General features: G+C 34.6%; 1 protein-coding gene, 2 long non-coding RNA genes and 1 pseudogene across 6 annotated transcripts; 3 read left to right on the top strand and 1 right to left on the bottom strand.

The window, feature by feature from the left end:
• Positions 1-33,390: 33,390 nt before the first annotated feature.
• LOC111732636 lies at positions 33,391-39,989 on the bottom strand. Its single transcript, XR_002777637.1, has 3 exons — positions 39,843-39,989; positions 35,378-35,435; positions 33,391-33,470 (listed from the first exon to the last, which is right to left on the bottom strand). It is a non-coding gene; the product is annotated as an uncharacterized LOC111732636 (long non-coding RNA).
• A 194-nt stretch (positions 39,990-40,183) lies between these two features.
• On the top strand, positions 40,184-75,261 carry LOC105307107 (charged multivesicular body protein 1b-2). 2 transcript variants are annotated; one of them, XM_023524580.1, is made up of 8 exons: positions 40,184-40,344; positions 64,153-64,250; positions 66,185-66,331; positions 66,718-66,786; positions 66,866-66,973; positions 70,346-70,389; positions 72,828-72,926; positions 73,316-75,261. In XM_023524580.1, exons 1-8 carry the CDS (start codon positions 40,329-40,331, stop codon positions 73,425-73,427), a joined length of 693 nt encoding a protein of 230 aa, XP_023380348.1. In that variant the 5' UTR covers positions 40,184-40,328; the 3' UTR covers positions 73,428-75,261. The 2 variants fall into 2 exon arrangements, with proteins under 2 accessions (XP_023380348.1, XP_011380773.1); XM_011382471.2 differs by having other exon boundaries at positions 40,199-40,344; positions 72,828-72,900.
• LOC111732638 lies at positions 40,356-62,244 on the top strand. Of its 3 annotated transcripts, none has more exons than XR_002777640.1 (5): positions 40,356-40,477; positions 48,687-48,773; positions 51,970-52,029; positions 52,151-52,221; positions 62,176-62,244. It is a non-coding gene; the product is annotated as an uncharacterized LOC111732638 (long non-coding RNA). The 3 variants fall into 3 exon arrangements; XR_002777639.1 differs by having other exon boundaries at positions 40,356-40,560; XR_002777638.1 differs by lacking the exon at positions 40,356-40,477 and having other exon boundaries at positions 48,566-48,773.
• A 17,249-nt stretch (positions 75,262-92,510) lies between the features above and the next one.
• Positions 92,511-92,629, top strand: LOC111732652 (annotated as a pseudogene).
• The last annotated feature ends 51,550 nt before the right edge of the window (positions 92,630-144,179 follow it).

Genomic DNA, 144,179 nt, shown 5'->3' with positions numbered 1-144,179 from the left:
TTTAGTCATCACTAAAATATGTATTTTCTTTGCTTACTTGAGAATAAGGAAAAAAGAAAGGGAGAAAGAAGAGGTGATATAGAGAGAAATACATGGCAAATGAACATTAAAAATGTGGACATAACTTTGAAGAGGTAGTTTATAACATGGTGGCAAAAGTGGGTGTGATTGGTATTTTTTAAAGAAATAGAACAAAAAATCATCAGATTTATATGGAAGCACAAAAGACCCCAAATTGCCAAAGCCATTCTGAAAAAAAAAAGAACAAGGCTGGAGGTATCACTCTGTCTGACTTCAAATTATACTACAAAGTGACAATAATCAAAACAGCATGGTGTTGACAGAAAAAATAGACACACAGAGCAGTGGAACAGAATCAAAAGTCCAGAAGCAAACCCATATTTATATGGGTAAATAATTTTTGACAAAAAAGCCAAAAACATACAGCGGAAAAAGGAAAGCCTCTTCAATAAATGATGCTGGGAAAACTGAAAAGCTAGCTGCAAAAGAATGAAACTAGACACCAAAATTAACTCAAAATGAATTAAGGACCTGAATAGAAGACCTGCAACAATAAAATGCATAGAAGAAAACATAGGAACTAAATTCAAGGACCTTGGACTTAAAGAAGATTTTATGAATTTGACCTCAAAGGCAAGGGAAGTAAAAGCTAAAATAAATGAATGAGACTATAGAAAACTAAAAATCTTCTGCTCAGCAAAAGAAACTGTCAATAAGGTAGGGAGACAACCATCTGAATGGGAAAATATATTTGCAAGCAATGCCTCCGATAAGGGCCTAATATCCGAAATATACAAAGAACCTCATACAACTCAATAACAACAACAACAAAAAAACAAGTGATCCAATCAAAATATGGGCAGAGGCTCTGAACAGACACTTCTCTCTAGAGGACATACAAATGGCCAACAAATATTTGAAAAGATGCTCAACATCACTACTATTAGGAAAATGCAAATCAAAACCACAATGAGATACCATCTCACACCTGTTAGAATAGCTATAATCAACAGGACATGTAATAAAAAATGTTGGAAAGGATGTGGAGAAAAAGGGACCCTCATATACTGCTGGTGGGACTGCATATTGGTATAGCCACTATAAAAAAATGTATGGAGGTTCCTCAAAAAAGTAATAATTAATCTACCATATGATCCAGCAATCCCTCTACTGGATATTTACCCCAAAGACTTGAAAATCCATATCCAAAAAGATATTTGCACAACAATGTTCATAGCGGCATTATTCACAGTGGCCAGGACGTGGAAGCGACCGAAGTGTCCTACAATAGATGACTGTGTAAAGAAGCTGTGGTACATATATACAATGGAATATTACTCAGCCATAAGAAGAGATGAAATACTGACATTTGCGACAACATGAATGGACCTCGAGATAATCATGCTAAGCGAAATAAGCCAGACAGAAAAAAGTTGAAAATCGCATGATATCACTTATATGTGAGATATAAACCTAAAAGCAACAAATGAGCAGGACAAACCAACAGAGACTCATGTACATGGACTATAAACTAGTGGTTACCAGAGGGTAGGGGGTAGGCAGAGGGGGTAGGTAGACAAGGTAAAGGGGGTCAAATATGTGGTGACAGAAATAAATCTAACAATGGGAGGTGAACACACAGTGTAATTATATATATATCTACTGTTAAAGTGTACAGATGAAACATTGGATTTTGTTAACCAATGTCACCATAAAGTAATAATTTAATTAATTTAAAAAAAAAACTGGGTTCCTCATCTCAGACCTACTAAATCAGAATGTCTGGGGGGAAAGCCAAGAAATCTTTATTTTTTAAAGAAAGTTTACAGATGATGTTTGGGAACAAATAATCTAGATCACTGAGAGTCAAATGACAATATTGAAACACTGCAAGATGTTCTGTTCAATCAGGTTCAATACACTACACTTATTGGGCATAATATCTAACAAAATATAAAAACAAAAGAAAAAAAAAGTGAGTGTGAGGCTCTGGAGTCTGACTAACTAGATTTACTTCCAGGTTCTAGCACTTAATAGCTGCTTAGCCTTAAAGTAGTTATTTTTCATCCCTCTGAATAAGTTTCAATATCGGTAAAATTGATAGGAAAATATCTGCACTTCATGGATTATTTTGATGATTATATGAGATATATTTACAGCCTTTAGGACAGTACTTGGAGTATCATGTTAGCTCTGTGTGTGTGTGTGTGTGTGTGTGTGTGAAAAAGCAAGCATGTATATTTGTACAAAAATAAGCAATCCTTTCCATTTATGTCAGAGAAAGAGGTTCAGAAAGGTTAAATGACTTGTTTAAGGTCAAATATCTGGGATGGATTATGCAACAAACTTTATAATGAAGGCACTGGGACTAATTTTCAGAATTTATTTGACATAAATGTAAATATTTGTGCTTGGAGAAGAAGCAGTTAAAAATGAAAAATGTTTTCTGCTTTTTAAAGACAGGTGATAAGACTGAAAACAAGTAAGGTTTTCTACTAAATTAGATAGTGGAACAAACAATTTTTGAAAAACAATTTCCTAGTTATTATGGAGAAGAAAGGATTAACTTATTCAGTATCTTTGGAGAGCTAAGATTTTTTTCTTTAAATTCTTACTAATACCTAGTCTTAGTCCTTAGAAAAATTGGGGAAATAAGCAGAGTGGTTCCAGCAGCCCCTATGATGGTCTTCAGCCCTACAAATAAATGGTGCTTCCTCCTTGACTCAGTTGCTCATTATATTCTTAGCAGGTCTTGAGTTTCTCATTATAATTAACTATGTGTCATGATCTAGGAAGTTAACTGTTTACTATTATTAGTGCTAGAGTGGGATTGAAAAGACACAGATAGCTAAAAACAATAGATAATCCCAATAACTACTATGTTTGACTTTAAAACGTATTACAGATTTTTGATAGCAAATTTATCTTTTATGCAATCTTCTGATTAGGGGAAATAATATGATAAAATCATATTTCTTGAATATGCATACACTGGCTACCCAGTAAGAAAACAACTGCATAATAACATGATGACAAAGAGGAAGGAGTTTATCTACAAAATAATCAACACATGAAAAACTGAGATGTAACTATAATGATAATTCAAAACAAGTTTTTAGAGACACATATATCTAATATACATTCTATTGAGTCTGAAAAGAATGTTGGGCTCAAAGATAGGTCAGACAGGAGTAACTGAAAGAAGAGGATGAAACCTTACCAAATATACAAAGAAGAGTAACCTGTTGAACAAAAAGATACATTTCAGTCATCAATGTTTAAATACTAGAAATAACTCTCCGATGGTATTCATTCACAGCAGATATAGTTTTGTTGCTAACGATTTTCTAATTATCATAGAAAACTGCAATAGTATTAAATATAAGAAACTTTTAAGTACTTTATTGATTTTATAAATGAAGATTAACAATAAAAAATAGGATTTTTAACACAGTAAGTAGATTATTTTTCTCATCTTTCAACAGAGGAAAATTAAAATCCCATGGGATAATCAATTAGATTATCAATTTGAATCATTATAAGTAGCAAAATACTAAACTGTCTTAGAGAGCTATTACATACTACCTCTAAAAATTTAACATTGAAATTTCTTATCTAGCCCAACAGTGTAAATGTTTCACTTAGCCTAACAGTGTAAACATTTCAGAAAACTTTTGTGTTATTCAATATACCATCTAGAGGCATAAAATCTGTTTCTATCAAATAAGAAGTAAAGAACATATGGCACATAATATTTATTGTCTTATTTATTGCAATCAGGTATTCTATTTTACCAAAATCATCAGGAAACACAAAGCAAAATTCTTAAGAGAATAAAAAATAATACTAGTACCCTATAAACAGGGCTATGTTTTTTCAGAATTCTGTAAGCTAGAGATTTGAGTTTTAACATTGTTTGTCATTAAAGATTACCGTTTTTTATTTCCAAAAATACTATGCTTGAATTACCACAGAAAGTTTCACTAAAAATTGGCATGGGATGTACTAACATCACAAAAATACTGTTTTTCAAGAAGAGTTTTTTCTTTCAGAAATGAGCACAGAAAGGAGGTAGAAAGGTGGTGGAAAACAAATATAATCACAAAACAAATGGTGAAAGGATCACTAGAATTAAACTGACTAAAAATATACATGTACAAATTGTACAAAATATAGTTATAACCAGTACATAATTAGGAATTTTTCATTGCAGCAAAATTTATAAAGTTATCAAGTTATCATTTCTGCAGTATTACAAATCATCAGCTTTACTGAGCACCTATCACATCAAGGCACTTTAGGAACCACAAGAAAACATAAAGCACTATTCCTCCCTACAAAAATTTTGCAACTTAGCTAGGAAAAAAAGATATATACACCTGAAAAGTCAACTAGCAATGCAAGCAGTGCATATAATTAAGTACCCAATGAACTACATAGAGGATAAGAGTTTATTCAATGGAATATTACTCAGTCATTACAAGAAATGAAATTCTACCATTTGCAACGACATGGATGGTTCTAGAGGTTATTAATGCTGAGTGAAATAAGTCAGACAGAGAAAGATAAATACCATATGATTTCACTTATATGCACAATCTAAGGAACAAAAGGAACAAACTAATCAAAATCTGACTCACAAATATAGAGGACGATTTGGTGATGGACAGAGGGGATGGGAGGTTGAGGGGCTGGAAGAATGGGGTGAAGGGTTAAAGTACAAATTAGTAGTTGATAGATGTTCATAGGGATGGGGAGCATGGCACAGGGAATGCAGTTAGCATTAATATACTGGCTAGGTCGAAAATCAGAAGAGAGAAAGAGCAATTAGAGGGATAGTTTTATAAACTATATAAATGTATAACCAATGTACTGTATACTTGAAACTAATAAAAAATTTTTAAAAAAGAGTTTAGAGACAGGAGGGACTGGATGTGAGGATAAAAGCCATCTATGTATGGACCTTAAGTTTTATTTTTAAATATAGGTAGAATTCTGACAAACAGGTAATGGGAATGGAGTGAATATTCCAGGAAGGGAAAACTATAATGATAGAAGTAGAAATAGGATGTGCAAAGCAACAGTAACAAAGGGAAATAAATTAAACACACAAGACATGCACATGGGAGGCAATGAGTACCATACTGGTTGATATAATGTAGAAGAATTGAAAGATGTGAGTTTAAAATACAGCTGTTGGGCGATAGGGAGACATTAAACTTTCTGAGTATGAAAGTAACATGTTAAAAATGATGCTTTTTGTGAAGATTAATCTAAAAACAGCACATAAAGTGAATTTTGATGAGGTATAGATGAGGTAAGAGGCAAAACCAGGGTGCATGATGACAGCAATGGAAAAACAGAAGAATGGGAGATGCCAAACATTATAACTTAGAATTAATAACAGTTGGTAATGAATATATATGGGTGATCAGGAGAGAAGGACTAAGTAAGAGGACTAGATATGTGGTTTTGGTTGAATCATTTAACCTTCTGTGCCTCAGTTTTCTTATCTATTATAATGAGATGATGCTCTAGAGTTCATTCCAAATCCAAAATGATTCCATGATTTCATGACTTCAAGATATCAAGCCTGGGTGAGTAGGAGAATGATAGTACTAGTGGCAGAAATTGTTTTATTTAGAAAAGTGATTATCAAACTTTAGCCTGCATCAGAATCACCTGGAAAGTTTCTTAAAACAGACTGCTGACCCCACCCCTAGAATTTCTGATTAGGAAGGCTGGAGTAGGGTCAGAGAATGTGCATTTCTAACTTACCAGGTGATGCTAATACTGCTGGTCCAGGGGCCATACTTTAAGAAATCCTGCTTTAGGAAATGAGAAATCCATTTAAATAGAAGCTGTAAACACTACAATGTGGAAGAGTTCTCATAAAAGCACTCCGAATATTCAGAAAATTGTTTTCCTTTATCACTGGTATATGTATTTAATAACTAAGTTGCATAAAATTTCACATAAGAAAATGAAATCACAGAATTATATATGTAGTTCCATAAAGAGTTATAGCTGCTGCTTCTTCTGATTTCCACGGCACTTTACATATATATGTATTACTTCATACTGTTAACACTTTGTTTTGTAATACAATATTATTTGCTTTCATGTCTGTCTCTTTCATTAGACCCTCAAGTACTAGAGGAAGAGGCACATCTTATCTTTTATTCCCAACATCTAATAATTCCTGAAACATATCAAGAAAAGGAAAATAACGATGAGAATTTTTGCTTAAAGTAGCAATTTAAAATGCAGGTGTAAACAAAGATTTATGAACAAAGATATCCAATAAAGGAAAGGTTAGATACATTATGGAGGATAGACTATTAAGCTAACACTTAAAATCACTTAAAAAGAATAATTAATAGCATTAGAAAATTTCAAGATGTTAAAATTGAATACAGAATTTTATATAGTATGATCCAAATTATAAAAAATTACATACATAACACATATGGGTAGAAAAATAATAAACTATAATTTGGGTTTTTTTAGTGGTATTTCATGTTTTAAAAATATTTTGGAAATTTTTTTTGAAATTAACATGTGTTTTATGATCAAAAAAGTATATAAATCAATAAAAGGTATACAATTTCATCATCAGCTCAAGGTTTATTTGTGGTATATCATATCAGAGTTGAATGCAAACAGTTTTGCAGTGCTTTTATTTGCTTCTTATGATTAATAAATGTTTATGGAGAAATTAGTCTAGGTAACCATAATGCTAGGTGCTAAGGATAAACATTATTCTCAAATCATTTTCTTTGGAATTTATTAATTGGCATTTGAAGTTTCCTTCTAAATGCTAGATAACTCATTATTTCAAATGTTAGGGGTCTATCAGATTTCTGTCTTGATCTTTTGCTGATGTACTTTCGAAATCCTTTTCATTTCAGACATTAAGAATGGAATGTTTCTTCAGGACAAAGTAAAATCTAAGTATTTCAGGACAAAGTAAAATCTAAAAAATTCTTAATATGATCCTCCTTAAATTTAGATTTTTATTTTGAATATCTATCTGAGAATATCTGTATTTGCTAAGAAACATCTTTCATTTTAGTCATGATAAAGAATGAACAATTATCATGACCATGAAAAATCCTTTTAAGCTTTTTGATTAAGATGTGTCTAACACAAAGTGAAGCAGCATTCAAATAAAATAGAATACTATTTGAACAATCCAAGCCCCCAAATCACTTTTACTTGATATTATCAGACAACTGAAACAAAAATCATCATTATGTGTATACACAAGTCCATATACTTTTTATATCTCTGGATTCTTTTAACAGCACCTAGTGAAAAGTCTGGTAAAAAATAAGTGCTCAATTAACAATGACTGAAATAGCATAGCTATAGTATTTAATTGCTATCATCACTAGTGCCAGTTACTAGTATTTTAAGAGAAAAGCAGATTAATAGAAAAAATAAGTTCCTGCTTTCCATGATTTACAGTGCATGGTAATGGTCTCCAAACTTCTTAAGTATGAAGACCCCTTTGTAATATCAAAAAAAATCCCAGTTGTTTTAAGAACAGCTACTGCTATGTTCAGTGCCACTGACTGAACCACTACATAACAATAATAACTTTGATAAATTCAATAATACTTTTAACTAATTGTATTTTGGGTATTTTATTTAAACTACAGTCAGTTCCACAATGCAATATACATATGATGTATTATTGAATTGTATAACTGAAACCTATATAATTTTATTAACCAATGTCACCCTAATAAATTTAACAAAAAATAAATAAAAAACAAACTACAGTCAATTCCAAAACGTGGATCACCTACAATAACTCATAGCTCTTGATCCTTTAGGGAATCACTACTCAGAGTTATATAGCTTTGGCCAAGATTTTATAGACACACACACACACACACACACACACACACACACACACACACAATTTAAATCAACTGATTGCAGTAAATATTTTTAAAGTACCTACTAGGTGTCAGGCACTATGACAGGCCCAGATGATAAAAGCTAAATTGAATCCCTACCTTTAAAAAGTTCCATATAAGGAGGAACACTAAATGAAAATTATAAATACAATCAGTCAGTACAAAGAAGGATATAATTATGCAGGGATGTAGTGAGATGGCCAAAAATGTTCCTATGGATGACATCAGAACCAAATCTTAAATGAGAAATAGGAATTACTGGAGTTTAAGAAAAGATGAAATTCTAGGCTGAATGACAGCCCAAAGCAAAGCCACAGAGGTAATAACTAGCATTATATGGACTTAGAGAAAAAATTTTAGATAATTGTTGTAAAACTGTATAAATCAAGCAATTGTAGAATATAAGGCTAAAAGAGATAGAAAGAGGCTTAATCATGAAGGGCCTTATGTGACTACATTAAGGAGCCTTATATTCTACAATTGCAGTTGGCCATAAATTCCATTATTCATTCAAGATATTTACTGAATGTCTTCTACTTGCCAAGATGCTAAATACTGGGCATAGAGTGGTAGACAAAATAGACATGTGTTCCTTCTCTTATGAAGCCTTTACCATGGGTAGGTGCCTACCCCACTAAAGCTTTGGACAATGGAGAAGAACAATTTTAATGAACAATATGTAAAAATTAAGAAATTGATCTGAGACCATTTTCCTGGTTGGAGAGAAGAAACATATTCTCTATTATGAGGAAAACAGATTATATATTTACACACACACACATAAACACACACACACACACACACACACACACACACAATGATATAATCTTGAATTAGCTGAGCTCCAGGAAAACCTACAAGTAACATGGATTTTTTTTTGTTTCCCCTTCTTTATCTCCATTTTAGCAAATGACAAAAACAAAGGAAATAGATTTAAAATGAAGCTGTATTGTATAAACTAAAGAACTGCTTGGCTGCCAAGGATATTAAACAATGTAGAAAAGAATCAAGATGAAAAACTACTGACCACAGTTTTGTTTTGTGTTGTTTTGTTTTGTTGTCAAACAAGATTACTGAACACATTATAGATGGGATTTCTCATGAATTACCTAAGCAATGGGCTAACTTAGAGTATCTTTAGAGTCTCTTGAAGTTTTGGGACTCTGAGTATATTTTTTTTCCTTTTTTATTCTATATGCCATGCATTACCATAATGTGTAACTTGAAATGGTGCTTGGCCCCCACAACAGGTATAAACATGAACTGATTCCAATAAAATGACTTTCTAAAGTTGTATTAGATTATATAGAGACTTAGAAAGTAAACAGCCTTATTGATAGGGCTCATTTGAAATTTTAGTCTGACATGGCTTCAGACTAAAATTCTAGATTTAATTTCCCTGGTTATGAGATGACTCAAACTATATAGTTATGATTATTATTGTGCCCATAATTTTTAGTGCTGTGACTTCAACATGTGATTCTCTTATTGTTTACTGACCAATTAGTCCATATAATTCTAGCTAGCATCAAGAAATTATTTCATGTTTCATACTTATTTTCTAGTCTCTTCACTTTGGAAATGTGCTTTCCTGGGCCTATCTAGTATCAGGTTCAGTAGATTATATGCATCTATATCTCTAATGTGTTTGGACTTTTTCGCCAAGAACCCTCAGTTTTCTACTATTCTTCCTAAATTTAAGACTTTCTTTACTTTCCAGTCTTATTTTTTTAATTTGCCTGGGTACTTATAACCTGGATGTTTTCTCATTTTCATTCCTATCCTGTTCTTTATCGGTATATTTGGGTAAAAGCTCATAGCTACTTCTGAATACTTTGTTTTCCTACTGATACTCTCAATTTTGTTGTTGTTGTTGTTATTCTAATAGTAAATAAATTTTCTAATTTCAATTTGAAGTTTTAAAATCTTTTGATCTCCCTAGACATTATCAAAATTTACCACTATTCTTTGCCACTTTGAAAGTGTTGTTAGGTGCCTATATTTGCCACAAAATGTGAACAAAATGCTACTCTCATTCATTTTTTTTCCTCTTTTTTAAAGGACAATCTTATCCTATTTTAGCAAGTGTATCCTTCAAATTTTTGCTATCCTCAACACTTCACTGTCACTATCTAAAGGAGATATCATCTCATGCCAGTCGGAATAGCTATTATCAAAAAGTCAACAAATAACATGTTGACGAGGACGTGGAAAACAGTACGGAGATTCTTCAAAATAGCTAAATATAGATCTATCATACGACCTAAGAATTCTACTTCTGAATATTTATCCAAAGAAAATGAAAGCACTAAATCGAAAGAATATATGCACCCCTATGTTCACTGCAGCATTATGTACAATAGCCAAGATATGGAAGTAACCTAGGTATCCTTTGGTAGATGAATGGATAAGAAGATATGGTACATATAGAATTGAATATTATGCGGTAATAAAAAAGAATGAAATCTTCCCATTTGCAAAACATGGATGGAGCTGGAGGGTATTATGCTAAGTGAAATAAGTCAGAGAAAGACAAATACAATATGGTTTCACTTATATGTGGAATTAAAAAAACAAAACAAATAAACAAAAAAACAAAACGCAAACAGATTCATAGAAGTGGAGACCAAAGGGGTAGTTGCCAGAGAGGAGGAGTGGGGGATGCTGTGTGGAAAAGGTGAAGGGGAATATAGTCAATAATATTGTGATAAGTTTGCACAGTGACAGATGATCACTAGATTTAGTGGGGTGATCACATTGCAAGGTATAAGAATGTTGAATCGCTATAGAGTATACCTGAAACTAATATAACTAGTATAATATTGAATATCAGCTATACTTAAAGGAAAAAAATAAGGTTTTTTTTTAAAGCAATGCACAGTAGGGATAACTATAGTCAACAGAAAAATACAGTTATAGAAGCTTATATTTAGTCTGAGAATCCCTTTTTAGCTTCCATTATTTATAGCTGTTATAATCAAGTTTGTAATCAAGTATATTTTACTAACAAGCAGAACAATTTACCTTATCAGAAAATACAGGATGTTAGGAGACTAGAATATATCTCAATGACCATCTTCACCTTGAAGAATTTTTTATACCTCAAAATTAAATTACTGGGTGGGAAATGTTGTGGTGCAATGATAGCATAGGTCCAGTTAAGGGTAAAGGGGTTAAATATATATTGATGGAAGGAAATTTGACTTTGGGTGGTGAACACACAATGCAATATACATATGACATGCTATTGAATTTTATACTTGACAACTATATAATTTTATTAACCAATGTCACACCAATGAATTTAATTTAAAAAGAATATAATATTTTGCTAAGACCAAATTCAAGTATCAGCATCTAAGTGCCATACTCCCAAATTTTCATAAAAATAGCCAAATATGTAAGGAGAAATGTAAATATGTAAAGAGAAAAAAAAAGAAACCCTATATCATAACTCAAATCACTGGAGTGATATCTATATACCAGAACGAAATGTTGAGAAATTTCTGTTTGATATAGAGTAAACGAGGCCAGCCTGAAGGAAGGCACAAAAGATTTTCTAATAAAGAAAAGTTGTATTAAGAAGTGAGGACCTCAACATTGTATTGGAAATCTTAGCCACAGCCATAGGACAAGAAAGAGAAATAAAAGGCATCCGAATTGGAAAGGAAGAAGTAAAACTCTCGTTATGTGCCAATGACATGATACTATATATAGAGAACCCTAAAGATTCCACCAAAAAAATAAAACTGTTACAATAGATCAATGGGTTCAGTAAAGTAGCAAGTTACAAAATAAATATTCAGAAGCCAGTGACATTTTTATACACCAATGATGAACTTTCGGAAAGAGAAATTAAGAAAACAATCCCATTTACAATTGTGTCGAAAACTACAAACTATCTGGGAATCAAATTAACCAAGGTAGAAGACCTATTTTCAGAAAATTGAGGACCTTACCACCAAAGGCTTCACATATAGGATTTCCCATCTTGAAACGAAAGGGTGAGAGGGAAGAAGGGAGGGAGGGAGAAGGTGGGGGTGGAAGGAAGGAAGGAAGGAAGGAAGGAAGGAAGGAAGGAAGGAAGGAAAGAAGGAAAGAAGGGAGAAAGGAAGGAAGGAAGGATTGAAGGAAGGAAGGAAGGGAGTGAGGGAGGAAGGAAGGAGATAGAAACATCTCTTGGAAATAAACTATATATTTATATTTGCAAACAAAATATCTGGAGTGATATTTAAAAGTAACAAAAGTAAACTGTTAACTACGTGTGGATGAGGAAACAGAGATCAGGAATGAGGGACAGGGATGGGAGAGAAACCTCACTGTTTCAGATAGATGGACAGATGGACGGACAGGTGGGTGGGTGGGTGGGTGGGCAGGCAGGCAGGCAGAGAGACAGACAGACATATGGTGTGTGTTTAGATTTTGAACCTGCCCAAACTAAATAAAACAAAAACAAGCAAATGAAAGAGGTCCCTGATCTCTTATCCTCCTCTGTAACCCTATTCACTGATTTTTAACTTTTCATCTGGCTTCTACCTCCCTCACCCTAAATGCACTGAAATTCTTAAGTTCATGCACAGAGAACATATTGAGAAACTTAATAGATACTTTTCAGTATTGTTTCATTTCATTTGGAGGTAAATTAACAGATTCAGAAATGTTTTTGAGGTAGACTACATAGGACTTGGTGGCAGATTCAATGTGGAATGTAAGAAAGGGGATGAAATTAATCCCTGCTTTCTTGCTTGAGCAATATGGGTGAATGTTTGTGTCATTTACTAAACCAAAGTAAAGAAAGGAAAAACAGGTGTGTTATGTGGGTGTGTGTGCATATGTTGCCGTATGGTAAATCATTAGTGCACTTATAGACATGTTAAATATGAGATGCCTGAGAGACATCAGTTTATATAGTAGGCAGTGGGGTTCTTGAGGCTAGAGTTCAGAGAACAGGTTTAGCCTGGAAATCTAAATTTGGGAGTAATCTGTGTAAAGATGGTATTAAAAGTTATATAAATGGAAAAAATAATCAAGGAAGAGAGTATATAGAAAGAAGAGAAACCAAGAAAAAATGTTTTACGAACTCCAACTTTAGGGCAGATAGACAAAGAGGAACCAGCCAAGATGACTGAGAAGAAATGGGCAAAGAAGTAGGAGTAAAGCAAGGAGAATATGCTATCATGAAAATGAAGAGAATAGAGTTTTTTTAAAAAACATGGTTGGGGCTAACTTTGTGGCATATTCCAATGAAGTAACACTGAAATATATGTCTGATCAAATAAAAGATTAAGACCACTAAAATGTTTTGTAAGGAAAAAAATTAAAACTATGTACCGTTTGAAATCACTTTTGTTAAAAGGGTTGAAAACAAATGAATAACTCTGTAAAATTCGTGGCAGTAAAGATAAAATGTTAACATTATCAAATTCTGCTCTAACCTAGATACATTCATATAATGACTATTATACTCCATTTTGTGTTAAGGATGTTAATACAACAGGAAACTTTGGTTTTATATTCAATGCCTTCTAAGTTAATGCCATTAAGTTAGGAAAATGAAGTAATTGGTAAATTATGACATCAATAATTATGTACTAAAATTCTACAGTATTTTAAGATAGTCAATTTAAAAAAGAACCTATTCTAAGCCTGTCAGGAACACAGAAAATCAATGCTATAGCTGATTAAAATAAATATTAAACAAAAATCTAAAGGACTCATGTTATCTTCATACTGCCAATGGTTAATATTTTTTAACACCTCCAAAATTCCTGATTATAATCACATGACTTTTATTGAATTAATAACAGTTTAAGCAAAATAAAAATCTAATTGCATGACTGGATTGGTTTACATAGTATTATATGAGGTTTTTACATGTGTTAATTTATCTTAAAAGTTTGTAATTTTTATTGTCTTGTTTATCTTTTCATGTTTACCTTTACCTAGAAATTATGTCTTTTTTTTCTGACAATGAAAATAATATATGAGGGCACTGACGCTGATTAATTGCATATAAGGGTTTTCTAAGACATTTAGTTGATTCATGTTTTATTTCATAACCCATAATAAATGCTGTGGTCATTTCTTGACTGAATGGAAGAGAATCTCATTAGAGAGAAGGGGGACTCTTGGACCAAAAAGAGCTTTATTACTATTCTTACTCTTTTAAGGTAAAGATTCAAGGAAGGATGGGATCAGTTGACAAAGAAAGAGTTAGATGGGGAAATTGGCACAAGAGAGTTAGAGTTAGGGAAACCAAAAGCCAAGGGCAAAACTCTAAAATGCTGGCAGCCAGCAACTCAGAAGGGAATAGAAAAGAAACTAAAAGATTTACTTGAAAAATATGGCTAACTGGGTTTTATTACTGCTTTAGACACACGTCCAAAGGTTGTGTCTATGTTACATCTGACACAATTCAGCTTACTTACATGGTCACCTAACACCAAAAAATTGAGATCTTTTGAGACAATTTGAGATCTTTTGAGATAAAAAGACATATTGAATAAAATGATCATCAAAAACAATTTCAACCTGAGAAGAAAAAATATAAAATAAAAAGATAACTCCACAGATGCACTAAAGTTCAGAGAAGCTATACGTCATTAACTGGCCACTGGCCAGAAAGAAATAATAAGAAACATTCAGGAAAATGGCTCGTTCCTCATCAGACTTCAGAAGCACTACGAACACAGTAAAAATATATAGTCGACTCTCATTATTTGCAGTAGTTACGTTTTATAAAGTAACCACACACACTGGATTAGCAAGTACTAAACCACTGTTTCTTGGGTTAGATTCCTGTAAACCTCTGGTCACAGCAGTTTAGTCAATGATTTAATAGATGAAATCTTTTTGCATGTGTTTCCATTTTAACATATTTTATTTTACACACACACACACACACACACACACACACTGCTGATTTATTAACACTGATTTACAGGCAACAGCATTATAATCCATGACTGAATGAGCTTATCTAACACATGCATTTTCTCCATAAGGTATATCACAACTTTCTTGTGCTTAGAAGCACTAGACAGCACTTGAGCACTACACCTGAGGGCCATTTTAAATATCAAAATCTTAAAAAAAAAACCACAAAAATGAGAAAAGCATGGCACCTAATAGAATGGTGAAAAGAACTGTTGTTTACAATATAAGAGTTGAAATTAAAAGGCAGAGTATCACCTTATTTGACCTCATCTGGGAACCTGCATACTGGACACCTCAAATTTTTTGCTGATCTATACATGTTAGAAAAAATTATCAAAAACCAAAATTAAATTAAACTAAAACATAAACTCTGCAAGTATTGATTTGAGGTTGCAAATAAGTTTTAGTGAGTAGGTAAAACTGCAAATAAACAATTCATGAATAATGAGGATCTGCTAAACTTGGAAATCATCACTCTACTTAGGACATGTAGAGATATGTGCTATACCTAAACCTGGAATCTTAGGACAGTAGCAGGTTTATTAAAAAAAAAATAATTTGCCTGGGACCTGCACTCAGTTAATTAGTCCACCGTGAAATCTCCACTGTCTTATTTAAGGTCTCCTATAGAGGGCACTCACTATAAATACAGCCGCTTATCAATACTTCTATCAGTTAAACAAACAAACACACACACACAAAAAGATACTAGACAAGATTAAGGTCTTCTCATTGTTCAATTATTTCACAAATCAACATTTTAATTAAAAGTAGATAACTTGATTATATAAAATGAAATAAAGCTTTGATTACATATAGCATGCTCTGATAATATATACTCACTACACCTACATCAGAGCCAAGGGGAAAAAAACAGGAGACTGAAATCATTTTGAACAATATGCATTTGTCTCTATAGAATATGTCTCCTTTTGACTCAGTCACTCATTAAGTTCATACCATTGAAGCTATAGGCCATATCATAAGATTTTATTTTCCAATTATATTAGAGTCTATAAAAATTCTACATTAAGACCAACATGGTTCAAATATAAACAAAAAACAAAAACAAAAAACAAAAAAAAAACCTATTCTAGCCAGAAAATAGATTTCTTAAACTTAGATAGATCACATATTCTCTTTTTTAAAAAAGGAAAGGGAATAAAAGCAGCATATCTGAGACTCATTTTGATAAAGAGAACTGAAATTCTGTAACCTTAGTTATTTCTACTGAACTTGGTAAAATAAACCTTCTTTCATAGTTTTGCTTATGCAATTATTTTCCTCTTTCACCTTTGGGAACAAAAACTGTGCACCCCAGAGGCCCACACCAAGACACATCATAATTAAAATGCCAAAGGTTAAATACAAAGAGAAAATCTTAAAAGCAGTTAGTTACCTACAAGGGAACACCCATAAGACCAGCAGCTGATTTCTCAAAAGGAACTATGCAGGACAGAAGGGCTTGGCACAAAATATTCGAGGTGATGAAAACCCAGGATCTCTAACCAAGAATACTTTATCCAGCAAAACTATCATTTAGAGTCAAGGGAAAGATAAGAGCTTCTCAGACAAAAATAAGCTAAAGGAATTTATCAACACCAAGCCAGTATTACAGGAAATATTGGAGAGACTTCTTTAAGAAGAAAAAACATGTATCAAAAACGTGAATAAAGAATGGTAATAACTACACTCCTATCAACAGGTACCTCAAATGGAGAAGAATTAAGTGCTCCAACCAAAAGATAGAGTGGCTGAATGGATAAGAAAAATACGCTGTCTACAAGAGACTCACTACAGATTAAAAGACACACACAGACTAAAATGAAGGGGATGGAAAAAAATATTGCCTAGATGGACCTAGAGGACATTGCACTGAATGAAAGGAGTTGGATAGAGAAACACAGATATCACATGATTTCACATACATGTGGAACCTAAAGAACAAAATAAACAACAACAACAAAAACAGAAATAAACTCATAAATACAGAGAATATTTTGAGGGCTTCTAGATGGGAGGAGGTTGTGGGGAACAGCAAAAAAAAAGGCAAAGGGATTAAAAGGTACAAATGGATAGCTGCAGAATAGACATGGAGATGTAGAGTATAGCATGGGGAAAATAGTTAATAATGTTGTAATAAATATGTAATGGGGGAGAGGGGTACTAGATTTAGTAGAGTGATCACTTTGCGAGTTATGTGGATATCTGATCACTATGTTGTACAACTGAAACCGGTATATTATTCTATGTCAACTATAATTGAAAAAAAACTCATTGAATTGTACAGTATAAATATAAGAAACTAATTGTCTATTATGTTTCAATAAAGCTGGAGGGGGAGCTCTTCCTTTTGATTTCTCCCCTCCCTCCTAAAAAAATGTGCACTCTAACAGATATTTTTCCCTTTTTGGCAATAAACTTTTAATATTTTTGTTTTTATAAAAAACGATATAGAGTTAGATTAACTCAAAATCATGGAGAATGAAAGGAGACGTCACAGCAAAGGTCAAAAAATAGAGTTTAGTGATTCATTTCTTTGTAACATCTAAGTAAAAAATATATATAAAAACATAAAATACAACTGACAGGCACTTTAATAATAGCAGCTACTTCAAATACATGTTCAATCTAAAATTCAGAACTTGTCCTGTCTGCTGTTTGGATAGTTTCTACTATTAAGCCCTGTATAGTTGGATCTCATTCACTTCTATTACTTGAAAAAAAGGCATTTATATATTGTTAAATAATTCTATGCGTAGCATCCCTATTCTTTCCCCTGAACCTGCTGCCATACAGCTTGTCAAAAACAACAGGCTATTTTGAGACAGTACTTGTAATTAAAAACTTTGGTTGTTCAATGACTTTCATTTTTTTTTCTGTATTTATTTATTTATTTTTTAATTAAGTTTATTGAGGTAACATTGGTTAATACTATTATATAATTTTCAGGTGTTCATTATCATTTGACATCTGTATATTCTATTGTGTTTACCGCCAAAAGTCCAGTTTCCTTCAGCTACCATATATTTGATCCCCTTTACTCACTTCACCCTCCCCCATCCCCCTATATTTCATCTTTTTCTCCTAAAACCTTACTTACTTCCTCTTACATTTGTGAATGAAATGAACTTTGTGTTCAGTGCTATACTACTTCCACTTCTCATTTCTGCATCCTACAATCTTTCGAAGCCCCACTCCTACTCCTTAGGATATACTAAGGTGTGATTTCTCAGACCTGCCCTTTTTGGGCACCACTGCATATTTCAGAAACTTATTATTTTTCTTTTCTTATTTAAACTTGTCTGTGCTACATGTCCTCTAGGTTTTGAAGCTTTTAGCCTTTAATAGACTAATTCATGCTAAAAAGTCACTGGTTATAGTAGATTATACCCTTTAGGAAATATTGAAGAAGGATGACATAGGAATCACTAATATTAGGAACTTCTGGTTTATGAGAGGATGGTCATAAGATTTACTGGAGTTAGCAGCTTTTTTAACAACAACCTCCAAATCATACTGTGTCTCATATGTTGTAGCAAAAACAAAAACGAAACTAGATTGGAAGGAAGGATATCTAGATTTTTATATTGACGCTAATATGTGAGACTTGGCACATCATTTTGAACCTCAGTCTCTTCCTCTGTAAAAAGAGTTAGACTAGATCATTAAGAGCCTTAGCATTTCTATATGATTCAATTCTACATAGACAGGTCAGCTGTACTGAGCACATTGCATAAAAATACTTTTCTTGATTTAAAATTGTCTTCATTATAGTTTCCAAATTTCACAACTATTGGTGAAGAGTTCCCTTGGTTCTTCCAATATATATGCCTTTATTACAAATATTCAGAGAAACTGAGCTACTGTTCTATAATCTTTCTAAACAAAGACTATCAAAATCATACACCATTCTTCTCCCATGTCATGTGCAACCAACAATCTACAATCCTCCCAGTAATTTCTACAGACCAAGAACTTGAGTTGAACTTTATTCTGTACTTTGAGGAAAAAAAAATTGGACTTGAAAAGAACATGGTGGAGTGAGGGCCATTCCCAGATTTCTCCCCTTGAAACAACAATAAGCTGAACATTGAAAACTCAACATAAAACACCCAAACAGCACGCCAGTGTAAGCGTGGGATCTGTGCATAAGAGCTATCACAGTCTGAACCCTAGGTGTTGGGCGGTGGACTGGGAGAAATAAAGAAGCTGCCTATTGCAGCCACTGGAGCTTCCTGTAGAGGAGGGGGAGGGGAGAAGGAACGGAAAGTTCTCTGAAAAGCCCTGCCTGGGAAAGCCGTGAGCTCCCTGCAGCCAGCTGTTGACAGGGCCCAGTCATCAGGGTAGAAGGCAGAAAAACAGGATGGAAGAAAAACAGTTGATTTTTACCGGTCGCAGCTGCAAAACCAGGACTGACCTGCAGCAACCAACTCCAAAACCAGAGGGTCACCCCCTCTCCCCCATACCCTCTGAGACCAAACACCGCAGAGCACCAGGGGAATCTGAACAAAAGCTATCGAAACTGTTTTTAAAACTGATAGGGACTGAAACTGAGGGTAGCAAGTGAGATTAAATATCTACGAGAAAATAAAGGCATTATATAAAGGCATTATTAAGGCTTTATATAAAGCAGGGATCCAAGAGGCTTAGACGCCAACGATGGGAAACCAAAAGAAAAGTTCCTTCTTTGCAGCAGGCTAAAGAGATACCTTTATATAATAAATCTTTCTGAAAAAACAGCAGAATATACTTGCATTAATGCCCAGGTGGCGAAATAGTTCATTAAAATAAAAAACAACCAAGGTGACAAGGCATCTCAGAAAGAAAAATTTCCAGAAAATAAGCTTGCGGACATAGAAATATACGACTTAAATGACAGAGAATTTGGGATGGTACTTCTGGAAAAACTCAGTGAGTTCCAAAACGAGTCATATCAACAATTTCAGGAATTGAAAAAACAACTAGATGAGCAGAGTAAGGAGATTGAAGCCCTCAAAAAGAACCAAATACAACTTCTGGAGATAAAAAACACACCGCGAGAGTTGAAAAATGAAATAGAAAGCTTGGGTAATAGAATCGACCAAATGGAGGGAAGGATCAGTGATTTCGAAGACAGAAATCTAGAAATAAATCAGAAGGAAGAAGAGAGAAACCAAAGAATGAAAAATAATCAAAGAGAAATAAAAAAAACTAGCTGATACCATCAGGAGAGGGAACAATAATGGGCATTATCAAAGGTGAGGAAAAAGAGCAGGGACTAGAAAGCATTTTCAGACAAAAAGTTAATGAGAATTTCTCAAATCTAAGGAATGAGCTAGCACTTGGTATTCAAGAAGTCAAGAGAACACCCAATTATCTCAATCCAAAAAGGCCTTCACCAAGACAAATTGTACTAATGTTATCAAAAATCAATGACAAAGACAGAATTCTCAGGGCAGCCAGTGAGAAGAAAATGGTAATTTATAAAGGAAAACTCATTAGATTATTGTCGGACTCCTCAGCACAGACCTTACAAGCCAGAAAGGAGTGGAATCAAATATTTTAATATTAAGTGAAAGAAACTACCAGCCTAGAATAATGTATCCAGCTAAGCACTCCTTTAGATATGAAGGAGAAGTAAGACTTTTCCAGACATACAGAAATTGAGGGAATTCTCTACTTCGAGGCCTGCATTACAGGAAATACTGAAAGGGGTCAGCTCAACTAAAACAAAATGACGAAAAAAAAACATAATTAGGAATAAAGTAACTATCGGGCAAATAGAAGCAGAGAACTGCAGCCCTTACAAAGAACAGGGCATTATAAGCTTAAATAATAAGAAGAGAATTGCTATAGCAAGATAGTAATGAACGTTCAGCATACCTAGGGACATCCTGAGATAACAATGAATGAAAAGGAGAGGATTCAAAGATTGAAATTCACAAAGGGGAATGGAGATAAGGCACATACAGAAGAAAATGGATGACTGTGTGTGTGTGTGTGTGTGTGTGTGTGTGTGTGTGTGTGTGTGTGTGTTTATCTATCCTTTACATATTTGTAACAGTAACCACACACCAAAGTTTCAAAACTGAAATATGTAACACAAAACAAGAAGGACCAGAAGGAAAACCCATGAAAGCCAACCAAAATAAAAAATGAAAAAAATAGAAACACAAGGACAGGGAAAGAATGGAAACACTGAGTTACCAGAAAGTAAAAGATAAAATGGCTATAAGAAGATCTGATACTTTGATAAATACCCTACATGTAAATGGACTGAACTCACCAATAAAAAGGCAGAGTTGCCGAATGGCTCAAAAAATAAAAATAAACCTCAACCACATGTTGCCATCTCAGCTCCAAAGACAAATATAGACTCAAAGTGAAAGGGTGGAAAATGATATTTCAAGCAAATGGCATTCAGAGAAAAGTGGGAGTAGCAGTACTAATATCAGACAAAATAGATTTCAAAATGAAAAAGGTAAAGAAAGATACTGAGAGACACTTCATAATGATAAAAGGAATCATGCACCAAGAAGACATAATACTTATTACTATCTAAGCTCCCAATCAGGGAGCCCTGAAATATGTAAAGCAATTACTAATGGAACTAAAGGGAGAAACAGACCAAAACACTATCGTAGTAGGGGAACTAAATACCCGACTCTCAAATATGGACAGATCATCCAAACAGAAAATCAATAAGGAAATAACATCCTTAAATGACACATTAGACCAACTGGATATAATTGAAATTTACAGAGCCTTCCATCTCCAAACAGCTGCTTATACATTCTTCTCTAGTGTATAAGCAGAATATTCTCAAGGATCAACTACATACTGGGACACAGAGATAGACTCAACAAATATAAGAGGATAGAAATCATACTAACCATATTCTCTGATCATAACACCTAGAAACTAGAGATCAACTGCAAAATGAAATCAGGAAGAACCACAAATACATGGAGATTAAACAAGATGGTACTGAAGAAAAACTGGGTCAGAGAAGAAATAAAAAGAGAAATCAAGAAATACATAGAAACGAATGATAATGATAGTACAACATATGAAAACTTTTGGGACATGGCAAAAGTGGTCATAAGAGAAAAGTTCATATCATTACAGGCCTATCTCTAAAAACAAGAATGAGCCATAATAAACAACCTAACACTTCATCTTAAAAAACTAGAAAAAGGAAGAACAAATGAAGCCTAAATTCAGCAGAAGGAAAGAAATTACAAAAATTAGAGCAGAAATAAATTAAATTGAAAACAAACAAACAAACAAATACATACATACATACATACATACATACATACATGCATGCATGCAAGAAAGAGCTGGTTCTTTGAGAAAGTTAATAAAATTGACAAACCACTGGCTGGAGTCACTAAAGAAAAAAGAGAAAGTACACAAATAAACAAAATCAGGATGAAAGAGCAGAAATTACAACTGATATCGCTCAAATACAAAGGATCATACAAGAATACTATAAAAAATATAATACCCAATTTAATAACCTAGAAGAAATGGACCAGTACTTGGAAAAATACAACCTTCCTAGACTGAATCAAGAACTGAAAAATCTAAATAGACCAATCAGCAGTATGAAAATTGAAACAATCATCAAAAACCTACCAAAAAGTAAAAGTCCAGGACCAGATGGCTTTACCAGTGAATTCTACCATTCAAAGATTTAATACCTATCCTCCTCAAATTCTTCCAAAAAATTGAAGAAGAGGTAATACTTCTCAATTCATTTTATGAGGCCAATATTACTCTGATACCAAAACCTGGTAAAGATAACACACACACACACACACACACACACACACACACACACACACACAAGCTACAGACCAATATCTCTCATGAACACAGATGCGAAAATCCTAATTAAGATACTAGCGAACCAAATACAGTAACATATTAAAAATATTACACATCACGATCATTGGGCTTCATCCCAGAGGCACAGGGATGGTTCGACATACACAAATCAATTAATGTGACACACCACGTAAACTAATTAAAAAATAAGAATCATATGATCATATCAATAGGTGCAGAAAAAGCCTTTGAAAAGATACAGCACCCATTTATGATCAAAACACTTAACAAAATCAGTATAGAATGAAAGTACCTTAACATAATAAAGGCCATCTATGACAAACCCTCACCCAACATTATACTTAATGGTGAAAACTAAAATCCTTCCCTCTAAGATCAGGAACAAGGCTGTTACTATCGCCACTGTTATTAAATAGAACATTGGAGGTCGTAGGAGTGCAATCAGGCAAGGGAAATATATAAAAGGCATCCAAATATGAAACTTGGAAGAAGTCAAACTGTCACTATTTGTGGATGACATGATTCTCTATATAGAAAACCCTAAAGACTCCACAAGAACACTACTAGAAAGAATAAGAAAATAGAGTAAAGTTTCTGGATACAAAATCAATGTTCAAAAATACATAGCGTACCTATACTCTAATAACGAAGAGTCAGAAAAAGAAGTGGAAAACATAATTCCTTTTGCGATTGCAACAAAAAGAATAAAATATCTAGGAATAAATTTAATGAAACATGTGAAGGACCTATATAATAAAAACTATAAGACCTTATTAGAAGAAATCAAAGAAGTTACAAAGAAATGGAAAGACATCCGTGTTCTTGGGTGGAAGAATTAACATAGTTAAAATGACCATATTACCTAAAGCATTATACAGATTTAATGCAATCCCCATCAAAATACCATCAGCTTTTCTTAAAGAAATAGAAAAAAAAATCATCAGATTTGTATGGAAGCACAAAACTCTGAATTGCCAAGGCCATCCTGAGTGAAAAGAATGAACTGGAGGCATCACTCTTCTCAACTTCAAATTATACTACAAAGCGACAGTAATCAAAACAGCATAGTAATGCCAGCAAAACTGACACACAGACCAGTGGAAAAGAATCAAGAGTCCAGAAGTAAACCCATATTTATATGGGTAAATAACTTTTTACAAAAAAGCCAAAAACATACAGTAGAGAAAGAAAAGCCTCTTCAATAAATGGTGCTCGAATAACTGGAAAGCCACTTGCAAAAGAATGAAACTAGACTGTTGTCTATCACCACACACCAAAATTCACTCAAACTGGATTAAGGACCTGGATATGACCTGAAACAATAAAATGCATAAAAGAAAACATAGGAGCTAAATTCAAGGACCTGAGACTTAAAGATTTTATGAATTTGACCTCAAAGGCAAGGAAATTAAAAGCTAAAATAAATGAATGAGACAACATCAAACTAAAAAGCTTCTGCTCAGCAAAAGAAATCATCGACAAGATAAAGAGACAACCATCCAAATGGAGAAATATATTTGCAAGCAACGCCTCCGATAAGGGCCTAGTATCCAAAATATACAAAGAACTCATACGACTCAATAACAACAGAAAAGGAAATGATCCAATCAAAAATAGGCAGAGGTCCTGAAGAGACACTTCTCCAGAGCACATACAAATGGCCAACAAATACTTGAAAAGAGGCTCAACATCGTTAGCTATTAGGGAAATGCAAATCAAAACCACAATGAGATATCATCTCACACCTGTTAGAATAGCTATAATCAACAGGAGAAGTAATAACAAATGTTGGAGAGGATGCAGAGAAAAAGGAATCCTCATACACTGCTGTTGGGACTGCAAATTGGTACAGCCTCTATGGAAAACATTATGGAGGTTCCTTAAAAAACTAAAAATTGATCTACCATATGATCCAGCAATCCCTCTACTTGGTATTTACCCCAAAGACTTGAAAACCCATATCTGAAAAGATATTTGCACACCGATGTTCATAGCAGCATTATTCACAGTGGCCAGAACATGGAAGCAACTGAAGTGCCCTATGATAAATTATTGGCTAAAGATGCTGTGATATATATACAGATGTCAAATTATAATGTACATATGAATATTATATAATTGTATTAACCTATGTTACCCCATAAACTTAATTTAAAAATAAATAAATAAATCAATCAAAGTTTTCAAAGTTAAAAAAAATTTAGAAATCATAATTTACTGAAACCTATTTTCTAGTTCTGGTTTATACTGAATCCAAAATTATTTTTGTTGATACTCAAATTTTGCTTAAATCACATAGTCAGTCTGAACAGGAACAAATGCTACAAATTTCTAATTCAAACCATCAAAATATTCTCCTAATCTTCCTGAACAAAAATAGCATTTCTTTTGGTTCAAATGCCTAAATTAGGCTCTTCACTCTTCTATTAGACCTATGTGTTAGCTGATCCCCCACTTGATAACACAGCATTAGTTTAAAATTTATTCAAAGGAAAAAATAAAAAATAACACATTTGCAGTGCCAACAACCTGAATTTTATTTACAACTTGTAAATAGTCTCATTATGTCTTCCTATTGAGTTCTTTAGTAATAATAAAAATTTATTGTAGTATCATTGCTTTTGTGTTATATTAAGTACAAAGTGAAAAAAAAATGATGACATAACTAGAGGCAGTAAAGTAAAGGCGCTAATGATTTGCATTTCCTTATGTGTAAACTAGTGTTATGATGCCATGGCATAAATGTTAACTGATGAAAAAGGGACAACTCTTCTGAAACTTGTAAAATTATTTTAATATTATATAGCTCTAATGTAATTTTTAAGGATCCTACTTAGGACAGAGTTAACTAGGAAAATGTTACTACGATATTAACCTTGATATGCTTATTTGATTTGCATTGTTTTCATTCAGTGAATATATGTGATGGAATATACAAGAAATATATTATTTATATAAAAAAAACCTAGAGTTTCATAGTCTCTCAGTTAGGATATAAAGTAGAATTACTGATTAAACCAACACAGGCATATCAATGGAGCGGAAAGAAATATTAATCATCACCTCTGTGTCTTTCTTGTCATTCTACCTATATAGGATTAATTTCCTTTTCCCCTTGGTCTGTCCTAATCTTTTAAGTCTAATGTCTTCCATGAAACCTTGAGTGTTCTAGTCAACAATGATCTCTTCTACAGTGAGCCAGTGCTGCAAAGTTAACACTCGATGTTCTATAATTGTTTAATATATGCTAGTTTCATTTCTACAACTGAGTTGTAACTTCCTTGGGGACAGGATTAATGTCATACATTTCATTTTCTTCTAGAGTTTTGGTAAAATAGAATGCACCCAAAACTGTGAACAATTTGATTAACTAGATTCAACAAAGGTATCTCCCAACTATTATGACATTAGTAGAAAGATACTATAGGAAGACCCTTTCTCCAAAGAAAAATTTCCAAATAGTAATTAAAACCACAGGTCTGCTTCATGAAAAAGGGGAAATTATTGGTTGTAATAAATTTGGTATATTCTTTGTGAAGTTTGTGATCTCAATTTTCCTGATTACAAGTTTGAAGATAGTACTTTGTTTATTCCATTTTAGAAAGGGTCAGTATTTAAAAGTCCTAGTTCTACATTTCTATCACTAAAGGCTTCACACACAGTTAAAAAAAACAATATAATGTCATTAGCTTCCTGTAGCACTTAACTACATGGTATTTTGACACAGTCTTCTTTTTAGGTTTTCCTCAATGAAAATCATCTTTTGTGTTCGGGAGTACTCTAACAAGAAGTATTATATGATACTTAATAACAAAGAATATTATGTGATATTTAATAACTACAAAATTACAGTATCATCAGTCAACTAAGTTGCAATTATACCATTCATAAAAATACTAAAGTCATAAATTCAGAAACAACTTTGCTTGCACCAAAATTGATTAATTTTTATCATTATCAGCCCAAAGAAACCTAAAGTTCATAAGAAAGTGTTTTTCACTACTAATTCTGCTGGAATCTGATTCATGTTCAGTTACCACCTGATAGCAAAAGTATTTAATATGTTCAAATATAAGAAATATGCTATTTGTATTAAATAAGGAGTTCTCAACTTTGGGTATATTCACTTAAGGAGAAAGATAATTTTAACAGAAATTTTTGGCTGTTGCAAATAAACCAAGAGTTTCTCTTCTCTTTTCAGTCATTACTCTGTTCTAAACCTCTTACTCCTCAAACATTTGCGTATTTCTCTCAATAAGAGAAATGTAACCGAATAAAAGGAATAGCTCTAATTTAAAAAGTAATAATAAAACTGCATCAACATTAAGTGTTCTAAGTTTCAACTATATGCAAGGAAATCAGTTGGTTCCAGAAGTAAAAAAGTCATATAAGGAATAAAGCGACCTGGTCCTAAAAAAGCTTATAAATTAATTAAAGAGATAAGGCACACATATAAAAAGATAATAATTTATTAGTAATCTAAGTTGTTTACCAAGGTGATTACTCTGAATGTCCAACTCTGAATATGGTACCAAATTTCTAAATGGCATCTTTTCAGAAGTTGACAGGCTTCTAGCAAATATTAAGAAACATGTGGTGTTAGAATATTTATATACTCATGTACCTGGTGTGGCTCTTATTTGCACAATATTAGACTATTAACTAAATCTTCATCTTAATTGCATCCTACAAATTCCAGTAGACCCTTCTGAGTCTGAAGTAAAGAAATCTATGTTGAACTTGAGATTATTTAGTCAAGCATGACATTTAAACCATTCAAAAGTGCTGTACTGAGAATAAATATGGGAATTAGTACAAAAATAGAGAAAATCTAATAAGAAAGGAGAAAGAATCACTAATAAAAAATATCACTGATTTAAACAAAAGAAAGAGGAAATGTACCATTTGCAATGGCATGGATAGACCTAGAAGTTATTATGCTGAGTGAAATAAATCAGACAGAGAAAGATAAATATCGTATTTATTTCACTTATATGTGGAATCTAAGAAACAAAAAGAACTAATCAAAAACATACTCACAGATATAAAGGGCAATCTGGTGATGGCCAGAGGGGAGGGGGGTTGGGGTACTGGAAGAATGGGGTGAAGGGTTAAAGAAGTACAAATTAGTATTTGATAGATGGTCATGGGGATGGGGAGCACAGCATAGAGAATGCAGTTAGCATTAATGTAATAGCTAGGTAGAGAGCCAGAGGAGAGGAAGAGCAATTAAGGGGATCATTTTATAGACTATATAAATGTCTAACCAAAGTATTGTACACTTGAAACTAATAATAAAATTAAATTTAAAAAAGAGGAAATGTAAAACAACAATATAATGGAGAATATGCCTGTCAAATATATGTCCATAATCTGCCAAAATTGAACTGTTTATTAAAATCATATCTTATTTATTGTCAAAGGAAAATTTCAAGACAATCCTTTCTACCCTGCTTATAAATACACCTTAAATAATGGGTTATCTGAAGGCTGAAATAAAAAAAAAAAATGACAGGTTTAATTTATACCAACCTAATGTATGGTCTTTAACAAGTTATAAAACCAGACTGCTATCTGTCACCATATACCAAAATTAATTCAAAGTAGATCAAAGACTTAAATATAAGACATGAAATAATAAATTCCATACAAGAAAATATAGATATTAAACTCATGGACCTTGGTTTTTAGAGAGAATTTTATGAATTTGACTTCAAAGGCAAGAGAAGGCAAAAATAAATGAATGAGACTATATCAAACTAAAAAGCTTCTGCACAGTGAAGGAAATCATCAACAAGACAAAGAAGCTATCATCTGAATGGAAGAAGATATTCGTAAACAACACCTTTGGTAAGGGCCTAATATCAAATATATACAAAAAAAAACTCATACAATTTAACAATAAATATAACAAGCAATCCAGTTAAAAAATGGGCAGAAGACTTGAACTGACATTTCTTCCAAGAAAACATACAAATGGCCAACAGACATATGAAAAGGTGCCCAATTTTACTAGCTATTAGGGAACTGCAAATTAAAACCACAATGAGATACCACCTCACACGTTAGAATGGCTATCTTCAACAAGACAAGTAATAACAAGTGTTGAAGAGGATGTGGAGAAAAAGGAACCCTCATAAACTGCAGGTGGGAATGTAAATTAGTACAGCCACTGTAGAAAACAGTATGGAGTTTCCTCAAAAAATTAAGAATAGAATTACCACATGACCTAGCAATCCCTCTTCTGGGTACCTACCCCAAAAATTTGAAAATATTTATCCATAAAGATATATACACTCAATGTTCATCGCAGCATTGTTCACAGTGTCCAAGACATGGAAACAACTGAAATGCCCTTAGATAGACTGGATAAAGAAGCTGTGGTACATATATATTACTCAGCTGTAACAAAAAATGAAATATTGCCATTTGTAACAACATGGATAGATCTTGAGATTATCATGCTAAGCGAAATAAGTTAGAAAAAGCTGAGAACCATATGATTTCACTTATATGTAGAGTATAAAACTGAAAGCAACAAATGAACAAGACAAACAAAAACTCATAGACACAGACAACAGTTTAGTGGTTACAGAAGGGAAAGGGGAGACGGGGAAGTAGATAAGGATAAAAAGAGTCAAATATATAGTGACAAAAGGAAAGTTAACTCTAGGTGGTGAACCTACAATGCAATACGCATATGCCATATCATTGAACTGTACACTTAAAACCTATTTGATTTTATTAACCAATGTTGCCCCAATAAATTTAATTTTAAAAGATTTTTAAAAAGTTATGTAACTCCTCTTTTCTTCTATAATTTATAAATTTGTATCTTTATGAACTTTATTTCTTACCTCCAGTTAGTGAAACTTCTGTTAAATAGACATGAAATACTGGATGATTTCTTTTTACAAAAAATGTAATCTGAAAAATAGAAATTAAAAAAATTATTAATTTTCGTGTAGTCTGGATCATCATCTAGCCCTGATTAAGCTTTGGCTTAGGATCTGACTTAATTAGAAATTGATCAGTTGAATTCAGTTACCATAGAAATTAACTTTTTTGTTTCCGGTAAACTGAAGTATACAAGGTCTGTAATAATTTGTGAGATAAAATTTTAAAACTTTTTTGGCCAAATATGTAATTTGAGACTTGTGATCAAAGTGGTCATATCAATGAAAAGTTCTATGAAAAGTCTAGTAAATGCCATTTGAATAAGTTGCTGTAAAGAGTGCCCATAGGTTTGGTTTCTCATAGTTCTATATTTTTTTCTATAAATTCTTATTTTTTCTTTACATTCTTGTCAGATTTCATCTTTTGATTGCCTCTTTTGTTCTAGTTTTATGGTAGATCAAGTGATATATAAGTCCTCACTTAACATTGTCAACAAGTTCTGCAACTTTAAGTGAAAGGACATATAGTGAAAACAATTTCCCCATAGGCTAATTGGTATAAATGAGAGTTAAGTTCCTATGGCATCTCATAAACTTGATAACAAAATGCCACTGAATCAAATGATGGTATTTGAGGACCTGCTGTGTATTTCTTTCTATATCTTCACACATCTTACCCAATACCCATTTTAGGAAAGAATTATATACATGGATATGTTAATTTTCAATATATCTCACCTACAACTAAGTAACAATTGTCTTTAAAATTCAGAATTTTTTAAAAGGTTCTGAAAGGATGAAAGCATATGACAAACCTAGACCAGAGCTATGCATATCAAACAGGCAATTAACATGGTATATTTACACTTTGTAGACTTTTGCCTGATACACTGATCTTATCCTGTGGATAGTCTTTCCTTCTGACTGAATAAGAGCATAATAAAAGCCATTCTGGATCAGACTCATAGTCCATCCAGTTTAGTATTCTGTTTCTGATAATGTTAGTTGTACAATGCTGAGCACACAGTAGGCAATCAATATTTCACTGAATTGTTCTTGAAATAAGCAGGCATTTCTGACTTCTAAGGTGCCAATCCCAAATAAAAGCCAGCTCTTTCATAAAATGCATGTAAATTCAACTCTTTTCTGAATCTACATTTTTAGTATATAAAACCTTTTAACACATAAAACATTACTTCTTTTATTTATCTTAAAATAGCTATTTCTACACTTTCAAACTCATTCTAAAAGGCTGGAGTTACCATGATACAAAAACTAGACAAAGACACTACAAAAAAAAGAATTACAGGCCAATAACCCTGATGAACATTGAGATGCCAAATTCTCAACACCATGATCAAGTCAGATTTACACCAGAAATGCAAGATACATCCACAAAATATGATTCACATCAACAAAACCAATAGATGCAAAAAAGCATTTTACACAATTCAACATCCATTTATGATTAAAAAAAAAAAAACCCTCAACAAAGTGGGCATAGAATGAGCTTACCACAACTTTTTAAAGGCTATATATGACAAGCTGACAGCTAACACACTCAATGGTGAAAAGCTGAAAGTTTTTCCTCAAAGATTAGGAATAAGACAAGAATGCCCACTCTCACTACTATTATTCAAGATAGTATTGAAAGTTCCAGCTACAGCAATCAGACAAGAAATAAAAGGCATCCAAATTGGAAAGAAATAAGTGAAATTGTAACTATTTGCAGATTACATGATACTATATATAGAAAACCCTAGAGAATCCACCAAAAACTAATAGAATCAATAAAAGAATTCAGTAAAGTCACAGGATACAAAATTAATATACAAAAATCTGTCATACTCCTATACACTAGTAATGAAGAATCAGAAGGAGAAATTATGAAAACAATTCCATTTACAATTGTATCAAAAAATACCTACAAATAAATTTAACCAAGGAGGTAAAAGACCTATACTCTGAAAACTATAAGACACTAAAGAAAGAAATTGGAAGAGGACAAAAATAAATGGAAGAATATACTGTGCTCCTGGATTGGAAAGAGTAATATTATTGAAATGACCATACTACCCAAAGCAATGTACAGATTCAATGCAATTCCAATCAAAATACCAATGACATTCTGCTCAGAACAAGAACAAATAATCCTAACATTTACATGGAACCACAAAAGATCCCAAATAGCCAAAGAAATCTTGAGAAAAAAAGAATAAAATTAGTGGTATCACACTCTCTGGTTTTAAACTATACTACAAAGCTATAATAATTAAAACAGTATGGTACTGGCTTGAAGACAGACACATAGATCAATGAAATAGAATAGAGATCTCGAAATAAACCCTCACTTATATGGTCAACTAATCTATGACAAATGAGGAAAAATATACAATAAAGACAATCCTTTCAACAGTGATGTTGGGAAAATTGTACAGATATATGCAAAAATTAAATTTCTTTTGTATGTGGTATATATGTATGTGGTATATATGTATACATGTGTATACATATATACCACATACAAAAGAAAACTCAAAATAGATTAAACACTTAAATGTAAAGCCTGAAATCACAAAACTCCTAGAAGAAAATATAAGTAATAAACTATTTGACATCAGTCTGAGTAATATGAGTAATATCTTTCTGGAAGGTCCCTGTGAGCACAGGAAACAAAAGCAAAAAATAATCAAATGGGACTTCATCAAACTAAAATGCTTCTGCACAACAAAGAAAACCATCAACAAAATGACAAGACAACCTACTGAATGGGAGAATACATTTGCCAATGATACATTCAATAAGCGATTTATATCCAAAATATATGACACTCATACAACTCAATAGCAAAAAAAAAAGGAACAATCAAAAAAAAAATGAGCAGAGGACATGAAAAGACATTTCTCCAAAGAAGACATACAGACAGCCAACAGACATATGAAAAGATACTCAACATCACTAATTTTCAGAGAAATGCAAATCAAAACCACACTGATATACTTACCTCATACCAGTTATAATGGCTATTACCAAAAAGTCAACAAATAACAAATGTTGGTGAGGATGTGGAGAAAAGGTAACCTTTGTGCTGTAGGTGGGACTGCAAATTGGTACAGTCACTATGGAAAACAGTAGTGGAGATTCTAAAAGCAAAAATCTAAAAGCAAATATACCATATGACCCAGCAACTCCACTTCTGGGATTTATCCAAAGAAAATGAAAACACTAAATCAAAAAGTTATATGCACCTCTATGTTCATTGCAGCATTATTTGCAATAGCTAAGATATGGAAGCAATCTATTAATTGATGAATGGATAAGAAGATACGGTACATTATATAACGGGATGTTACGCAGCAAAAAAAAAGGATGAAATCTTGTCATCTGCAACAACATGGATGGACCTAGAGGGCACTGTGCTAAGTGAAATAAGTCAGGCAGAGAAAGACAAATACTGTATGGTTTTACTTATATGTGGAATCTAAAAAACAAAACAAAGAAAACAAAAACAGACTCAGAGAAACATAGAGCAAAAGGATGGTTACCAGAAGGGCAGGAAGTTGTTGAAAAAGATGAAAGGGAATATAGTCAATGATATTGTGATAAATTTGCATGATGAGAGATTACTGGAATTAGTGAGGTGATCACATTGTAAGGTATAAAAATGTTAAATCATTTAATCGTATACCTGAAACTATTATAACTAATATATTGATTACCAACTATATTTAGATAAAAAATAAACAGAAAATAGTTACTTCTACCTTATATCCCAGTAATTCCACTTCCAGTATATGCCTTAGAGAACTCTTGCAAATGTGTACAGTAAGACAGTGAGCCACGACAGAAATGCCTGTAATTGAAAAAGAAAATGAAAGCAACCGAGAAATGTCTATCAAGAGGGAAATGAATAAATAAAATGTGCCATATTTATATGATGGATTATTACATATACAAATGTAGATACATCAACATGTGTATATCTCAATAACAATGTTGCATAAAAAGTATAGAACCTAGACATATACTAAGTGTAAATTTATGTAAATTTAAAAACACATACAAATATTGTGTATTATCCATAAATGCACATTAATGCATGGAAAAGAAAACATAGTACCTCATGAAAGTAGTCTCCAGGAAGGAGAGCAGAGAATAAGACTGAGTGTAGTCAAAGGAGACTTCAACTTCATCTATATTGTTTTATTTGTTTTACTTCAAGAAGAACTTGAAATAAATGTGATTAAATATTAACTGTTGTAAATTATTGGAGGAGATGGAAACATAGGTGTTTTATTCTTTATATTTTCTATATTTTAAACATTTCTCAAAATTAAAATTTCTTCTAAAACTATAGAAGATCATGTAATATTGAGAGAATATGCTATTAAACTTAATAAAAATAAAAAAATGAATATTTCTAACATTGAGTAAGCTAAGTCACAGGAAGATCACTTACTCTTACATGCTCAAGATCCTAGGAACGAATTCATATTTACTCATACACTCCACGATTTTTCACACTGATTCAATCAACATTTACCCTTTCGTTCTATACAGAAAAATATTAAACAGCGTATTCTGATCAAAGCTCTTCTGGCATTTGTTGTAAATGTCTTTCTTTGGCTTCTCTCTCTCTCTCTCTCTCTCTCTCTCTCTCTCTCTCTCTCTCTCTGTATATATATATATATATATTTTTTTTTTTTTTTGCTGCAGAGGACATTCCTTTGCTACTGTTTTGGAAAAGCCTCTATGCTAAGCATTCTAACATTCATGATAACCTCATCTAATTCTCCCAATAAACCAAGAAAATAAATATTATTCCTGTTTTTTTCAAATGAGGGCATTGAAACACAAAGAGATTAATAAGTTGTCCAAGATAATCAGATATTAAATATAGAAACCAGAAATTTAATCCTAGCTCTGAATGACTCCAAATTCCCTGCTCTTCCCATTTCCTCCAAAGTGAAACATTTTACAATGACTTCAAAAATCCTTTTCATTGATTTTAATTTTATCAATTTTAATAAAGCGGTTCAAAATCTGGAGATGTTATTATTGCTTTGTTCTTGCTATGGTTATTCCTGAAAAAGAATAAGCCGAAAGATGTTTTTGTTGCTATTTCATTGTATGTCTATTGGTTTAATATAAAGGCAGTGCTAAATGATTCTAGAGCTAGAACAGTGGTTCTTAACTGGAGGTTATTTTTGTACTCCAGAGGATATTTGGCAATCTCTGGAGACATTTTTGGTTGTCACAAATTGGGGTTGGGAGAGCTACTGGTATCTAGCGGGTAGAGGCCAGGGATACTGCTAAATATCCTACAATATATAGGACAGCCCCCCAAAACAAATAATTGAAAAGCCCAAAATGTCTATAGTACTGGTTAAGAAACCCTGATCTAGAGGTAAGATTTGTAGACCACACTATAGCTGATTTTCCAAAAATATTCAAAAATCATAGAATGTGTGTACTAAAATATAGATGACTCAAAATATTTACAAAGCATGCTAACTCTATTCTAATCAATTATTAGATAAAGTTCTAAAACCATGGGAATTATTTTGATAGAATTTTGACTTCATATTCCAAAATTGATCTCAGATAAAGGATGGTAAGAAAGTAATAGTAAATAAAAGCAGTATCTGGAACTAAGTGTACAATTTTTGTGGCCAGTAAAATGGGATATAGGAGTGCAGAATAGTAGTTTTTTAAGAAAGTGTTTTGTTTGTTTGTTTGTTTGACCTTACTTTTGCCTACCTTTCTGATAAAAGTCTCTTATCTTTGCTTTTTCTTAAGACTTTTCTTCAAACGGCTCCTGGTTAGTAAAGTAATAAAGATAAGGAAAAGGTTTATTAAAAATGAGTTTGACTATGACTATTTACATCTATATGAAAGAATTTGTGAATCGTACAACTCTCAAAATTAATTTGGAATGATCCCAAAGTGGGAAATTATCACTAATAATAGCAAATGCTTTATTCTTTAAGAATAAATCAACTCAGCTAATGATAACGAACTATAATTTCATTTGATAATTTAAGTTTTAAAAATGTTTCCTGGCAAAAAGAAAATTTAGTCGAGTGCTCTGTTAAAATCGAAAGTTTCTAGAGAAATGCTCTAGATAACTACATATTATAATCACCAAATATCGCCATTTATTATTAAAATAACAAAGAAATATTAGAAATTATCATTTATAGAACTGTAAATATGTGGATATATTTTTCCTAACTATCCAAGATTTTTTCGTTTTTTTCCTATTCACTTGAATATTACATTCAGATTCTCATCTTGTCTCATTATGCTCACCTCTCACTTCTAATTATAAATTGGATAATTTTTCAGGCCACCTTTGGCAGCCACTCAAACCCATTCCTCATGTCTTTAAACTTCTTTTCCCACCTAATCTTGTTTTTGCCTCAACTAATAGAGCTTTACCTTTTCTGTAGCTCTAATCTCTTTCACCTGTCACTCAGAGTTCTAGGCTAGGGAATTTTGCAAATCAAATAAAAAACAGAACAATGAAATCAGGAAGTTGTTCTTTGCCTGCTTAGGAAAACAGTTTTTACATTATGAACAGGAAAGGCCTTCAGTTTTTACCACTCTAGGATTTCTAGGAAACCAAATCTTCTTATGGAAATCAGAAAGACTGCTAGCCAGTTGGAATAATTTTTCATTTTACTTTTATACTAAATGAGCACATAAGCTACATAAAGCAAGAAGCAGGAGTGGTTTTATTTATGACTCCTCCTTGTCAATCTGCTTATACACATTCAAAAGTACTGGATTAAGAACCAAAGAGGCCTGAACTGAATACAGATTCCATTTGCTCAAAACTTGTTTGTGCAGATCATATAATTTCTCTGTTTTGCTTTTTTTCTTAATTGATAAAAAGAGGATGATAATACTTGCCCAGTTTGCTCCAGATTACTTTAGGTATCAAATGAAATAATGTGTAAGAAGCATTTTGTAAACTATGAAATTCCATCCAAACTGAGCTGTATTAGGCAATATAAGATTTATATTACTCTATGTTAGAATGGTCATTTCCACTATCCAAACAGAGGCAAAATATGACTCCTGGGCTTGACTACAAACTTATTCTATCAGAATCTACAGAGGCAAGGCCAGCCGCCTGTATTTTTAACAAAGACGCCGAAGTTTGAAAAATACTATAAAATACTACACCATTTGCATTTCTGCTGTACTCCCCTACTTCAATGGAAGTTTAACTGTATGTATTACTTTTCTAATCATCTTGACACTATTTGTTTAAAAGTAACAAAAGTTTTGTGTTGTCACAAAACAAATAGAATTAAAATAAAAAAAATAAGTAATTTAGATTTCAACTACAACTGTTTTATAAACATTTTTAAGTTTAAAAAGCAAAACTTGTTATGTGTGACACAGTGGATTGTAAAATAGAGAACTAAGAATGATTACATAAATATAAATCAATTTCCTAGAGGAATTATTATAATTTACCTCATTAACTTCGTTCATGTCAAACATTAACATATTCAATAGCTCCTAAGATAGTGTGTTAGTTCTTTACATCTCAATTACCCCAGTGAAAATTCACAGATATTTTAAAACACACCTTTCTAAGTATCCATAGGTGAAATCTACCATACCTGAGTTTATCAGTATGCAACTGATGTTACTTCAGTTAAACTTTCAAGTTTAGAGTTAACTAAGTTCCAAAAGAACAATTTAGGAGGTACTATAACTATCATCTTTATCATCATAGCCCTGTTATAAGGGTGAAAAGAGAAAGGAGTTGCCTATTTAAACGGGGTAGTAGCTATTACTAAATCTCGTAGAGTGGAAGAAACAAAGCTAAGATCCAACCAAGATAACCCAAAACAATAAGAAATGTGAATACATACAATAAACGATGAATAAATAATTGTGCCTAGGTTGAGACTAAAATTATATTTTTAAAGATTACACCTGGTTTAAAAGATTAACCTTAATCATCACTATGACAAGTATTTCCAGATTTCATCCTAACATGTTTAGGAGACTAAAGTTATTGATCTTAATTGTTTAATTAGAGTATGTGTTAATAATAATACTAATATATTCTCAGAGGCTATATTAACCTGGAAGCAATCCAAATATCCATCAGGAGAATGGATGAATAAATTAGGATATATTCATATAATGGAATATTCTATTATGACAGTAAAAATTAATGAACTATAATTTCACAGTAACATAAATAAAGAACATTATGATGAGTTACAGAAGTTAAAGAAAAAGCAATATGATTTCATGTACAAAAAGTTAAAAAACATGCAACACTAAATAACAATGTTTATGGATGCATTGTTAAATACTATGGTAAAACTACAAAGAAAAACAGGGAAATTATAAACTCAAGACAGTTTCCTCTAAGGAGGGAAAGAAAAGAATATGAATGGGAAAGGAGTACACAAGAATATAAAGGGAACGGTAATTTTCTTAAATTGAGTGACAGGTCACAGGTGATTTCTGTATTGCTTTTGTTTATTTTGTATTCTGGCTTTCCAAATACTGTTTTATAGGTATTCAGCATTTAGCAAAAACAATTAATGTTTGATGTCTTCCTTTTCTATACTTTTTCTGTAATAAAACAAGTTCCTGATTTTAACAGATTTCAATTCCTTCTTTCAACAGCCTCAGTTAGAATTGAATATACATATACTTTAAATAGTTCTATTATTGCACCTAAGATTTTAAAAAATCTAAATCTAACTTTAAGAAATGAAAGATAACTAATTAAAAATAAGGGCAATTTTTGTAATAAAATTTAAATCGGAACTCATAAAAACAACTTCGTAATCTTTTAAGTGGTTAGTAAATCAATTATATAGGCTATATTTTTTTTTTTACTTAAGATGGACATCAGTAACAAATTTCCTAACTGAACAAATATCTTCAGATCTCAATTTCACTAAAAATCTGTTCCCAAGGAACCTTCTCTTAAGAAATTCTATAATATGCAAAAACACTTTAGAAACACTTTTTTTAAAAAAAGGCTTATTCTTATAGGTTACCTACATATAACAAAATTCTTTACATAAAACCTGGAAATGCTTAAGCTTTAGTGGATTGTTCTGGTTTACACGTGGATTTACTGAAAACTGCGTTAATACATATTAATAACGTAGGGAAAAACTAAGAAATATTTTTTACCTTTCTACAAAAAAAAAATTCTCAAACAGAAATACCATTGGTTAGCATGGAAAGTGTTGAAACAGTGAAATCTACCAAGTTTTGCTTGTCTCTATCGAAATATAATTTACATCGCAAACACAGAGAGAGGGGGAAAGAGGGAGAGGGAGAGAGAGGGAGAGAGAGACGGAGAGAGACAGAGAGACGGAGAGAGAGAGAGACAGAGAGACAGAGAGAGAGACAGAGACAGAGAGAGACAGAGACAGAGAGAGACAGAGACAGAGAGAGACAGAGAGAGAGAGATCCGTATACGGTTTCATCTGTGGAAGTGGTTTCCAGATTTAACCTTATGTTCGAAAGGTTTGTTTTTCCAGCATCAAGGTTTATACTTAAGTAACAGTTTGTCTGAAGCCTACCAATTATCAACACAAGAGTAAAACAACAGCTTTTAGAACCATTTTAGGTCAATAGCAAACAATTCTAAAGAGCTCAATTATATACTCATTTCCCCCACAAACTGAAATTTTGAAGAGAAAAAATGTAAAGCCAAACTTGTAAAATTCCTCAGTAAAAGGATAATTATTCTATTTTTCCTCAAAGTAATACCTCTTAGCTCTTCCTTGGAATTTTCCAGTTTTGAATTGAAATGCAGTGACACTAACGCCAGAGACACTTCCTTCCCAGAAATCTAGAGATGGTGTCTTATAAATTACCTTTGGTTATTTTAATAAGTCTCATATAAAATGCCAACCGCTAGTATCTTGATTAACCTCCCCTCCCATTATAGTTTAGAGAGATTTCACAGTAATTTTCGTATTGCACACCATCTGTTATAGAAACTAATAATCAATTTATTACGAGTATATATTTCACAGAAACTTTGCCTCTTAAGCCTAGGGCTTACTTTTTCGTCCTTCCCTTCTTACCTAAAAGTTTAAGGATCAGGATCCTTTTTAAAACGTCAACTGAAACTCACAATTCAAAACTACCAACCCCGCCTACCCCTTAGGTTTTTATTTCATAGGAGGATAATTTCTTAAAGAGTACTTTAAAAGCCCTATACCTTTTTTTCCTTCATCCGTAAGATTTAAGCTCTGAGAACAGAAGTGAGGGGCCAAGGCTAGTATGAAATCTGAGGAAAGAGGTGTGGCGGAAGGTTAAGAAGAGCTGAGTTCGACAACGGAAAATACTAGAAGCTTAGCTGGGTGACGAAAACCGTTAGGCGCTGGGTTAGACTAGGGTGCACGCGAAGAACGCGGGGGGGAGGGGCGTAACCTCTTGCCCTCTAGCCCCTCAACGGCCTCCAGCTACCGCAGCCCACCCTAACCGCCTCCTCAGGCGGCAGCCATTTTGGCGTTGCCCCAGCTCCGCCCCCCGGCGCAGACGGCCCCGCCTCCAAGCAAGCCTAACGCAAAAACAGGAAGTGGGCTCCCAAACCTAGGAGCCCAGCCGGCGGCAAGGTTGGGACTAAGACGGGAGTCAGAGCGTCCTCCCATCAAATCTGTGCCGCTGACCCGGGCTGTCGCCTCTCGAGAAAAGTTGTGGTACCATGTCGAATATGGAGAGTATCCTTTCTCATCTGAAAAACTTGCTAGAGCTTAGGGAAAAGTGGAGAGGGGCTGGGGCCCTGGGAGGAGCCCGGTGGTGGTGACCTTTTAGGTCTAGTTGTGGAGGGGTGAGGGCACTGAACTCTGATTGGTAAGCGCCAGCAGCTTTTTCTGTTATTATTGTTTTCTGGTAGTCGCCGCCATCCTAGAGTCTGGAAGCTAGAGACAGCTTTGGTAAGAGAGGAGTCGCGGGACAGGTTTGAAAGGATTCTCGAGTGCGAACCCTCCCTTCGTTGAGGGCTGCAGTTACTTGCCCTTTCAGTGAATTTATCCACTTACAAATCCAGGGGTGATGGTGCGGAAACAGGCGGCAGGAGTTTGCCAGAGGTTTGTCGCGGAGTTACAGGTTTTCAGTGTAATATGAGGGCAAATAGCTTTTGTGGAACAACTTTTTCTGCATGGAGGTGACTGATAATAAGATAAAGTGCTTAATACCAGCCCTCCAAAATTAAGTGCTCGCGTGTTAATGATTTGATTTAGCAAATGAGGAAGCTCATATAGTTCTCTAAAGCTGTAAAAATTAATCAGTTGCATCTGTAGTCCCACTTAAGCGATGAAGTTGGGGTTAGGACCCAAACTGTGTGAAGCCCTAAATTGAAGGATTAAACTGCTTTTCACAACTGAAATACCATCACAGGTTTTTCTATATCACTGTAATTCCTTTTTTTAGGAGTTGGCATTATAGAAAATAAGAGTAGCTTGTTATCTTGCCATTGAATGAAACCTGGCAAAATGACAAAATATGAGTAATAGTATTTGGTCATTCATGTTGAAGCTTCTTTTGCCTTCATTAGTTTGTAAGTCTGAAATATAGACTTAGAAGATTAAATTATATAAGCCATACTGGGAATATTGTTAACATATACTATGCTGAACTGTGCAAGATAAACCAAGAATAAAATGTGAACCCTTGAGGAGGTGCAGAAATAGGTCATTTTATGTCCAGAGTAGATTACTAAAAGGCTCAGCTATCACTGCAATTTAAAGTATATAATTTATGGAAGTGTAGTTGTGTTAGATGATGTTTTTATAAGCAGTGGCATAAAGGAAAAGCCACTGAACTGTGAGTCAGAAGATCAATTTCTAATCCCAGTTCCAACTCTTAAGAAACATGAGTAAGTACAAGATATATAGCCTCTGTCATGCAAGGTTTATTCATCTGCAAACATACTGACCTGCCAACCTTACAAAGCTCTTCTGAAGATAAAATGAAATGGAAGGGCATACTAAATTCTAAGACTTTGAACATGCTTTTAAGTATTAAGCTATAGAGTACAAATGTCTTATCTTTCCCCAGAACTTTTGGAAAGATTTGAGATAATAGCTCTAAAATTGCTTTTGTGTTCTACTCTAATAAGGCAAGTTAATTTTGCTCAACCTAAGCCTACCCTATTTGATTTCCAATAACAAGATAATTAGTTACTAATTTTATTTCACTGAAATGTATGTCTGACTATAAATAAAATTAATGGTACTGTAATCAATAGTTTAATATGTAACAAAAATGAACTGTTAACTACTCTTTATCAGAGGAAGTGAGGAGGTTTAACTTGACTTACATCATCTGGCAGTGATGACTTTCTCTTTGTTCCATTTTGTAGAATCCAGAACTTTTCCTTAGCATATACAGGAGGAAAATGATGTACAGACTCAGATCTGTCTTCCATAAATAAATAACTTGAACTGAAACTTGAGTAACATTTGTCACCTATATGTAATGCAAAAAATCTCATTGTTACAGTATATAAGAAGATTAAATGGGCTAACACAATTGAATTAGCATGGTAAATGTGACTTCTGTCTTTGGACAGTTAAAACACAATTTATCATGGCAGATTAGATCAAATTTATTCGTTGTAACATGTTCTATAGGTGTTTTAGAAGTATAGAATCAATAGCAATATGTGTTTCAGGAGTAGTGTTTGATTTACTATAGGAATGAAACAAAAGAAATACTACTCCCCTACTGCATACTCTTTTTTTTTTTTCTTTTGCTTCTCTGTTTTTACCCCTCTTCTGGCATTTTGTTATTTTTGTTGGACTTAGCTCAAGCACACTTCGTTTCCAGGAAGCTTTCTGTGTCATCTTTTTAATCTCCTAACCCACAATCCCAAACGAACCTAGAAAACTGAAAACATCAGTTCCCACCAGTTCCTACTCTGTGCTCCTTTCCCCATCTCTTTCCCCCTGCATTTTAGCCTTTTTTTTTTTTTACTATTGCAATTATATGTTTACTTATTTATATCTTAAATTAGACTGAGTTTTTTGAGGATGGGGTCATTATTTAATCTTTGAATCCTCATTTCCTTGTACAGCACACAGCATTTGGTGAACACAAAATGGGTAAATAACCTCTGCTAAGAATTAATCATTGAATTTCTACTCGATAATTGAGTCTCTTCTATGGGCTGAGCAATGCACTCAGGCTGTTGATACAGGGGGTTATAAGACCCCTTCCCAATTCTGAGTAACTTTCGATGTAACTGAACCAGGACACACATGAGTGGGGATAAATAGCAATATAAGGTAGTGCATACTTAACTTAGATGAATACTAGAACAGCGATTCTTGATCCCATGTATGGATTTACTAAACTTGAAATTGTATGCAAAATTTTGTATGTTAGTACGTGTTTTTTTTTCTCGGGGAAAATATCTATAGCTGATAGCTGTTTCTCCAACCTTAAAAAGGTTGAGAAGTAATGAAGTAGATAATAGGTACTGTATACTTTCTGAGAGTACAGAAGGGGATGTGAACTGGACTGGTATCATTGTCTTTTTTTTGTAGTCTCCTAGGTAGATGAGACTGTTTTAAACAAAGATTGCTAGCCACCTTAACAATGTTCACCATTATTAATTGGTTTATATCCTAAAACATAATTAATTACATATCAGAGTCTCTGCGGCTTTGCTAATGTTGACAAATGTATTGTGATTTTTTTTGACCAAGATAACAATATTTCAAATTTGCGAATACTGTTACCTGACAGTAGTTTTATAATTTATGGCGTGACTAGCTAGTAGAACATTGTCTTACAAGAAGTATTGCAAGTAAGGATTACTTATGGTTCATCATTTAATGCCATTTGAGGACCAATTCTGAGCAATTCACTATGGAAGTTAAAATGCAAGGAAATAAGAGTTGCTGGATTTGAGTTCTTGTTTATTCTTTTATTCAGCAGTTACTCCTTTATTATCTATCTCTAGGCTTCTGTTTTCATATCTGTAAAATGAAGAAAGTTAAGTGATCTCTAAGGTTCCTTTCAATTCTGATCTCCCTATGTTTCTGTGATCCCTAACTACCTCCAAGAAACTGAAAAAGGGGAAAGTTGGATGCATAATAGCATTTGTCACCAAATGCTATGCATAAAAAAATCTATGGTGTTGGTATCACTGCTTTATTCTGGGGCAGGCAGGTGCTAGTGGAACATTTTTATTTTCTTTCTCTTACCTACCTTTATTTTCCTATCCTCTACTTCCTTGTGCCCAAAGGACTGCATAATTCTACTTTTGGCACTTGGAATCAAATAGTTTTCTGCCCTACTGTATTTGGATAACTTAACTTTAACTTCTTGGTGTTGCTTCATTCACTTCAGAGAGGCAGGCCAGACCTGAGATTTCTACTATGAATTTCTGTAGTAAACCAACAATTTTTCTTGAGGTAGCAGATTGAAATCTTAAAGCGAGCCTTCCTTTTATATGCATAATGAATACGTTGCATATAAAATTTAAATAAAATGATTTGTATTTAAATTTTAAAGCAATAAACTATTAAAACATAGCTGATTTCCATTCTTTGTCAGCAGTGTACTCGCAAATAAATGAAATCGCATAAAATGTTTTAAAGAGACAATGGGACTTCTTATTGCCTGACTAACCACACTGCCGAATTAAGATAGGTGACTTAAAGCCATTAGGTGGTAATGACAATTTATTGGACACCAACTATGTGCTAAACTTCGTGCTGAGGATTTTGTATATTTTACCTCAAACTCTCAAAACATCACTGAAAGACAAGTGGTAGTAGTCTCATTTTATGGAAGAGGAAATTAAAGCTAAGAAAGCCACAGAGCCTATAAAGGATCTGGCTGAGGCTCCAAAGTCTGCTGTGTTCACTTTTGCACAGTGACTCCACAACTTACAATGCAATCAGTTATATTTGATGGAGTCCTAGGGTTATGTAAAGCTACTTTTTCTGTATATTGACATTCCACTTTAGATTTTGCTTTAAAAGATTGTGGAAAGCCATGAATCTCCACAATCACTTTAGGGAAAGCCTAGCTTAGATTTCTCTCTTGATGACAAGTCTAGTTCATAATATTTCCTATTAAAAGGTACACCTGTATAATGTAATGTTTTAAATTTTAATTTTGTAGAATTGGAGGGTGGGGAATTAAATTTTCTGAAAATTAGAAATAATTGAAATGTTCAGATGATTCACTGATTTCCTTATTTATCAATCCCAAAGGCCAAATCAGTGAGTTTTCTGCTTTTGCATGGATTTTGGCAGGTGGGGGGAAAACTCATTAACATTAATGGAGGTCTTTGAGACCAGTTTCTCAGAGTCTGTTATATTGTCTGTGTTAGCCAAAAAGCAAGCATGGTTGTGTCTGCTAAACCTAACAGGGATTAAGAGGAGGGTTCTAGGGAAGGGAGGAAGAAGAGTACACCATGCAAAGGAACTGTATGTGAAGACAGTCAGGTGACTGGTGGAGGCCAGCATTGCTGGTGCACAGAGTGCTGGAGCCTGGAATTTCCCAACACCTAGTTTAGGGCCTTATGGATCATTCTATACATGTTAATAAATATTACTGTTCAGTCTTTCAAAACATTCACCCATCAATCATAAAGTATTTCAGCTATTGTCTTTTCAGTGGGCAAAGAAAAACAAATACTGTCTTTATAGTAATCACTTTGCCAACTCGAATTTATGATTAGTCAGTGAAGGAGATTATTCTGCCAGTGTTATTTTTCCAGGTATCTAAAATATTGCTCAATATATCAAGTCTGGTTCCAAAGCCCAATTTAGTAGTTGAATTGATGCCATTATTTCCCACATCAGCAATCAATTCCCCTGCTTCAAGGTAGAGGATATTCACTTATTGTAGTATACACAGAGTATGATTATTTGAATAACAGATAGTCATATGAGAATTTACTCATCTCATATCCTGTTTGTAGAAAGTACCCAAGAGTTAGAAGTAAGGTTTTAGACCCAAGGAGATTTTGATTTCTGGTCTAGGGCTAAAGATTCCTCATCAGAAAAACACTGGTGTTACAAGTTGTCTGGGCTACCTAGACACATATGAATATATTTGACAATGGTGATAGTCTAAGATATTAGTCCTCTGTGGATTCATGTACTTATACTTATTTCTACTTAAACTGTACTTAAACTGTTGGTAATCTTGCCTCTCTGCCATATTCTAGTATAAGGTTGAGGTCAGGGAATTCTTATTTCTGAATGTGTAGAATTATTTAGAATAGGAAGTAAAAATTTACATGCCCTTATTGTACAGCTAGTCTTATAATAGTTAATATTTCTTAAATTGAAAAGAACTTGGAGAGAGAGAATATGAATGTGTATGCACATGCAATTTCGGCATTCATGGGACTGAATTATTACTCCGTATTTATTAAAGCAAGTGTAATAATAGGGCTGTAGTTTTCAGAACTGCTAGTTACGATTTAATAAATAGTCTCATGCTTTATTTCCTTAATCATTTTTGCATTGTATGAAGTTAAAATATCTGGCAATTAAAAGTAAATTACATTTTAAAAGTATTCAAGAGTATAAAGTTTTAGACTATTTACTAAGCCCCATATCCTTTCAAAGAGAAAATATTCCCAACAGGAACATATAAATTATTTCTGCAAGAAAGTAACTGTTTACATAGAACTCCTTTCCAAAAGGGAAAATTGGCTTCTTCCTCACTCTTAGGTATTTTTATACTTTTAAGGAGTAAACATTTTAAACAGTAACCATTCCATATAATGGGTAATTGAGAAAATTGCCATACAAAGGGAAACAGGTTTTGATTTGAGTTGCTATCTGTTTAAATATTCAAATCATTTATATTTACATTTTACAAAAGCTATAAGGCACATGTGCCATATATTGCATTATATCTTGGTGTCTTTGGGCATCACCTCATAATCATACACATTAATATTTGTACACTGAAATGTGTGAACATTAGAATAAAGACTATACATAATTTGTTAATTGAGATTAGATTTTGTCATCAAATTTTTCTAGTCGGGTTGTTTTGCTACCAAATGTTATATGTAACTTTCAGTTTTCAGAACTTTTCATAATTTGGAAAGGTGAGTAAGTCATCATGGAGATAGGGAGGGAGGGAGGAAGGAAGAGAGGAAGGGGCAATTTTTTGAGGAAACTACACCATTTTCCATAGTGGTTGTACTAGTTTACATTCCCACCAGCAGTGTATGAGGGTTCCTTTTTCTCCACAACCTCTCCAACACTTGTTATTACTTGTCCTGTTGATGATAGCCATTCTAACAGGTGTAAAGTGGTATCTCATTGTGGTTTTCATTTGCATTTCTCTAATAGCTAATAAAGTTAAGCAACTTTACATATGTCTGTTGGCCGTTCGTATGTCTTCTTGGGAGAAGTGTTTGTTTAGGTCCTCAACCCAGTTTTTATTTATTTATTTTTTTGGTTATTATTCTTGTTGAGCTGTATGAGTTCTTTATATATTTTGGATAGTAGCCCCTTATTGGAGGTGTTGATCCCAAATATCTTCTCCCATTCACTTGGTTGCCTCTTTGTCTTATTGATGGTTTCTTTTGCGAGGCAGAAGTGTTTTAGTTTGATGTAGTCCCGTTCATTTATTTTTGCTTTTACTTCCCTTGCCTTTGAGGTCACATTCATAAAATCCTAAGTTCCATGAGTTTAGTACTTATGTTTCCTTCTATGCAATTTACTGTTTCAGGTCTTACATTCAGGTTATTCATGTCTTAGATCCACTTTGAGTTAATGTTAGTGTATGGTGACAGATAGCAGTCTAGTTTCATTCTTTTACATGTGCTTTCCAATTTTCCCAGCACTGTTTATTGAAAAGGCTTTCTTTTCTCCATTGTATGTGTTTGGCTCCTTTGTTGAAAATTATTTGCCTATATATGCGAGGGTTTATTTCTGGACTCTCAATTCTGTTCCATTGGTCTGTGTGTCTGTTTTTCTGCCAGTACCATGATGTTTTGATTATTGTTGTTTTGTGGTATAATTTGAAGTCAGGCAGAGTGATGCCTCTGGCGTTGGTCTTATTTCTCAAGATGGCTTTGGCAATTAGGGGTCTTTTGTGCTTCCATACAAATCTGATGATTTTTTGTTCTTTCTTTAAAAAATGCCATTGGTATTTTATAGGGATTGCATTAAATCTGTATATTGCTTTGGCTAATAATGTCATTATAATTTTGTTGATTTTCTGATCCATGAACATGGAATATCTTTCCATTACTTTGTGTCTTCAGTTTCTTTTAATGTCTTATATTTTTTCAGTGTATAGGTCCCTAACATACTTCGTTAAGCTTATTTATAGGTATTTTATTATTTTTGTTGCGATTGCAAAAGGAATTGTTTTTTTCATTTTTTCTTGAAATTTCATTCTTAGTGTATAGGAACACTATGGATTTTTGTATGTTGATTTTGTATCCTTGTATCCTGAAACTACTGTTTTTGTTTATTGTTTCTAACAGTTTTTTAGTAGAGTCTTTAGGATTTTCTGTATAATCATATCATCTGCAAAAAGTGACAGTTTGACTTCTTTATTCTCAATTTTTATGTCTTGTATATCTTTCTCTTCCTTGATTGCTCTAGCTAGGACTTCTAACACTATACTAAACAAGAGTGGTAATAGTGGACAACCTTGTTTTGTTCCTAATCTTAGAAGGAAGGCTTTTAGTTTTTCACCATAAAGTATGATGTTAGTTAAGGGTTATCTCATATATGGCCTTTATTATGTTGAGGTCCTTTCCTTCTATAACCATTTTATTAACTGTTTTAATGATAAATGGATGCTGTATCTTTTCAGATGCATTTTCTGCATCTATTGATATGATCATATGATTCTTCTCCTTTATTTTGTTTATGTGGTATATCGACCAACTTGCGTATGTTGAACCATCCTTTTGCCCCTGGAATGAAGCCCACGTGATCATGATGTATACTCTTTTTACTGTATTCTTGTATTTGATTTGCTAGTATTTTGTTTAGGATTTTTGCATCTGTATTCATCAGAAATATTGGTCTGTTTTATTTTTTTGTGTTACATTTAACAGGTTTTCGTATAAGGGTAATGTTGGCTTCATGAAATGAGTTAAGAAATATCTCCTCTTCACGTGTTTCGAAAAGTTTGAGAATAACAGGTATTAAATCGTCTTTGAATGTTTGATAGAATTCACTAGTGAAAAAGCCATCTGGTCCTAAACTTATAGGGAAGTTTTTGATGATCGTTTCTATTTCTTTACTATTCATCAGTCTATTTGGATTTTTCAGTTTGTGATACAGTCTAGGAAGGTTGCATATTTCTAAGAACTTGTCCATTACTTCTAGGCTATTGAATATCGTGGCATATGATCTTTCATAGTATTCTATGTATGATATTTTGTATTTCTTAACTTCTCTTTAGTTTACATTTTCTATATTTGTGTCATATCTGTCATAACTTCTCTTTAGTTTATATTTTGTTTGTGGGTTTTTTTTTTTATGCCAAGAAGCAAAGACACCAGGAAATATGGCTGCTTTGCATCTTGCCCAGTTAGAGAAAACCTACTCACACTGCTGCACTTTTGCTTTGGTGTTCATCTAAAGTCATACTGAGACTTAAAACTACCCACTCTTTTTTTTTTAACTTTTTTTTTTCTGACTTTATTGAAATTTATTGAAATTGCTTGTATTTACATTGTACAATGTAAGTTTTTTAAATTATATTTCACATACAATAATATTCCAGTTTCAGTTGTATAGCATAGTGATCGGAGATCTGCATAACTCGCAAAGCAAATCACCCCATTAAATCTAGTAGCCCTTGTCCCCCTTACGTATTTATTACATTATTAACCATCTTCCCCATGCTATACTCTACATCTCCATGTCTTTTCTGCAGCTGTCCATTTTTACCTCTTTTATCCCTTTGCCTTTTTTTGCCATCTCCCCAAACCTCCTGCCATCTAGTATCCCTCAAAATATTCACTGTATCTATGAGTTTATATCCGCTTTTGTTGTCCTTGTGGTTGATTTTGTTCTTTAGATTCCATATGTATGCGAAACCCTGCAATATTTGTCTTTCTCTATCTGACCCATTTCCTTCAGCGCTATACCCTCTAAACCATCAGGCAATATCTTTTTCCATCCCTTTCCTTTTAGTCTGTGTGTGTCTTTTAATCTGAAGTAAGTTTCTTGTAGGCAGCATATGTAGGGATCTTGTTTTCTTATCCATTCAGCCACTCTATCTTTTGGTTGGAGTACTTAATTCTTTTCCATTTGAGGTACTTGATAGGAATGTAGTTATTACCATTCTTTATTCCGTTTTTGATACATGTTTTTCCTTCTTAAAGTAGTCCCGCAAACATTTCCTCTAATACTAGCTTGGTGTTGATAAATTCCCTTAGCTTATTTTTATCTGGAAAGCTCTTTATCTGTCCCTCGACTCTAAATGATAGCTTTGTTGAATAAAGTATTTTTGGTTTTAGATCCTGGGTTTTCATCACGTTGATTATTTTGTGCCAAGCCCTTCTGTCCTGCATAGTTTCTTTTGAGAAATCAGCTGCCAGTCTTATGGGTGCTCCCTTGTAGGTAACTTTTTCTCTCGCTGCTTTTAAGCGAGATTCTCTCTTTGTATTTACCATTTTAATATGATGTGTCTCGGTGTGGGCCTCTTCAGGTTCATTTTTGGGGGGACTCTCTGAGCTTCTTGGGGTTGTATGGCTATTTCACCAGGTTAGTGAAGTTTTCCATCATTATTTCTTCAAATAGTTCTTCAATGCCTTTTTTTTTTTTCTGGTACCCCTATGACGTGGATATTTTACATTCAATAGTGTTCCATGGGCTCCTTAAATTATTATTATAGTCTTGGTATCTTTTTTCTTGCCATTCTGATTGAATGTCCTTGGCTTCCCCATCCATTATATTGGTGGTTTGATCCTCTTCTTTATCCACTCTGTTTATTCCATTTAATATACTTTTCATCTCAGATAATATGTTCTTCATTTCAGACTGGTTTCCTTTTATAATTTCCATTTCCATTTTTATGTTTTTTATCTCTTTGTTGACGTTCTCAGTGAATTCATCTACACTTCCTATAAGTTCATTGAGCATCTTTATAACCAGTATTTTGAACTCCACACTGTTCGATTGCTTGACTCCATTATTTCTGGTTTTCTGTTCTGTTCTCTCATATGATTTCTGCTTCTTTGTCTTCCCATTTTGGCTGCCTTTGTGTGTCTGTTTCTAAGTACTAAGAAAAGCTCTTAAGTCTCCCGGTCTTATTAGTGTGCCTTTGTGTAGTAGATGTCCAGTGGCACAGTCCTGAGAGGAGTTCAGCTGCAAGCCAAGTTTAGCCCCAGCCTGTGCCCCTCTGGGGCCACCTCTTATGATTCAGGGAGCAATCCACAGATGATGTGCTTATAGTTGCCTCAGGAGGCCTCGCCAGAAATCATGGACAGCTGCCACCAGTGTGAGTCTAGGTGCTACTCAACAAAGGGCACCTGACTAAGCAAGGACACACTTGGATGTGGCTTGAGTGGGGCCATGAGTTGGGGGATGCGGAGTTTCACAGAGTTCTCTGGGCGGTGCCACCTCTGTTACCCAGTTTGATGATATCTCATGGCAGCTCCGAGTCAGCACACTGGGAGCGGGGCGGGCTCAACAGAGGAACAGTGGATACAGAGGCACTTCTGTATAGAACGAATCTCACTTCTGGCCCTTACTTGACAACTCAGTGTCCCGCTGTAAGTCCCTGGGACCCCCTTCCCAGCTGACCCAGCGCTGTTGCTTAGAATGATTGGGTCCATCACTGCGAAAGTCCTCTCGCGGATACGGCCTTTTTAAGAGGCGTCTGGATCTGCTGGCTGCTGCTGCTATGGCCTTTGTTCCACTCAGCTGCTCCAGACTGAGCAGCCTCGCATCCTTGCCCTATCCTACCTCCTCCTGTCGCTGGGTGATTTCTTCTTTCTCTCTCTAGTTGTATAGCTTGTTCACCTAGATCCCAGGCGATTTTCTTTGCTATTTGCTCCTTGTTTCTGTCACAACTTTGATTTGGTCGCCAGAAGATGCATATTCAGAGCCTCTATCATCCACGCCATTTTTTTCTCTCTTAAAACTACCCACTCTTATCAGTCATCTTCTCTTTGCAAAAAATTTCCACTAGGTCTAATCTTCACAGTTCTGTTCTTGTTGACTCAGCATTACATGTCCAGCATTTTCATAAGTTATCAAGTCTACTTCTGGGGCAAGTATCAAGGATCCAGACCTTGTAGGTTCAGTGATTTTTAAAACATCATTAAATGTTCTTTAGAATTCTGACATGTTTTAAAATACTGCCACCTGTTTTTGCATTTCTAGAAACACTCATGCTTTATGATGTACCTGCTACAACAGTCATGTATGAAGAAGTGAAGCGAGGTAACAGACAGGAACTTTTAAATATTGGGTTCATCTTCAATTCTCTTCACTTGTTTTTGGCTCCCATCTGTTTGTGAGAGGTCTAATCTAGAAGAAGTGTGAAACTTTCCTGTCTTGGCAGGGTGGTTCCAGTTCTCTTCAGAGGCTCCCAGCTCCAATCTGAGTGCCGCCAAGACCTCTAGCAAGCACATTGTAAGCCATCAGAAATTGTCTTGTCCTCTGCATTCTGACCCTGAACCAAAAAGGACCCAAGTCCCACATGCTCTGAGGTGCTGGGAGAGAGAAAAATACCTCTTTATATGTGTCTTTTAACTTTCTTCCTTAGTGAGTCTAGCCAATGATTTGTTAATTGTATTGATCTTTTCAAAGAACCAGCTCCTTGTTGCCTTATTTATTTTATTTTATTTTACTTTATTTTATTTTTTATTTATCATTTTATTTTTATTATGATGACTGGTTAAAAAATTTCAGTAAGTTTCAGGTGTACAATTCAATAGTAAGGCATATATATATACTGCATTGTATATTCACCACCCATATATTTTTTTCTGTCACCACATATTTGACCCCTTTTACCCCATTTACGTCCCCACTCGCCCCTTTCCCCTACACTCTGCTAACCACTAGTCTATTGTGCATGTCTGTTTGTTTCTCCTGTTCATTTGTTGGTTTTAGGTTTATATCCCACATATAAATGATATCATGTGGTTTTCAATTTTTTATGTCTGATTTATTTCGCTTAGCGTGATTATCTCAAGATCCATCTATGTTGTTGGAAATGGCAATATTTCATTTCCTCTTATGGCTGAGTAATATTCTATTGTATATATGTATCACAGCTTCTTTATCAGTCATCTGTTATAGGACACTTTGGTGTCCATGTCCTGGCCACCGATAATAATGCTGCTATGAACACTGGTGTGCAAATCTTTTTGGATGTATGTTTTCAAGTCTTTGGGGTAAATACCCAGTAGATAGATTGCTAGATCATATGGTAGATCAATTATTAGTCTTTTGACAAACCTCCATACTGTTGTCCACAGTGGTTGTACCAATTTGTAGTCCCATCAGCAGTGTATGAGGGTTCTTTTTTCTCCAAATCTTCTCCAATACTTGTTATTACCTGTCCTGTTGATTATAGCTATTGTAACAGTTTTGAAATGGCATCTCATTGTGGTTTTGATTTGCATTTCCCTAATAGCTAGAGATCTTGAGCATCTTTTCATGTGTTTGTTGGACATTTGTATGTCTTCTTGGGACAAGTGTCTGTTCAGGTCCTCTACCCATTTTTTAATTGGATTGTTTTTTATTGTTATTGAGTCATATGAGTTCTTTGTATATTTTGGATATTAGGCCCTTATCAGAGACATCGCTTGCAAATACCTTCTCCCATTTGGATGGTTGTCTCTTTACCTTATCGATGGTTTCTTTTACTGAGCAGAAGCTTTTTAGTTTGTTGTATTCCCATTCATTTATTTTTGTTTTCACTTCCCTTGCCTTTGAGGTCAAATTCATAAAATCCTCTTTAAGTCCAAGGTGCATGAGTTTAGTTCCTGTTTTCTACTATGCATTTTATTGTTTCAGGTCTTATATTCAAGTCCTTTATCAATTTTGAATTAATTTTGGTGTGTGGTGATAGACAGCAGTCTACATTCATTTTTTTGCAGGTTGCTTTCCAGTTTTTCCAATACTATTTATTGAAGAGGTTTTCCTTTCTCCACTATATGTTTTTGGCTCTTTTGTTGAAAATTGTTTGCCCATATAAATATGGGTTTACTTCTGGACTCTCGATTCTGTTCCACTGGTATGTGTGTCTGTTTTGCTGCCGATACCATGCCGTTTTGATTACTGTCGCTTTGTAGTATAATTTGAAGTTGGGTAGAGTGATGCCTCCAGCCTCATTCTTTTTACTCAGGATGGCTTTGGCAATTCAGGGTCTTTTGTGCTTCCATACAAACTGGATGATTTTTTGTTCTATTTTTTTTTTTAAATACCAATGAGATTTTGAAGGAAATTGCATTAAATCTGTATAATGCTTTAGATAATAAGGTCATTTTAACTACGATGATTCTTCCAATCCAAGAACATGGAATATCTTTCCATTTCTTTGTATCTTCAATTAAAAAAAAAAAAATTAGGATCTTATAGTCATCATTTTATAGGTCCTTCACATGTTTCATTAAGTTTATTCCTAGGTATTTTTTTCTTTGTTGCAATTGTAAAAGGAATTATTTTTTCCACTTCTTTTTCTGACACTTCATTATTAGAGTATAGGAACGCTATGGTTTTTGAACATTGATTTTGTATTCTGAAACTTTACTTACTATATTTGCTGATTGTTTCTAGTAGTGTTCTTGTGGAATCATTAGGATTTTCTATATAGAGAATCATGTCATCCACAAATAGTGACAGTTTGAGTTCTTCATTTCCTATTTGGATGTCTTTTATATCTTTCTCTTGTCTAATTGCACTCACTAGGACCTCCATTTTTATATTGAATAACAGTGGACAGCCTTGTCTTGTTCCCGATCTTAGAGGAAAGGTTTTTAGTTTTTCACCATTAAGTATATTGTTTGCTAAAGGCTTGTCATATATGGCCTTTATTATATTCAGGTACTTTCTTCCTATACCAGTTTTGTTAAGTGTTTTGATCATAAATGAATGTTGTATCTTGTCAGAGGCTTTTTCTGCATCTATTGATAGGATCATATATTTCTTAGTTTTTTTGTTTGTTTATGTGGTGTATCACATTAATCGATTTGTGTATTTTGAATCATCCCTGTGCCCTTGGGATGAAGCGCACTTGATCATGGTGTATAATCTTTTTAATATGTTGCTGTATTCAGTTCTCTAGTGTCTTATGTAGGAATTTTGCATCTGTGTTTATGAAAGATATTGGTCTATAGTTTTCTTTTTTTTGTGTTATCTTTACCAGGTTTTCGTATCTGGATGCCTTATTTTCTCTGTTGTCATTTGTTGTCAGTTTCATTTAATTCTCAAATTTTTGTTCTTTTCTTCTGACTTTGGGTTTAATTTTTCTTTTTCTAGTTAAGATGTAATGTTATTTATTTGGGATTTCTTGTTTTTTGAGAAAGGCCTGTAATAATGTGAACTTTCCTCTTATTAAAACTTTTGGGATACAGCAAAACTGGTAATATGTTGTATTTTCATTCTCATTTGTTTATATGTATCTCTTGATCTCTCCTTTGACCCAGTGTTCTTCAGTAGCATGTTGTTTAATCTCCACCTATTTGTGGTTTTCCCAACTTCGTTTTTGCAGTCGATCTCCAGTTTCAAAGAATTGTGATTGTAGAATGTGCTTGGTATGATTTCAGCCTTCTAAAATTTGTTGAGGCTAGTTTCGTGTTCCAATTTATGGCCTAAACTTGAGAATGTTCTACGTGCACTAGAAAAGAATGTATAATCTGGTGTTTTGGCATGAAATGCTCTATAAATGTCTATTATGTCTAATTTGTATGATGTGTGATTATTGATTTCCTTATTGATTTTCTGTTTGGATGATGTATCAACAGCTGGGGTATATAGTGAGGTATTTAGTTTCCTTATTATAATTGTGTTTTTGTCAATTTCTGCCTTTAGTTATGTTAGTAGTTGCTTTATATATTTTGGTGCTCCCTGATCGGGAGTATATATATTGATAAGGGTTATGTCTTCTTGATGTATTATCCCCTTTATCATTTTGAAGTGTCCTTCTTTGTCATTAACTTTTTTATATTGAAGTCTATTTCATCAGATATATGTACAGTTATACCTGCTTTGCTCTGGATGCCATTTGCTTGGAATATCATTTTCTACCGTTGCACTTTGAGTCTATGTTTGTCCTTTGAGCTGAGATGTGTCTCTTGAAGGCCACATATGGTTGGGTTTTGTTTTTTGATCCAATCTGCTACTCTATGACTTTTTATTGGAGAGTTCAGTCCATTTACATTTAGGGTGATTTTTGAAATATGAGGTTTTCCTATAGCTGTTTTATCTTTTGTTTTCTGGTAGCTCGGTGTTTCCATTGTTTCTTTTCCCTTGTGTTTCTGTTAATTTAATTTTGTGAAATTCTATGATTTATCCCTCTGTTCCCTCTTTTTTAGCTTATATTTCTTAGTTCTGGATTTTTGTGTGTGTGTGGTTACCATTAATTCTATGTAAAAATGTTTCATATATACAGGAGTTTTTCTTCTTTGTGCATCTTATCTCCATTTTCCTTTGCAGATTCAGACCTTTACCTCCTACCCTTTTCTGTTTTTGTTGTCTCAAATTATCCCTATTTATGCTATGAGTTCATTTCTGAGTTAGAGTACCTGTTATCTTCTCTTTTTAAAATGTTTTTATTTCCTTTAACCATTATGTAACATTTAAGTTTATAATACCCTATTCATAAAAAGGTTTGCACTTTCTTTCTGTCTATTAATCATCCTACTCTTTAGTCCTTTTGTTTCAGGTGGAATGACCCATTCAATTTTCCTGTAATACAGCCTTTGTAGTGGAAAATTCCCTCAGCTTTTGTGTTTCTGAAAAGATTTTTATTTCTCCTTCATAGCTAAAGGAGAACTTTGCTGGATATGTTATTCTTGGCTGGTAATTTTTCTCTTTTAATAGTTTTAATATTTGGCTCCACTTCTTTCTTGCTTATAAGGCTTATGCTCAGAAGTCCGAAGATAGTTTGATTGGTTTTCCTTTATAAGTTACCATTGTCTTTTCTCTGGCTGCCTTGAGAATTCTTTCTTTGTCATTAATTTTTGACAGTTTTAATATAATGTGTCTTGGAGAAGGCCTTTTTGGATTGAGATAATTAGTTGTTCTATTTGCTTCTTGGATTCGAAGATCCAGTTCTTTCCATGCACTTAGGCAACTGTCTTCGAGTATTTGTTTGAATAGGTTCTGTTCCCTTCTCCCTCTCTTCCGGTATACTCATTATTCTTATATTGCTATTTCTGATGGTATCAGATAGTTCTTATAGAATTCTTTCATTTTTTTTTTAACACTCAAATCTCTCTTTACTTTCTGTGTCATTTCCAGATTTCTGTCTTCAGCATCACTAATTCTTTTCTCCATCTGGTCAGCTCTGTTTCCTAAGCTTGTTCTTTCATTCTTCATCTCCAGAATTTCTATTTGGTTCTGTTTTAGAGTTTCAATCTCCTTGGTAAAGTATTTCTGTTGTTCATTGATTTTGTTTCTTAAGCTCTTTCAACTGTCGATCTGAATTTTCTTAAATCTTGTTGAGTTTTTTCATAAGTGCAATTTCGAGTTCTCTCTCATTGGAATCACATATTTCTATAGCTTTAAGTTTATTTTCTTTTGATTTTTCATTTTCTTTCTGAGTTGCTTTGCCATCTTGGTTCATGGTATTTGATGGATTTTTTTTTTTCTGTGCTTAGGTATTTATGGGAATGTACTCTGTTTTTTAAAATTATAATTATTTAGAGTGATCTCTCTTTAGCTGGTTGATAAGAAGAGGTTTTTATTTTGTATTTTACTACATGGTGCACAAGCCTTCTGCACTGCCCAGACCTCCCTGACCTCTCTGTGTGGTAATAAAGTGCTCTTTATTCTCTGAGGAGGTGTGTATCTCTTCTGTAACCAGCTCACCTCGGTCCCAGGGCTCCATCCCTGTGAGAGAATGTGATAGGTGTTGGGGATCCAGTTTTCTGAAGAGCCTCTGAATTCCTGATGCTGCCCCAGCAGTCAGATATATAGTGTTGTGTTGCCCCAGTGCCACCTCCAAGTTAGCCTGGATGGGTGGAGGTGTAGTGGGTTGGGTGAGGCCACTGGTGTGCCTGTTGTTGTTCTCCTTCCAGTAATGCTGGCTGCCAAGGTTCAGCTGCCTGGCCTCTGTATCTGAGGCCAAGTCACTGAGATCAGTAGCAGTGTGCTTCTCTACAGTTCGTGGGGTACTATACTCGCTATTGTAGTTTCCCTTAGGAAGTTTGGGAAGGCAGGCTCTAGGAGGTTGGGGGTAGGCGGCCAAGCTCTGTGACTCAGCTTTCTGCCTGGCAATACAGCTGTCACCCCTCTGTATTCCGTCTCTGCCCAGATCACTGGATCCCGCCCTGTAGTTCCGCATAGCTTATCACTCAAGCAGGAATGCTCAGGACTACAAAGAGTGCACACCCACCTAATTTACCCTCTACAAAGAGTGCACACCCACCTAATTCACCCCACAGGGACCTCCCACCTCCCGGCTGAGTCCGCAGCACCAGTCCCCGCTCCTCTCCCTTTCCTCTTCCTTTGCTCACCTGATTCTCCTACCTTTAGGTGCTCTGATGCGCAGGCCTCTCAGATGTGTTTGAGTGTTCGGCTGGGTGTTTTCTGTTGGATTGTAGCTGTTCAATTTGTTGTAATTTCAAGAGAAGAGATCCAGGGGACACCTCATGCTGCCATGCTTTTGACATCCTAATTTGATTATTTGTATTTTGTTTAGTATCTTTGTATCTATGTTCATAAGTGAATTGGGTCTGTAATTGTCCATTCACATAGAGTATCCAGTTTTGATTTGAGTGTCAAAGTTAAGAAGTATTCCTTCTTTTTTCTGTTTCTTAGAAGAGTTTGTATAAGATAGGAATTGTTTATTCTCAAATGATTGATGCGATATACTAGTAAAAAAACATGTAGGCCTGTGTCTGTTGTAGGTTGACTAATTTATATGTTAAAATACTTTAACATTGAATCAGCAATTTAAAATTTTGTTTTTCTTTAATATCATTCTGGGATTGTCCATTTTATCTACGACTTTCAATTTATTGGCGTTATGTTCATATTTTATTACTTTAAAATATTTTTATTATATATGCAGTTATTTCTCCTTTTTCATTCCTATACTTTTTGCTTATAGCTTCTCTCTTGATCAGTTTCTACAAAGGGATGCTAATGTGTTTAGTCTTTACAGAGAACTAAACTTTGGCCTTTTTTGATCCTTTTTATTAAATCTTTGGGATTTTTAGCCCTTCTTTATGCTTCTTTTGAAGTTATTCTGTATTTTTCCTGACTTTGTGAGATGAATGTTTATTGTGTTAATTTTTAGCCTACCTTCCTTTCTAATGTGAATTTTTAAGGCTAGAAAATTTCATCTGAGTATGGCATTAGTTCTGCATCACACAAACCACATTCCACTCATTTCATTGTTGTTCAGTTCTATTTTTTGTTCATTTTAATTTTTTAATCCATATGTAGATATGTTTTTTTAAATTTCTAAATATATATTTTAATAAAGTTTTTATCTTAGAAACGTTTTAGATTCTTACAGAAAAATTGTGCAGAGAATTCCCATATTAATTAATTCATCATTGAGTTGTGGTTAGACAGTAGGTACATTTCAGATTATTTCAGATTTGCTTTATGGCCTAATGCATGATCAGTTTTTTTGTCTCATGCTTGAAAACTATGTATTTTCAAATTACTGGGTACAGGATTCACTATAATTTTCTATATGTATTAAGCTTCTTAATAGGGTCTTTTGTAACTTCTCTATTCTTACTGAGTTTTGTCAGTTACTGAGAGTTTTGTTAAAATCTCCCAAGCTGGATAATTTTTTCTTTGTCAGTTTTATATATGTATACACAAAGACACCTTGAGGCTATGTAGGAGTACATGGAAAATTAAAATTATTTAATCAACTTGTAAATTTACTTTTTATCATTTTATAGTAACTCCCACTTAAAATTCCTTTTACTGCTTTAGGTATCTGTTTTGATTGATACTAATAAAGCTACACTCGCTTTTTTTAGGTTATTGTTTGTCTAATTTTTTTCTGTCTTTTTACGTCTATTTTTTCTGTCTTGATGTTTTAAAATCCCTTTTAAATCACATAGTTTTAATTTATTTCAGTTTTTAATCCAACTTGACATTTGGGGGTTATTTCTATCTTTATTTTATGATTTCTGCTTATCTTATTTTCTCCGTAACTCACTTCTCTTTTACTACCTTCTTTTGGATTAATTAAATGGTTCGCCCCATTTTTCCCTTTTCTGTTTTGGAAGTTACATGGTATTTCCTTAGCAATGCCCTTCATATTTTAACATGCACAGTTAATTCAATGTCTGAATAATCAGAAATGCTTTCTCCTAAATAACATAATGATTTTTAAACATTTCATTTCAGTCACCCCATCACCAGCAATAATGATGTTGTTATTATCTAGGAATAACAGCATTGTTCTGCCTTTTTTATCTCCCAAATTAGATACTGAGATTATAGTCAGTATTTCTCTGGATTTACTCCTGTGTTTCAGTCTGTGCTCACTAAGCCTTTCATTATGTCAGACCTAATTTTATTTTTTGTAAAGTACAGTCGGTCATCATTAGTCATCATTATTTGTGCATTTTGTAGTTACACATTTATCCAGTTGATAAAATCTATCTGTAACCTGAAAATCAGTCCTCACTGTGCATTCAGGGTCATTTGTGGACATGCTCAGGCAATGAAAACTTTGAGTGGCCAGATGTACATATTTGCATCTGAGGCCGAACAACGCAAGGCTATGCCTTCTTATTTTAGCTCTCTTACTATAAACAAGTGTATTTTTTATTTTCTATTTCATGTCACATTTTTTGTGCTTTCTATTGGTGATTTCACTGATCCCCATGTAGTGTTGAAGTACTGTGTAGTGTTCTAAGTGGAAGGTTGTGATATGACTTTGGAGAATATATGTGTGCTAGAAAAGCTTCTTTTAGGCATGAGCTATGCTGCTGTTGGCCATGAATTCAATGTTAATGGATCAGCAATATATATCATATAAGGTGTGTGAAAACAAATACACATAAACCAGGTTTATATTGACAATCAAGAGACTCACAGGAATCTAACCCTGTATTTCCCCTACGAGCAATGATTGTACTCACTAATTCACTGTTTACAATGACTTCATGAAACATAGCTACTCTGAATAATATGAATCTACTGTATATCTCTTGGAAGTTACTTTAGCATCTTGTTTGAAAATTTAGCTCAGTCTGATTTTTATAAGTAATTTGAATGTTCACTATGATTCTTTTTAGTTATTTAAGTCTTTAGTATTCTCAGGTTTACTATGATGTATTTAAGTGCAGATTTATTTTTATTCATCTTGCTTGGAATTTTTTTGAGGAGTTTCGTAAATCTAAAGATTTTTTCCTCTCATCAGTTATGGAAGACACTCTGGCATTATCTCTTCGAATATAACCTTTCACACATTCTCTTTATTATATCTTCCTGGGATTTCTAATATTAGAGTTTTTTATTCTAGTTTCTTCTCTTCTGTATCAACCTTATTTTTTTCACTCTACTCTCAGTTCATATCTATATTCGGTTTACTAATTTTCTCCCAAGCTTATCTAATTTTCTTTTATCTTCTTTGCTATACCCGCAGCTATGAACCAAGGCCCATAATAACAGTTAACCTTGTCATCTCCTTCGGCAGCTCATAAGACTATTTTCTATCCCACCCTGTGTTAATGTTGGAGCCTTCAAGGGTTCTAGCTTTGTTCAGAAAGTTCAGTTCCATCACTTCATCTTGTGTGGGCCCAGTAGGGGTCTTCAGCTTCAGGGGCTTCAGTGCTTACCTACTACTGATACTTTCTTCTTCCTCTTTGGTTCTGTACCCTGAGGATTGTCCTTCCTTTTTGCATGCTAAACTCTGTACTTAAAAGGACATTTGTTGTAGTTTATTCAGTATTTCCAGGTGTTTTTCTAAATATCTAGCCTTCCATATTTATGGAAGTAGTTCATGTTTTTTTATAATGAAGGGGGAAAAAAGCTTTCTGGTATTAAGTGAACTTTTATAATGGGTCTCCTATTTTTTTGGTCAATATTTTATACCATGATCAATCTTAGTGATTAATATTAAATAATTCAGCTGTCAGTCCTCGATATTTGCACTTTATAGTAACTTTCAGGTTTAAGGGAAGCTGAAAACAACAAAGTATTAATTACAGGATTCATCTAAAATAATTGGCTACTTAATTCAGCTTTTAACTATAGTGACTTTTTCTACAGAGACAGTGATTCTATTTGAGAGATGATTGGGGAAATGAAAAATTCATTATTTTTTCTTTATCTCCATCTGTATTAGTGATTCAGATTCTCAACCAGGTTCAATTTTTTCCCCCTTACCCAGGTGATATTTGACAATGTCTGAAGACATTTTTGTTTTATTAACAGGTGGGAGAGGAGGCAAGTGTCATCTAGTGGATAAAAATCAGGGATGCTGATAAACTTGCTAGAATTCACAGGACAGCCCTGCAACAAAGTATGATCTGGCCCAAAATATCAGTAGTGCTTATGTTGAGAAACTATTTAGAAAAATGCTATAACTTTCTTAGTCATCTAGCTGAAATTGCTAAATCTTACTTATAAATGTAAAGTATATTTTACATTAAAATTACCCAGAAATTTATACGCATATTCTTGTTTTCCGAACAATTCTAGGTATATCTGTCATTGATGAAAAATACTCAGGGTAGCAAAGTCATCCCTCTTATTATCTGTAAATAAAGTGTTAAATTAGACCCGTGTTGCCATTGAAAGATGAATAGGATAGCTTAATTTATGATTTAGCTTTGGTAAATAAAATTATCAAACAGCTGTTGTTTTCTGATAGTGATATAATCATTCTAAAAGTTAACTTTTTAAACTATATGCTGTATGTGTACCTTTAAAAAAAAGTCTTTTTCATAGATGTCCTGAAAAAATACAGAATCAAGGTTAAAAAAAGATTTTACTATTTTCTAAAGGGCAGAAAACCGATAGAATCTCTCTAACTAGTTATTTATAATAGCAAAAAACAAGTTGGTTTTTAAATAATCCACATTGCTTTGTCATATTCCTGTGCATATACTTCATATTTTTTTTGTTGTGTCATGAAAATGAAAAGTTTATGGAATTGCAAATTGGAGTCTTACTGAACAGAGAACTTTTCTTTTCATTATTATTTTTTATTTTTTAATTAAAACAATTTTTCTTTGACCATTTTTAAAAATTTTAAAAAATTATTATTAGGTTCAAGTATACAGTACATTGGTTAGACATTTATATAGTTTACGAAACTATCCCCCCCGATCATTCTTTCTCCCCTCTGGCTTTATACCTAGCCATTACATTAATGCTGACTGCATTCCCTATGCTGTGCTCCCCATCCTGGTAACCATCTATCAACTACTTATTTGTATAAGTATACTACTTCTATAACCCTTCACTGCTTTCTCCCAGCCCCCCACTCCCCTCCCCTCTGGCTGTCACCAGATTGTCCTCTATATTTGTGAGTCTGTTTTTGATTAGTTTGTTCTTTTTGTTCATTAGATTCCGCATATAAGTGAAATATGGCATTTCTTTTTCTCTGACTTATTTCACTCAGCATAAGAACCTCTAGAAGCTTGGTAAAGGGTATAAAATAACTTTTCTTTTGCAATTTTCTTTAAGTCTAGAACTATTTACCAAGCTTCATTTAGTGTTAACATCTTACAAAACCATAGTGTAATTATCAAGAAAAGGAAATTAACATCACAATATTATTAACTAAACTACAAATCTTACTCGGATTTCACCAGTTTTTCCACTAATATCCTTTTTCTGTTCTAGGTTCTAGTGCAATATCCCACATTTCATTTAGTCAGCCTGTCACCTTAGTTTTCACCATTTTGTACTAGTTCATCCGTCTTTCTTTTCATGAACTTGACACTTGAAGAATACACTGGCCGGTTATATCATAGGGTGTCTCTCTGTTCAGGATTGTTTGATGTTTTCTCTTGAGTAGATTGAGGTTATGATTTTTGGCAACAACACCATAGAGATGATGCTATCCCCCTCTCAGTTCATCATTTTAGAAGGTAAATGATGTTGAAATGTCTTAACTACTGGTGATGTTATCCTAGGTAAAGTTGTGTTCGCCAGGCTTCTCTACTATAAAGTTACTATTTTTCCTTCATAATTAATAAATATCTTTCTTGCTGTTAATTTAATGAAGTTTTAAAAATAGAAAACAAATGTGGAAGAGATAAAAATCGTTCTGTTTCTTCAAATAGTTTGGGAATAGTTAAATAGCATAATTTTATCTGATAAGTTTTATAAATTTAACTTCTTGTTTGCATATAGTTAGGTTGGGAAATGACTTATTTGAATAGCCTTAACATATATTTACAGAACACCTATTTAACTTGAAGTTTGCAGCAAAAGAACTTAATAGGAATGCCAAGAAATGTGATAAAGAAGAAAAGGCTGAAAAGGCCAAGATTAAAAAGGTAAGCCATTTTTAATATTTTTACCTTTTTTAAGATTCATGAGATGAAGACAGTTAATCATGGAAGAATATTTGTTTTAGGTTTTTTTTTTTTACATTGAAGAAATATTGCTGGCTTTAGCATTCTAAAACAAATATCAATTTAAATAAATAATTTATTATATGACACAGTTAATAATGACTCTTTTATATTCATTACTATTTATGTGTTCAAGTATGGCTCACATAGAGTATAACTATTCTGTTACCTGCGTCTGAAAACTATCCTTTGGTTTGTAGCCAGCACTATTACTGAGAAGTATAAAGCCTACATTAAGGATAATATTTAACGTTTTGGCTCATAATAATTTCTCTAAAGTTTTATATCTAAACAGTGCATAACATTAATGTATATCGTGGTTTGTGTATTTGTTAGGAAGATTCACAGGATTCAACATAGAGTTGTACTTATGGCTGTGATGTATTACACTAAAAGCATACAAAGCAAAATAAATTAAAAAAAAGCATATATAAAAAGGGAAATCCTGCCATTTGTAATAGTGAGGATAGTCCTTGAGGTCATTATGCTAAGTGAAATAAGTCAGATAGAGAAAGGCAAATACCATATGATCTCACTTACGTGGAATCTTAAAAAAAAAAACAAAAAACATAAGAACAGATTAGTGGTTGTCCAGGTGTGGGGAAGTGAAATGGATGAAGGTGGTCAAAAGGTACAAACTTCTGGTTATAAAATGAATAAGTCCTGGGGATGTAATATTGTTAATATTACATCCTGGTGACTATTGTTAATACTATATTGTATATTTGAAAGTTGCTAAGAGAGTAGATCTTAAAAGTGCTCATCACAAGAAAAAAAAGTGGTAACTGTGTGTGGCTGTCGATGTTAACTAGGAGAAAAATCTTGGGAAGTGTGTGAGGTTGCATGTCCTAGTATATTTATCACATTGCTGTTTATATTATTGAAGAATTGGAAACAAACTAAATACCCAGCAGTCAGGGATCTTAATCCATGTTCTCAAATTTCAGTCACTTCTGTACCTTCTTGGTTTTGCTGTTTTGGGGCACCATCTGAACTATTTAATATTTTCCTTTAAATTGACTTTTCACTTTAACCTTGGCCAAAGCTATTACAGCAAGAAAAGCATGGATCTGTTAATTACATCTATTTCAAATATTCATTTAAATAAGTGCATAATTAAAATGAAGATACTTATGTCTGTAACATCCAATATAATTTTAAATGCTATCAGTAGTGTTCCACACACACAGGAAAACCCTGATTGATGGCACATTCTTACTACACAGCCTTTAGAAATGATGATGTAGTTATATATTTAACTGAAAAGATTTTTTTAAATATTAGGTAAGAGAGAAAACAGTATGCTTTACACATTTACTTTTGTGGTTAATTTATACTGTCATAAATAGGTTTATGTACTTGGAATACTGCACACTAAAACATTAACAGTGGTAGTGGCTTAGCGATATGATTATGGGAAATGTTTTAAACCTTATAATTTCTTAAAATATTAATGAACATATATTTTTAAATCATAATTTAAAAATCAAAGAACTATAAATTATTTTATTTCCTTAAAAACTAATTGTAAAAGCTCATATTATTATTTTTTTAATTTTTTTTCAATTTTTATTATGGCGACATTGGTTAGCAAAAGCCAGTAAGTTTCAGCTGTACAATTTAACAGTAAGGTGCGCGCGTGCGCACGCGCACACACACATACACACACACACATCTGTGTGTGTGTGTATGTGTGTATATATATGTATTGCATTGTGTTCTTATATATTATTAAAACATTAATTTGGGGTTGATTTCCTCTTTTTAAAATATTTGTACTTTTGCTCCCTTTTTTGTCAATATTTACTTTTGCTTTTTGTCTTCATCACTATTTACTTTTGCTCTGTTTAAAACAGGCCATTCAGAAAGGCAATACAGAAGTTGCAAGAATACATGCTGAAAATGCAATTCGCCAGAAGAACCAAGCAATTAATTTCTTGAGAATGAGTGCTAGGGTTGATGCTGTGGCAGCCAGAGTTCAAACTGCAGTAACGATGGGCAAGGTAAGGCTTAACATTTATAAATAGTAGGAACTCTTGATTTAAGTTTAATGAGAGTATTAGGAGTTGTCAGAAATTTAAATTCATTGCACAGTGCTGTAAGGTTCTGGTAAAGGCCTTTATGGACAAGAGAGACATAGTCAAAATGCTTAGTGAGGAAAATGATTTTGGCAGTGGCTTTTAAACTAAGGTCTGTTAATTTTCTTGCCATGAAGAGTCAAAGATAAAAGATGGTCAGTGCCTATTCAAGAAATACATACTGTATTTTCACTCTCGAGGAGAGAATAGACACATTTCATAAATTGCTCTGTAAGAAATATATTTAAGAGACTATGTACGTTTTGAGATTACTTACAGAATACTCAATCTTTTTTTTATACTTCCAATAGGTAACCAAGTCCATGGCAGGTGTAGTTAAGTCTATGGATGCTACATTGAGGAGTATGAACCTTGAAAAGGTAAAACAAAAAATTATTTGATCTTCGGATGGCATCTTTTCAGTGCAAGTTTTTCTTATGACCTTATTTCTTTTTACAGATTTCTGCCCTGATGGACAAATTTGAACACCAATTTGAAACACTGGATGTTCAAACACAACAAATGGAAGACACAATGAGTAGCACTACAACCTTAACAACACCCCAAGTAAGAATGGTTTCTTTATTTAGAATAACTTGTTAAAATTCCTGACTTCAAAATATAATGGTTTTGTGAATCATTTCTAGAATGTGAAGTAATCATGGCATGTCCCCAGAATGCAAGTAAGAAGTTATGCTCTTCCCCTGGATTCCTGAGAACGTATTGGAGATGACATTCCCTATCTTGTTTTGAAGCGCTAAGAATTATACTAGGTCACATGTCTTAAGAGTGTTTGGAACTTGATTCTACCTTGCTGTTGATGGTCCTTATTGATGAAGGCATTGCACTAGAGGCTCAGTGAGGCCAGTGGGTATTTGGTATTATCTTGAGCCTCAGCTAATTCATCTTATTGCAAATATTTTTCTGCTTCCTCCCTACTCCTTAGGTGTTATTTATGCACAAGTTATGGGTGAGCAAATAGTAAATCACAAGGTCAATTATTTTTTCAGAAAACTAGGATGTTTTACTAAATCTACAACTTATAGATGTGCTACAGAGAAAATTAAAATATGAAACTAGTTTGCATTTGACATGAGCCAAAAACAGTTTTGTGAAATTTAAATCTTCAGATAGAAAATTTCTTTATCACTCTTCTCTTTGATCCCAGTACCTATCACATGGTTAATCAAATGAGCAAAGACCTTGTTACCACTACTTTGGATGCTAATATGGAAAAAATATAATTTACAAAATGTGTTGGGAAGAAATCAACAACCATTCATCAGTATTTTACTGCAGATAACTCTTTTCACAAATAGATAAATAAGAGAACAAGCTTATATTCACGTTTTATAGTTAATAAGAAAGAATTTACATTTATGTCTTATAGTGAGCATATATTTAGCAATTACCTTTCTACCTTCTCCAGAGCCTTGATCCCCAAAATGTGGCTTAAGAATTAAGTACATCTGTATCATCTGGAAGTTCATTAGGAATGCAGAAATTTAGACCCCCATCCACAGACAAACAGAATCAGACTTATTTTAATAAGATTCCCAGGTGATTTTTATGCATTGAGTTTGAGAAGCAGTATTCTAGAGTTTCTGATTCTTATTCACGCACTTTAAGTGATTCCTCAGGTGATTTTATCAGTCAAGTTCAGGAAACACGAGTGAATTGGAAAAATGACTAAAGTTAGGACACTTGGATTTCTAATCCCTACTCTACCACTAATTATCTTTGGGACCTTAAGATATTTACTGCCCTGGGCCTCATTGTCCTTAGCTGCAAAATGTAGGAGTTGAATCTGATGTCTAAATGCCTTTTATCTCTGAAAAATCTTGAGAGTCATTCACTCGACATTTGGTATATGCCTTCTCCTTTTTCAGGTATTGTGCTATGTGCTGGAGGCATTCAAATATATACAAAACATTCTTCATAAAAACTGTTGAAACTTAAAACATCTGGAGAGAGGTCTGGTTGAACACACTTAGTAGCCCACATTCTTATACCCTGCTAATGAGTAGTTAAAATTTAAATTGGCATATATACTTGGAAAACCAATTTGGTAATATCTACAATCTGTTCTTAACATAGCAGCCAGAGTGATCCTGTTATACAAGTCAGATCATGTCACTCTTCTGCTCAGAACCCTCCAGTGGCTCCACATCTTCCTCAAAATAAAAGCCAGATTCTTTCCAAAGGCCTTGTAATGCCCTATGGAATCTGCCTCTCTCTGCTTCTCTGTCCTTACCTCCTATTACTGTTCAGCACTCCATTCTGACACTTGGCCTCATTTTTTCTCAAACACACCAAGTACATTTCTGCTTCAAAACTCCTCTTGCAGTTTCCTTTGCTTGAATGTTCTTCTTTCCATCTAGCAGATATCCTCATTGCCTACTCCCCACCTCCTTCAGTTCTTTGTCCAGATGTCATTTTCTCAATGAGGTCTTCTTGACCATCCAACTTTAAAAGTACATCAATAACACACCCATCATTCCCTATATTCCCTATATCCCTGCTTTAGTTTTCTCCATAGTACTTATCACCATCTAATATACCATATAATTTTTTAAAAATTTGATTTGCCCTCCCTACTTTTTACATGCACACACTAGAATGTAAGCTTAATGAAGGCAGAGATTTTTATCATTTTTGTTCATTGATGCATTCCTAGCACTTAAAACAATATCCAGTATGAAGTATGTCCTCAATATTTGTTGAATAAATCAGAGTATGTGAAAATGGATGTAACTTATAATCTAGTGCTTCTACTTCCAAATCTATACACAAAGAAACCCCTATGTGTGTACAAAGATACTTATACACAGAATGGTCATTGAACCATTGTCTATAATTGGGAGAAGTTAGGGAAAAATGTCTGAATGTCTAGAAATTCATGGATAAATAAAATTGAGTGTATTTCTATAGTATTATACAGGAACAAATGTGAATGAACTAAATCTCTAGCTCTCAATATCATTACATCTTACAAGGTTGAATAAGAAAAGCAAGTTGCAGAATAGTATACATAGTATAATACTATTTAAGTAAGTTTTAAAAACAAATAATGCTATTTTAGCTATAAAATAAACACAACACAAATGTAAATACACATAAGCAATCTATTATTTTCTGAACTTTTTCTGCATTTTGGAAATGTTTTTAAAATGAAGTAAAGAGCACAAGAGAAACTAAAGCCCAACATCAAGGTTAGTGAGTTACTTAAAACCATAAACCTTGTTCATGGTAGAGCTGGGACTACATCTTAGAACTCCCACTTGTATGTCCAAACTATTTTTAACCACTAAGTTAAAAATGAGTTTTTTAAGTTATTCAGACTCTATTTCCTGAGAACTCCTGTACTGTAGTAAATATCTCAATATACTTATATTTTATTTATCTCTAGATATTTTTAGAGTAATCCTTAATATCAAATTTGTATCAACTAGCAGAAAGAACAACTATTAATCTAAAATTTAAATTTATTACACTTTAAATACAAGTAAAGTGGGTTAGAAAAGAGCTTTATATATTGGTTGGAGAGCTGTATTACCCAGGTTCAAATTATATGTGAATATTGCTGCTAATATTTTTCACATAATTCCATAATTTAAAGTTTAAAAAGGCTTTATCATTTAACATTATTCAGAAATCTCTTCTGAAATAATTCAACTCTCTCTAGTGGTAAACAGTATATTTTTTTACATCATATTTCTTTTTTAAATTAAATTTATCGAGGTAACATTGGTTAATAAAATTATATAGGTTTCAAGTGTACAATTCAATAATACTTTATCTGTATATTGCATTGTGTATTTGCCACCCAAAGTCAAATATTTTAAGTTTTCTGTTCCCTTTTTTAAAGCAAAATCAGAAAGAGAAACCACCCAAAAAGAAATTATCGTTAAAATACAAATTTTCATATTCTTATTCTAGAGCCAAGTGGATATGCTGCTTCAAGAAATGGCCGATGAGGCTGGGTAAGAAGTTACTCAGGTGTTTTAGATAATCTTGATTTAATATCTGGAGGTCCTAAAATTATGTAATGTGGATAAAAATATTTGTCTTTACCACCAGTGGTCAAAGTTAGGTTTTTCACCCTGGAATTTAGCGTTGGAAGGGACTTTGAAATAGTCATCCAGCTCTTTACCATGCTTATAAAAATGTGACTTGGTTCAGATCATTCTAGAATTTACTTAAAAATCTCTGGAGATAACATTCATTTAGTGTGTGATAAGAAATGGAGGAAGGTAATCGAGAGAGGCAGGAGTGTTTAAACATTTCTCAATACCTTCCATGTTCAATATATATCAAATGTTCAGATTCTTTTTTATAAAAAGGATCATCCGAAAGAATTCTACATGATCAGGTCATTAAGTCTTAAGCCCAATTCGAGTCCTGCAAACTGAGTGATATATGCAAAATGTCCAAGGGGTTTAAAAGAAGGCAGCGTTGCATCGTTGCAGCTGGTAACATATTTTTTAAAAAAGTAAGTAGATGGCACCCTTCAAGGTACTACTATTAGAAACAGGGTATCTGTTAATGGGCTGTTTATTTCAGGCCCTCACATTTGAGGGGGATAACTTGACCATGATAATATTTGTGCTACGGAAGTCATGTTATATCAGTATTCACTAGTATATTATTTAGTTTAAGAGACCATTGTAGGTAAAGAATAAAAATACAGGTTTTTTCAAAGATAAACATTAAAACTGGGTGATACTAAAATTTTATACTTTTTTTTATCAAAGGTAGAGTAATAGATTGAAATAGCTTTCATGTACTTTATTATTTTCTCGTGGAAAGAGATTTGAAGACACCTGGAAAATAGAGTTGATGAATATTATTTCAGTGTCCTGATTAGAATGAACAGCTAAATTTATCAGCTGTTTAGGTCACTAATGTGTCATTAGTGAATAAAATCCAGATTAATAAATTTTTTAATAAATATTTGAGAACAGGACTGGTGGTTAGGTTGTGTACTGTTTGGCTTTGTTAGTATCCTGACATAGCCCACATACTAATAGAGAAGATAGTAAGAAAGGTGATTTTTATTAAGTATTATGAAAGAGACCAAGGCATTGCATGTCAGAAGACCCCATCTTGGTAATATGAGGCCAAAGACTTGTTTCTGTTACTATGAAAGACTAAATAAGAAGATTAGACTTGAAAATATAGCAAAGGAGGTCTTGTAATATGAACATTGCCACGTTTTAACCTTGCTGACCCTCGGTGGAAATCAAGTTCAGTAGACAACTTTGTAATAAGATTTAGCATAGGATTTCTCTGCCTCAACACTACTGACATTTTGGGCTAGCTAATTTTGGGGGCTGTCTTATGCATTGTTGGATGTTTAGCAGCATCCCTGGCCTCTACCCACAAGATACCAGTAGCACCCCTATCCAGTCATGACAGTCAAAAACGCATCCAGACACTGCCAAATGTTCCTGGGGCCGTGGAGGAGTTGGAGGCCAAACTCTAGAGAGGTTAGTTATGTCAATAAAGGGTGGTGACTGGAGCAGTAGAAACAGGTAGAATCACAGATGTCGAAATACCGATGCCTGTTCTTAAAGACGTTTAAGTATCTGAATTCTGTTTGAGTTTGTAATTCCCTCAAAATTTTAGGATAGCATATCTTTACTTTTAAAATAACAATCTGTCTGTAGACTCTCCTATTGACTGTTAAAGTTACTGTATTCCCTGTAGTGTTTCAAACTGAAGTTGGCATGCACTGGTCTAGAGACAGGCAGAAAGGCCACCTTATATTCTAGAGGAGTAGTTATAATGGAAATAAAAATCAGAGGATTTAGAGGCAAGACAAACTTGGGTTTAAATCTTATCCATCACTAGGGTGATCTTGGGCAAGTATACTTTTCTAAACCTCAGTTGTATAAGTGGGTATAAGTAATTGTTCTTAACTAAGGGTAGCTCAGGAGCTAGACACACTGAATTCGAAGTTAGCTCGAATGTTAGATATGGATCTTGAGGCTGCATTCATCTAGCCTGTTATCTTTATTTGGCATATTAATTTTACTTTACAGTAGGAGTCATATAGTAATCTCCAGTAAATTGAAAACATCAGATGACTTTTATTTTGGTCTTTTGTTCAGACAACCAGATCATTTTCCTGTCTTTTACTAGTTTTTCTGTCGTAACCTTATCACATACGTGGGTCACCATTAGGGCTCAAATAAATGCTTTAAAAGTAGTAAATTCATTTTTCCTAAGGTGGACATTCAAAAGATGTTTAAGCGCTATTTACATTTATAAAATTTAACCAGTTTCATTATTTAAATTAAGAAAAAATGCTAGGTGGAATATTCAAATTTGCAATAAGGCTATTTTATTGCTTATAATTACATAAGGAAGAAAATGCCTATATCGATATACATTTATGCTAATTATTTTTAAATTGTAGCCTCGATCTCAATATGGAGCTACCACAGGGTCAGACAGGATCTGTTGGCATAAGTGTTGCTTCCATGGAACAGGTAGAAGTTGGATTTTATCTTGATTGGTATGAATTTGATGTATGAATTAAATATATTATATATATATGTATATGTATATATAAATAAGTATATTTATAATTTTTTCTTTTATAGAGTTATTACTGTAATATGACATCATAAATTAGCAAAATGTGGTTAGTCTTTAACTACTCAATGATGGACATTTTCTGTTTGCATGGACATTTTCTGTTTGCATGCACATTTCATTTAGAGATTGAATTTGCTCCCCTTCATAGCTTCTGCTCTATTAAGTTCTCCATTTATTCTGAAATGTTTAAAACACTGAATTCTTAATTTTGATTTTTGTGTGAATTTTTGAGACAAGGGTTTATTTAAAATATTAGTGATTTATATTTGTCACAGCCTTGTGACTTTTAAAATTTGCTTTCTCCAGGATGAACTATCACAGAGACTTGCTCATCTACGTGATCAAGTGTAATTTAAAGAACTGGTGGTTTCGTTTACTTCACCCGCTTCTGAAATATTTTGTGTGTGTACATAGATAGTTGCACTCCAGTTACACTAAGAACACCATGTATTCTATTACAGAGTCCTTAAACATTATTTATATATGCTTTCTTTTGCCATGTTGTACTTTCCGATACTTTAAGAAATTCCAGAGAGTTTCCATATTGACAGGTTTTACAGTTTTGTATGTTATGTTGAAAAGTGTGAGGAACATTTTTTTTTGTCGATGTCTTAACTCGTTGTATATGAAACATCTTCCTCAAAATTTACATCAAAATCTAGCCCGAAGTACTACAGAAATAAAGTACTTTATAGAGAATAAAGTATAGAATAAAGGTTTTAGTTTCTTTTTAATGTAAAGTAGTTTTAAATTTCTGTCTGCATTCACATGTGAAGCCTAAAAATTAAAGCAGGGAAAACATGTTTACTTAACATGTTTACATAGCCAGAAACACCTCATTTGGTGTCATATAGTAGACAATGCTGTTTTTTGTTTTATGTTTTGTTTTTGCTGTTCAAGCAGAAATGCAGGTAACTTTTAATCTGTGTTCATCAGCTTTTAAATTTAGATTATTATTGGAATTTTTACCTAGTAATCTAATGACTATTTAAATTCCTTATATTTAAAATAGTTGTTCATTAATAATTTTCCTGTGTAACTAGAAGAAATCTACATTAAAGAAATTAAGGTTTACTCATTTAAAAATTTTTTCTTTGCTATATATCACTGTTAAGATTAAGAGAAATTTAACCTTTTATACTTTCAAATGAAACTGAAACACATTTTTAATAATTCTCCTATTTTTACTCTACCCTTGTTACACTGTATTTTAAAAATTTAACTTATACAGACTTAATATCATTTACATTTTCCATAGGAATGTTGATTGCTTTGCTATTTGGCCTACGTTTTTAAACCAACCAACAAAAATTAACAAAACAAAATTGAACCAACCCAAATTACAACTACCGTAAGCCATGGTTAAATGTGTTCGTCCTTGTACCTTAAACAAAAACTCTTTAATAACTGGAAGAAATGAAGTAGAAATAAATGTTCAAATAAAATGTTTTTTCTAGCAATGCGAATAACTTCCAGTCCAGTGGAAGTTAGGCGTACAATATAGGGGGAGGGGGCACAGAAAAGTCCTAAGGTCATAAAGAAGACTAGACTCTGCAAGGCCAGGATTCTTGGGGAAAAGCATTTGATGGCCAACTGTACTACTTTCCATCTCTCTAGAAATATTCTCTGTTTTACCCAAATAAAATGAACTAATTAACACGTGCCTGTAATTTTCTGATATAACAGCCTGAAATGCAGAAAGTGACCAAATTATATTTTAGCAAGTATACTACTAATCTAGGTTAAGTAAGGTGATTTTTTTTTATTACTTACTGCATGATTGCTCCATAAAGTAATTTTAGTATTTCATTAAGTTCTATTGAAGAGAAGATCTGTTTACAAATTTTTCTGTTGCTAAGGCATTCAAAGTGCAATTATGGAGACTTTTTTTTTGCTAAATATTCCCCATTCATATGTGTTTCCTACTGGAAATGAGAGCATGTATAAATGATTATTTTCACTGGTTAATGAAATGAGAAATTACTCTTTTGCTAAGTTTAGGTTAAACCTATTTAACTTTTTTGGTACTTGACTGTATGGTATAAATAAATATGGTAATCTTCCATTTTGTTTATACTTGATGCTTTGTCCTTTCTACTTAAAGGGTAAATTTGTTTATATTGGAACATCTTGGGGAGCCATAGAAAAGATTATTACACACTAAAATATCTATGAAATAATTTTTTTCTTTTCCATTGGTGGAAATTGTAGCTTTTGTTCCTTTGAATTCAATAAAAATATTTAAATTGTGAGTACGGCTTACTTAAATCTAGAAATATAAACGATTCTGATCTCAACATAACTGCTCATAGTTTTGTTTAACAGCCATTTCAGATTTGACTTTTAAAATATTGTTCTTTGATAGACATCAAGTTTTACTTTTTTTACTATCTTATAAATGTAATTTTTTTTTCAGTTTGTTCTTAGACCAAGAGCCCCACAACCTGTACCTTGTTAGTATAAATCACATTTCTAGTTTGATAAGTGATTTGATAATTGAAAAGTAACACATGCCAGACTATACTATCTTGAAAAGTAGACATCATAGTGCCTTTTCATTTACTTTCAATTTTAGTTACTTATCAATCTAATTTTCTCCTGAATCTAATATTTTTCTAAGTATGTGACTATATCACTTGATAGAATATATAAGGTCAAATACTCAAAGAGTTGTTAAGAAGTATTTCTGAGAAAAATTATACCCTTACTCCTATGCTTCAATGTCTAAAATCTTCTGTCTTCTGGTGAACCATCTTAAGTAAACATTATGGGCTGGGTTATTTTATCTGGTTAATTTATTTCCAATCATTGCTACAGAGAGGAAACAGGCACAGGAGATAGAACAGATAAATTCTGATAAGAGGTAAGTTTGCATTATAGTTTAGAAAGTTATGGGAACTGAACCTCTAGACAGACTATGTGAAGAGAATCTAAGGGTACTAGTTATCTATAAATAAAATAAAATAAAATAATTGATAGAATGCCAAAGTCAAACAGCCTAATTTTCTATCGATTTTCTGAGGTTAATAGATAACAGCTCCAAGATAAAGTCTTAAATTGGCTCTTGTGTAGACTGTAGTGGGGGAAAGCCCTGGATCCAATCTACAGTGATTGATATGGGTTTCTGGCCTAGCTCCTATACTGACTTCTAACTTGGATATTTCTCTTAGCCCATACTGGCCTTAGAGTTCCTTTCTACAAATCTTTCACATTACAGTAGGTGCTCATTTAAAGGTATCAATAGGTTCTGCCACTTTAAGTGAAATGACATATAATAAAACCATTTTACCATAGGCTAGTTGATATAAAAATGAGTTACATTTCTATGGCATCTCATCAAAATTATGCTGAAATGATGTTGAACAAAACATTATTCAAGGACCTGTTGTGTATTAGTTGTGCAAATTAAAGTGAGTTGCTGTAGTACAGTTCATTCCCCCAAAAGAATTCCAAATGTTGTATTAAGATGTAATGAGTCCTAGAATCTTTTGTCTCAGGAGACCTAGAGAATATCTAGTTCACCCCACCACCCATTTTACAGAAAAGGAGATCAAAGAAATTTAGATTCACCACACTTGTTTAGCATCTGCTACGTGTTAGGAATGGTTCTGGGTACTTTGATATATTGTGGTTTATTTAATCCTCAACAAAATCCTGTGAGCAGGTGGATTGTTGTTATCCCAGTTTTTAGAGAATAGGAAATGGGCTGGTTATCTAAGTAAATTGCCAAAATTTGTACAGCTACTATAAAGTAGAGCTAGGATTTTATTACAAATGTGTCTTCAAATCCAGTGCTCAAGGCACTGTATCACACCTGGATTCTAACTGGAATTACAAGACTTGTTTTATTATACCTCATCCACATTTTATCCCCAGTCTATAATTTTGTGATTTCCTTGCTGAGACACATGGTGAAAGTTACTAAAATTCTTGACTAGGGGTAGTTCATCCCCCAGAAAACAGATGTTAGCAGAGTGTTTCTAGGCACAGATTGGTTCTTTTTTCCTCAGTCCAAGTTATCAAAATGGAATTAATTTGTTAAAAGGTAAGCTGTATTCATACTCAAGCTTTACATTTTCCACACTGAAAAATGATTCCAAGAAAAAAGGTATATTAGTAAAAATCATTAGACCGAAATTGTAAAAATAATATATCCAGCCAACTGATATTTTTGAAATAGACTGTAGTAGCAAGTGCAAAGTTCTTGAATGTTCCTTGCTACAATTAAATGATTAATGTGCCTGTGGTACTTAATAAGTAGCTTATATATTAACCACTAACTCATGTTTTGTCTGCCAGATAGTTAAAGGCCTTCCAGCCTTCAGTTAGAAAAGTTCAAATAAAATGTTAAAGGAAAATGTATGCCTAATAAAATAAATTACTTGTTTTTCTGTTTTATGTTCATTCTCAATTTACTAATGAAAAGGGGAAAAGTCTTCATTAAATGTCTTTTGGTCATTAAACCAAAGTTGGATCCCGTGTTCCAAATAAAGGGTCATACAATGAGCTCCATTTCTTGGAAATCTTACTTAAACTTGATCATGCCAGAACTTCACATGTTTACCTTTTGTTTTATGAAAATGACATAAAATCATTGGGAGAAAAAATATTAAAAATTTTGAAAAACAGAAGTGACATCAGAAATATGATGGAGAGATGTCCCCAGATCTCTCCCCTTGAAATAACAATAAGCTGGACATCTAAAACTCAACAAAAAACACCCAAATTGCACACCAACACATCTGAGTGTGGGATCTGCACATAAGAGCTACCACAGGTCAGAACCCTGGGAGTTGGGCAGTGGACTAGGAGAAACAAGCTGCCTCTCACAGCCAGAGCTCCCTGCAGGAGGAGGGGAGAAGAGGTGAAGGGTTCCCTGAACAGCCCTGCCTGGGAAAGCTGTGAGCTCCATGCAGCTGCCTGCAGTGCCCTGGCATCAGAGCAGAAAGCAGAGAAGTGGGCACAGCAGAGAAGCAGTTAATTATTACCAGTCATGGTTGTAAAAGGAGAGGCTGAGCAACAGCCGCCATCCTCCAACCTAAAGGGCACCTCCCTGCCATACCTCCAAGACCGAACACCTTGGAGCCCCAGGGGAATCTGAGCAAACACTACCGAAACTGTCACACTGACAGGGACTAAGACTGTGTAGTGATTATGATTGAATATAAGAAAAAAAAGCATTATTAAGACTATAAAGCAGGGATCCAGATAAGGAGGAAGGTGGACTAGGTAAAAACATTCCTATACTCTAATAATGAATTGTCAAACAAATAAGTGGAAAAATAATTTGTATTGCAATTGTAGCAAAAAGAATAAAATACCTAGGAGTAAATATAACAAAACGTGAAGAACCTATATGATGAAAAGTATAAGAACCTATTAAAAGTAATCGAAGAAGATACAAAGAAATGAAAAGATATTACGTGTTCTTGGATTGGAAGAATCAACATAGTTAAAATGACCATATTACCTAAAGCATTATACAGATTAAATGCAATCCCATCGGCATTTTTTAAAGAAATAGAACAAAAAAAGCATCAGATTTGTATAGAAGTGCAAAAGACCCCGAATTGCCAAAGCCATCCTGAGAAAAAAGAATGAGGCTGGAGGCCTGAAGTCTGCCTGACTTCAAATTATAATACAAAGCGACAGTAATCAAATCGACATGGTATTGGCAGCAAAAGAGACACACAGACCAGTGGAACAGAATCCAGATTCCAAAATAAACCCATGTTTATATGGGCAAATAATTTTCAACAACGAAGTCAAAAACATACAGTGGCAAAGGAAAGCCTCTTCAATAAATGGTGCTGGGAAAACTGGAAAGCCACCTGCAATAGATTGAAACTAGACTATTGTCTATAACCACACACCAAAATTAACTCAAAATGGATTAAGGACCTAAATATAAGACCTGAAACAATAAAATGCATAGAAGAAAACATAGGAATTAAACTCAAGGACCTTAGACTTAAAGAGGATTTTATGAATTTGACCTCAAAGGCAAGGGAAGTAAAAGCAAAAATAAATGAATGGGACTACATCAAACTAAAAGGCTTCTGCACAGCAAAAGAAATCATCAACAAGGTAAAGAGACAACCATCTCAATGGGAAATATATTTGCAAGCAATGCCTCTGGTAAGGGCCTAATATCCAAAATATACAAAGAACTCATAGAACTCAATAACAACAACAACAAAAAAAAACAATACAATTCAAAAATGGGCAGAGGACCTGAACAGATACTTCTTCCAGGAAGACATACAAATGGCCAACAAACATATGAAAAGATGCTCATCATCGCTAGTATTAGGAAATATAAATCGAAATCACAATGAGATACCATCTCACACCTGTTAGAATAGCTGTTATCAACAGGACAAGTAATAACAAATGTTGGAGAGGATGCAGAGAAAAAGGAACCCTCATACATTGCTGGTGGGACCGCAAATTGGTACAGCCACTATGGAAAACGGTATGAAGTTTCCTCAAAAAACTAAGACTTGATCTACCGTATGATCCAGCAATCCCTCTACTGGATATTTACCCTAAAGTCTTGAAAACTCATATCCAAAAAGATATTTGCACACCAATGTTCATAGCAGCCTTATTCACAGTGGCCAGGACATGGAAGCAACTGAAGTGTCCTACGATAGATGATTGGAAAAACAAGCTGTGGTACATATATACAATGGAATATTACTCATCCATAAGAAGAGATGAAATACTACCATTTGCAACCACATGGGTGGTCCTTGAGATAATCATGCTAAGCAAAATAAGCCAGACAGAAAAGTTTAAAACCACATGATATCACTTATATGTGGGATATAAACCTAAAAGCAACAAACGAACAGGACAAACAGAGACTCATGGATGTTGACAATGACTAGTGGTTACCAGAGGGTGGGGGGAGGGGGAAGATGGAGGTAGATGGGGTAAAAGGGGTCAAATATGTGATGACAGAAATCTAACTATGGGCGGTGAAAACAATGCAATATATATATGCATTACAGTTAAATTGTACACCTGAAAGTCACTGGATTTCATTATCCAATGTCACCAAATAATAAAAAATAATAATAATTTAGAACAAAATGTCAATACTATCAAAAGCCAGCTATAGATTCAGTGCAATCCTTATCAAGGTTCCAATGGCATTTCTTTAAGAAGTTGAGAAAGACCAATCCTACAATTTATATGGAGTCTCAAAAGATCTCAAATGGCCAAAGAAATCCTGAGAAAGAACACAGCAGGAGGCACCACAGCTCCTGATTCCAATCTATGCTGTAAGGCTATATTCGTCAAAACAGTATGGTACTGACATAAAAACAAATAGACCAATGGAACAGTATCGAGACCCCAGAAATAAACCCAAGCTTACACAGCTAACTAATATTTGACACAAGAGCCATGAATATTCAATGGAGAAAAGACAGTCTTTTCCATAAATGGTGCTGGGATAAATTGTATAGTCACATGTAAAAGAATTAAATTGGACCCATATTTTACACCAGTCACAAAAATTAACTAAAAATGGATTAAAGACTTAAATATAAGACTTGAAACTATGAAACTCATGGAAGACAACAGGAATAAAGCTCTTTGATATGGGTCTTGGTAATGGTGTTTAGATTTAGACGCCTAAGTCACGAGCAATAAAATTGAAAATAACCAGGACTGCATCAACCTAAAAAGCCTCTGCACAGCAATAGAAGCCATCATCAACAAGTGAAAAGAAAACCTACAGAATGGGAAAAAATTGCAAATCATATGTCTAATAGGGGGTTAATATCCAAAAATATATAAAGAACTCATACAATTCAATAGCAAAAAAAGAAAAAGAAAACAGCAACCCAATTAAAAATGGGCAAAGGACGTCAACAGACATTTTTCCAAAGAAGCTATATGATAGGCCAACAGGTACATGAAAAGATGCTCAACATCGTTAGTCATTAAGGAAATGCAACTTAAAACCATAATGAGGTATCACCTCATGCCTGTTAGAATGGCCATCATCAAAAAGAGAAAAATGCTGGTTTGGATGTGAAGAAAAGGGAACCCTTGTGCACTGTTGATGAGGTTGTGAAATAGTGCAGCCAGTATGGAAAACAGTATGGAGGGTCCTCAAAAAGTTAAAAATAGAAATAGCATATAATTTAGCAATTCCACTTCTGGGACTATATCCATAAGAAACAAAAAACACTAATTCAAAATGTATCTGCATCCCATGCTCATAGCACCATTTTTTAATAATAGCCAAGGCATGGAAACATCCTAAGTGTCCATCGATGGATGAATGAATAAAAGTGTGTGTGTGTGTGTGTGTGTGTGTGTGTGTGTGTGCGCGCGCGCGTGCGCGTGCACGCATGTGTGTTAAACATATATATAAATTGAATGTTAGTCAGCCATAAAAATAAAACAATGAAATCCTACCATCTGTGACAACATTGATGGACCTTGAAGGCATTATGTTAAGTGAAATAAGTGAGAGAAAAACAAATATTGTATAATATCACTTATATGTGGAATTGAAAAATCATAGAAAAAGAGATTAGACTTGTGGTTACCAGAGGCAGAGGGTCAGAGGAAGGGGGAATTGGAGGAAGGTGGTCAAATGGTACAAGCCTCCTGTTATGGGATAAATAAGTGCTAGGAATGTAATGTACAACATGATGGCTATAGCTAACTAACACTGCTATATGATATACAGGAAAGTTGTTGAGAGCAAATCCTAAGAGTTCTCATTACAGGAATTGTCTGTCTTTTTTTCTTTTTTTTTTCCTTTTTTTTAATTGTATCTCTGATATGATGAATGATAAGTGAACCAAATGGTATAATCATTTCACAATATATGTAAGTCAAACCATCATGCTGTATGCCTTAAACTTATACTATGATGTATGTCAATTGTTTCTCAATAAACCTGGAGAAAAATGAAAGGTGCAATGGAGGATGTTTTTACAGGTAATGGGAAGAAAAGAAAGATTCCCAATTACTAAAAGCTATAGAGATTTGTCAACTCAGTATGCTTTTTTGAGATTCTCCAGGTGGAATTGCCTGTTTATGAAAAAAAGAGAATTGAATCCAAGGCCAAATTCATTATTCCCATTAGCGTTGCATCTCTTGTAAGCCTCATAGAGAACAGGCATTACTTAGCCGGGCTGAGAATAATGACACCATCTCACTTATAACAGTCTTGAAATTATCTTCCTTTTAACTGACCAGGAAGGCCTGGACCTATGGAAAAACCTTCCTATTGCTATAAATCTCCAAATAGAACCATATCTGAGCCACCCCAATTCTTATGAGGCTGGGTGTGAAGGTAGTGTGAAAGAGGCTCAAAAAGGTAACACTCATTGAAGTAGTAACTTATCACATTAAATAACTATTTATTTATCATTTACTAGGCACAAAGCCCAAACTTGTTTTCACTATACTGCCCAGATGAGTGTTCGATGTTTTTGAGAAATGAAGGCAATAACATATATGAAGTACCATGTATATAGCTATGCACTATTTTATCTGTCTGTTACTTCCAATTTTGATTTTGATCCTCCCAAAATCTCATGAGATGAATATAATTTACAGATAAGAAAGCTGAAGCTCTCAGGTTGTTAGCTGTCCAAAGTAATAACAATAGTTAACATTTTTTAAACACTTGCTATATGCCAAACACTATTCTGAATACTCTGCATGTATTAACTCCTTTAATCCTCACAACTTCTGTTTTACAGATGAAGAAATTAGTGACTGGCAGGGCTAAAATTCACACTAAAACATTTAAGTTCTTTCCATTTTCAATGAACCCAGATAAGCTCAGATCGCATCTGCTAAAAAGGATTATTATAAATATATGTAGAGAAATACAGAGGTCAGGACACCATTTGACCATACAACTAGGCCTCATAGATAACTGGAATCTACCTATTCAGGATACAACAGTAGCTCTAGAAGTCTGACAAGAGGTAGGAATTATGAATACCTCTAATAAAAGTTCCTCTCAGGACCTGATATCTGTTTCCCCTACCTCTAATATAACAGTATTGTGCTGATGTAATGATCACCATTATCAATTTACTCTACCTGTTTCTACTGCTCCAGTCAGCACCCTTTATTGCCATAACCAGTCTTTTTCTATTTTCTCCCTCCCTCACCACCAAATCTGAGAGAGGATCTGATGGGCTAAGCCAGTCATCATCTCACTAAGTCTCCTACTGGGTGAAATTCTTATGCTAGACTATCTCATAGCCAATTGAAAAATCCATTATATATGCTCCCAGGGTGGGATGGTCACTTAAGGATAAGGAAACTCTTAGAAGGGTACAATGAGCATGGGAAACACCTTTAATGTCATGTCCTGTATGTTGACTCTTAAGCATATATATGGTTATTTTCTGAGTATAGCAGGCTGTTAGGTACTTTGGGGTTGAACACAGTTTCAGTGTTTTAACCCTTCTTCACTTGAACAGTCTCTGCTTATTTAATTCAGTACTGGGAGGTAGAGGCGGAGGACTGCAGATAACCAGGGCAAATAGAGCGAGTCTCTCCCATAAGTTAGCTGCTGCTTTTCCCCAATGAGATGATTCAAAGAGAAATGATCCTAGATCATTTCAAGTCCTTGGGATATTTGCTATTGATTGAGCAAGCATTTCATATTTAATGCCTGGAGCTGTGAGCCAATATGGACTAGCATTTAACTGTCCTGGAGTGCCTTTAGAACATGTAAATCTTCCACTGAAAGCAGCTCAGTGGGATGGGGCAGCACTAGGCTATTTAGGGTTCTCCAGGTGGCTTTCAGAGTACAAACCCCTACAAAAGGTCACTATTTTTTTCTCTGGCCCTCAGGCTACCCCTTCTGGACAGGAGAGGAGGCTCTCACCTAAGGATAAGGAGGCTGTCACCTACGACTGCAGTGGCAGCCAGCATTACCTTAGGCTTCTTTTCTCCCTATGAATGCCCAGAAAGCCATGCTATCTATGAATGTCTGGGCCTCCTACTCCCTCACAGAACAGATGGGGACATTGAGACTCAGAGAAGGACATGCATGGTAAGTATGCTGTATCCATATGGCAAAGAATTTTTTTCTTATTTTCACTATCAAAATCATTATTATTCAATTACTCAAAAAACTTGAATTACCCTAACAGCTACTAATTTACAGAATACTTTCACATGTGAGGGAAGATTTATTTTCACAACCCTAAGGAGAGGAATGGGGCAGGATATTATTAACCATTTTATAGATGAATATCTGGAGGCAAAGATATTGTGTGATCTCTCCAAGGTCAAACTCAACCACCTGTGATGCATAACTTCTCTTAGTCTTCCCACTTTCTCTGCTCTAGAGAATATCGGCACCTATTGCCCAAATACCACCTAGCAAGCAAATTATCTTACCTGCTCCCAAAGATGGAGAGAGAATGATGTGAGAAATGGTTCAAAGTCCCTCACACCCACCATATCACACATTAAAAACAAAACAAACAAAACTCTGCCATCAGCCATGGTATCTGGCTTTCCACAATTTGACACATTCTTTTGAGTTGCTTCCTTTTATGCAAAGTCCTGGAAATAAATCTTCAGCAGTATCAACTATTTACACATTCAGTGTGAATTTCTGTACCTATCTCTAGCCAGACATTAGAGAAATAGAAATTAAAGTAGATTTTGAGTAGGGTGCGAGTTAACATGTATAATGCCCTCTGTCTAGAACTAGAATGTTAGCGAATTGGGAAGCCAAGGTTGGGCAATGTGAGGGGAGTGCCTGGCAGAGTCACTAAAAGGAAAGGTAGAAGCATATATCAGAGACAAACTTTGCCAACCCTCCTAGTGAGCTCAGAGTTTGTCATCCTAGAATCGATTACCTCAGTAGCTGTCAGGACTAGGGCACACATTTGCCAGCTTCAGTCTATTTGTCATAACCTCCCCAGTCATACTAGAAAACATCTCATTTCTCTGATAGTTTTCAGTGAGAAATAATCAGAAGCCAACCATTTTAATGTATTTTATAAGCCTTAACATATGTTTACACATTTATTTGATCTTTCTATAAATATGTGCCACTTTAATGATATCTTTTCTAAATGTGAGGGGATGTGAGGAATGGACAGGGCAGTTCTCATAAAACAGTGCTGGAAAGAAAAAAAAATCCCAAGACTGCCTCTACTCTGCTACAAAAATCACCTTCAGAGAAACCTCTGATCTGTCCACTGCTTTTGAAAACTCACTTTAAAATTAATGTGATAGTCAGCTTCCTACAAGGAGATCTTCCACTCCAGAGTATCTCCACACTGTCAACTAAAGTATCTTAAGTTCTACCATAATAATATACTTGGAGTGTATTAAAATATCAATACTCTTTTGAAGAGGAACTTTAAACTGCTAAAGCTCAAATGGTGGTTCCCAAAGTGTAATGCTCAAACCAGCAGCATCGGCATCTCCTGGGAATTCGTTACAAATGCAAATTATTTGTCCCACTCCAGAACTGAAGAATGGGTGGGGAGAGGCAATCTGTGTTTCGAGAAGCCTACAGGTGATTCTGATATATGCTGAAGTTTGAGAACCATTGTTTAGTATTTGATTTACCAAATACTTTTTATTTTGCATTGTGGCTTGTTATTATAACCTTTTTAGCACTTACTACATGCCACATACCGGCCCATTGTAAGGCTTATATCATTTAATTCTCAGAATAAATGCATAGTACTATTACTTTCTCCATTTTTAAGATTAAAAAAAAAACTATATGAGATTAAGTTACTAGTCCAAGCTAGTAAGTGATAGAGTCTATAGTAGATCTCAGGCCTTCTGACTAGATCCATGATTTTTTACCCTGGTTCTACATTGGGGAACTTTATCACTGGGGAACTTAAAACAATCCTAAAGTTAAGGTCACACCGCAGATCAATTACATCAGAATTCTGGAGGTAGGGCATTTTGGTAACTTTTAAAAGCTCTCTATATGATTTCAACTTAGAGATTAAAGATGGCATAGAAGATAGAAGCTATATACCACACCAAAATTGTAGTGACCATATCAAAATTATAACAAAACTACAGAGTCCAAGGTCTGGCTAAACAAAAGCCCTAAAGTAGATCACCTCAAATAATAGGTTACCTCAAAATGGTAGGAGTGGAGACATCAAACACCCTGGTCTCACATTTGAGAATTGGGAGGGCTATCTTGGCTGCAGAGCCCCCTTCCCCACCTGAGGAGCGAGAGGTCTCGGCTGCACACTGGATTCCTCAGCCTAGGGTTCCAGTACTGGGAAGAGAAGTCCAAACAACCTCTGGCTGTGAAAACCAGTGGAGGTTGTGGCTGAGTGAGGTGGAGGTCTGTGGGAAGCAAAAACTTTCCCTCTTAAAGGGCTCATGCCTGGCCTTACTCCCTGACAGATTTGTTCTCTCTGAGCTCCAGTGCTGCTTAAGGGGTGCCAGGAACATATGGGAAGGCACTGAGCTATCGGGCTTCAGGGCGAGGGCTGGAGGGGCAGCTTGCACACGGACAGAGGTGCAAGCAGAAGCCATTGTTCCTTTGTTGAGCCCTCTCTGCTCCCCACCTGAAGATGCAGGCACCATCAACTTGAATAACACAGGTCGCTCAGCTCAGAGGATTCCCTGAGACTCCACTTCTCCCAACATGTGGGCCCACCCAAGCCACTTCCAGTGATTTATTCCATACAAATGGGATGTCTTGGCTCCTGAGGTGATCTTTTCTAAAATCTCTTAAAGGCTCACAAAACAAAGAAGCAGCATCTGGCCTCAGCATGCCTTGTACCTCTTGCTGAGCAGCCCCAAGTTCCACACCAGTGGCAGCGGCCTTCGTTTCTCATTTGGCCCCTTGAGACATCTATAAGCCAATCACAGGTGGCAGCCATATGTGGATTGCTTAGTGACTCTTATCAGGTAGCCTCAGAGGTGCACAAGCTACAGCTAAACATGGCTTGCAGCTGGACTCCTTCCAGGTCTATGCCAAGGGGCCCCACAGCACACTTACTACATAAAGCCACTCTACTAAGACTGGGAGATTTAGGAGCCCTACCTAATACATAGAAACAGACTCAGGGAGGCAGTTAAAAAGGGGAGACAAAGAAGCATGTTCCACATGAAAGAACAGAACAAACTCCAGAAAAAGAATTCACCAAAATGGAGACAAGCAATATACCAGAGTTCAAAAAACTGATCATAAGGACGCTCAAGGAACTTAGGGGAAGAGTAGATGAACTCAGTGAGAACTTTAACAAAGATATAAAAAAACATAAAAATGGAGATGGACAACATAATAGAGAGCCAGTCAGAAATGAAGAATACAATATCTAAGATGAAGAGTACATTAGAGGAAATCAACAGAGTGGATGAAACAGGATTGAATCAGTGACATAGAGGATGGGGTAGCAGAAGACACCCAATCAGAACAGCAACAAGAAAAAAGAATCCAAAAAAATGAAGACAGTTTAAGAAGCTTCTGGGAGAACGTCAAGCATATCAACATTTGCATCATAGAGGTACCTGATAGAGAAGAGAGAGAGCAAGGAATTGAAAACCTATCTGAAGAAATAATGACAGAAAACTTCCCTAACTTGGTGAAGGAAATAAACATACAACCCCAGGAGGTTCAGAGAGAAAAGAATTTAGTTACTTATAAGGGAGCTCCCATTAGACTGTCAGCCGATTTCTCAACAGAAACTTTACAGGCCAGAAGGGTTTGGCACAAAATATTCAAAGTGATGAAAACCCAGGACCTACAACAAAGATTATTTTACCCAGCAAAGTTATCATTTAGAATTAATTGAAGGATAAAGAGCTAAAAGAGTTTATTACCACCAAGCCAGTATTACAGGAAATGTTGGAGGAACTTCTTTAAGAAGGAGAAAAAAGTGTGTATCAAAAGTCTAAATAAAGAATGGCAATAACTATATATTTATCAATGAGTACTTCAAATGAAAAAGAATTAAATTCCCCAATCAAAAATAGGGTGGCTGAATGGATAAGAAAACAAAACTCTAAAGGATGGAGGGACGATGGTGAACTAAGTAAAAGCAGGGTTTGCCTGCTCCCAGGTCCACACTGAAATTACAACCAAATTATCAAATGATCAACGTGGAGAATCACCTGAAGTCCAGCTGATCATAACACATACATCTGATAATATAAAGAAGGAGCCACATCGAGGCTGGTAGGAGAGGCAAAGTCGAAAATCAGGCTGGACTCACACCAGCAGGTGGTAGAGAAACACTGAGAGGGAGAGTGAAGCTGCAGAGGCTCCTCTGAAGGAGAGAGAGGTCCTAACTTCATGAGGGCTGGAAAGGCAGCCACCTTTGTGCCTTAGCCTGGGCCCCACGATGGGCTAATCTATTGACCATGCTAGCTTGCCTATGCAGATCTCTCCCACAAGGCTAATAAGGACGTGCTGGTCTGAGGAGATCAGCCCTCCCCATCCAACCTGCAGATTCCTTGGGGCTTTTGTTTTTGGATGGCTGCCACACCTCGCACATTTTCAGGACCAAACATTCCCAGCTGGCAGCTAGTGCTGTGAGTGCACATTTTGGAGACAGTTTCAGGCAGATCACTGCTACCAACACAAACTTGAGTGGATCTTGGAGATCTGTGGGCCAATCCCAGACAGTAGCTGGTCTTGCTATGATCTGTGACTTTTGTGGGAATGTGTAAATAGGAAGTTGTAGCAAGACTGAGGCTATATTGACCTGATGGTCATTGTCTTCCTGAGACCCAGCCCCACCCAACCCACAAATTGCACCAGGCAGCCCATTGACAGTCAACCACCACAGCCCTGCCCCACCCCCCGGGTCTCTCAATCCTCACAGGCAACAAACATTGGCTAGCACAGTGTGGGCATTGCCGGGAAATCAGTTTCAGGCAGACCTCTGCTGCCTGCAAGAGCCACCATATGGTGTGGGGGGGATTGCATGCATGTGTGGGACCGCCCCAGATGGCAGCTGGTCTCACTGTGATCTGTGCCTATAGCGGGAACATGCAGGCACAGAAGTTGCAGCAAAACTGAATCTGTATTGGTCTGTTGGCCCTCATCTCCCTGGGCTCCCACTTCACCCAAACTACAAAGTGCCTGCAGCTCATTGACAGACAACCTCCCCAGCACTGCTCCTTTCTGAGGTTGTGCATTCTGTGCAGGCAACAGACCTTGGCTAGCACAGTCAGCGCATTTTGGAGAAAACAGTTGTGGGAAGACCACTGCTACCTGTACAGTATCTCTTGGGGGGATCACAGGGGTCAGTGGGACCGCTCCAGGCAGCAGCTTGTCTCCTTATGATCTGTGACTACTGCGGGAACCTGCAGCCACAGAAATTGCAGAAAACTGAGGCTATTGGCCTGATGGCCATTGAGTCCCTGAGATCCTGCCTCACCCATTCCACAAAGTGCCCGCAGTATGTTGACAGGCAGCTTGCCCCTGCCCTGGAGTCGTGCATTCTGTGCAGTCAACAGATCTCAGCCAGTGATGTGAGCAAAGTTCAGGGAATACAGTGATGGGAATATCGCTGCTGCCAGCATGAGATATAGTATTGCTTGGGAAGATCTCAGGGGTTTTGTGGGCCCATCACAGATAACAGTAGGTCATGCAGAGATATCTGACTTTGGTGGGAGCCTGCAGTCCCAGAGCTGTCATTAAATTTTGTGCTGTGTAGGCCTGATGACCCCGTGCCTCACTGAAACAATGCCCACCTAACCCACAAATTACCTGTGGCAAGCCTGCTCCCAGGAGACTCAGTCCCATCCTATGATTTCCTTGGGTCACAAATCCAGTAGCAAACAACAGCACTCACTTCGTGTGGCCCACACAAAGACCGTTCATCTGGGAGAAGCATTCGATGGTGGGCCACAAACTCATGCCCATGAGCTTCAGTAATTTTTAAACAGAGTTCAGGTGTTTGTCGGCCCGATGAGGGCAACAGTTGGCCTTACTATGATTGGAAACTTGTACAGGGAGCCACAGAGACAGTGCTGGCATATAAACTGACACTGCAGTGGCAGGGGAAATTTGCTCAATAGATCCAGGAGACTTCTGGGGTTCTTGCATCATCCAACATGCATATCACCCAGAGGCTCTCCGAGCTTCAGAGACTTAAAGGCAACTGATAGGCAGTGTCAGACCTTGAGAAGAACTAGTACTTCTGTTAAACTGCCTTAGGTCAGGGACGGGGGATAACCAGACTGCAGCCTACAGCGTTATCTCTTCCACCTACCTATATAGATCCAGCATAGGCAGCACACATCTGTAGATTGCTTTGTAGCTCCCACCAGGTAGACTTGAGCAATCAAAGGCAGCAGCTGACCTTGGCCTACTGAGGAGCTCCTCCCAAGGAGCCACAAAACCAACACACCCAGAGGCTGGCATTAGACCAAAACAGAGCAACTCCTGACTAGTCCCATAAGTGGTACACACAAAGGGTGGCCTCAACAAGTACACAAGCCTGCTAGGGCAAATCTCACTCAGTGGGGTCAGCCCCCATATAGTGACTCTTACCCTGTGGGTGCAGCCAATTCCCACAATTAGTCAAGCTGAGTGTTAATCTTATCCACTGATGTACTAACAACAATAAAGGCTTGGTGACAACAGAAGATCACACACAACTCATATAAAGATCATATCCAGAGCCCCTGGCATAGGGGATCAGGGAGAGTGTGCCACTGGGCCACACAGGACACCTTCCACGTTAGGCCATCTGGCCAAGGTTGAGGGACAAAACAAATATTCCTACCATATAAAAATGAACACAGCGAGGTTAATAAAAGGAGAAAACAAAGAAACGTGCCACAAATGAAACAACAGGAGAAAACTCCAGAAAATAAGCTAAATGAAATGGAGGCAAGCGACCTACCAGAGACAAAGTTCAAAATAATGGTTATAAGCATCCTCTACAAACTTAAGGGAGAATGGATGAGTACAATGAGAATCTCAACAGAGAGATAGTAAGTGTAAAGAAGGGCATAGAAACCATAAAAAAGAACCAGACGGAAATGAAGAACACACTACGAGTTTTCAACAGCAGATTGATGAGCAGTAGATCAATTCAGCAAACTGGAAGACAAGGTAGCAGAATACACCCAATCAGAACAACAAAAAGAAAAGAGAATTTTAAAAAATGAGGATAGTTTAAGAGACCTCTGAGACAACATGAAGTGTAACAATATCCACATAATAAGAGTACCCGAAGGCAAAGAAAGAGAGCAATCGATTGAGAATCTATTTGAAGAAATAATGACAGAAAACTTCCCAAACCTGGCAAAGGAATTAAATATACAAGTCCAGGAAGCACAAAGAGTCCCAAACAAGAGGAATTCCAACAAATCCACACAAAGATACATCATAATTAAAATGTCAAAGGTGAAAGACAGAGAGAGAATCTTAAAAGAAGCAAGAGAAAGGCAGTTAGTTATGCAGAAGTATATCGCCATAGGAATGTTGGCTGTCTTTCAAATGGAAACTTTGCAGACCAGAAGGGATTGGTAAGAAATATTCAAAGTTATGAAAACAAGAATCTATAGCCATGAATACTCTACTCAGCAAAGCTTTTGATTAAAATGAAGGTGAGATAAAGAGCTTCCCAGACAAAGCAAAGCTTAAGGAGTTCATCACCAACGAGCCAGTACTACAAGAAATGTTAAAGGGACTTCTATAAAAAAAAGGAGTAAAAAAGAAAATAGAAATAACAAATATAAAAAATAAAATGGCAGTAACTATGTACCTATAAATAATCCCTTTAAATATAAATGTTTTAATGCTCCAATCAAAAGATATAAGGTAGCCGAATGGATAGAAAAATAAGACCCATGCATAAGCTATCTATAAGAGAGCCACTTCAGATCAAATGACACTCACAGACTGAAAGTAAAAGGATGGAAAATGATATTTCATGCAAATGGAAATAAAAAAAAAGAAACCTGGGATAGCAATACTTATATAAGACAAAGTAGACTTTAAAACAAAAGCTATAATAAGAGACAAAAATAATAATAAATCAAGAAGACATAACCCCAGTAAACATATATGCACCCAACATAGGAGTGCCTACATACGTAAAGCAATTATTGACTGACATAAAAGGAAAGATCAACAGTAATACACTCATAGTAGGAGATTTTAACATCCTATTGACACTAATGGACATATCCTCCAGAAAAAAATCAAGGAAACAAGAGGCCTAAAAGACACACTAGACCAGATGAGTTTAATAGATATTTCCAGAGCATTTCACCCCAAAGCAGCAAAATATACATTCTTCTCAAGTGCATACAGAACATTTTCCAGGATAGACCACATGTTAGGACACAAAACAAGTCTCAATAAATTTAAGATTGAAATCATATCAATTGTCTTCTCTGATCACGATGGTATAAAACTAGAAATCAACTACAAGGAAAAAACTGGAAAATACACAAACACATGGAGGCTAAATAACATGCTACTAAACAATGAATGGGTTCACAATGATATCAAGGAAGAACTCAAAACATACCTAGAGTCTATAGCCATGCCACCCTGAACATGCCCGATCTCATCTGATATCGGAAGCTAAGCAGGGTTGGACCTGGTTAGTACTTGGACGGGAGACCACCTAGGAATACTAGGTGCTGTAGGTGTAAAAAAAAAAAAAAGATGTGTAGAGACAAATGAAAATGAGAACACAATGACTCGAAATCTATGGGACACAGCAAAAGCAGTCCTAACAGGGAAAGTCATAGCAATATAGACTTAACTCAAGAAAGAAGAAAAAACTCAAACAAACAATTTAACCTTATATTTAAAAGAGCTAGAAAAAGAACAACAAACAAAGTCCAAAATGAATAGAAGGAAGGAAATAATGAAGATCAGAGCAGAAATAAACAAAAAAGATTAATGAAACCAAGAGCTGGTTCTTTGAAAGGATAAACAAAACTGACAGACCCTTAAGCAGACTCATCAAGGAAATAAGAAAGAAGACTCAAAATCATAAATAAAAGAGAAGTTATAACTATAGACTCCACAGAAATGCAAAGAATCATAAGAACATACTATGAGCAATTATTTACTGACAAATTGGACGATCTGGAAGAAATGGCTACATTCCTAGAAACATACAATCTCCCAAGATTGAGTCAAGAAGAAACAGAAAACCTGAACCAATCGATTACCACCAATGAAATCGAATCAGTAATCAAAAACACTCCAAAAACAAAAGTCCTGACCAGATGGCGTCATAGGCAAAATTTACCAAACATTCAAAGAAAAATTAACTCCTTCTCAAACTATTCTGAAAAGTTCAAGAGGAAGGAAGTCTCCCTAACTTCTTTTATGAGGCCACCATTACCTTGATTCCAAAACCAGACAAAGACATTACAAAAACAAAAAAACTATACGCTGATACCTCTTATGAACATTGATGTGAAAATCCTCAACAAAATATTAGCAAACCGAATTCAGCAATATATTAAAAAGGTCAACATCATGATCTAGTTGAATTTATTCCTGGGATGCAAAGTTAGTACACTATCCACAAATCAATTAATGTCATCTACCACATGAACAAATCTAAAGATAAAAATCATATAATAACATCAATAGATGCAGAAAAAGCGTTCGACAAAATCCAGCATCCATTGATGATAAAAACTCTCAGCAAAGTGGGAATAGAGGAAATATACCTCAACATAATAAAGTTCATATATGACAAACCTACAGCTAACATCCTGCCCAATGGGGAAAAGAAAAAGAAAAAGTATTTTCCTTAAGATCAGGGAACAAGACAAGGATGCCCACTTTAGCCACAGCAATAAGACAAGAAAGAGAAGTAAAATGTATCTAATTGGAAAGGAAGAAGTAAAACTCTTGTTATTTGTCAATGACATGATACTATATAAAGAGAACCCTAAAGATTCCACCAAAAGCCTGTTCGAACTGATCAATGAATTCAGTAAAGTAGCAAGATACAAAATTAATATTCAGAAGTCAGTGGCATTCTTATACACCAATGATGAACTTTCAGAAAGAGAAATTAAGAAAACAATTCCATTTACAATTGAATTGAAATCAATAAAATACCTGGGAATCAAATTAACCAAGAAGGTAAAAGACCACTTCTCAGAAAATTAGATGTCACTGAAAAAACAAATTGAAGACACAAATAAATGGAAGCATATATTGTGTTCATGGGTAGGAAGAATCGACATTATTAAAATGGCCATAGTACCCAAAGCAATCTATAGATTCAAAGCAATCCCTATCAAAATACCAATAGAATTTTTAGGGAGTTAGAACAAATAATGCTAAAATTTATATAGAACCATAAAAGACCCTGAATAATCATAGCAATCTTGAGAAAGAAGAACAAAGTTGGAGGTATCACACTACCTGATATCAAACTATTCTACAAGTCTACAGTAATCAAAACAGCATGGTACTGGCATGAAAATGGAAACATTGGTCAATGGAACAAATAGAGAGCCCAGAAATAAATCCTCACCTATATGCTCTCTTAATATATGACAAAGGAGGCAAGAATATACAATAGGGTAAAGACAGACTCTTCAATATATGGTGCTAGGAAGGTTGAACAGATACATGTAAAAAAAAGAAAAGGGAGGAGGAGGAGGAGGAGGAGAAAGGAGAAGGAGAAGGAGGAGAAGGAGAAGGAGAAGGAGAAGGAGAAGGAGAAGGAGAAGGAGAAGAAAAGAAACTAGACCACTGTCATACACCATATACAAGAAACTCAAAATGGATTAACGGCAGAAATGTAAGACTCGAAACCATGAAACTTCTACAAGAAAACATAGGCAGTAAACTCTTTGATATTACTAACAGTAATTTCTTTTTTGAATACATCTTCTCGGTCAAGGGAAACAAAATAAAAATAAAGTAATGGGACTACATCAAACTAAAAAGTTTTGTATGGCAAAGGAAATCATCAACAAATTGAAAAGATAACCAATTGAATGGGAAAAGAAATTCAATTATGATACATTGAATGAAGAGTTAATATCTAAAATATATAAAGAACTCATACAACTCAACAACAACAACAACAAAACAATCCAATTGAAAAATGAGCAGAAGATTTAAACAGATATTTCTCCAAAGAAGAAATACAGATAGCCAATAGACATATGAAAAGATGCTCAAGGTCACTAATCATCAGAGAAATGCAAATTGAAACAACAATTAGATATCACCTCACATCTGTCAGAATGACTATCACCAATAAATCAAAGTACAACAAGTGTTGATGAGGATGTAGAGAAAAGGAAACTCTCATATACTGTTGGTGGGTTTGCAAATTGGTACAGCCACATGGAAAACAGTCTGGAGGTTCTTCAAAAATTAAAAATGGATATCCCTCAGAGTAGAAAAAAATGGCATAGTTGATATAGGCTTTGTTCATCCCTCCTGCGACCAAATCAAAGTTGTGACAGAAACATGGAGAAAACAGAAAAGAAAATCACTTGGGATCTAGACAAACAGAAGTGTGACAACTAGAGAGAGAAATAATTAATCACCCTGCAACTTTAGAATGTAGGACAGGGCGAAGACACGAGGCTGCCCATTTCCTAGCAGCTGAGTGGGACAGAGGCTGCGGCATCCGGTATCTGTAGACATCTCTTAAAGAGGCTGTGTCCGCCCCCGGAGTTTTGCAGTGATGGAACTGCTAGCTCTGAGCACCAGTGCCAAATCGGCCGCGTGGGGGCCACCAGGGACTTACAGGGAGACACTGAGTCGTCTGAGTGAGGGCCAGAAGCGAGGCTCTCTCCCAGAACAAAGTACTGAAGGTATCTATTGTTCCTCTGCTGAACCTTCTGCCCTATCAGTGTGTGGACACAGTGTCATGATAGCTAAGAGTGGATAACAGAGGTCACTCTTCTCAGAGGATTCCCTGAAACTCTGCCTCCCCCAACTTGGGGCCCCAGCCAAGCCACATCCAGTCATGTCTTTGGCAAATCCGGTGCTCCTTGCTGAGCAGTACCAAGACACACTGGTGGAAGCTGGCCTCATTTTCTGGTGTGGTTTCTTGAAGGAACTATAAGCACAGCATCTGTAGATTGCTTGCTGAATCTTAACACGTGGCCCCAGAGGGGCACAGGCTGTGGTTAAACTTGGCTTGCAGTTAAACCCCTCTTAGGGCTTTGCCACTGGATACCTACTACACGAAGGCACACTAATAAGACTAGGAAACTTAAGAGCTTTGCTTAGTACATAGACAGACACAGAAAGGCAGTCAAAATGGGAAGACGAAGAAGCAGAACCCATATGAGAGAACAGAACAGATATCCAGAAATAATGGAGTCAAGCAATCTAACAGATGTAGAGTTCAAAACACTGGTTATAAAGATGCTCAATGAACTTATGGGAAATGTAGATGAATTCACTGAGAACTTTAACAAAGAGATACAAAAAAAAAACAAAAAAGGAAATGGAAATTATAAAAGGGAACCAGTTGGAAATGATGAATACACTACTTGAGATGAAGAGCATGTTAGAAGTAATAAACAGAATGGATGAAGAAGAGGATTGAACCACTATTATAAAGAATGGGGAAGCCAAGGACACTCAAACAGAATGGCAAGAAAAAAGAAGCCAAGAATATGATAGTAAGTTAAAGAGCCTATGGGACACATTTAAATGTAAAAACATCCATGTCATAGGGGTACCTGAAGGAAAACAAGACATTGAAGAGCTATTCGAAGAGATAATGATGGAAAACTTCCTTAACCTGGTGAAGAAAATAGACATACAACCCCAAGAAGCTCAGAGAATCCCCAAAAAGATGAACCCAAAGAGACCCATACTGAGACACATAATAATTAAAATACCAAAGATTAAATACAAAGAGAGAATCTTAAAAGTAGCAAGAGAAAAGCAGTTAGTTCCCTACAAGAGGACACCCATACGACTGGCAGCTGATTTCTCAAAAGAAACCATGCAGGACAGAAAAGCTTAGCACCAAATATTTGACATGATGAAAACCCAGGATCTACAATACAACCAAGAATATTTTATCCAGCAAAGCCATCATTTAGAGTCGAAGGACAGATAAAGTGCTTCCCAGACAAAAATAAGCTAAAGGAATTTATCAACACCAAGCCAGTATTACAGGAAATGTTGGAGGAACTTCTTTTAAAAAAAAAATGTGTCAAAAACAAAATAAAGAGTGGTAATAACTACATTCCTATCAACTAGTATCTCAAATGGAAAAGAATTACGTGCTCCATCCTGTTGTGACCGAAATAACCAGGCCCAACTCGAGTGCTCTAGTCCAAGAGACAGTTTATTAGCCGGCGGCTGTCCTTGCAAAGGAGCAGCCCCGAGACGCAGGGGCACAAAGGTTTTAAGCCCTCGATCCCATCCCCCACATCCTTAATCTTTACACAAAAGACTATATCTCCTCCATTCATTAACTGATAACTAAGAGGTGGGTAAGCAAGCAGGGGTACAGAAGCAGAATGCGTCATTGTTAAAATATTTTGTACCTATAGGCAGTGATCCGGCCAGTAAATCCCTTTAGTTAATAAATTTTTAGCAGATAACTAACTAGAAGTGAGACATGGCGGTTAGCACGTACCATGTCTTATCCTTGACCTATTGTTTCTAAAGGTGAGGTCACTACACATCCAAAAGATAGAGAGGCTGAAATGATAAGAAAACAAGACCCTTACATATGCTGCCTACGAGAGACTTACTACAGATTAAAAGACACACACAGACTAAAAAGAATGGGATGGAAAAAGATATTGCCTTGATGGACCTAGAGGGTATTAAGCTGAATAAAATCATTAGAATAGAGAAAGACAAATATCACATGATTTCATGTACATGTGGAATCTAAAGAACAAAATCAACAATAACAACAAAAGTGGAAATAAACTCATAGAGAATATTTTGAGGGCTACTAAATGGGAGTGGGGTTGGGGAAACAGCGAAAAAGGCAAAGGGATTGAGAAGTACAAATGGATAGTTACAAAATAGAGAGAGAGATATAAAGTGTAGCATAAAGAAAATAGTTAATGTAATAAATATGTAAGGGAGAGAGGAGTACTAGATTTAGTGGGGTGATCGCTTTATGAGTTATTTGGATCTGTGATCACTATGCTATACAACTGAAAGTGGTATATTATTGTATGCCAAGTATAATTTAAAAAAACTCACTGAATTGTACAATGTAAATACAAGCAACTGTGTATTATATTTCAATAAAACTGGGAAAAAATACACAGATAATCTCCCTCCCCCCAAAAAATAGATGTACCTTTTGACCCAGCAATTGAACTTCTGAGTATTTATCCAAAGAAAACAAAAACAATAGTGCACCCCTATGTTCATGGCAGTAATGTAGGGAGGAGGCAAGAGAACTAAAATTTTAATCAAGCCACAATCTGAGACTGCAATATGCCAATCAGCCCTGCAATTAGGCCAGGGGGACACCTTCAGAACAAAGGAAGATTCCTGCTGGGATTGCTAACAACCCATTCCCCACACCTGTGAAAGGGAAACAGGAACCAAGAGTCATTCTCTATGGCTAAAACCATGGGGAACCTAAGGATTAATGGCTGGGAAGTGCCAGCAGGCCTTTCACTCTACATATTCTTATCTTTTCATGCTACATACTCTTCCCCTTCCTCATTGTACGGCCATCTGGAAGGAAACGGGTTACCAAAGTCTTTTAAACAATAACTCACAGGAACTAAAGAATGATACATAAACCAAATTCCCTGAACACTCAGGGTCCCTCTCAGTGCCTTTACTCTGTATCTCACTGTCTCTCTCACTGTCCCTCTTACTCTCTGCCTCTGATAGGAGACTACACTCTGTCTGTGGAGTGTTATACCTTTTCTAATAAACTTTCCTTTTGACCCTCACTTTGGCATGTGTGTTTAATTCCTGCTACACTCTCTGCCAAAAGACCCTCTTCTTTCCTTGGTGCAGGGCTTGGTCTCCTTTACTCACCAACTCAGGGAAATTTGCCATCCTGCATCAGCGGCACTATTTACAATAGCCAATACATGGAAGTAATCTAAATGACCATTGGATAAAGAAGTTATGGTTCATATATACAATGGAATATTACTCAGCCATTAAAAAATGAAATCCTACCATTTGCAACAACATGGATAGACCTAGAGATTATTATGCTGAGTGAAATAAATCAGACAGAGAAAGATAAATACCATACAATTTCACTTATATGTGGAATCTAAGAAACAAAAAGAACAAACTAATCAAAAACAGACTCACAAATATAGAGGACAATTTGGTGACAGCCAGAGGGGAGGGGATTAGGGGGCTGGGAGAAAGAGGTGAAGGATTAAAGAAGTACAAATTAGTAGTTGATAGATGGTCACAGGGATGGGGAGCACAGCATAGGGAATGCAGTCAGCATTAATGTAATGGCTAGGTGGAGAGCTAGAGGAGAGAAAGAGAAATTAGGGGGATTGTTTCATAATCTATGTACATATCTAACCAATGTACTATATACTTGAAATTAATAATAAAATTAAAAAAAAAAACAAGACCCTTACATATGCTGCCTACAAGAGACTTAATTCAGATTAAAAGACACACACAAACTAAAAGTAAGGGCATGGAAAAATATATCTCATGATGGACCTAGAGGATAGTGTGCTGAGTGGAGTAAGTCAAGTAGAGGAAGATAAATGCCATACGATTTAACGTATATGTGGAATCTACAGAACAAAATAACCAAACAAACAGAAACAAACTCATAGATACAGAGCACATTTTGAGAGTTACTAGATGAGGAGAGGATTGGGGGGTTGGTGAAAAAGGGGGCAGGGATTAGGAAGTACAAATTGGTAATTACGAAATAGTCATGGAGATAGACAGTACAGCATAAGGAATATAGCCAATAATATTGTAATAATTATGTATGGTGTCAGAGGGACACTAGATTTTTTGGGGGTAATCACTTTGTGAATTATATAGATGTCTAGTCACTATGTTGTACACCTGAAACTAATATCATATTATATGCCAACTATAGCTAAAATATAAAAAAATAAAAATATTTTTTAAAAAGCTCTATATTATTTCAATGTGCAGCCAAGACTGAGAACAAGATTTGTTCTGAACCCTGACTGTATATTAGAATCACCTAGAAAGCTTAAAAATTGAATCCTAATTTCGCCAATTGAGTCTAATTCTCTGAGATGAGGCTGCATAAAGATTTCCACTTAGTTGATGGAGATTGAGAACCCCTGTTGTAGAAACTGCATTACTACCTCCTTGATCTTTCGATAGTAGGACCTATGGAATGAGTCTTGACTGGTTCTGGGGACATATCAGGGAGGGAGATATAAGGGGGCAACAAAGACAAACTGTGTTCACAATTTTCCCAAGAGTCTGTCTACCCAAAGCAGGTTTATAACCTCCCTCCCTCCCCTAATTCTAGGAGTTTCTTCTCTTTTCCTTATCTCTTATTTCCAAAAGCAAGACTGCATTTGTGCCCTTATAAAGGAAGCAATATATGACAAAATTGTGAAGTGTGAGGCTCTGAAACAAGTCTGGCACTTACTACCTAGGGTACTATGGGCAAGTCATTGAAGCTCTTGTGCTTCAGTGTCTTCATCTATAAAATGTGAATAATTGTATTACTTACCGTACAAGTCCTCAAAGGGTCATTAAGAGGACTAAGGGAGATGATCCTTGTAATATATTTAACACACTGACAAAAAGTAAGTGATCAATAAGTGTTAGCTAGCCTCTGAGTTTCTTCATGTGTCACCTGAGGATGAATGTACCCACTCTACCTATCTCAGAAGGCTATCGCTGTGATCAAAACACATTATATATGTGGAGATCGCTTTATAACCTCATTTAGATCTTATACCTATAAGAAGTTATGAGTTCTTATCATTTTCCTTAAGGTAAATAGAGTAAGGGTTCTTGTCAGAGGGGTTAAAGGAGTCCCTAAAATCATTGAATCTTGGGGCTATAAAGGCCTCTAGAAATGAAACCTTTACTCCAACACCGTCATTGTTCAGATGATGCAAATGAAAGTAGGAGAGAAAAAAAAAGACTTCTCCAAAGTCACCAGAAATTAATGGCAGGGCAAATAGGAAATCATAGGATTAATGATTCTGAGTCTTAGGCTTTTGCCTCCATCTCGCATTCTCTACCTCTTTCTGTCCATCTTCCTGCTTTCCCCCATCACACCCAGCTCCCAGTTCCTACTTGTCATGTCCTGAACTGTAACATGGAAAGACTGAGCTGCTATGTACCATTAAACAGCAGGACTGCTTCTTTTTGGAGGCCATAGAATTAATGTGATCAATTACTATTTCTCTCCCCAGCCTATGCACAGCACAGTCTGTGTGAGTTAGGAATTTAGGGATCCCTCTGAACTGAGGAGTGAGGGTGGCATATTTCTAACAGTCTCTACTTTTGGAATTCACTCAGTACACACTGGTCTCAGCTCTCTAACACACTAAATGGAAAACTTGAATACTCAGATCAGGATTTCTCTCCCCTCCCTTATCTAGCTTACAGATGAGACATGATAGTTTTTTGTTTCTGATCAGATTAAACGAGAGTTTTAAAAAGTTACTGTTTGGAGTTTAGAGGTTGGTTGAGGGGAAGGTAGTGTGTTGAGTCCTAAAGTTAAGACCCACCTTGTGCCAGATAGGGTGGAGGAATTAGTTGCAAATGCAGTTATTATGTGTGGTAACTTAAAAGTCATGCTCATGAGAAATTATCTCCCTGACTTTTAAGGTATGGTACCTGAAGTCCCACTATTATCTATTTATTATCATTACCCCATTTCATACATGAAATCACATGTGTAAAACACCTAGCTTCCATCTACCAATAATTTGAAAAGAGCTAAAATAAAATCTAGTAGCATCCCCACTCTCCTCTGCCACACACAATAAAAATATAAATAAATAATGATTAATTTAAAAAGTCATATCTATCAATGTTTCCTTTAAAAATCATCATAAGAAACCTTAATTTACCCTCCAACTGTGTTACACATTAGTTCCAGTCTGTTAGAAAACACTGAGACAAATTGACATGACCTGGAAGTTGATAAAATCTGACAGTTACACTAACTTTTCTTTCAAGAATTTAACAAATGGAATCATTATGAACATCCTGAAAGGTCTGTCCTCCTCTCATCTTGCTCAGGTATGCTTAATTTCCATGGTGAAATGTTAATGCCCTACCAGATTTCTATTGATTCAGGTAGCAGGTGCCCAGATTTATTAAGACCAAAAGAAAGGGCAAATTATTCAATAAGAAGGGGATGTGGAAGGCTGCCAGAAATAGTATTTCAAAGTTAGAGCATATACATTTAATAGCCCCCAGATCATAAGTGTGCCCTTTAGCCCTCCAGAGTTTAAATTTCAACCAAAAGTTCTAAATGTATTTGCTTCAAAAGAGAGCCAGTTGGCAGGAATAAGATATCTATATGCCCACATTTTCATAGCTTGGCATCAGTGGTGTGCTGAAACTAAGAATGGCTCATGAGAACCTATTGTCAAGTTTTCAGGAAATTTGTGAGCTGGTTAACTTCAAGTAGTTTGAAATTGACCATAGTGGGAGCACATCCTACAGGACAAATTAGGGCTTTTCCAGTTTATTTGTGTTCGGAAGGTCAGTTGATAAAATTATATTAGCTTCTACTACTGCATGGAATTAAAATGACCATTTCTCTTATTGACACATTGAAGAAGAAAACATTATGAAAGCAGCAATTTTTGTGTTTTCCATCCCAAGAAATCTTGTATGACATTAAGAACTCCTTTTTGTAATTTGATTAATGATAGCATGGTATTTAACATGACAATTATTTTTTTCCTTCTGTACTCAAAAATGTTACTCCATTGTCTTCCCGTTTACATTGTTCCTCATAAGAAAAATGCTGCCATCTTTTTCTTTGTTCTTCTGTATATAATGTGTCTTTTTTTTCTCCGGCTGATTTGATTTTCTCTTTATCACCGTTTCGTTCAGTTTAGTTTTTTAGCAATTTGATTAAGATATGTTTTGGTGTAATTTAGTTTTCTTCATGTTTCTTGGGCTTAAGGTTCATTGAACTTCTTGGATCTGTGGATTTATTGTTTTCAACAAAGATAGAAACTTTTCAGCCATTATTCCTTCAAATATTTTTCTGCCTCTCCTTTTTCAGGTACTTCAACTACATATATATTAGGTCTCTTGAAGTTGTTCAAGAGATTACTGATGTTCTTTCCATTCTTTTAAATTTTTGTTTATGTCTGTCTTTAATTTTTTATGGCTTGTATTTCTGTGCCTTCAAGTTCACTAACATTTTCTTCTGAAAACATATGTAATTTTGTAATTTGCTATAAATCACAACCAGTGAATTTTAAATCTCAAGCATAATAATTTTCATCTTTAAAAGTTTGACTTGGTCTTTTTTATATCTTCCATATCTCTACTTAGCTTTTAAAACACATGGAGTATAGTTACAAAAACTGTTTGAACGTTCTTGTCTGCTAATTCTAAGATCTGTGTTGGTTGTGAATCACTTTTGATTAATATTTCTTGTTTATGACATTCATTTTCTTCCTTATTTTCATGCCTGGTAGTTTTTGTTTGGATGTCAAATGTGAATTTTGCCTTTTTGTGTGCTGAACATTTTTGTATTCCTATAAATATCCTTGAGTTTTATTCTGGGTTACAGTTACTTGGAAAGAGTTTGGTCATTCCCAGTCTTCATTGCTTGCAAGATTTGTTAGGCAGGGCATATCAGAATCACTGCCCCCTAAACTACAGATATTTGGTTTAGGAATGGTTAAGTTAGTCTAAGACTTAACTCAAGAATGTTTGCTGGAACTATTGGAAAGAGGTCATTCCTTTTCACTGGACTTGCATCTGGTTAGACGTAAGAATAGAGCTGCTAAAGGCTACCCACCCTCTGCCACCCAAACACATATACACAGAAAGAAAAATAGAGATCAATTCCTTGTGATATTTTTGAGGCCCTGGATATTCCTAGAGTTGTCAGTTATGAATAAATTTCATTTACTGCTAAAACCAGTTTTAGCTGGATTTCAACTGACTGCAAATAGAAAGTTTTGAGTCATACACAAGTAATCATTTTCATTAAGAGATCATATTAAAGAAGGTAAATGATTTCATAAATAATTAAAATACAAAGTACAAAATGTTCAGCCCTAATGTTATAAATAGCACGATTTCAGAAAATGGATAAATTGTAATAAAAATATAGAACTACCATTTATTGTGAAATTATGTGTTGTGAATACATTGTCTCATTCAATTCCTATAAGAACCTGATCAAGTAAGTATTTATTCTTATTTAACTGAAGAAAACTAAACCTCAGAGAGATTAGGTAACTCTCCCAAGATCAAATGGCTAGAGAATGACAGAAGCAAAATTGTAAACTCTCTATCTCACTTCAATGTGTTTACCACTTTAATATGTTACAGTTGTGACTTTGAGGAATCTGAGAAGCTGAGAAGGGTGTGTGAAGAAAATCGACCTTGGAGGACAGTTGCTAGAGAAAAGGGAGGTTATTTCAGGTAGCAAGAAGGGCAAAAGCAAAGGGACAAAACAAGTATGGTGATCGCTGGCTTTACAGGGGGAGAAGTAGGAAATGAGTGAAAAGTCTACCTGGTGCTCTAAGACCAAGCTTCTCAAACTGCCTGGTGGCATATACTCCAGACCCTTCTTGGCCGATGAATTTTCCGTTTATTCTAGTCTTTCCCCAGCAACTTTGTTTTCCCCTACACCTCTTAAAAATTAAATTTATTGGAGTGATATTGGTTAATAAAATTATATAGGTTTCAAGTATACAATTCTATAATATGTCATCTGTATATTGCATTGTATGTTTGTTTCTGGATTACATTATTCTGGTTTTGATTGCCATCCAGGCAGAAGCATAGGAAAGCTTGAGAGTGAGGCTGGGCTCACATCATTGATTGGTGAAGGAGCTAACACACAAAACAGATACCACCGTTTATTAACTTCTTTACATGTCTCATACTATTGCTTTTATTTGGCATCCTCCAATATATGTGTCATATATCTAACAACTGTCACATCAATATTTATTTTAAATAATTTAAAAGACTTCAGATACAAGAGTGTAAGTTATTTAAGAATTATTCACATAGTAAAATGACAAGCACTGTCATTTTATAAATATTTGCTCATTTCATTTTCATAATGACCTTATGAGATAAGGATATGCTATTATTTCCATTTTGTGGACATGGAAACTTGGGCACGGAGATATTATTAAGTAATTTTCTCAACATTGAACAGCTAGTAAAGTGTGGAGCTGAGATTTTTACCTAGGCAATCGTGGCTTCACAATTCACATGTTTAACCACTGCACTGCAGAAGGTCCTGGAGGTGGCAACCCCCATAAGGACACATGCATTCAGACTATGATTTTATTTCTCCTTTTTGGCTTACAGGCATTTCCAGAAATAATTCAGAGACTCTCCCAACATAACTAGGTACTAGGTACTAAAGATGTATGTCTGGTTCACAGTTTTCCTGCCACAATCCCATTCATCATATTCTTGGGAGCAGGATAGAGACAGTATTGACCCTTGGAGACTTTGGAGATTTTAGGAAACATGGTTAATGCCTAGACATCTCTCCCTTTTATTTTCCTTTCTAGCGAATTGCATTTGTAAGATGTCACTCCCATCTGGCATGTCAGTGTTTATGCAAACATAGGATGTCTACTGGCATTGTTTGGGCTCCTACCCTAGCTAATGTCGGGATTTAAATTGTGCATCTCCTTCACAATGAGTAAAAACATGAAAGTGATTAAAAAGACAATAGTGTACTTTGGGGTTGAAGCATTTAGTCTTTGTTGTTGATCTAAGAAGAAATCTGCATTCTTCATTTTATTTCATATGGTTTTAAATTGTTCCATTTCAGTGAATTCTTAATATCAAGGTAGTTATCTTTAAAATTGTTTTTAAAAAGTCCAGAGTGCTAAACACAGATTGAAAATTTAATGTTATGGGATTGTAATTACAATTAAAAATAAAATAATAAAAAAGAAAAATAAAATTAAGGTATCTGGTACCTTTATTAAATCAGCAATTGCCCCTTTCCTTGCTACAGAATCTTACTCTAGCTTTTGTGATAGGGGATGAAAGAAAGAGAAAAAGAGAAAGAAGAACAGATGTCCAGGACACCATACTATGAGGAACATTTTAAATGCAGGTAAATTGAGATAAACTGAAGCCCTTCAGATTCACACAATCCTTATGACATTGCCTCTTCCCCTGACCTAATCATTCCACTCCATTCTTCTATTTAGGTCATTTAAAAAATCATCCTTCCTACAATTAGAAACATTTGGATATGGACTGTACATGGGATACTAGAATTGCATCAATGTTATATGTCCTGAATTTGATAATTGTACTATTGTTATATAAGATACTGTATTTGTTCTTTGGAAATACGCACTGAAATGTTTAAGGGTAAAGTGTTATGATTTTTGCAATTTGCTCTCAAATAGTTCAGTAGGAAAACCAAAGAGAGAGAAATTAAAAAAAAAAAACAACTTTTTTTTTTTTTAATCTGAAAGAAAATAAAAAGTCAGTCTTCTTTTTTTAACCAAAGCAGTTGGCTGTAGCAACAGCTCACATTTCCTTGCCACAGGTCCATACAGCTGAAAACCGACAAGACTGGTACAAAAACCTGTAGCTTCTGCTTCTGATTCTATTGTTTAAAAGTGGCTGTGATGGCACCTAATTTTAATTATTTTTTAACTTGTAACCTGTGGGAAATGAATCTTACAATTGAGATGAAAATGCTCTTGGATAAATTTCTCTTTAAACTCAAATTTTGTTGACAAAATAATTTAGATGATGGCTTTGCTAAATGTCTAGAGAAAATGAAGCAAATGCAATTATTCTCCTTAAGCTAATCCATCATGCATTTTACTAGTCTCTAATATATATGTGATGCCAGATGTTTCCAGACACAAACTGTCAAAATATGGTGTGTCTATTTCAGTGAACTCAGTGAGTCACAACTTATTTATTTAATCTTTCTTTTTTTCTTTTAAGAGACATTATTATGTTCATCCTGGAGTAGAATGCACAGACTGTTGTTTGAACAATGCTTAATAAGAGGGCATTGAGAATCTCAGATGTGAATAGAGAAAGCATATATTTAACTAGGGAATGTTTTCCAAATACAATATTATTTGAAAATCCTTTTGGACACATTACAAATGTATATCACCTTAGTTCTTTGTAAAGAACCTTGGGAATCAGGAAAAGCTACAGATTTGTGAAATATTTTTGGCAGCAAACTGAAAGCATGAAATATGTTGACCAATGTTCAGACACATACTGTTTAGTCCATAGTATGGTAATACTCTTGTATTCATTAAATTGTTCTCAGAGTTTGCTTTTGCTTTAAATAGGAACTCAGTCTTTTATTTCCTTGATCATATTAATGTATGGCTCTAGGAAGCACAAAGTGAATCATTTTTCATCAGGCTGATGAAAAAGGGAAATTGAGAAGAAAAAAAAAAGGGAAAAAGAAACAACTTGGAAGAGTTCTTCCATTATTCTTGGTCCTCTTTAAGTAGTCAAGAACTGGATGTTCCAAAAACTTCAAGACAGGTGGTAACTATATCGAACATTAGAGTTTGCCACACTTATGGTATGTTAATTGAATTCCCTTTGACAGTGAGCAGCAAACCTGGCACATGACCTCCTAAATGAAACTGAAGAATGGGCTTCTGAAAATCAATGATCATCTCAATATTGGTGAGCAGAACACATCTTGCAGGTCTGTGGGGAAGAGGAGCAGGGTGGACTGACAGCAACAAATGGAAGCTGGAAGGATTACACATAGCTCCTAGGGTGATTGACCTCTGCTACTCCACATGAAATCCAAACAAGAGGCAAACAGGATTTGAAAGAATTAAACAATAAATCACAGAGCTGGATTATGTAGTACTATTATAGGATGCTTCCAAATGTTTTATAAATGTTGGGTAGTAGAATAAAGTGAAACACAGTGAAGTAGAAGGACAGTCATGAAGCCCATCTAGCATAAAAACCAACATCTGTTTGCTTTAATTTCATTGACGAATTATTAGTGGGGGAGAGAAAATTACCTTAATTGAGCATATACTCTCTACTTTCCTCCCTCTGAATAACGGATTATTTAAAAATTCTTTTTTTTTTGCTGCTTATTTCCTATGTGAATTAATTATCACCACTGCTTGACCTCACCTCCAAATTTAAAAAGGAAGGAAAAATTGTGCTGTGACCTCTGTCTCATTGCAATATGATTCCATATGCTAAAAAGGAAAACCATGTAACAAGCTCCAGATGCTACTAACAGGGTAATTGAGCACCCTGTATATAGTCTAGATAGTGTTTAAGGAATTTGAGATTGTGCTTTAAATGACAAAAATGAGGAAACTCAAGGTTTGGGCTGATTTTCTTCCTCCTCTAGCATTTGAAGAGTAAAAAGTACAAAGGAAATAATATTAAACCAGGTGAAAGAGAAAAAAAAAGCACCAGACAAAAGAAAAATTTTATTTTTAATTTTCTGATACTCAATTTTATCTACTGAAAGTCACAGGCAATTTTTTTCAGAACATTCTTCCTATTTTTACACTGCATGGTGTACATGCTATCTTTAGGACTTGACAATGATTAAGAAGTGGATAACAATGAGTTAAATCATATTCACGGTTATACATTACATTGAACTTAAAAAAAAAAGAAAGTTATTGACAGAATTAATTAACTCATATTTGTCCTTAAAATAGAAATGACAAGGTGTTAAGGAAACAAAAGGGAAGGACCACTGGCAGAAGATGAGTGCGTGAGAGGCAAAGGCAGCAAGTAGAGGAACTAAACAACTTTGAGGTTATATCCAGGTCCTTTAGAGTTAATTTCACTGTGATGAAAATGCACCAGCCAGGAGTCCCTGGTCTCATCTGCTCTGTTGCTCAATGAATGTGTGACCTTGGATAAGTCACTAAACCTTTTTCAAAAGGCCTCAGTTTCTTCAAACGTAAAGTGAGAATAGTAATTTATTTTTTCTATCTCAATTGTGCAGGACCCAAAATATTTATGAACACTTTATTGAAAACTTAAAGACATACAAATTTTAGTGCTATGTTTCTGATTATTATTATTATCATTACTGTTATTATTATATTATTTCACCATATTTCAACAGCTAATAAAGCTCCTTTTGTTAAGGCTGGAGGCTAGGGCTTGCCCTGCACTGGAGCCAACAGAAGATAGAACAGCTAATGTTTAAGCACTTGCCATGTGTCAAGAACCACACTAAGCCTTTATGTGCATCAAGTCATTTAATTGTTACAACTTTCTAAAGGAGAAATAATTACTCTTATTTTACAGATAAAGAAACAGGCTCAATGATTTGCCCAAGGTCATAAAGCTAGGAATTGGCAAACCTGAGATTCGAACACAGGGTCTGTCCCAGTTACTCCAAACTTGCTCCTTCCAAATTGAGATGGAGCAATCAGGTTACATCAGGTTCTCTGAATGGGGTGCATTATATAAAAATTGGCCTAAAGAAAATAGTTCCCCTTTGGGAAGTCCTGCTTTCAAGCATTCCATATCAGTACTAATGAATGTGATAAAATCATTAATGCTTAGGTGCTATTCCATCCAAGAGTCTAGAATGAACAATGCTTAACCTATAGAAAGAAGTAATAGTAATGGTATTAAAAACTTTGCAGTATTTGAAGTAAGTGGAGGAATATTTTGGCAGTGCCTTCTTCAAATCACACCTTCTGGACAATTGCCTTCTTTCCCTACATTTACAAATGATCTAAATTCTTCAGAACATTGATGGCAATGTTTTCTTAGCTTTCTGAGTTACAGCAAAGATATCTGGGATTGAATCCTGCTCTGGCATTTACTGGTCTGAGAATATTTAACTTTCTTGAGTTTAGGACTCCCCATCTGCAAAAAAGAAAAATAATAATTATTATAACCTCACCAAGTTGCTCTGAGGATTAAACGAGACAGTGTATGTCAACTGTTTTATAGTATTGCTCCAAAAATAATAATAGTTAACAGTTATATAGTATTTACAACATTGTAAACATTGTTATAAGCTCTTATTCACATTAACTTATATAATCATAATGACTCTATGAAGTAGGTACTATCATTATCCTGATTTTATAGTTGAGGAAACTGAAGCATAGAAGGTTTGACTTGCCCAAGGTCATACAACTATGAAGTAGCAAAGCCAGGATTCAAAAAAAGAGTCTTTCAGATTGCTACCTATGTAAGAATTTTCTAAAGAAGACAATTCTGTAAAAAAAATATAAACAAAAGTTTGAAATGAGGAAAGCATGGCAGAATTGTTTTGACCTTTTAAATGTTATTTTTAAATTTTCCAACAGTTGACATACAGTATTAGTTTCAGATGTACAACATAGTAATTGGACATTTATATAACTTACAAAGTGATCACCCTGATAAATCTAGTACCAATCTGACACCATACATAGTTATTACTATATTATTGACTACATTCCTTAAGCTATACTTTATATCCTTATGACTGTTTTGTAATTATCAATTTGGACTTCTTAATCCCTTCCCCTTTTTCACCCTGTCCCACCTCACCTCCTATCTGGCAACCGTAAAAATGTTCTCTGCATCTATGAGTTTCTTTCTGTTTTGTTTGTTCTCTTATTTTGTTCTTTAGATTCCACATGTTTGTGAAATCAAATGGTGTGACTTAATCTACTCAGCGCAATACACTCTAGGTCTGTCCATATTGTTGAGGATGGCAAGATTTACTTATTTTTAACGGCTGAGTAATATTCCATTGTATATATGTGCCACTTCTTCTTTATCCATTCATCTATTGATGATACCCAGGTTGCCTCCATCTCTTGGCTACCATAAATAACGCTGCAATAAGCATATGGGTTCACATGTCCCTTCAAAGTAGTGTTTTGGGTTTCTTCGGTAAATACCCAAAAGTTGGATGACTGGGTCCTTATTTGTCTATTGTTACAGCCTTTGTTTTAAGTCAATTTTGTCTGGTATAAGTATTGCTACCCTGTTTTTTTGTGGTTTGTTTCCATTTTCATGAAATATCTTTTCTATCTCTTTACTTTCAGTCAGTGTGTGTTTTTTGATCTGAACTGAGTCTCACTATAAGCAGCATATGTAAGTCTTCTTTTTCTTATCCATTCAGGCACCCTATTTTTTGATTGTGGAAATTTAATTCATTTACATTTAAAATAATTGTTGATAGATATGTAGTTATTGCTGTTTTATTATTCATATTTTTATTTTTTTTCTCTTCTTCTTAAAGAAGTCCTGTTAGCATTTCTCATAATACTGATTTGATGTTGATAAACATCTTTAGCTTTTTCTTGTCTGGGAAACTCTTTATCTGTCCTTCGATTCTAAATGATAGCTTTGCTGGGTAGAGGAATCTTGGTTGTAGCTCCTTACTTTTCATCACTTTGAATATTTCCTGCCAATCCCTTCTGACCTGCAAAGTTTCTGTTGAAAAATCAGTTGACACTCTTATGGGAGCTCCCTTGTAGGTAACTAATTGTTATTCTCTGCTGATTTTAAGATCTCTCTTTGCCTTAAATCTTTGGCATTTTAATTATGGTGTGTCTTGATGTAGGCCCCTTTGGGGTCATCTTTTGGGACTCTTTGCACTTCCTGGGGTTGTATGCCTATTTTCTTCACCAGGTTAGAGAAGTTTTCTGTCATTATTTCTTCAAATAAGTTTTCAGTTCTTTATTCTCTCTCTTCTTCTTCTAGTACCCCTATGATGTGAATGTTGGTACAGTTGATTTTGCCCCAGAGGCTCCTTAATCTTTTTTTTTTATTTTGGATTCTTTTCTATTGTTGTTCTAATTGGATATCTTCCACTACCCCATCCTCTCTGTCACTGATTCAATCCTTCACTTCATCCAATCTATTGATTCCTCTAATGTACTCTTCATCTCAGATATTATATTCTTAATTTCTGACTAGTCCCCTTTTATGTTTTCTAGCTCTATTTTTATATTTTTAAAATATCTTTGTTAAAGTTCTCACTGAGTTCATCTATTCTTCCCCTAAGTTCATTGAGCATCCTTATAATTAGTGTTTTGAATTCCGCAGCTGGTAGATTATTCGTCTCCATTTTATTTAGTTCTTTTTCTGAAGCTTTGTTCTGTTCTTTCATTTGTGACATGTTTCTTTGTCTCCCTATTTTGGCTGCCTCTCTTGAGGTAGTCTCACACGTTGGGTAGAGCGGGGTCTCAGGGAATCTCCAGGATAGGGTGAATGGTGTTATCCAGGATGATGAAGACTCAGATATGGTGGCCACCTGGGTCTGCATCCTGGGAATGGGGAGGGCTCAACAAAGAAATAATGAATTCTGCCAGCACTCTGTCTGAGAGAAAGCTGCCCCTCCAGACCTCACCCTGAAGCCAGACAATTAAGTTCCTCCCTGTATTTCCCAGTGCTGGGGCACAGAGCAAGTGAGTCTATCAGCCAGTAAGTCCTCGTGTGGGCCCTTTAAGAGGAACACCTGGGCTTCCGGCAGCCTTCATCTTACTCAGCCGCAATGTGGGCCTGTTTTCACAGTCATCAGTTGTGAGGACTTCTCTTCCAGGCACTGGAAATCTAGGCTGGGGAGGCTGGTATGAGGCTGGGACCACTTGCTCCTCAGAGGGACCTCTGGAGCCGAGATATCTCTCTGGACCTTTAACAGCCACATGTGGGTATAGGGACAAATTCAACATATATTTGTTCAAAATATAATCACTAAATTCCTACTGTAGGCCAGGCACTTCATGAGTTGAACAGAGTCTCTTTCCTGAAGGGGCTTAGTAAATTATAACTTAGTAATTGTAGTTTTAGATCTCTTAGAATTACAATCTTTGAAAAAGTAGACTTGATAAACAGATGTTTACATTTTGGGGAAACATTTTGAACTGTGCAATCAAATAAAATAATCACTTCATAACAGTGGACAATAATCAAGCATGCAAATGCTCATGAATACACAGACACAGCCTATACTGAAATCCTATAACCAGTAGATGGCGATTATAAGCTTTCGCCTAGACAAAAACAGCTGGCTTTCAATTCATAGAAGAAAGGAAGAGAAAGAGGAATGAGAGAGAAGAGAGAATAAAGGAAGGATGAGAGGTTATGTAAAAGGAAAGGAAGGGTTGAGGAGGGAAATGGGAAATGCCAGAGTGATAGAAGCTGTACTCACAGTTCAAAAGTCTCCCTGAGATATACTTAGTCCAGAGCTATCTTTCCAGCAGTTAAATTTGCAGCTGTCCCTGCTGGTGTGGAAAAATTTGTATTGGCTTCCAAGTATATATTGAAGAAGAGAATGTTCTTATTCCGTAATTCTTCCAACTGAGTTTAGTAAGGAGAGGGAGTAGCTATGTTCAAAAGGTGTTGCACAGGCCTTTGGCTTGAAATGTCTCATAACTATTCTGTTCCCTGAGTATCTATTTCTAGTTAAGCTGAAAAGCCTACCAGAGGAACCAAAGTTGGAACAGACAGATCCTCAATATATTACTGGGGACATTTACTAAAGTCAAAACAAAGAGGAAAATTCTAGTAAAGTTGACTTTTTGAAATACAGATGTAGATTGTCTAAAGGAAGAGTTAGACATGAAAATGCCAAAGTCGGATGTTGGCTGAGGTCCAGTAATGGATATGGAATTACAGGACAAAAGTCAAATAAGGGAAGAAGGAAGGTGGTGAAAGACCATCTTGCCTTTTTTTTTTTTTTGAGAATATAAATCCATTTTAGTTTTTTTTTTTTTTTTGGTGCAATCAGTGTATCCTAAGGTAGTTACTGGATCTATCTTTCTGAATAGAGATAGGAAGATTAGGAGTTAAAAGAGGTTAAGGGCAATTTTTACCCAAATATCCTATCTTTGCAACTACAAATTTCTATAGGTCAAAGTCAGACATGGGTCTCAGCAGGCTGAAATCAAGGGCTGTGGTCTCTTCTGGAAGCTTTAAGGGAGATACCATTTTCTTGCCTTCTCCAGATTATGGAGGCCAACTGCATTCCTTGTCTCAGAACCCCTTTCTCCCATTTTCAAAGCCAGCAATATTGCATCTCTGACCATTCTTCCTCAGTCATGTCTCCTGACCACAGCCCAGGTAGGGATGCACATGATTAGATTGGACTCACTCAGATAATCCAGGATAATCTAATCATCCAAAGCTCTGTACTTTTAATCATATCTGGAGTTGCATATCTGGAGAGGTGAGAGGAGAGTGAGAACAAGTTCATATAATAAGTGACCAACTCTTGCTGTCTAGGATTATTAAACAGAATTTCTTAGAAATGAGTATAGCAGGACAGGTACTTTGAATGCCTCTAATAAGAAGGGCATTATTTTTGGTGCTTTGAATTTGACAATGACAAAGAAATGTTAAGAGTAAATTAAAAAATATAAATGATACAGTAATACTGCTTCATGCTATAGTAGATGGCATGATGATGATGGATGATGATGATGGTGATTATCAATCACTTGCTAAGTCTCAAGCATTTTACATGGAAAATCTTATTTAGTCCTCCAAACAACCTCATATTTATTTTAAAGGTAAGGAAAATGAGACACAGAGAAGTTAAGTCATTTGCCCAAGGTCATTCACTTATAAATGGTAGAATCAAGAATGTATCTAGTTGGCTCTGGAGCTCAGTCTCTTAACTATACTTCTAGCTTTTGGCCTCTCATGAAGAACTTGAGAAAGTTATATAAATATTTCTAAACATCAAATAAACATCCACATCCCAGATTAGCCCCCTGATTGTTGAGGGACAGCATTTCTTGTGTTTGACTTTGAAAGAAGAGATGATCTCAAAGCTTATCAGTATTATCCTTTTCCAGAGCTAAATAACTTGAAATGACATTGATGTTTCCTTTATATTCAGTAGTCCATGTCTCCATTGCTACTTTGGCAACTATTGCCTGCCAGGGATAAAGGGAGGTAGGAAAATACTGGAAGACAGTTTTCCTCAGTACAGTTGTTCTTGCCAATTTTATTTAAATGGGTTTTCACATCTACTGTATGTCAAAGCTTTAAAGGCAAATGGAGTGTTTGCAGCCACAAAAATAAATTTATAGTACCTAATATTCACTTACCACTAAAAAAAAATCAAAGCTAAGTTTGATGATTGAAGAAATGGAATATATAAAGTCTATCCTCAAGAGAGTAAAGATAAATTGTTTAGACCTTCATTTGATAAGCTTTTCCTGGACTGCATGGTCTGCAATTCTCAGAGTACAAGGTAAATGGGGTGGTGCCTTGTGGAATCGTTCCTGGCTTCCTACAAATATTAACAAAGGAGAAATGATACAGAAAACATTTCCAGTCAAATATTTTTCCTCCATCAAGATAGAATTGGTTATTAAACTAAAATTATTATTTTCAAATTATTTACATTATTAAATAACTATATATTATATATTAAAAGTAACCATTAGTTAATCATTTTTAAAAAGCAGTATGAAATCAATATGATAATGTTCTTCATTACATAGATCTTTACAGTGGACAGGCATTTTCATTTTACTTTTCTTTGATTTGCACAATAAAGATGAGACATAATTTGTCCATTTTACAAAGAAGAAATTCAACAATTGTCTAATCTCTCCTAGTCATTAGTTGCAGATAAAAAAAATCGAATCTCAGGTTATCTGAATTCTATTTCAGTGTGTGCCCCAGTTTCCTTCAGAGAAGCACATCTACAGGACAGATGATGAAAAGGCAAAGGCAAAGAAGTGTTGGAAAGACAGAAGATAACAAATTAGGTTTAGTGTCTGTAATATCTTTATTTATTAAAACAAAACAAAACAAAACAAAACAAAACAAAACAAAACAAAATCTTAACCTACTCTATGGGATGAAGAAATTGATGCCTCTAGTTGGTTGTCTATGTGAGGTCTTGTGCAACTATAGGGAAGGATGGCTGGAATTGTCTCAGACAAGGAGGTGGCTGACAGGATGAAACGACTAGATCAGAGCACACACTGGAGAGCAAGGCTAGTTCTTATAAAAATCATAATAAAAACGCCAGCAATCATTAACATTTATTGAATGTCTACTATGTGTTATTATCTTATTTATATATTCTCTAAAATTCAATCCAAGGAAAGTCTTATTTTTATCCCTAGTTTATAGACATAAAAGTTGAGACCCAGAAAGGTAATAGATGTGCTTAAGCTCACATAGCTAATAAATTAAAGCACTGGGGTTTCAAACCCAGGTATAACTGGTTTTATGGGTAGCCTATTATTTTTCTAGTCCTACACTTAATATATGCATATATTCTCCTTAAAAGACAATATATTTACACATAAGAATAAAGACCCCTTTCACTATTACTTTCTCCATCTTTTTCTAGTTCCTCTTTCTATTTGTCTTGTATATTACCAGACCTTTTTCTATGCATTTATATACATTTATATAGTCACATTTATATGTGATTTATGTGATTGTATGCTACCATACCAAATATATTGTTCTATAGTTTACTTTGTATTTAGGTATGTATACATATATGTGTATATATACTATCTGTCAATCTATTATCTATCATCTATCTATCTATCTATCTATCTATCTATCTATCTATTATCTATCTATCTATCTATCTATCTATCTATCTATCTATCTATCTATCTTCATCATCATCATCATCTATCTTAATAATTTCATATCATTAGCCTTTTTAGCTGATATACAGCAGTCCATAGTATAGATAAATCATGGTTTTTTTTTTTCAGTCAGCTCCTTTGTAATAGACATTTAGGCTGTTCCAAATTTTTTGTTATTGCCAATAATGCTGAACATCCTTGCATATGTCTCCCTATGCACAGGTACAAAAGCTTATTTGTTGTAGTAACCATATGTGTAGGTACTTTTTAATTGTTAATAACTACTGTCAAATTGCACTCCCAAGTAGTGGGTCCAAATTATACTCACCTGCCATGTTTGAGAGGACTCATTTTACATACTCTATTTTTGCCAGCTAGCTTGCAGAAAAATAATTGTTTTAGTTTGCATTTTCTCGAGAACTTATAAGGTCAAACCTTCATGTGGACATTTATGATTTGGTTTTCTTCATCATTAAAAGATCTATGCATAGCTTTTGCTTTTTATGATTAGAATATCTCTTTATTATTGATTTGTAGGAGTAATTTATATATTCTAGATACTAATCCTTTTTCTGTTATATATGTTACAAATATTTTTCCAATATTGTTACTTGTATTTTAACTTAAGAACGGTATATTTTGTCATACAGAAGTTTTTAATAATGGAGTAATCAAATTTATTGATGCTTTTCTTATGTTTCTTTAGTCTTTTTTTATTTTTCTTTTGTAAATTACTTATTTATTTTTAATTATTTTATTATGATGGCATTTGTTAACGAAATCCAGTAAGTTTCAAGTGTACAGTCCAACAGTAAGGGATATGTATATTGCACTGTGTGCTCACAGCACATAGTTAGATTTCTTTCTGTCATCATATATTTGAGCCCTTTTACTCTATCTACTTCTCCCCTCCCCCCAACTTCTGATAACTACTAGTCTATAGGCCATGTCCATGAGTCTCTGTTTGTCCTGTTTGCTTGCTGCTTTCAGGTTTATATCCCACATATGAGTGATATCATGTGATTTTCAACCTTTTCTGTTTGGCTTATTTTGCTTAGCATGATTATCTCAAGGTCCATGCATGTTGTCACAAATGGCAGTATTGCATATCCTCTTATGGCTGAGTAATATTCCATTGTATATATGTACCACATATTCTTTATCCAGTCATCCATTGTAGGATACCTCAGTTGTTGCCATGTTCTAGCCACCATGAATAATAATGCTGCTATGAACAATGGTATTTAAATATCTTTTCGGATATATTTTCAAGTCTTTGGGGTAAATACCCGTAGAGGGATTGCTGGATTATATGGTAGATCAATTCTTAGTTTTTTGAGGGACATCCATACTGTTTTACATAGTGGTTATACCAATTTGCAATTGCACCAGAAGTATATGAAGGTTCCTTTTTCTCCACATCCTCTCCAACACATGTTGTTACTTGTCCTGTTAATAATAACCATTCTAACAGGTATGAGATGGTATCTCATTGTGATTTTGATTTGCATTTCCATAATACCTAGTGATGTTGAGCATCCTTTCATAAGTTTGTTGGCCATTTTTATGACTTCTTAGAATAAGTGTCCAGGTCTTCTACCCGTTTTATTTTTTAACTGGATTATTTGTAATTTTTGTTGTTGTTATTGAATTGTATGAGTTCTTTGTATATATTGGATATTAGGCCTTTATTGGAGGCGTTGCTCGCAAATATTTTCTCTTATTTGGATGGGTGACTCTATCTTATTAATGGTTTCCTTTCTTGTGAAGAAGCTTCTTAGATTGATGTAGTCTCATTCATTTATTTTGCTTATACTTCCCTTGCCTTTGAGGTCAAATTCATAAAACTTTCTTAAAGTCCAAGTTACATGAGTTTAGTTCCTATGTTTTCTTCTGTGCAATTTATTGTTTTAGGGCTTATATTTAGATCTTTGATCCATTTCGAGTTAATTTTGATGTGTGGTGATAGACAACAGTCTAGTTTCATGTTTTGCAGGTAGATTTTCAGTTTTCCCAGCACTATTTATTGAAGAGTCTTTCCTTTCTCCACTGTATGTTTTTGGCTCCTTTGTCCAAAATCATTTGCCCATATAAACATGGGCTTACTTCTGGACTCTCGATTCCTTTCCACTACTCTATGTGTCTGTTTTTCTGCCAATACCATGTAATTTTGATTATTGTCTCTTTGTAGTATAATTTAAGTCTGGAAGAGTGATGCCTCCAGCCTTGTTCTTTTTTCTCAAGATGGCTTTGGCAATTGGGGTCTTTTGCACTTCCATACAAACATGATAATTTTTTGTTCTATTTCTTTAAAAAGTGCCGATGGGATTTTAATGAGGATTGCATTAAATCTGTATAATGCTTTAGGTAATAAGGTCATTTTAACTATCTTGATTCTTCCCATCCAAGAACATACAGTATCTTTCCACTGTGTTATATCTTCTTCGATTTCTTTTAATAGGCTCTTATAGTTTTCATTCTATAGGTCCTTCACATGTTTCATTAGAATTATTCCTTGATATTTTATTCTTTTTGTTGCAATTGCGAAAGGAATTATTTTTTCCACTTCTTTTTCTGACACTTCATTATTAGAGTATAGGAATGCTATGGATTTTTGAACATTGATTCTATATCCAGAAACTTTATTGTATTTGCTCTTTTCTAATACTGTTCTTATGGAGTCTTTAGGGTTTTCTATATAGAGAATCATGTCATCTGCAAATAGTGACAGTTTGACTTATCCTTTTCCTACTTGGATGCCTTTTATATCTTTCCCTTGCCTGATTGCAGTCACTAGGGCCTCCAGTGTTATATTGAATAACAGTGACAATAGTGGACAGCCTTGCCTTGTTCCTGATCTTAGAAGGAAGATTTTTAGATTTTCACCATTAAGTATAATGTTGGCTGAGTGTTTGTCATAGATGGCCTTTATTATGTTAAGGTGCTTTCTTTGTATACCAATTTTGTTAATTGTTTTGATCATAAATGGATGCTGTATCTTGTCGAAGGCTTTTTCTGCATCTATTGATATGATCATATGATTATTATTTTTTAATTTGTTTATGCGGTGTATCACATTAATCGATTTGCATATATTGAACCATCCCTGTGCCTCTGAGATGAAGCCTACTTGAATGTGGTGTATAATCTTTTTAATATGTTGCTGTATTCAGTTCACTAGTATCTTATTTAGGATTTTTGCATGTGTATTCATGAGAGATATCGGTCTAAAGTTTTCATTTTTTGTGTTATCTTTACCAGGTTTTGGTATCAGAGTAATATTGGCCTCATAAAATGAGTTGGGAAGTATTGCCTCCCCTTCCACTTTTTCCAAAGAGTTTGAGGAGAATAGGTATTAAATCTTTGAATGTTTGATACAATTCACTGGTGAAGCCATCTGGTCCTGGACTTTTACTTTTCTATGATTGTTTCAATTTCCATACTGCTGATTGGTCTATTTAGATTTTCGAGTTGTTCTTGATTTAACCTAGGAAGGTCATATCTTTCTAAGTACTTGTTCATTTCTTCTAGGTTGTTAAATTTGTTGTTATGTACTTTTTCATAGTATTCTTGTATGATCCTTTGTATTTCTGTGATATCTGTCATAATTTCTCCTTTTTTTTAAATCTCTGATTTTGTTTGTGTCCTTTCTCTTTTTCTTTAGTGAATCTAACCAGGGGGTTTTGATGCGTTGTACTATCATTGTCATTCATTTCTATGTACCTATCTTTTTAAAAATTTATTTATTTTAATTAGTTTCAAGTATAGGGTACATTGTTTAGACATCTATATAGTTCATAAAACGGTCTGCCCAATTGTTCCCTCCCTCCCCTGACCTTCCACATAGTCAACATATTAATGCTAACTGCATTCCCTATGCTGCGCTCTTCATCCCCGTGACCATCCATCAGCTACTGATTTGTACTTTTTTAATCTTTCATCCCATTCTCCTAGCCTCCCAAGCCTCCTCTCCTCTTTCCAACACCAAATTGTCCTCTATGTTTGTGAGTCTGTTTTTGATTAGTTTATTCTTTTTATTCCTTAGATTCAGCATATAAATGAAATCATATAGCATTTATCTTTCTATGTCTGGCTTAAACACCTTCTAGGTCTATCAAAGCAATATCTTTTTCCATCTCTTTCATTTTCATATGTAGGGGTCTTGTTTTCTTATCCTTTCAGCCACTCTATCTTTTGGTTGGAACACTTAATTCTTTTCCATTTAAGGTACTTATTAATAGAAATATAGTTGTTACCATTCTTTATTCCTGTTTTTGATACATGTCTTTTCTTCTTAAAGAAGTCCTTCCAACATTTCCTGTAATACTGGTTTGGTGGCGATAAATTACTTTAGCTTATTTTTGTCTGGGAGGCTCTTTATCTGTCCTTCAACTCTAAATGATAGCTTTGCTGGATAAAGTATCCTTGCTTGTGGACCCTGGGTCTTCATCCTGTCGAATATTTTTTGCCATGACCTTCTATCCTGCCTAGTTTCTTTTGAGAAATCAGCTGCCAGTCTTATGGGTGTTTCATTATAAGTAATTTGTTTTTTCTCTTGCTGCTTTTAATATTTTCTTTGTATTTAACTTTTGGTATTTTAATTATGATATGTCTTGGTGTGGGACTCTTGGATCCCTGAGTTTTGGAATTCTATGAGCTTCCTGGGGTTTTATATTCATTTCCTTCTCCAGGTTAGGGAAGTTTTCCATCATTATTTCTTCAAACAGCTGTTCAGCATCTTGATTTTCTTCAGTTACACCTATCAGATGGATATTCGGACCCTTAATAGTGTCTCATATGCTCCTTTTATTATTTTTATAGTCTTGGCATCTTATCTCTTGGCATTCTGCTTGCATGTCCTCAGCTTTCTCATCCTCTAGATAGGTCATTTGATCCTTTTCTTTATTCACTTTGTTTATTCCATTTAATATACTCCTCATCTCAGATAATGTGTTCTTCATTTCAGACTGCTTCCCTTTTATAATTTCCATTTCTGTTTTTATGTTATCTCTTTGTTAAAGTTCTCTACACTTCCCAAAAGAACATTGAGCATCTTTATAATCAGTGTTTTGAACTCTGCATCTCTTAGGTTACTTGACTCCACTATATCTGGATCTCTGTTCTGTTCTCTCATATGGTTTCTGTTTCTTTGTCTTCCCATTTTGGCTGCCTTTCCGTGTCTGTTTCTATGTACTAAGCAAAGCTCCTAAGTCTCTTGGTCTTATTGGTGTGGATTTGTGAAGTAGGTGTCCAGTGGCACAGTCCTAAGCGGGGTTCAGCTGCAGGCCAAATTTAACCCAAGCTTCTGCCCCTCCAGGGCCACCTATTAAGATTCAGCAAGCAATCCACAGATACTGTGCTTATAGTTGCCTCAATAGGCCACACCAGAAACCGAGGCCAGCTGCCTCCAGTGTGTGTCTAGGTGCTGCTCAGCGAGGAGCACCTGTCTTGCTGAGGATATACCTGGATGTGGAGTGGATGGGGCTGCGATTTGGGGAGGTGGGGTTTCAGGAAATCCTCTGGGCAGAACGACCTCTGTTATCCAGTTTAATGACCTCACGGCTATGGCAGCGCTGTGTCTACGCACTTGGAGGGGAAGGGCTCAACAGGAAACAACGTATACTACAGGCACTTCTGTACAGATGAAATCTCATCTTGGCCCTCACTCTGACAATGTCTCCCTGTAAGTCCCTGGTGCCTCCTGCGTGCAGCTGAATTGGCACTGGTGCTCAGAGCGAGCTGGTCTGTCACCGCAAAAATTTGCTCATGGACGCGGCCCCTTTAAGAGGCATCTGCCACTGCTGGAGCCTCCGTCTCAGCCACTGGAGACCCGGCAGCCCTGTGTCCTCACCTGTCCTACCTTCTGCCATTGCAGGGTGATTTCCTTGACTTCTTCCTAGTTGTATGGCTTCTTCATCTAGATCCCAGGCAATTTTTTCTTGCTGCTGTTCCTTATTACCATCACAACTTTGATTTCGTTGTGATGAATTAACAGAGGAATTAACAGAGCCTCTTTCATCTCTGCCATTTTTTTTCTCCCCCTTTATGTATCTCTTGATCTCTCTTTTTATTTCATCTATGATCCCATCATTCTTCGGTACTATGTTGTTTAATCCCCATGTATTTGTGGTTCTTCCTGCTTTCTTTTTACAGTTTATCTCCAGGTTCAAAACATTATGAACAGAATATGATGGATATGATTTCAATCTTCTTATATTTGTTGAGGATAGTTTTGTTTCTCAGCATGTGGTCAATCCTTGAGAATGTTCCATGTACACTAGAGAAGAATGTATAAGCAGCTCTTTTGGAATGAAAGGCTCTGTAAATGTTGATTATGTCAAATTATTCTAATGTGTCACTTAAAGATCTTATTTCCTTATTGATTTTTCTGTTTGGACGATCTGTCCATATCTGATAGTGTTTTCAGGTGACCTACTATGATCGTGTTTTGATCTGTTTCTCTCTTTAGTTCTGTTAGTAATTGCTTTATATATTTTGGGGCTCCCTGATTGGGAGCTTAGATATTAATAAGTGTTATGTCTTCTTCATGCATGATTCTCCTTATCATTATGAAGTGTTCCTCAGTATCTTTCTTGACCTTTTTTATTTTGAAATCTATTTCATCCAATGTTAGTACTGCTACTCCAGCTTTTCTCTGAATGACATTTGCTTGAAATATCATTTTCGCTTTTAGTCTATATTTGTCTTTGGAGCTGAGATGTGTCTCCCGAAGGCAGCATATGGTTGGGTTTGGTTTTCTGATCCATGCTGCAACTCTGTGCCTTTTTATTGGTGAATTCAGTCCATTTACAATTAGGGTGATTATCAAAACATGAGATTTTCTTTTCCTATAGCCATTTTATCTTTTGCTTTCTGTTAGCTTGATGGCTTGATGTTTCAATTGCTTCCTTGTCCTTGTGTGTCTGTTTTTTGTTTTTTTTTTAGGTTGGGTTTTGTGGATTTTCCATCTATTCCTACTTGTTTTATATTATATACCTCAGTTCTGAATCTTGGCATGTGGTTACCATTACGAATATGTAAAGGTTAGTTACATGTATATACAGTAGTCCATTTTCTTCTGCATGTTCCTTACCTCCATTCACCCTTGTGAATTTGGATATTTGATTCTTCCTCCTTTCTGTTATTGTTGTATGCTGACCATTCATTACTATCTTGCAATAGCAATTCTCTTCTTATTGTTTGAGCTTATAATACCTTGTTCTTGATAAGGGTTTCCCTATTCTGTTTCTGTCTGCCTCCTTGTTGCCTTAGTCATAGTTATGTATATTTTTTTGTTTTGTGTCAGGTATTCTGACCCCTTTATGTATTTCCTGTAATGCAGACCTCGTAGTGTAGAATTTTTTTCAATTTTTGTATGTCTGGAAAGGTCTTTATTTCTCCTTCACATTAAAAGGAGAGTTTTGCTGGATAAATTATTCTTGGCTGATAATTCCTTTCTTTTAATAGTTTGAATATTTGATTCCATCTTTTTCTTGCTTATAAGGTTAATATTTAGAAGTCAGAGGATAGTCTAGTGGATTTTCCTTTATAAGTTACCATCTTTTCCCTGGCTACCTTGAGAATTCTTTTTTTTTTTTTTCATTAATTTTATTCTGTCTTTTGGTTGGACCATTTATTTATTTCATTTGTAGTATCTGTTGATAGATATGTAGATATTGACATTCTTTATATATATTTTTGATATACATTGTTTTCTTCTTAAAGAAGTCCCTCCAACATTTCCTGTAATGCTGGCTTGGTGGTAATTAACTCCTTTAGCTTTTTGTTGTCTGAGAAGCTCTTTTTCTGTCCTTCAATTCTAAATGATAGTTTTAGAACTATTGGGTAGAGGAAACTCAGTTGTAGGTCCTTGCTTTTCATCATTTTGTATATTTCCTGCCAACCCCTTTTGCCTGCGAAGTTTCTGTGGGGAAATCAGCTGACATTCTTATGGGAGCTCCATTGTAGTTTACTAACTGCTTTTCTCCTGTTGCTTTTAAGATTCTTTGTCTTTAACCTTTAGCATTTTAATTATGATGTGTCTTGATGTGGGCCCCTTTGGGTTCATCTTGTTTGGAACTCTCTGTACTTCCTGGGGTTGTATGTCGAGTTCCTTCACCAGTCAGGGAATTTTTTCATCATTATTTCTTTAAATAGGTTTTCAATTTCTTTCTCTCTCTCCTCCCCTTCAGGTATCCCTATGATACAAATAATATTATGTTTGATATTGTCCAAGAGGCTCCTTAAACTATCCTCATTTTTGGATTTTTTTCTTGTTACTGTTCTGATTTCTTGTTTTCTACTACTTTATCTTCTAATTCACTTATTCAATTCTCTACTTCATCTAATCTGTTGATTCCCTGTAATGTATTCTTTATTTCATTATTGTTTTCTTCACTTCACTTCTGGTTCTTTTTAATGTTTTATATCTCCATTTTTATGTTTTCTATCTCTTTCTTAAAGTTCTCACTGAGTTCATCTACTCTTCCTCTCAGTTCATTGAGCATCGTTATAACCAGTGTTTTGAATTCTGCATCTGGTAGATTTCTTGTCTCCATTTTGTTTAGTTATTTCTCTGAAGCTTCGTTCTGTTCTTTAATTTGGGACATGTTTCTTTGTCTCTCTATTTTGGCTGCCCCTCTGTGTTTGTTTTTATGTATTAGGTAGGGCTCCTATTATTGTATTCTTAGTAGAGTGGGGTCCAGTGGACACCTGAGCCATGTGCTCCAAGTGTGTCCCTTGTATAGTCGTGTGTCCCTTCCTGTTGTTGTTGAGCCTTGGTTGCTGTTTGTACTTCAATGGGAGGGATTGACCCTTGGGCTAATTGGTTGTGAGGATTGGCCAGTGAGGGGCTAACTCTATGGAACAGGATTCACTTCAGCAGGGCTCTCATGCTTGCCCAGTCTTCCCTTTGGGTTTGTTCTCAGATGCAGCCCTGGATGTTGATACAGCTCTGGTCTAAACCAGAAAATGGGCATGCCAGCTGAAGGGCCTCCTGAGAAGGACCTAGCAGTGGACCAAATTCAGCTGCATCCTGTGCAAGGTCCACAGCCACCTGGCAGAGTCCCTAGGCAATCTACAAATGACCACCGCCTGTGCTGGGATAGTGGCCCCTTGAGAGACCAAGATGAAAACAAAGGCTGGCTGTGCTAGTGCTGGGCTTAGGGCTGCTCAGCAAGAGGTATGGGACATGTTGAGTCCAGATGCTGCTTCTTTGGGTTTTGTGAACCTTTGAGAGATTTTAGGAAAATCTTCAACATGAGCCTATACAAGTCATTTTATAGGGAAAAAAAAAAAAAACCAGTGGTGGTTTGGTTGGGACTGCAGGTTAGGAGGGGCGTGGTCTCAGGGAATCACCTGGGCAGAGTGACTTGTGTTAGGCAGATTGATGGAGACTCAGATATGGCATCCACCTGCGTCTGCCTGCCAGGAGCAGGGAGGACTCAACAAAGGAAGAGTAGACTCTACTAACACTTCTGTCTAGGAGAAAGCTACCCCTTCAGTCCTCACTCTGAAGCCAGACAATCCAGTTCCTCCCCATATGTCCCTGGTACTCCTTGAGCAGCTGTCCCTGTGCTGGAGCTCAGAACAATTGAGACCATCAGTGAGTAAGTCTGTGTGGGGGTCCTTTAAGAGGAATGTTTGCAACTCCCACAGCCCTCTGTCTCACTAAGCCACAATCTCCGCTGCCTTTCACAGCCAAATGATGTGAGGACTTCTTCTGGTTCTAGAATCCTGGACTTGGGAGTCTAGTGTAGGGCTGGGCCCCCTTGTTCCTCCAGGGGGCCCTCTGCACCCAAGATATCCCTCCCGATTCTCAACTACCACATGCAGTTGTGAGACCAGCCCATTTTGTGTCTCTGGCCCTCCTACCAGTCTCGAGGTGGCCTCTTCTGCATGTCTTCAGCTGTAGGACTTCTATTCAGCCAGACATCAAGCAACGACCAGTGATCGTTGTTCTGTAGTTTAGTTGTAATTTTGATGTGGTTGTGAGAGGAGATGAACATAGAGTCCACCTACTCCACCATATTGACCGGAAGTCTTTTTTCTTTTGAAATAATTATGGACCCAAAGGAGGTTACCAAAGTAGTACATAGAGTTTCTTGTACCCTTCACACAGTCTTCCATAATGATGACATCTTAAATGGTTGTAGTTCAACATTAAAACTAAGAAATTGACATTGGTACAACAGTTCTAACTAGACTAGAGATCTTATTCTTTTTTCATCATTTTTACATATATTCATTTGTGTGTATATGTGTATACTAGTGACTCTATGGGTAGATTCCTGTAAACACCACTGCAATCACCATACAGAACTATTCTATGGCCACAAAGATCTTCCTTGGGCTGCCCTTTTATAGTTACATTCTGCCATCCCTAAACTCTGACAGCCACTAATTTATTCTCTATCTCTATAATTTTATCATTTTAAAATTGTTAGATAAAGGGAAGCATACAATATGTAACCTTTTGAGATCGACTTTTTTTTTTTTTACTAAGCATACTATTTTTGAGATCCATCCAGGTTGTTCCATGTATTAATCATTTGTTCCTTTTTATTGCTGCATAATATTCCATAGTATGGATACACAAGTTTGTTTAACCATTCATCTTTTTAATGGCATCTGGGATATTTCCAAGTGTGACTATTACAAATAAAGCTGCTATGAAAATCTGTATACACATTTTTGGTGTGAAGATAAGTTTTAATTTCTCTGGGATAAATGACTAAGAGCGCAAATTGTTGACCCATATGGCATGTTTAACTTTAAAAGAAACTGCCATACTCTTCCAGAGTGGTTGTACTATTTCACATCTCCACCAATAATCTATGAGTAATCCAATTTCTCTGAATCTTCACCTGCATTTTGTGTTGTTCTTGTTTTGTTTTGTTTTACTGTTTTAGGCATTCTGATAAGTGCAGTAAAATCTCTATCTCACTGTGATTTTAATTTGCATTCCCCTAATGGCTGAGGATGTTGAACATTTTTGCATATGCTTATTTGCACATGTATATTTTCTTTGGTTAAATATCTGTCTGTTCATGTCTTTTGCTTATTTTCTAGTGATATAGTCAACTTTATTAATTTTTTAATATTTTTATTTCTTGTTTTTCTTCTTTAAAAGTGCTTACTAACCTCCAAATCATATATATATACGCATACATATGCACATGCACAAATACATATATATGTGTGTGTATATTCATTTAATATTTTTACTTTTTATTTTAGGGACCTAATTTCAGAACTAACTTGTAAATTCTTGACGTATGGCTTTAGTTTTATTTTTTCCTCAAATCAACAACCAGTTGTCCCAACAATTGAATAACTGAGAAATTTATTTGTATATGTGCTGCCAAAGTGAGCAGTAGAAAAATCTATTTGCTCACCACTGTTTGAAATACTATTTTTATCACATACTAATTATATATTCATATATCATATGCTAATCACTAATTATATACTATATACTAATCATATATAATCATATACTAATTCTATGATATACTAATTATATAATTTGTTTCTAAAGTCTCTAGTTTTATTGAGCTCTTTGTTTAGTCTAACCAATTCCACATTGCTTTACTTTTTTACAGTTCTATCATATGTCATAATATCTGGTATAACAAGTTTGATATAGTCTTTAGTCTTTAATTCCACAGTTTTGCTTTTTATAGTTTTATCATATGTCATAATATTTAGTATAACCTCTTATATACTATTTTAAAAAACATTTTGTTTACTATACATTTGCTCTACCATATGAATTTTAAAATCAATTCCATGAAAAAATATATTATTGATGTTTTTGTTGCCATAGCACTAAACTTATAGGTTACTTGGAGGAATAAATGATGATATATTTACACTATTGATTCATCCATCTATCAGCATTATATAACTCTCAGTTAATTCAAATCTCCTTTTATGTCATCGCCTGTCATTTTTCTACCAATAAATTACCTCTGTGGAGGCTGAAGATAAAGTTAGAATTTAGAGGACACGAGCAGGTTTAGAGTCTTATTAGGTGTTACAGTTTGGCATGTGGTAGTTTAAACTAGGCAGTAGGATACAGATTAGGAGATTTCAGGTGTGTATGGGCATGAACAGGGAGGAAAAGACTGGGAATTCAGCTCCTTAGTTTCAGAGCCCCATGTACAACCCTGGGACATTCTTAGGGGCACCTGCAGCTGCCCCAAACCAAACACAGAGCCTTAATGTTTGAAGAAAATGCAAGACTGGGCAGGAAAATTGACATCACAAATTTAGCACAACCTAAGAAGAGGTCAATTTAAGTGATTAAGTATCCAGAGAATCTGGATTAGGCCTCATTTTAAAATATTGCTTACTTCTATAAGGCATTAGAATACAGCTGGGATTTCCCTGCTTTCTACTTTCACTTCAGCCCCAGTGAGTTTACCTGATATTTTCTTCTAGCTAATGCATTGGATGAGTGCATATTAATTTGAGAGAAAATGAGGCTTTCGAAGCCTGTTGGGAAAAGTAATTTAGAATTAAATTCTTGTATCAAAGAAACTTCTTATGGATTATCTATGGAGGGCAAATTTATAGGAAGTAAACTCCAAGCCAGAAGAGTAGTCTTAAAGTCCCATGTGCAACTCCTGGCTCTGCCAATTAGTAGCTATGTAACTGGGCAAGTTACTCAACCACTCTTAGACTATTTCTTCATCATTTAAATGTGGATAGTAACCGTACAAACACTACTAGACTGCTCTGAAGAATTAAATGAGATTGTGTATATAAAACACCTAGTGAAGAGCCTAGCACATGGAAAGCACTCAGCAAAGAGTGATTTTCTTCCACTATCTCTCATCTGTAAAGTAAAATTAATTATTCTTTCACCTAACTTTGCAAGATCTTTGTGAGGATCCAGCAAGATAGTACCCGAGATGGCAACTTACTACATAGTGTAGGTCAAAGTCTCTGGATGATCCCTTAGCCTGTTACGGAGATAAACTATTTAAAATAATAATATTTTTAAAAAGCACAAAGAAACTTAAATATCTGAGAAAAAAATGTATGACCATGAAAACAACTTTGACTGAGATGCTTCTGAAAGGGCAATGTCTTAGCAGGTGTGGTTCTATCAATGCAGGGTGAAGGTAGGTTGTGCAAGCTAGGAATTTGACCTGGCTGGTAGACTAAGTGAATGGCTAGAGAGTTTGATTCCTTAATTTTGAAGGCCTCCTAAAAAGTAAAAATTGACCTGAATTTTTTTAAAAAGAAAAAGAGTGAGAGCTCACTTAAAAATGAGTTGTAGGCAAAAGTTAGAAAAGTAGCTCTCATTTATTCATATAGTTGCTTCCAGATGAGTCACCCATTAAAAGAAATAAAATAATCTAAAGAAAACAGCCTAGCAGCAGTGCAGGCTGCTAGGTGTTGTCAATGCAGTTCCTGGGATAATAAATTGAAATTCTGCAAACATGAGTGCAGAGCCATGACTATTCTCTGCCTTAAGAATAGATATACAAAATAACTTATTTCAGCAAGCAATTTCTGAATAAACCAAAGGACTTTGAAAAGAGTGTTTTCCAACACATTTGTACACTTTAAATCTCCTTAAATTTTTTAAAAAGAATAAAAATTATTTTTATTTTTTCATTGTATTAGTTATTTTATGATAAAAATAAACATTTTAAAATTTGTATATAAAATGTTTTTTGTTAATTTAGAAGAAAGCAATTATAGTTTATGTAAGGACACATTAATTTTTTCCCTTTAAAATTAATGCATATTGATAAATGTAAATTAGGTAAGTAAAAGTATGATTTATGAACAAATATATTCAAAGCTGGGATATCTTTAGCTTGATAATTGAATATATATAAAATAACTACATTAGAAACATCAAGGGTCTCATTTTGCAACTTTTCTCATATTTTTCCTCACTCTTCCTTTAATCATGGAATCACAACTTTGGAATATCATGTATTTGTGGAGATATTATGTTATTGGAGAATTTATTTGTCAGATTAATAGCAATGAACATTTGACAATAGTTCTTGCACACAGAAAAATGATATTTTCTACATTAGCATGAGATCTTTAGCTTCTGCGACTTCATGAAAAATTTCAATGTGTCAAATAAATTTACATTGCTTTGAATAATGAATGTAGCCAAATATCAGATGTTCATAATTCCTGAATTTTATGTTTTTTTAATCAACTGATTAATGAATATAATTTGTTTTTTTGTTTATAAATAATGAGGCAAGAAAAATTTTAGGTCACCATTTGCAAATAATGTGGATAGTCTTTATTTTTATGAAGAAAAACTAAATTAAATCTAATTTTTACTCTTTCTCACTCTTACATTGGTTTTTGAGGTATTAGAGTTATCTTGATATGTTATATAAGAACCTTTATCAGATTAGTGCAACTTATCTATCTAGTGAATAGAATCTTGAAGCAAATTTTCAAAATTGTTGTTTTATGCTTTTCATTAAATTGTTATATGTAAATATCAGTGTTCCTACTATTTCCTATTTTAACACATAATTAATTATGGATATGAAATCAGTTAGACAATTAAAAAATGTATAAAGGTCAAAACCAGCACAGCAGATAGCAGTGTTTAGCCATAATAAATCGACTGATTAAGACCTGAGCATACTTATTTTGTCTCTAACAGCATGTAATTTCTCTTCATAAATACTCATACACTTTTAAGTGATTTGATTTTAAAGGCTAAACATTTAAATAATTATTTTGTTTTTATTTCAAATTAAAAATAATATTGATGCCATTAGTACTTAGAAGTACAATCACATGTCCCTGGAGGTTTGTGGAATGATGGGTTGGTAAAAATTGTTCTAAAGAAAGATAAGAACTTGGCAATGCTGAATGGGTATCACTGCCCCAAATATATATGCAAATGAACTTTTGCAAACATTAAAACTCTATACCATGAATGATTATGATCATCTATTTGGCCTCAAGGTAAACATCTCACCTTACCAAAACAATGGCATTTTCCATCTTGTAACTCTTCTGTAATCTAGCTTACAATAGTTTTTTGTCCTATAATCAAGACCACACTACTAAGCTTGATGTGTAAGACTCTCCTTAATCTAACCACCTCCTAACCATTTAATTTTGTCTTCCTCTTCTCCAAAGCAAGGCCAGCTCCCTAACTAAATGTGTTTTATAATACTTTTCCTTTGACTATTAGACTAAACCTATGAAATTCCTGTTTCATGTCTAAAGTGGTTAAATATTAGCAATTTCTAATGGTTCAGGCTAATAGAATGCCTTTCAATTCCTTTTTCCCTAGCTACCCTTCAGGGCCCAGCTTATATTCCACGTCCATTAAGAAGCCTTCTTTATATGACTTCAGTTCATACTGACCTTCCTCTTCCTTGAATTCTTAACATATTGATATCTCTCATATGTTCAAATGTGTATACTTATGTATGTATGTAATAATATGTTCCATTGAATTACTAGGACATAAAGTACTATAAAACCTAGTGGAGTCTACTCTGGTTTATATTAGCTCACACATTATCTTCATAGATAAATGAGTTTAAGAACATTTTAGGGGGCTTAGCACTTTTGTCTTAATTTAAAAGAAGAGTGTCACACTGGGTTAGAGCTATCCAATAGAACTTCCCATGAATTTCAATACAGTAACTATTAGCCACATGTAGCTATTGTAATGTGGTTTAGTGTCACCGGGGAACTGAAATTTGATTGTTATTTAGTTTTAATTAAAATAACCCAAGTAACAAGGGGCTCTTTTCTTGGAAATCTGGGGCCTTGTGTAGATGACATTATAACCTCTTTATTGTGAAGAAAATTGAAAGTTCACTGGGCCTAAAGTTAGAGAGATCAGTTCTATTACATTTTATAACTTTGAGCAACCACACCTCTGGGCCTCAGTTTGTTTATCTGGAAACAAATGATGATAATCCTTGCCTTGCTATTTATAGGGTTATTTTGAGGAGTATATGGTATAATTTTGAGGGAAACAACTTATAAACTCTAAGTGCCCTTCTCGTGTATGGGAAGATTATAATATAGATCACCGCTCTTTATTAAAACTTACTGAAAAGAGCATTTGATTAGTCTCCCTGTCTTTAATCTCCCACTCTAATCTGTTTGTTACATTTATCTCCTAAGTAATCTTCCTGTAATACAAATATATTATTCTCCTACCTGAAAGTCTTCAACTGTTCCTTATTAACTATAGAATTACCTAAATACTTAGTTTTGCATTCAAGACCTACAAAGATTTGCCATCATGTTGTTTCCAATTTTCCCTTCCTTTATTCTCTTCTTCATGCACCCTGTCAATGGGAAACCAATTGCAGTTTTATAAAGGGAGAAGTAAGAGAAACAATCAGATTTGTGGTTTTTGAAATGTCCCTCTATTTGCAGTTGGGAGAAGAGAGTTGAAGAAGGAAATACCAGAGACTGTGAAACCATCCAGTTATTCATTTAACTAATATTAACTAAGTACCTACCAAACACTAGGTTCAGTACTATGTACCAGAGAAACATCGGTTACCAGACTAGACATAGATGTTTGCACTAATGGAATTTGTATCCTCGTGTGGAAGGGGGAGAAAGACAATAAATAGATGTATTAAACTAGTACATTTTTTAAAAAATATATTAGAAGGAAATAAGTGATATTGAAATTTTACAAAGTAGAGCAGGGCAAGGGAGATTAGGAGTGCTAGAAGTGGGCAGTACAGGGGTTGTGGGATACTTAAAGCAAAAGAACTAAGGTACTAATGGCTTGATATATCCAAGGAACAGCAAAGTGAGAGTATCTGAGAGGTAATTTTCAAGGAGGAATCCAGTAAAAAAGAAGTGAAGGAAACCAGAAATGGTAAATAAGAAGGTTAATATAGCAAAAACTATAAATGCATATTTACTCTCTTTTGCTCATTGATTCTTTAAAAGACATACATTTTTATAAGGTAATTTAAACAATGTATTGGATTTGTAACATACATAAATGTTATATGTATACAAATAATAAGAGAAAAAGGAGAGGAAGGGAATAGGGCTATATAGGAGTAATATCTCTATATTCCAACTTAAATTAAGTTAGTATAAATATGAAGTAGATTTTGATAAGTTAAGATGTATATGTTAAGGCCTAGAGCAACCACTAGGAAAATAACTAAAAAATAATAACGAAAGATCATGAAAATAATCAAAATTTTAATTAGAAAATACTTAATGAAAAAGAAAGAAGTAAAGAGAAATAGAAGAAGAACAACAAAAAGACATGAGGCATATAGGAAAAAAATGACAGGTGTAAATAAAACTAAATCAATAATAACATTAAGAGTGAATGAATTAAACCATCCAGTCAAGAGGCAAAGATGGTCAGAATAGATTAAAAATAAATCCCAACTAGAGAGTGTCTACAAGAGATACACTTAGGATTCAAAGGTACAAATAGTTTGAAAGTGAAAACAGAAAAAGTAGATAATAGAAGCGGCAACCGTAAGCAAGCTGGAGGGGCCATATTAATATCATAAAAATTTGACTTTAAAACAAAAAAGTTTCTAGAGATAAAGAGGAAATTTTTATGATGAAAAGGTCAATTCATGAGGAAGATATAATAATTAAAAATATATATTCACCCAACAACACAACCCCAACATATGTGAAGCAAAAACTGACAGAAATAAAGAAATAGACAATTCAATAATAATAGTTGTAAATGCCAGTACCTAAACTTCTATGAGTAGAATGAGTAGACAAAATATCATAAGGATAATAGAAGATTTAAGGAACACTATAAATCAACTCAAATTTTAAAATATTCATAGAATATTCCATTCAATAGCAGAATACACAAGTCCCTAAGTGCACATTGTACATTATCCAGGATAGACCACAGACCAGGCCATAAAACAAACCTCAAAAAATTTAAAAGCATTGAAACCATACAAAGTATGTTCTCTGAACACAACGAAATGAAATTAAAAATCAATAACGGAAATAAAACTGGAAACTCACAAATATATAAAAATAACCAATGGATTAAAGAAGAAATCAGAAGAGAAATTAGAAAATATTTTGAGGTGAATGTAAATAATCCTAACACTCCAAAACCTATAGGATGTGGTTAAAGCAGTAATTACCAAAAAGTTATAGCTGTAAACATCTATTTTTTAAAGGAGATCTTAAATCAATGACCTAGCCTTTCATCATAAGACACTGAGAAAAGATAAGCAAACTCAATGTAAATAAAGCATAAGGAATGAAAAATAATTAGAGTGGAAAGCAATGAAAAGGAAACTAGAAAAACTATAGATAAAACCAATAAAACAAAGTTGGTTCTTGGAAAATATAGACAAAATTTAAAAAAATAGCTAGAGTGAACAAGAAACAAAGAAAATTCAAAATAAAAAATTAGGAATTACAGCTGGAATATTACCACCAACCTTACAGAAATGGAAAAAATAAAAGATTATAAGGGGATACTATGAAAAGTTGCATGCCAATAAATTAGATACCGTAGGTGAAATTGACAAATTCTCAGAAAGATTCAAATTACCAAAATTGACTCAGGAAGAAGCAGAAAATTTGAATAGACCTATAATAAGAGATAAAATTTATAACTAAAAAAAAAATATATATATATCATACTACTCACCAAGAAAAGCCCATGGTCAGATGATTCCATTATTGGCTTCTACTAAATATTTAAAGGATAATGAAATTCAATTCTTTAACAAACTCTTTGTAAAACTAGAAGACTAGGAATATTTTTCCAATTTATTCTGAGTCCAGTTTGTCCTGATAACAAAACCAGTCAAAGACATTACGAGAACTATAAACCAATACCTTTTATGAATATAAGCAAAAAACAAAACAAAACAAAACAAAATTGTCAAACTGAATACAGAAATATGTAAAAGGATTAGACATAATGCTCAAGTGGGATTTATTCCAATAATGCAAGGTTGATTTAACATAAAAGATCAATTAACATAATGCACTATATCAATAAACTAACAGACAAAAACCACATAACCATTTCAATTTACAGAGTAAAAGAATTTGACGAAATCCAAAGCCCTTGCATGATAAAAAAATATGCACAAAAGTAGGAATAGATGGAAGCTTCATCATCCTGATAAAGGACATCTACAAAAAACCCACAGCTAACATCATACTTAATAGTGAAAGATGAAAAGTTTTCCCTTAGGTCAGGAACAAGACAAGATTGTTTACTCTTACCACTTATATTTAACATTTTACTAGAGGTTCTAGCCCAGGTAAGTAGGCAAGGGAATGAAATAGGAGGCATCTACATTGAAAAGGAAGAGGTCTATTCATAGATAATGTGATATTATATGTATAGAAATTATTAAGGAATCCACTAAAAACTCTTAGAATTATAAACAAGTTTGGCAAGGTTTCAGGATATAAGATCAATCTATGAAATTCAATAGTATTTCCAAACATTGTAATGAACAATCCAATAATTAAATTAACAAAACAATTTTATTTACAATAGCATCAAAAAGAACAAAATGCTATGATAGTTTAACAAAGGTGCAAAATGTACATTCTAAAAATTATAAAACATTGTTGAAAAAATTATAGAAGCAGAAAGTAGAATGGTGGTTGCCAAGGGTTGGGGAGGAGAAATGGGGATTTGCTTTTCAATGGGTATAAAGTTTCAGTTTGGGAATATGAATAAACTATAGAGATCTGCTAAACAACATTGTGCTTATAGTTAATGATACTGTATTATACACTCAAAATTTGTTAAGACAGTAAATCTCATATTAAATATTCTTACCATAATAAAAAAATGCATTGTTAAAAGACATTTAAAATATTTAAATAAATGGAAAGCTATCCCTTAATTATGGATAAAAAGATTTAATATTGTTAAGATAGCAATACTACTCAAATTGATCTACAGATTCTACACAATCCTGATAAAAATCCCAGCTGACTTCTTTGTGGGAACTGGCAAACTGCTTCTAAAATTTATATGAAAATGTAAAAGATCTGGAATGGCCAGATAATTTTGAAAAAAAAAATGTTGGTGGGCTTGCACTTAACCAATTTTCAAAGCTCACTGTAAAGCTACAGCAATCAGGATTGTGCAGTATTAGCTAAGTATAAGAATATCCAGAAGTATACTCTCAGATTTACATTCAATTGATTTTAGTCTAAAGAACCAAAACAATTCAATGCGGAAGTCTTTTCAACAACTGTTGTTGGAAAAGCTGGATATCCACATGCAAAGAAGTGAATTTGGACTCTTTACCTAACACCATAAACAAAGTTAAAAAGAGTCAAATATATGGTGATGGAAAGAAATTTAACTTTGGGTGGTGAACACACAATGCAATATACATATGACTTATTATTGAATTGTACACTTGAAACCTATATAATTTTATTAATTAATGTCATTCTGATAAATTTAATAAAAATCTACATAGGTCAAAGATCTAAATGTAAGAGCTATTGCTATAAAAATTTTAAAAGAAAACCTGGGTCACATCTTTGTGAAGTTGAATTATCTCATATCGATTATCTCGTAAAAGATAAACAAAATTGACAAAACATTAGCTAGATTGAAGAAGAAATTAAGAGAAAAGATGACAACAAAAGCACAATTAACAGAAGGGAAAAAATAAAGAAATGAAGTCTTGAAAATTTAAGCTTTTTCACTTGAAAAGAAAATAAAAAGACAACCCACTGAAAGGGAGAAAATATTTTCAATCAAATATCTGAAAAGGGACTTGTATCTAGAATATATAAAGAACTATTGCAACTCAACAATTAAAAGACAAATAATGCTAATAAAAATGGACAAAATATATGAACAGCCATATATCCAAAAAAAGGCATACGAATGGCCAATAAACACATGAAAGGATGCTCAACATTAGTCATAGGTGAAAAGCCAATCAAAACCACAGTGAGATAGCACTTCACACACACACACTATGATATAATTATAAAAATAGAAAATAATAGGTGTTGGAGAGGATGTAGATAAATTGATACCCTTATACACTGCTGGTAAGAATATAAAATGGTAAAGTCACTTTGGAAAATAGTCTGACATCCCTCAAGAGTCTAAGCAGACTATCATATGAGTCAACAATTCCAGCCTAGATATACACAGGCATACCTTGTTTAATTGGACTTTGCTTTATTGCACTTCCCAGATATTTTTTTTTTTTTTTTACACATGGAAATTTCTAGCAACCCTGAGTGAAGCAAGACTATCAACACTTTCCCCACAGCATTTGCTCACTTCCTGTCTTTGAGTCACATTTTGGTAATTCTTACAATATTTCAAACTTTCTATTATTATTATATTTGTTATGGTGATCTGTGATCAGTGATCTTTGATGTTACTATTATAATTGTTTTGGGGTGCTACAAATTGCACCCATGTGAGACAGTAAACTTAATAAAGTTGTGTGTGTTCTGACTGCTCCACTGACCAGCTGATCTCTCTCACTCTCTTTGGGCCTCCATATTCTCTGAGACACAATATTAAAATTAGGTCAGTTAATGACCCTAATATGGCCTCTAAGTGTTCAAATAAATTGAAGAATCATACATATCTCACTTTAAATAAAAAGCTAGACATGATGAAGCTTAGTGAGGAAGACATGTTGAAAGCTGAGATATGCTGAAAGCTAGGACTCTTGTGCCAGTTACTCAAGTTGTGTATGCAAAGGAAAAGTTCTTAAAGGAAATTAAAAGTTCTACTCCAGTGAACACAAGTATGATAAAAAATTAAACAGCCTCATTACCAAATTGGAGAAAGTTTTAGTTGTCTTGATAGAAGACTAAAACCAGCTACAATATCTCCTAAAGTCAAAGTCTAAGAAAGAGCAAGGCCCTCACTCTCTTCAATTCTTTGAAGACTGAGAGGTGAGGAAGCTGCAGAAGTCAAGTTTGAAGCTAGCAGAGTTTGGTCCATGAGGTTTAATGAAGGAAATTGTCTTCATAACATCAAAGTGCAAGGTAAAGCAGCAAATGCTGATATTAAAGCTGCAGCAAGTTATCCAGAAGATCTAGCTAAGATAATTAATGAAGACGGCTACTCTATACAACACATTTTCAATGTAAATTAAATGGTCTTATATTGGAAGAAGATACCATGTAGGACTTTTATAGCTAGGGAGGTCAATGCCTGGCTTCAAAGTGTCAGGGGACAGGCTGGTGTTAGGGGCTAATGAAGCTGATGACTTTAAGTTGAAGCCAATGCTCATTTACCATTCTGAAAATCCTAAAGCTTTTAAAAATTGTGCTGAATCTACTATACCTATGCTCTATAAATGTAACAACAAATCTTAGATGACAGTACATCTGTTTACAACATGGTTTACTGAATATTTTAAGCCCACTGTTGAGACCTACTGCACAGAAAACCATTTCCTTTTAAAATATTATTGTTCATTGACAATGTACTTGGTCACCTAAAAGCTCCAATGGAGGTGTACAATATGATTAATGTTGTTTTAATGCCTGTTAACACAGCATCCACTCTGCAGCCTCTGGATCAAGGAATAATTTTGACTTTCAAGTCTTATTTAAGAAATACATTTTATATCTATAGATGCCATAGGTAATGATTCCTCTGATGGATCTAGGCAAAGTAAATAGAAAACGATCTAGAAAGGATTCTTTATTCTACATGCCATTAAGGACATTTGTGATTCATGAGAAGAGGTCAAAATATTGACATTAACAGATTTTTGGAAGAAATTGATTTGAATACTCATGAACGACTTTGAAAGGTTCAAGACTTCAGTAGAGGAAGTGATTGCAGATATGGTGGAAACAGCAAGAAAACTAGAATTAGAAGTGGATCCTAAAGATGTGAATGAATTGCTGTAATCTCAGGGTAAAACTTTCATGGTTGAGGAGTTATTTCTTATGGATGAGCAAAGAAAGTGGTTTCTTGAAATGGAATCTATTCCTGGTGAAGGTGCTGTGAAGATTATGATAATGTAAAGATTATGAAATGCCAACAAAGGATTTAAAAAATTATATATACTTCCTTGATAAAGCAGTAGAAATATTTGAGAGGATAGGATTCTATTTTGAAAGAAGTTCTATTGTGGATAAAATGCTATCAAACAGCATTGCATTTTACAGAAAATCCTTTGTGAAAGTAAGTCAATCAATGTGACAAACTTCATTGTTTTATTTTAATAAATTGTCACAGCCACACTGAATCTTCAACAACTACCACTCTGATCAGTAAGCAGCCATCAACATTGAAGCAAAACCCTCCATCAGTAAAAAGTTACCTCACTGAAGGTGCAAATAATAATTAGCATTTTTTTTAGCAATAAAGCATTTTTTTTTTTGGCGAAACACTTAAATTTTATTGTGGTTGGTTTTTGCTACATTAATTTAACTAGGTTAACTAACGCATATAAACTTTATTTTTTTATATTTCAATTGTAGTTGACAATCAGTATTATTCTATATTAGTTTCAGATGTACAGCATAGTTGTTAGACATTTATATAATTTATGAAGCAATGCTCCTGATTATTTTACTACCCACCTGGCATTATACATAGATATTACAATATTATTGACTATATTCCCTATGCTGTATTTTATATCCTCATGATTATTTTGTAACTACCAATTTCTACTTAATCCCTTCACCTTTTTCACCAAGCCCCCCAACTCCCCTCCCATCTGGCGATAAGAGTTTGTTCTCTGTATCTATGAGTCTGTTTCCGTTTTGTTGCTTTGTTTATTTTGCTCTTTAGATCCCACTTATAAGTGAGATCATATGGCATTTGTCTTTCTCTGTCTGACTTATTTCACTTAGCATAATACCTTCTAAGTCCATCCATGTTGTCAACAAAAGATAAAAATTCATTCTTATTTATGGTTGAGTAATATTTCTTAGTATATATGTACTGCTCCTTTATCCAATCATCTATTAATGGGCACTTAGGTTGCATTCATATCTTAACTCTTGTAAATAATGCTGCAATGAACATAGGGGTGCATATATCTTATAGTGTTTTTGATTTTTTTGGATATATACCAAGAAATGGAATTGCTGGGTCATAAGATAGTTCTATTTTAATTATTTGAGGAACCTCCATACTGTTTTCCATAGTGGCTGCGCCAATTCGTAATCCCATCCAACAGTGCATGATGGTTCCCTTTTCACTACATCCTCATCAGCCCTTGTTTGTTGATTTATTGATGATAGCCATTCTGACATGTGTGAGGTGATATCTCATTGTGGTTTTAATTTGCATTTCTCTGATGATTGATGATCTCTTCTTATGTCTATTTGCCATCCGTATGTCCTCTTTGGAGAAATGTCAGTCTGGGTCCTCCACCCATTTTTTGTTTGGATTGTTTGTGGGTTTTGGTGTTGAGTTGTATGAGTTACTTATAATTTTTAATATTAACCTGTTATCGGATGTATCATTGGTGAATATCTTCTCCTATTTTGTGGGTTGTCCTTTCATTTTGTTGATAGTTTCCTTGATTATGCAAAAAGATTTTAGTTTGATGTAGTCCCTTTTATTTACTTTTTCTTTTGTTTCCTTTGCTTGAGGAGATATATCAGCTAGAGGTATGGGGCACACCGAGGTCAAATGCTGCTTGTTTATGTTTTGTAAACATCTGAGAGATTTTACAAAAGCCCAGAGCATGAGCCAAGACAGACCATCTGTATGGAAAATTCACTGGAAATGGCTAGAGTGGGCCTGTAAATAGTATCAAGCATGGTCTCAAGGAAACACTAGGGCAGGGTGACCCCTGTTAGCTAGGTTGATGGAGATATAGATATGGTGGCTGCCTATGTCTGCAAGCTGGGAAGGATGAAGGCTCAACAAAAGAACAATAGATTCTATCAGCACTTCTGTCTCAGAGAAAGCTGCTCCTTCAGCTCTCGCACTGTAGCTAGACAATTCAGTTTCTCCCCATATGTTCCTGATGCCTTTCGAGCCATTTCCTCAAAGCAAGTTCTCAGAGGATAAGTCCATACACTGGCCCTTTAAGAGGAATGCCTGGGACTCCTGCAACCCTCCATCTAACTCAGCCTGCTGATGCCTGGGACTCCTGCAACCCTCCATCTAACTCAGCCTGCTAACAATGTCTGCTGATTTTCATATCCAGTGTTCTGGGGCCTTCTCTTCCCAGCACTGGAACCCTTGGCTGGGAAGTCTGATGTGGGTCTGGGACCCATCGCTCCTCAGAGAGGACCTCTACAACTGAGATATCCATCCCGATTTTTAACAGGTGTGGGATCAGCCCTTGCTGCTTCTCCTCCCTTCCTACCAGTCTTGACGTAGCATCTTCTGTATGTCCCTAGTTGTAGGACTTTTGTTCAGCTAAGCTTCAGTTCATTTACAATGATGGTTGTTCAGTAGTTTAGATCTAATTTTGATTTATCTGTGAGAGCAGGCAAGCACAGTGTTTATCTACTCCACAATCTTGACTGGAAAAAAAAAAGTCTTTTTTTTCTTTCTTGAGGTAAGCCTGTATTGCTATAAATTTCCCTCTTAGGGCTGCTTTTGCTGTATCTCATAGACTTGGCATCATTGTGTTTTCATTTTCAATTGTCTCATTATCTTTTTTTTTATTTTATATATGTTTTCTCTAATATTTAGATTTATTTATTTATTTATTTATTTATTTATTTAATTTTTTAATTTACTTTTTTTTTTTTATGATGACATTGGTTAATGAAATCCAGTAAGTTTCAGCTGTACATTTTAACAGTAAGGTAAATATATATTTACATTGTGTGTTCACCTCCCATAGTTAGATTTCTTTCTGTCACCACATACTTGACCCCTTTTACCCCATCTATCTTCCTCCTCCTCCCTCCCCCTCACCCTCTGGTAACCACTAGTCTATTGTCCATGTCCATGACTCTGTTCGTTTGTCTATCCATGTTGTTGCAAATGGCAGTATTTCATCTCTTTTGATAGTAAAGTAATATTCCATTGTATATATGTACTACAGCTTCTATATTCAATCATCTATTATAGGGCACTTCAGTTGCTTCCATGTCCCGGCCACTGTGAATAATGCCGCAATGAACATTGGTGTGCAAATATCATTTTGGATATGAGTTTCCAAGACTTTGGGGTAAATACCCAGTAGAGGGATTACTAGATCATGTGGTAGATGAATTCTTTGGTTTTTGAAGAACTTGCATACCATTTTCCATAGTGACTGTACCAATTTGTATCTCCACCAGCAATGTTTTCTCCACATCCTCATCAACATATGTTATTACTTATCCTGTTGATAATAGCTATTCTGACAGGAGTGAGAGGGTATCTCATTATGGTTTTGCTTTGCATTTCCCTAATAGCTAGCGATGACGAGCATCTTTTCATGATTGTTGGCCATTTGTATGTCTTTTTGGGAGAAGTGTCTGTTCAGGTCTTCTGCCCATTTTTGAACTGGATTTTTGTTGTTGTTGTTGTTATTGAGTTGCATGAGTTCTTAGTATATTGTGGATATTAGGCCCTTATCGGAGGCGTTGCTAGCAAATATATTTTCCCATTCGGATGGTTGCCTATACCTTCTTGACGATTTCTTTTGCTATGCAGAAGATTTTAGTTTGATGTAGTCCCATTCATTTATTTTTGCTTTTACTTCCATACCTTTGAGATCGAATTCATAAAATCCTCTTTAAGTCCAAGGTCCTTGAGTTTAGTTCCTATGTTTTCTTCTATGCATTTTATTATTTCAAGACTTATATTTAGTTCCTTAATCCATTTCGAGTTAATTTGGTGTGTCGTGATAGACAACAGTGTAGTTTCATTATTTTGCAGGTGGCTTTCCAGTTATCCCAGCACCATTTATTGAAGAGGTTTTCCATTCTCCACTGTATGTTTCTGGCTTTTTTTGTCCAAAAGTATTTGCCCATTTAAACATAGGTTTATTTCTGGATGCTCGATTCTGTTCCACTGTCTGTTTTTCTGCCAATACCATGCCATTTTGATTATTGTGGTTTTGTAGTATAATTTGAAGTTAGGCAGAGTAATGCCTCTAGCCTTGTTCTTTTTTCTCAGGATGGCTTTGGTAATTCCGGGTCTTTTGTGCTTCCATACAAATCTGAAGATTTTTTGTTTCATTTCTTTAAAAAGTGTCGATGAGATTTTGATGGGGATTGCACTAAATCTGTATATTGCTCTAGGTAATATGGTCATTTTAACTATGTTGATTCTTCCAATCCAAGAACACGGAATACCTTTCCATTTCTTTGTATCTTCTTCGATTTCTTTTCATAGGGTCTTGTAGTTTTCATTATATAGGTCCTTCACATGTTTCGTTAAATTTATTCCTAGATATTTTATTCTTTTTGTTTCAATTGCGAAAGGAATTATTTTTTCCACTTCTTTTTCTGACACTTCGTTGTTAGAGGAACGCTATGGATTTTCGAATGTTGATTTTATATCCAGAGACTTTACTGTATTTGCTTATTGATTCTAGTAGTGTTCTTGTGGAGTCTTTAGGGTTTTCTGTAT

The sequence above is a fragment of the Pteropus vampyrus genome, unplaced genomic scaffold, assembly GCF_000151845.1.
Source record: "Pteropus vampyrus isolate Shadow unplaced genomic scaffold, Pvam_2.0 Scaffold477, whole genome shotgun sequence".
In the NCBI taxonomy this organism is placed as follows: domain Eukaryota; kingdom Metazoa; phylum Chordata; class Mammalia; order Chiroptera; family Pteropodidae; genus Pteropus; species Pteropus vampyrus.
Note: the sequence above shows the minus strand (reverse complement) of the source record. Positions and strands in the feature narration are given on the sequence as shown.

What these genes read in the sequence shown, in the direction of transcription:
- LOC105307107 (XM_023524580.1), top strand. An exon ending in CTGCAGTAACGATGGGCAAG is followed by an intron (nt 66,332 to 66,717) that starts GTAAGGCTTAAC and finishes TACTTCCAATAG; the next exon opens with GTAACCAAGTCCATGGCAGG. An exon ending in GTTGGATTTTATCTTGATTG is followed by an intron (nt 72,927 to 73,315) that starts GTATGAATTTGA and finishes TGCTTTCTCCAG; the next exon opens with GATGAACTATCACAGAGACT.